The sequence below is a fragment of the Melanerpes formicivorus genome, unplaced genomic scaffold (genome assembly GCF_026170545.1).
Source record: "Melanerpes formicivorus ecotype bairdi unplaced genomic scaffold, bMelFor1.0.p_v2 SCAF_129, whole genome shotgun sequence".
NCBI lineage: Eukaryota > Metazoa > Chordata > Aves > Piciformes > Picidae > Melanerpes > Melanerpes formicivorus.
Genome location: NW_027142481.1, coordinates 1,034,449 through 1,174,540, shown reverse-complemented (window position 1 = coordinate 1,174,540; position 140,092 = coordinate 1,034,449). Strand labels below are relative to the sequence as shown.

General features: G+C 51.5%; 4 protein-coding genes across 6 annotated transcripts in view; 1 reads left to right on the top strand and 3 right to left on the bottom strand.

Moving 5' to 3' along the window:
• Positions 1-13,035, top strand: part of TMEM184C (transmembrane protein 184C) — a 17,588-nt gene extending 4,553 nt beyond the window's left edge. Inside the window, exons 4-10 of the mRNA XM_068168022.1 lie at positions 128-333; positions 1,998-2,072; positions 4,713-4,806; positions 8,085-8,197; positions 10,039-10,138; positions 10,613-10,784; positions 11,221-13,035. Of these exons, the coding sequence (XP_068024123.1) occupies positions 128-333; positions 1,998-2,072; positions 4,713-4,806; positions 8,085-8,197; positions 10,039-10,138; positions 10,613-10,784; positions 11,221-11,513 (1,053 nt within the window). The 3' untranslated portion in view covers positions 11,514-13,035. The remainder of the gene's footprint in view (positions 1-127; positions 334-1,997; positions 2,073-4,712; positions 4,807-8,084; positions 8,198-10,038; positions 10,139-10,612; positions 10,785-11,220) is intronic.
• Positions 13,036-13,110: 75 nt separating this feature from the next.
• On the bottom strand, positions 13,111-39,852 carry PRMT9 (protein arginine methyltransferase 9). Of its 2 annotated transcripts, none has more exons than XM_068168020.1 (14): positions 39,777-39,852; positions 39,136-39,214; positions 37,048-37,248; positions 36,425-36,573; positions 33,088-33,324; positions 31,486-31,653; positions 30,610-30,712; positions 30,182-30,288; positions 28,276-28,468; positions 22,507-22,690; positions 18,065-18,776; positions 15,742-15,895; positions 14,902-15,024; positions 13,111-13,625 (listed from the first exon to the last, which is right to left on the bottom strand). In XM_068168020.1, exons 3-14 carry the CDS (start codon positions 37,231-37,233, stop codon positions 13,410-13,412), a joined length of 2,532 nt encoding a protein of 843 aa, XP_068024121.1. In that variant the 5' UTR covers positions 37,234-37,248; positions 39,136-39,214; positions 39,777-39,852; the 3' UTR covers positions 13,111-13,409. The 2 variants fall into 2 exon arrangements, with proteins under 2 accessions (XP_068024121.1, XP_068024122.1); XM_068168021.1 differs by having other exon boundaries at positions 33,088-33,249.
• A 7,985-nt stretch (positions 39,853-47,837) lies between these two features.
• Positions 47,838-84,982, bottom strand: PRKG2 (protein kinase cGMP-dependent 2). Its single transcript, XM_068167991.1, has 18 exons — positions 84,471-84,982; positions 79,477-79,643; positions 78,208-78,321; positions 73,489-73,594; positions 69,978-70,041; positions 67,424-67,501; positions 66,856-66,950; positions 65,816-65,884; positions 64,831-64,929; positions 63,079-63,229; positions 58,033-58,169; positions 57,377-57,466; positions 56,029-56,170; positions 53,951-54,114; positions 53,210-53,332; positions 51,040-51,102; positions 49,375-49,441; positions 47,838-48,018 (listed from the first exon to the last, which is right to left on the bottom strand). Exons 1-18 carry the CDS (start codon positions 84,980-84,982, stop codon positions 47,923-47,925), a joined length of 2,337 nt encoding a protein of 778 aa, XP_068024092.1. The 3' UTR covers positions 47,838-47,922.
• Positions 84,983-97,704: 12,722 nt separating this feature from the next.
• RASGEF1B (RasGEF domain family member 1B) lies at positions 97,705-139,371 on the bottom strand. 2 transcript variants are annotated; one of them, XM_068168011.1, is made up of 14 exons: positions 139,255-139,371; positions 118,726-118,911; positions 117,206-117,328; positions 116,225-116,362; positions 113,551-113,763; positions 113,374-113,448; positions 109,571-109,666; positions 108,894-108,996; positions 108,387-108,466; positions 106,926-107,021; positions 105,437-105,532; positions 101,956-102,079; positions 101,174-101,246; positions 97,705-99,317 (listed from the first exon to the last, which is right to left on the bottom strand). In XM_068168011.1, the coding sequence occupies exons 2-14, from the start codon at positions 118,900-118,902 to the stop codon at positions 99,293-99,295; spliced, it is 1,419 nt and encodes a 472-aa protein (XP_068024112.1). In that variant the 5' UTR covers positions 118,903-118,911; positions 139,255-139,371; the 3' UTR covers positions 97,705-99,292. The 2 variants fall into 2 exon arrangements, with proteins under 2 accessions (XP_068024112.1, XP_068024111.1); XM_068168010.1 differs by having other exon boundaries at positions 118,726-118,908; positions 139,255-139,334.
• Between the last annotated feature and the right edge of the window lie 721 nt (positions 139,372-140,092).

Here is a 140,092-nt window from a genome sequence, read left to right as displayed (position 1 = left end):
GCCCTGTTTTAAAGCAGTGCCTGCTGGCTGGGGCAGCGTTGGTGGCTGAACCGAGCCAGCAGCGTTGTCGTTGCGGTCGCTTTGCCTTTCTTGCACGTAACCTTTCTGTGTGCCTCTCTCCTTACAGTGGATAGCTTTGAAATACCCCAACATTGCAATATATGTGGATACATGTCGAGAATGCTATGAAGCTTATGTCATCTATAATTTTATGGTTTTTCTTTCAAACTATCTAACCAACCGGTACCCAAACCTCGTATTAATAATAGAAGCGAAAGATCAGCAGAGACATCTGCCTCCTCTGTGCTGTTGTCCATCATGGGCTATGGGAGAGTGAGTATACCTCGAGGTCTTCACCCTCTGAAGCTGTCTCATCAGAGGCAAGCATTTTGTGTGGACATTTAGCAGTAGGGTTGTTGCTGCCTGGCAGAGTGGGTTGGTGGTTTGTGCTCCTCTTGTTCATCAGCTCCGAACCTTTGCTGTCGCTGTGTTTGCCCCGAGCTTGCTCTAGGTGGAATTACTGACCTGCAGTGACTCAGGTGGTGTTGAATGCAACTTAGAATGGTCCAGGCTGGAAAGGACCTCCAAAGGTCATCCAGTCCAACCCCCCTGTGGTCAGCAGGGACATCCCCAACTAGGTCGGTTTGCCCAGGGTCTTGTCGAGCCTCACTTTGAATACCTCCAGGGATGGGGCCTCAACCACCTCTCCCTGGGCAGCCTGTTCCAGTGTTCCACCACCCTCCCAGTAAAGAGCTTCTTTCTGATATCCAATCTAAATCTGCCCTTCTCTAGCCTGAAGCCATTGCCCCTTGTCCTGTCCCTGCAGGTCTTTGTAAGCAGTCTTTCCCCATCCTCCCTGTAGACCCCCTTCAGGTACTGGCAGGCTGCTCTCAGGCCTGCCTTATTGTTCAAAAATACTGGGAATAAGTTCCCTTGACTTGGTTTCCTTTTGCTCTCATACAGTGTTTGCCCAAAGCTCATGGGATAATCAGTGATAGACCATGTAGCCTATTGTCTTTACTTGCATTGGTGAAGGACAAAAGGCCTTGAAGCCAGAATGCTTAGAGTTGGAAGGGATCTTAAAGATTGTCTAGTTCCAACCCCCTGCCATGGGCAGGGACATGTCCTGCTAGGCCAGCTTGCTCTAGGCCCCACCTAACCTGGCTTTCACCACTTGCAGGCTTGGAGCCTCCACAGCTTCTCTGGACCACCTGTTCTAGTGCCTCACCACCTTCATAGGCAAAAATTTCCTCCTAATGCCTGATCCAGCAGCTTCCAGTTTGAAGCCACTGCCCCTTGCCCTGTCATTCCATACCTTGGTTAAAAAGTCTCTCTCCAGCTTTCCTGGGGACCCCTTTCAAATCATGGAAGGCTGCTCTAAGGTCTCCCTGGAGCCTTCTCCTCCCCAGGCTGAACAACCCCAACTGACTCAGCCTGTCCTCATAGCAGAAGTGCTCCAACCCTTGGATATCTTTATGGCTCACCTCTGGACCCAGAACTTAATCTGATAAGCATCTCTTAAGAGATTTAAGAGCTCTTGACAAAGCTGTTTACAGTGTTAAATACAAACTGTGTAAGTCATTCCTGAACACACCCAAACACAGTGGAAACTGCATTCTTTATGGTTGAAAAGAGTCCTGGGCACAAGGTTGAAACTGCCATGAAGTAGAAACTCAGTTTAGATAACAGGTTGGATTCAAAATATAAATGGGTAGATTCAGATTGGATGTTAGGAGGAAGTTCTTCCCCATGAGGGTGGTGAGAGACTGGCACAGGTTGCCCAGGGAGGTGGTGGAAGCCTCATCCCTGGAGGTTTTTAAGGCCAGGCTGGATGTAGCTCTGAGCAACCTGCTGTAGTGTGAAGTGTCCCTGCCCATGGCAGGGGGAGTTGATCCCTTCCAGCCCTAACAATTCTGTGATGTACTGAGCAGAGGAATCTTCCATAAAGGAGCTGTCTTTAAATCCTTAGACACTGAGTGTTTGTGTTTCTCTTGCAGAGTTTTATTGTTTAGATGTAAGCTGGGTGTTTTGCAGTACACCGTGGTCAGACCCTTCACCACCATTATTGCTCTGTAAGTACACTCAGAAAGGATCAATGGTGATCTTCAGGATGGGTGTTTGAGTTACACTGGAAAGACTTTGCCAGGCTCTTTGTATTGCATGGAGGCAGTGTGTGAGCAGGCTGATTGTGGTGCATGCTAAAGGGGTGCCAGCAAGTTGAATCCACCACTGATCTCTTTAGAGAAACCTGGATTTGTTCTGGTTGGGAAAGAGCTTCAAGATCAAGTCCAACCCATCTCTAGCCCCAGCCTGGGCAGAGTTAAACCGTGGCTCTCAGCACCACAGCTCTGCCTCTTCTTAAGCATCTTCAGGGATGGAGTTTCAGCCACCTCCCTGGGCAGCTTGTGCCAGTGTTTGAGAACCCTTTCAAGGAAGAAGTTTCTTCTGATGTCCAACCTAAACCTCCCCTGTGGCAATTTGAGGCCATTTCCTCTCATCTTGTGACTTGCTACTAGGGAGAAGAGCCAAACACCCACCTGGCTTCAACTTCTTTTCAGGGAGCTGCAGAGTGTGAGATGGTCTCCTCTCAGCCTCCTTTCCTCCAGAGTAAACAACCTCAGTTATTCTCTCAGGTGCTCTTCACCACACCTGTTCTCCAGCCCCTCTGCCAGCTTTGTTGTCCTTCTCTGGACCAGCCTCTCAATGTCTTTCTTAGTGGTGAGGATCCCAAGACTGACCCCAGTACTCCAGGTGTGGCCTCCCCAGTGCTGAGTTATGTGACTTCTGTAGCCAGTGACTCTTTGCAGCATTGAAATGATCACAGAGATCATTGGGTCCCAGCCCCCTGCCAAAGCAGGAGCACCCAAGGTAGCCCACATAGGATGATGAGATCCCCTCTGTCTTCTCCAGACTAAACAGCCCCAGGGCTCTCAGTCTCTCTTCACAGGGGAGATGCTCAAGTCCCCTAATCATCCTCCTGGCTCTCCCTCAGACTGTCTCCAGCAGATCCCTGGCTCCCTTGAACTGGAGAACCCAAAACTGGAGACAGTGTTGCAGCTGTGGTCTCACCAGAGCAGAGTAGGTGAAATCCTGAGCTCCTGCTACTGAATAGAATAGAATAAACCAGGTTGGAAGAGACCTTCAAGATCATTGTGTCCAACCTATCATCCAACACCACCCAACCAGCTAAACCATGCAACCAAGCATCCTGTCAAGTCTCCTCCTGAACACCTCCAGGGATGGTGACTCCACCACCTCCCCAGGCAGCCCATTCCAATGGGCAATCACTCTCTCTGTGTAAAACTTCCTCCTGACCTCCAGCCTGAACCTCCCCTGGCACATCCTGAGACTGTGTCCTCTTGTTCTGGTGCTGGCTGCCTGAGAGAAGAGACCAACTTCTGCCTGTCTACAACCCCCCTTCAGGTAGTTGTAGACAGCAATAAGATCACCCCTGAGTCTCCTCTTCTCCAGGCTAAGCAACCCCAGCTCCCTCAGTCTCTCCTCACAGGGCTGTGCTCCAAACCCCTCACCAACTTTGTTGCCCTTCTCTGGACACGCTCCAGCAAGTCAACCTCCTTCCTGAACTGAGGGGCCCAGAACTGGACACAGGACTCAAGGTGTGGCTTAACCAGTGCAGAGTACAGGGGCAGAATGACCTCCCTGCTCCTGCTGGCCACACTGTTCCTGATGCAGGCCAGGATGCCATTGGCCCTCCTGGCTGCCTGGGCACACTGCAGGCTCATGTTCAGCCTACCATCAACCAGCACCCCCAGGTCCCTCTCTGTTTGGCTGCTCTCAGCCACTCTGACCCCAGCCTGTGGCACTGCCTGGGGTTGCTGTGGCCAATGTGCAGCCCCTGGCACTTGGATGTGTTCAATCTCCTGCCCTTGGCCTCTGCCCATCTGTCCAGCCTGTCGAGGACCCTCTGCAGAGCCTCTCTACCCTCCAGCAGATCAACTCCTGCCCCCAGCTTGGTGTCATCTCCAAATTTACTGATGACTGACTCAATGCACTGGTCCTGATCATCAATAAAGGTATTAAAGAGCAATAAAGATACTAAGAGCGCTGCAAGCAGTGTGAGAGAACATAAAGCACTCCTATGTGGGAAAGACATTTTTATCATCCCTCTAGTTTTTAGAGTCATTTCCCCCCCTTCTCCTTTTCCTTTTCTCATGGCTTTCAACAATTAGGTATTTCTGAAGCCAACTTTCAGTTGACTCTTCAAGTGTTCTTAACCTCTGCATGTGACAGACCTGCCCCTGTGCCTTCATATGTACAACATAACCTGTTGGAAAGCAGCAGCATGTTGAGAGCTTCATTCCACGAGCTGTGTGTGGATGGCCATTGCTCTTAAGTCTGTGGGACTGTGGAAGAATGTTGCTGCTCACCAGTGATAGCCATCTGAAGCTTTGTGTTAGCTGTGTGGGTTCTAATAGCTCAAAGCTAAACAGCTTGTGGGATTGATGTTGGATTGAGTGGAATTGAGCAACCCTGCCTTCAAACTGGTTTCTTCTGTGGGGAACACAAGGCAAACCTCCTGAGCCACATGCAGCTGGGAAGCTGGATTCTTCTGCAAGACCTCCCAGTGCCCATCTGGGAGTAACTGAAGTGTTTTTTGGGTTCTAGCAGTTGGTTGATGTAAAGATGATTGAGCACTCTGAGTAGCCATCTTTTTTTTCACTCCATGGTGACTTAACTCTCAATTCTTCCAGAATCTGTGAGCTGGTGGGAGTGTATGATGAAGGCAACTTCAGCTTCAACAATGCTTGGACTTACTTGGTTATCCTGAACAACATGTCACAGCTGGTGAGTAGCCAGAGTACTTCTGGCTGCCTTTTGTTAAGTCATCTCACTTAGGATTTTGTGCATCTGCTGTGTGAACTTCAGGCAATAATTGTCTTGATGTCTGGTCACTCTTATGGGTAGAATAGTTCCCACTGTAAGCCAAAGTTGGTAGCTGTTAAGTACTGGCAAAATGATCCTCTAAAACTTCATTATTTTGACTACAAAGCTCCACGGAGCAGTGGAGTGCCTCACCTCTCTCTCCCAAACTGTTTGATGGGGGAGGTGGCATGGCCCAGGCATTTTAAGAGCCCCTCTGTGCCCAAGATGATTTCACCCACCCTGGCAGCTTCCTCCCAACAGTGGCTGTCTTAAAAATGCTGGTAGAAAGCTGGTGGTAGCAGCATTGACAGGATGTGGTGGGTTGAAGTTACTTCCCCCCCTCCCCCAGCTCATTTGGAGAAAACTAGCCCCAAAATAAAACTGCCAGACTTAGCTCAGCTTGGGATGGAAGCAAATGAAGCTCTACCTCCAAGCAAACTAAGACCTAGGAAATATGGAATGCAATGAATATGTAGAAGATACATAATATGTGTACAACAGAGAGAGATTTACAGTTTCTAAGCACAGAAACTCCTCAGACCCCTCTGGATAGATCCAGGGGACCTCTTGCACCTCCTCCTCCACTCCCTCCCTTCTTCCTGCTACCTCACACAGTAGTCAAAGCAGAGATCCCCTGGCAAGGCTGTGGGGGAGAGAGAGAAGCTGCTAGCAGAAGTGACAGAAGGAGAAAGGAGAGCAAGAACTGTTTATGCCTCCTCTATATCCCCATTAGCAAGGCAATGAATTCTGTTGACCTTAGCATTGTTCTCCTTTTGCATCCAATGGTCATTTAGTTTCCTTTCAGTCTTTGCAGTCAGGGACTAGGCTGAAGCTCTCCCTTCAAACTGTTAACACAGGAGAAAATGGAAGTGGTGCATACAGTGGAGTGCCCAACACCTTGTGGTGTTGGTTCAGCAGGCAGATGATGCCAGCACCCACACCTGAAAATTCCACTTTGGAGGTCAGGGATTGCATTTAGTGGCTTGCTGGGAATGCAGGGGAAGCATTTTCTGCTTCACCCACATTACACAGAAGCTACTGGAAGGGGAGTAAAGCAGCAGCTTCTTGCTGCTTAGCCTTGCAGCATCCAAGCTACTTCCTTCTCATGGTAACAGCAGGAGTCAGAACAGATTTGGAAAGGGTAACTGCTGGGGAAGGAGCTGGAGCAGCAGTCCTAGCAGCAGCACATACTTCTGCATGTCCTGGCTGGTGATTGATTAAAGAAACTTGATAAGAAGCTAGGAGAATGTCAGGAAAGGGGAGAGAATTCCTTAGGCTTGACTGCACATCAGTTCAGCTGCTGGCAGTTGCCCTTCATAGGGAGGTGGTTCAGATTTGCAGTGAAGATTGCATTCATTGCTTCCTCTCATACAGAGGGAACAGCTGAGGTGTTCTTAATAGAAGCCTGAAAGAACACAAAGTGCTTTTGATGCTATTTACTCTAGAGATGTGCCTGGCAATGAAAAGATATTTTAAGGGACCTCCCTGTGCTTTGCTTTTAGTGTGTCCAGATGACCTCAGCAAATGTCTGCTGATGCCATGCATTTCACAAGCACAGTTTCAGGCAGAAATAAAACCAGTAAGGCAAAGGTTCCATAAATGCAGAGCCTTTTTGTCTGGTACTGTCATCAACAAGCAGCTGAACAAGAGCCAGCAGTGTGCCCTGGTGGCCAAGAAAGCCAATGGCATCCTGGTTGGGCTTAGAAATGCTGTGTCCAGCAGGAGCAGGGAAGGTGATTGTCCTTTTGTACTCAGCTCTGGGGAGGCCACACCTGGAGTATTGTGTCCAGTTTTGGGCACCTCAATACCAGAGAGATGTGGAGGTGCTGGAGCCGGGGCAGAGGAGGGCAAGGAAGCTGAGGAAGGGCCTGGAGAATAAATCTGATGAAGAGCAACCAAAGCAGCTGGGGATGGCTAGTTTGGAGAAGAGGAGGCTGAGGGAAGACTTCATTGCTGTCCACAACTACCTGACATTGTGGAGAGGCTGGTGCTGGTCTCTTCTCACAGCTAATTAGTGATAGAACAAGAGGGAATGGCCTCAAGCCATAGGTAGGTTTAGACTGGGCATGAGGAAACAGTTTTTTAAGGAAAGGAGTGGTCAGGAATTGGAATGTGCTGCCCAGGGAGGTGATGAATTCACCAACCTTGGATGTATTTAAGGGTGGTTTGGATGTGGTGCTTGGGGATATGGTTTAGGGGTAAGCCGTGTAGAGCAGGGTTAATGGTTGGACTTGGTGATCACAGTATCACAGTATTGCTAAGGTTGGAAGAGACCTCGAGGATCATCGAGTCCAACCTGTCACCCAACACCTCATGACTAGACCATGGCACCAAGTGCCACATCCAAGCCCCTCTTGAACACCTCCAGGGATGGGGAATCCACCACCTCCCTGGGCAGCACATTCCAATGACGAATGACTCTCTCAGTGAAGAACTTTCTCCTCACCTCGAGTCTAAACTTCCCCTGGCACAGCTTGAGACTGTGTCCTCTTGTTCTGGTGCTGGGTGCCTGGGAGAAGAGACCAACCCCTTCCTGGCTACAACCTCCCTTCAGGTAGTTGTAGAGAGCAATGAGGTCACCCCTGAGCCTCCTCTTCTCCAGGCTAAACAACCCCAGCTCCCTCAGCCTCTCCTCACAGGGCTGTGCTCAAGGCCTCTCCCCAGCCTCATTGCACTTCTCTGGACACCTTCAAGTCTGTCAATGTCCTTCTTAAACTGAGGGGGCCCAGAACTGGACACAGGACTCAGGGTGCAGCCTAACCAATGCAGAGTACAGGGGCACAATGACTTCCCTGCTCCTGCTGGAGGCCAGGATGCCCTTGGCCTTCTTGGCCACCTGGGCACACTGCTGGCTCATGTTTAGGCAGCTGTCAATCAGCACCCCCAGGTGCCTCTCTGCCTGGCTGCTCTCACCCATTCTGACCCCAGCCTGTAGCTCTGCCTGGGGTTGCTGTGGCCAAAGTGCAGCCCCTGGCACTTGGACTTGTTGAATGCCATCCCACTGGACTCTGCCCATCTGTCCAGCCGGTCGACGTCCCTCTGCAGAGCCCTTCTACAGATCCCGAGGGTCTTTTCCAACTTGAATGTTTCTGTGGTTCTGTAATACATTCTTTTAACTGAAGAGATGCTGCAGAACAGCTCCCTCACAACCAAGGCTTTGACAGCTTGTCTTCCTTCTTTCTTTTTCCCTTCCCTTTTAGTTTGCCATGTATTGCCTGGTGCTGTTTTACAAAGTGCTGCGTGAGGAGCTGAACCCCATCCAACCTGTTGGCAAGTTCCTGTGTGTGAAGATGGTCGTTTTTGTTTCTTTCTGGTAAGTTAGTTATTCCCTCCCTGCTTCTTGTTCTCAGGGGGGATCATAAAAGGAACTAAAAAGGCTAGATTTGTCCAGGGGGTTAGAAGCCTCAAAACGCTGACCCCATAAGCTTAGCGAAGTGCTGGGAGAGGAAGAGGGCACTGATGTGTAGGACACAGCAGGCATCTTCCCTTGGGATGGGTTCTTATTGATGCTCTGGAGGGGGAGATGGAGTCCACCATTGGTAAGTTTGCAGATGACACCAAGCTGGGGGCAGATGTTGATCTGTTAGAGGCTCTGCAGAGGGACCTTGCCAGGCTGGACAGATGGGCAGAGGCCAGCAGGATGGCATTCAACAAGTCCAAGTGCCAGGGGCTGCACTTCGGCCACAACAACCCCAGGCAGAGCTACAGGCTGGGGTCAGAGTGGCTGAGAGCAGCCAGGCAGAGAGGGACCTGGGGGTACTGGTTAACAGCAGCTGAACATGAGCCAGCAGTGTGCCCAGGTGACCAAGAAGGCCAAGGGCAGGAATAGTGTGGCCAGCAGGAGCAGGGAGGTCATTGTGCCCTGTACTCAGCACTGGTTAGGCCACACCTTGAGTCCTGTGTCCAGTTCTGGGCCCTTCGATCTAAAGACATTGAAATACTTAAACATGTGCAGAGAAGGGCAATGAGGCTGGGGAGGGGTCTGGAGCACAGCCCTGTGAGGAGAGGCTGAGGGAGCTGGGGGTGTTTAACAGCCTGGAGAAGAGGACACTCATGGGAGACCTTACTGCTCTCTACAACTACCTGAAAGGAGGCTGTAGCTAGGTGGGGGTTGGTCTCTTCTCCCAGGCAACCAGTGGCAGAACAAGAGGACCCAAGTCTCAAGCTGCACCAGGGGAAGCTTAGGTGCAGAAAGAGCAATTTGCCATGGGAATGAGCTACCCAGGGAGGTGGTGGACTGCCTGTCCCTGGAGGTGTTGAAAAAAGGCTTGGATGTGGCACTTGGAGCCATGGTTTAGTTGTCAGGAGGTGTTAGGTATTGGGTAATAGGTTGGACTTGATGATCTCTGAGGTCTTTTCCAACCTGGTTGATTCTGTGATTTTAGACTTGCTGTTTTGTAAGGTGAGATTGCTGTCTTCACTTGCAGTTACTTTAGAGTCAAAAACAGTTAGATTTTTTGAAGTCAAAAAAGACAAACCACTTTATTTTTCAAAGTAACTTGCTCTATTTATCTATAAAGAGCTGTTTAAATGCATTGCTCACACTTGGCTGCTTGTGAGCAAGGGCATTTGACTGGCTGAACATCACTGTGGCCTGCCTGGGTGCCCTGAAAGAGAAGCAACTTGTTCTAGTAACTGGAACAAGCAGCTGCTCTCTAGGGCCATGAATCAATTACATCTCTCTTGAACTCTGGGTGCCTCCTTTTCAAATGTGAATATATAAACAGGAAGGTTTTGGTAAGATTCTTAGAATTCTTGGTAAGAGTCTCAGAATGGTTTGGGTTGGAAGGGACCTTAAAGATCATCCACTTCCACCCACCCTGTTGTGGGCAGGGACACCTCCTACCAGCCCAGGCTGCTCGAGGCCCCATCCAACCTGGCTTTCAACACTTCCAGGCTTGCAGCTTCTCTGGGTTCCAGTGCCTCACCACCCTCACAGGCAAGAATTTCCTCCTAATGTCTAATCTAAATCCAGCTTCTTCCAGCTGGAAGCCATCACCCCTCATCTTGTCACTCCCTGCCTTTGTCCAAAGTCCCTCTGCAATTCTCCTGTGTACATCTGTACACACACAGAGGAACAGCTCTTGTGTACCAGGTTTGCTTGCAGGGGTTTTGGCACTGCTGCTCTAGTAATACCACTAACAATCTTTCCAGGCAAGCTGTGCTCATTGCATTGCTGGTGAAAGTTGGTGTCATTTCTGAGAAGCACACCTGGGAGTGGCAGAGTGTGGAAGCCGTGGCTACAGGCCTACAGGTAGGAGCAGATAATCACTTCCTAGGAGCAGTGGCTCCGCCTAAGGTGACGTAGCTGATCTCAAGCAAATGCTGTCATAGTCTCTTGAATTAAGACAGGCTGATTAGCTCTGAGTTTATTGTAAGTTGAGCTAAGTTTCAGCCAGTAGCCCCAGGTGAGTTTCCTGCTCCAGGCTTCTGTATCTGAGGCAGAAGGTGCCTGAGGTAAACAGAGCAGTTGGGTGTCCTCGCCTTCCTTCTTGCAGTTACTGCTTGTTGAGTATCTGCTTCCAGCATGCCAGCCCACCAGGGAAGGACTGATTCCCATGTGTTTGTGCTCTCTGAAGCCTGCCAAGAATATCCTGCCTCTGGTGGAAAAAGCAGCTGATGGCAGTATCCCAAGGCACAGTCTGTCAGCTGTAGGAGAAGCCCAGAAGCTCATTTTCTCCAGTTAAGAAGGGTTAAGTACTGAGTCAGTGTCTCTCTCTCCTTGCAGGATTTTATTATTTGTGTTGAGATGTTCCTGGCTGCTATTGCACATCACTACAGCTTCTCCTACAAACCTTATGTTCAGGAAGCTGAAGAAGGGTCCTGCTTCGACTCCTTCCTTGCCATGTGGGACGTCTCCGATCTAAGGGCAGACATATCCGAGCAGGTTCGGAACGTGGGTAAGGAGCAGACAGATTTGTGTCATCTTCTAACAGCCTCTGCATATTTGCAGCTTCATTTCACAGTTAGCCCCCTCTCAAGAGCATTCCAGACCACATTATTGGCTGCTGCATCCCTGTAGGCTTTCATGGTTTATCTGGCACTTTGCTCTCTTTCCTGACTGATTCATTAGACTCTGTTTTGCACGTCTGTTTAAAACAGCTCCATCTCAGGGCAGGTTTCAGATCAAGAGAGTGATGTCCTTTGTGGGTTGGGTTTGTTAGTGGGTTGGATGTTGGGTTGGGTTTTTTAATGGAGAGATATATCCTTTTACTTATGAAAACAAACAAAACTTATCAGCAGGGCCATGACTGTTTGAGTTGGTGTGTTTCAAAGACCTCGGTGTAGTGCTGGAAGTATTAAGAAGTCTTTTTTTCCTCTTGACAATCCTTGTAGGAAGGACAGTCCTGGGCCAGCCAAGGAAAATGTTTTTTGCAGAGGATCATGAACAAAATGAGCATACAAGCTTACTGTCCTCATCTACCCAAGACCCAATTTCTGATGCTTCTTCAATGCCATCTTCACCCATGGGTCACTATCAGGGGTTCGGACACACTGTAACGCCTCTGACAACACCGACGGCAGCGCCTGCGGTGGATGGCATCTATAACCCCTCCGCTGGTGGGGATGCTGAGGAGTCGCCCAAACTGGAGCACAAGTCATCAGGGAAAGCTCTGGATCAGAGCTAGACTCATCTGGCCTTTGGATGTGTCCAGCAGTCCGGTTTTTTTCTTGCTACAGGTGTTCTGGTAACTGCTGGTGATGGAAGATGGAAAGCTTGGGAAGGCAGAGGCAGGAAGAGGAGGTGGCTGTGCCCAACAGCTGTATTCTGACTCTCTAAGGGACATGTCTCAGTACCCCAGGAGTATAAACCACGCACACTTTAAAGGGTTCTGCTGACAAGGGAGTCAACTCCAACTGCTCAACACTTGGACATCACCTCAGAGGTACCCTGGCTTGTATGAACACAGAAGTAGTGCTCTGCTCTCCAGAAGCTGAAGTGTGAGTACTGCTAGCAATGGGAACACTTCATTTGAAGAATGTAATTCAAGGAGGGCAGGAGCCAAAGGTGTTTGTACCAGCTTCAGCTGTCCTCTTTATGATGGTGACTTCCCTAATGTAGTGCTGAAATGGTTAACTTCTGTACAGATGCCATCTTCTACCCTTCCCTGCACAGCTCAACAAGCTCCCTTGACCAAGCTAACTCTTACAGAGCCTCAGCAAAGAATCCCTACAATGAAAGCATTCCCTGCAGGCCTTGCTGTACAATTCCATGCCCAGAGCAAGCAGCTGGTGTATCTCTTGTCCTTGTAGCTCATCATCTTGAAGTCTTTACTCTCTGAGAAGACAGCCAGGACAGTAAGTTTTGGATTGATACACTACACTTGACTCTTTTCCTATCCTTCTAAAAGAGGAGCAACAGTTACTGCCTTCAAAGAGGTGGAGGAGGAGACTGAAGGAGGACAGAGAGGAAGTGGGAAACAAACTGGATTTCTTTATTTGGGGCTGCAAGTAAATCCTTTAACACTTAAGTTATTTTTAAGCTGTTAAAGCAGAAGATCTTAACATCTTGTCTGTAGTACTTTTTGTCTTCATCCAGCTGTGTTTGTGTGGTTAGTGTGGTACGCTTCTAGTAGAGAGGCTGGAGGCAAATGCGATGGTTGATGATTACTCTCCTGACCCCCCTCCCCAAACCCCAGAGCAGACCTTTGCAAAGGTAAAACCAAGTAGCTAGTCTAATCCTGGAGTTAATCATTTAGATTTCAGTCCAAGGAGGAGGAAACTTGTGTCAATGTCACTTTGCAAAGCCTGACAAGACTCAGAGGGATGTTGGTTTAGCCCATTACCTGATCGAACTTTTTTTAAGCTCCTCTTGCATGTGTGCAATCTGGCAGCAGCAGAGCCCAACCTGCAGAGCACTGACTTTTTAAGTGACATTTGGAGCTGCAGCATTGTCAGCATGGGCAGGCTCACTGTTCTAACCCTCTGGCTGTCCCCAGTGAATTCATCTGAAGTGCTTCTTTGGCAGTACTAGTGTGATGTAAATACGGCGCCTTACTCACTAGGCTGCAGAGGTGAGAGCTGACTCTGGCCTTGCTGTACCTGAAGTTAGGGGGAAAGTGGAAACAAAACAAAACAGAGAGATTTTTCAGTTTGCCAACTCATTGCCTTTGTTGTAAATAAGCCATTAAAGATTTTATTTAAACTCTTCACCTTCTCTTGGTTTGATTTTTTACTGCTGCAGGAAGTGGAGGGCAAGGGCCATGGGGAACACCGCTGCCCTCTTCGTGGGAGAGAGGGAGCTGGTTCCAGAGCTTGGCCTTGCAGTGGTTTAAGGCTTGTACTGAAAATGGCATTGTGACAGGAGCAGAAGTCTGTCCCACTGCTGTGGTCACTCCAATAGCTACCAATCACCTCCTTGCTCCCCTGACAGTCCAGCAGTGGAACCCAAGCTTCTTCTCTCAAAGCCACAAAACAAGCCTCTTGGCTCCAGAGAGAAAATGTAGGCTTTTAATACAAAGGAGCAGCAGTGCTGGGAGGAAGAGTCAGGTCCTGCACAGGTGCTGCATGCACCACCTCGGGGGTCACCGCTTGACTGTGATGCTGAGATTGCTTTTGTGGTGCTGAACCTCCAGCAGCAGCTCCTCTCCAACCTCCACAGGGATGGGCTCATCCAGCACAACTGCAGCTTGCTTCCAGTGGGATGACTCCTCAGATGTGTTCAAGCTGTGGTCTTCATCGAGGTGGATGTGATACCAGAAGGGAATGGCAGTGACTCTGCCAGACTTACAGACTTGTACCTAAAACCATTCAAAACAGGGATCAGTGCCACCCTTTGCAAAGGAGTGTACCAAGACAGTTCAACCCATCCCATAGCAACACAGAATCCAGAGCCATTTTGCAAGTAAAAGGCCTTCAAGATCACCCAGTCCAACCCTTCTCTAACTCTACCCAGGCTGGGACTAAACCATGGCTCTCAGCACATCTCTGCCTCTTGGAAACACCTCCAGGGATGGGCATTCAACCACCTCCCTGCTCCACCTGTGCCAGGCTTTAGGAGAAACTCCTTGACTGAAAGGGTTCTCAATGTCCAATTTTGGGGCAACTTGAGGCCATTTCCTCTCCTCCTCTTGTCACTTGGTACTAGGGAGAATGGCTTTGACCTCCTCTTAGGTAGTTGTAGGGAGCAAGCCTCCTCCAACTCTAGTTCCCTCAGCTGTTCCTCCAGACCTTTCACCAGCTTCTGTCCTTCTCTGGACGTGCTGCTTTTCTAGTGAAGGCCCCAAAACTGACTCCAGTACTCAAGGTGTGGCCTCACCAGTGCCAAGTACAGGAGGACTGCCCTGGTCCTGCTGGGACCACTATCCTTGATCCAGGCCAAGATGCTGGTGACCACCTTGCTCACCTGTGCACGCATTGGCTCATGTTCAGCTGGCTGCTGCCACCACCCCCAGGGCTCTCCCTGCTGGGCAGCTTCCCAGCCACCCTGCCCCAAGCCTGGAGTGCTCACAGGGTTGTGACTCCTATGAGGACAGACTGAAGGAGTTGGGGCTGTTCAGTCTGGTGACAAGAAGGCTCTGAGGTGACCTCATTGTGGCCTTCCAGTATCTGAAGGGGGCCTACAGGAAGGCTGGGGAGGGACTGCTCAGGATCTCAGGTAGTGACAGGACTAGGGGGAATGGAATGAAGCTGGAGGTGGGGAGATTCAGGCTGGAGGGGAGGAGGAAGTTCTTCCCCATGAGAGTGGTGAAGCCCTGGAATGGGTTGTCCAGGGAGGTGGTTGGGGCCCTGTCCCTGGAGGTGTTTAAGCCCAGGCTGGATGAGGCTCTGGGCAGCCTGATCTAGTGTGGGGTGTCCCTGCCCATGGCAGGGGGGTTGGAACTAGATGATCCTTGTGGTCCCTTCCACCCCTGACTGATACTATGACACAAGGGCCTGATCCAGCACTCAATGCCCTATGTCAGATACAGACAAGTTAATTCTGCATGCAAGTTTCCAGCCAAGGTAAGCAGTGATGGAGCAGCTCTGCAGAGCAGTAGCTGAGCTCTCTTGGAACTTCATGTATGATCAACTTACCTTCACTTCCCTGCTGGAGCTGTTCAGCAGAGGGTTCATGAGATCCAGCCTTAAAAGCTCTGCTGGCTCACTCAAGGGTAGACAGGGCAAGGTGGAGAGATCCAAATAGACACGAACAGGTACCTGAGGGTATAAACCACAACTTTAGGCAGCAGCAGCTACAGCAAAGTCAAAGCAGGCTTCAGCATCATGCAAAAGTTTTGAGGAACAACTGCAGTGCCTGCCAGAGGCAGCCCAAATGCAAAGTACAGCCTTCAGAAGGGTGGCTGTTGGGATACAAGGTGATGAAGGAGAGCACAGGACCACTGCAGCTATCTTCCATCACTCAGACAAAACTCCCACACCAGTTCTCCAATACATGGAACCCATTTTAGCTTAGCTTAAGTTTCCTCTCTGCTCACATAAACCTCTCAATAGAATCACAGAATTGGCAGGGTTGGAAGGGACCCCTAGTTCCAGCCCCTCCTACCATGGGCAGGGACACCTCATACTAGATCAGGTTACTCAGCCACTTGCAGCCTGGCCTTCAAAACCTCCAGGGAGGAGGCTTCCACCACCTCCCTGGGCAACCTCTGCCAGTCTCTCACCACCCCCATGGGGAAGAGCTTCTTCCTAACATCCAATCTGAATCTACCCCTTTCTTGTTGGGTTTTTTTTGCCATCCCCCCCAAGTCCTGTCACTCCCTGACACCCTAAAAAGTCCCTCCCCAGCTTTCCTGTGGGGCCCCTTAAGATACTTTATCAATGTGAAGAAGTTTGACCTCTTCAGGTTTTTGTTGTGATACTGTGAAACATCTAGACAGCTGCAGAGTGCCTGGCAGACACCCAGTGCCCTCCTACCTTGAACTGGTTGATGAAAGGGGCTACATTAAAGCCCAGAGTTGGTTCTGATCCTTGGACAGCACTCTCCAGTAGCAGAGACTCCGACTCTACAAGCATCCCATAGACCAAGACATACTGTGGGAAAATCTTCCCTCCACTGTGAAGCAGACATCTGGAAAGGGAGAGAGATGTCACCTCTGGAGCAAGCCCTTCAAGAGCAGGGAAGGGACATGGAGCCCATGTGAGGAAGGCACATTCCCTCTGCCCCTCTGAAGCCCACATGGGTTTGGGTTGGATCCTATCTGCCAGGCAAACCAGGAAAACTCATCAGATGATACCAGGGCTATGGAACCAACTCCTCTTTACTCTGGAAACAGAGCTAGTTCAAGGTGAAGACAGGGGGATTTATTCCTAGCACCAGCCTGTAATGCTGAAGGGCTGGCAGAAATGCTTAGCAAGAGTGGAAGTCAGGAAGGCCATGCTGTGAGGGGCACTGGCTAAGGGGGCAGCATATCCCTACAGGGAAACAAAACCTGCTGGGGTTAAGTCACCCTTCTCAAAGTGTTTCCCTAAAGCTGATGCAATGCCAGGAGGCAGCATTTGTCCTGAATAAACATCTGAGCTTTGCTTGGTCTCTTGCTGCAGAACATCTCACTGCTGAGAGCAGCAACAGCAGAGAAGCTTGCACTTGGCACAAACACCTCCCCTCCACCACAAACTGCTTTAGGTTTCCTTTTTCCACAGCAGGCCTCTTCTCACTGGAGTGGGGGAGCTGAGTGGTGCAGTACTGGATGCACTTCTGTGCCAACAGATTTGAGCCTACTTATGACAAAGAGTCATCTCTCATTTGTTCTTATAGCAAAGAAAATCTCTGAAGTCAGCCAAGGATTTACTCAGAACTTAAGAAAGGGAAGGAACAGGATCTCAGGTAGTGATAGGACTAGGGGGAATGGAATGAAGCTGGAGGTGGGGAGATTCAGGCTGGAGGGGAGGAGGAAGTTCTTCCCCATGAGAGTGGTGAAACCCTGGAATGTGTTGTCCAGGGAGGTGGTTGGGGCCCTGTCCCTGGGGGTGTTTAAGCCCAGGCTGGATGAGGCTCTGGGCAGCCTGCTCTAGTGTGGGGTGTCCCTGCCCATGGCAGGGGGGTTGGAACTGGCTGATCCTTGTGGTCCCTTCCAACCCTGAATGAAACTATGAAACAGACATCACCTCCAACACTCTGCCATCACTAAGCATGAGGACCAACAGAGAAGGTTCTCTACCCCCACAGATCCCTTTCACATCTACTTTGTTACCTATTTCCCTTACTTTATTGCTCCTGCTTTGCACTCCTTCCCACCCACCCTGCCAGGGGTAAGTGGGAGCTTTGTTGCTGCCTCCTTAGCTGTTCCAACACCTTGTCTTTGTCCTGTAGAACCAGTTAGTTCCAACAACAGCTTGGATCTGGGCTTTCCTAACCCTGCTCCAGACCAAGCAATACCCTCACCTACAAAATACAAACAAGCCTACAAAAGGAAAGTCTTGGCAGCAAGATACATGTATATACACACACACACAGTGGTGACACCACAAGCACTTTGTGGGGTTCAAGCCCCTCAGAAAAGGAGCTCTTGCTGCTCTGCAGAACCAACAGGGCAGGATTTGGGGAGCTGGAAGAAAAAATCTTGTGGAATCATAGAATTGTTAGGGTTGGAAAGGACTTCAAGGATCAGCCAGTTCCAACTCCCCTGACACAGACAGGGACACCTCACACAGGATCATAGTATCATAGTTTCAGTCAGGGTTGGAAGGGACCACAAGGATCATCCAGTTCCAACCCCCCTGCCATGGGCAGGGACACCTCACACTAGAGCAGGCTGCCCAAAGCCTCATCCAGCCTGGGCTTAAACACCTCCAGGGACAGGGCCCCAACCACCTCCCTGCACAACCCATCCCAGGGCTTCACCACTCTCATGGGGAAGAACTTCCTCCTCACCTCCAGCCTGAATCTCCCCACCTCCAGCTTCATTCCATCCCCCCTAGTCCTATCACTACCTGAGATCCTGAGCAGTCCCTCCCCAGCCTACTTGTAGCCCCCTTCAGATACTGGAAGGCCACAGTTAGGTCACCTCAGAGCCTTCTCTTCTCCAGACTGAACAGCCCCAACTCCTTCAGTCTGTCCTCATAGGAGTGGTGCTCCAGCCCTCTGCTCATCCTCCTGGCCAGGTTGTTCAGAGCCACATCCAGCCTGGACTTGAAAGCCTCCAGGCATGAGGCTCCCACCACCTCCCTGGGCAGCTTTCCAAAGCTTTCAGATTACTTATAGGTTCCTAGGAATGCTTCTTGTCCATTTATACTGCACCTGGATATTGCAGCTTTTTCCATCACCTCCTGCTGGATCAAGCCTGATGTCTCTATAACATCCAAGATGATGATACTCCACAGCTTGTCTGATTTGGGTCTTTGGAGCACAACACTTTCATCTTCTAAGTGGCTGAGCCAAAACTCCAAGGTTTCCTTCGGGAAGTGGTTAGCTTCTGCAATGACATTAAGTGCTGCCTGATGCTGTTCCTTCTCCACAGAACTGTAGGCTCTAACTGGTCCAAGTTTGCCAGCTATAATTGGCAGGATGGAGAAGCCTTCAGATACATCCAAAATGTAGAGAGGATCAGGAATCTCATCTGGGGAGGCCTTGCTTTGACTCTCTGGGAGGTTGGCCTCGCCGCCGTGCCCATCAACGTCCATGGACTGCAAGTCCTTACCCGGATTCAGTGACAGCAGCACTTTGCCCATGGCAGCTTTAAAGCATTCATGGTAGGGGACATCATTCAGCAGGGCTATTTCTGTCGACTCCAACACACACACTTGACTGCTGCCATCCTGTTTGCTGGTTGTCTGTAGCCCAGCCAGAGCGTGACACAGCTCGGCCTCATTGCCCGAGCTCAGCGGGTCGCCTCTGCCGCCCAAGTCCATCCCACACTCTGGGGGCAAAGAAGATATCTTCTGGATCTTCAGGTAGCAGTCTTGGCAGCACACCTCCATCACCACAGTATCTCCAGCCTTCACAGAATAATCTGGGCCAAACAGCACAAACAAGTATCAGAGTATCAGTCACGGTTGGAAGGGACCACAAGGATCAGCCAGTTCCAACCCCCCTGCCATGGGCAGGGACACCCCACACTAGAGCAGGCTGCCCAGAGCCTCATCCAGCCTGGGCTTAAACACCTCCAGGGACAGGGCCCCAACCACCTCCCTGCACAACCCATCCCAGGGCTTCACCATTCTCATGGGGAAGAACTTCCTCCTCCCCTCCAGCCTGAATCTCCCCACCTCCAGCTTCATTCCATTCCCCCTAGTCCTATCACTGCCTGAGATCCTGAGCAGTCCCTCCCCAGCCTTCCTGGAGCCCCCTTCAGATACTGGAAGGCCACAATGAGGTCACCTCAGAGCCTTCTCTTCTCCAGACTGAACAGCCCCAACTCCTTCAGTCTGTCCTCATAGGAGAGGTGCTCCAGCCCTCTGATCATCCTCCTGGCCCTGCTCTGGACACCTTCCAGCACCTCCAGATCCCTCTTGCAATAGGGGCTCCAGAACTGGAGGCAGGACTCCAGGTGGGGTCTCACCAGGGCTGAGCAGAGGGGGAGGATCACCTCCCTTGCCCTGCTGGCCACACTTCTCCTGCTGCAGCCCAGGATCTGATTGGCTTTCTGGGCTGCAAGTGCACACTGAGAGCTCCTGGTGAGCTTCTCCTCCCCCAGCACCCCCAAGGCTCTCTCCTCAGGGCTGCTTTCCAGCCAGTCCCTGCCCAGCCTGGATTTGTGCCTGGGATTGCCTCCACCCAGCTGCAGGACCCTGCACTTGGTCTTGTTGAACCTCATGAGGTTGGCTTGTGCCCACCTCTCCAGCCTGTCAAGGTCCCTCTGGATGGCCTCCCTTCCCTCCAGCGTGTCTGCTGCACCACACAGCTTGGTGTCATCAGCAAACCTGCTGAGGGTGCACTCAGTGCCACTGTCCATGGCACCCACAAAGATGTTGAACAAGCCTGGTCCCAGGACTGATCCCTGAGGGACTCTGCTTGTCCCTGGCCTCCACTGGGACATGGAGCCACTGACAGCCACTCTTTGGGTGCAGCCATCAAGCCAGTTCCTTATCCATCTAGTGGTCACCCATCACACCCATGTGTCACCAGCCTGCAGACCAGGATGTGGTGTGGGACAGTGTGGAAGGCTTTGCTCAGGGCCAGGTAAATCACATCAGTTACTTGACAGAGAAGCTGAGAGAAGCAGCCACACAGTGCTTCAAAACACCCCAGCACTGCCTCACTTCCTGAGTTATCACTGCTGTGGATGAAAGAAGAATTCTAGCCTGGAACCCAGAAGCTGAAACCTGTGATTGCCTTTAAACTGCCCCACACCCAGTGAAATCCATTTCTCCTCCAACTATGCCTTCCTGTGATGAAGAGGTAGTACTTTCAGTCTTCTCTCAACAGCAGAGTGGACAAAACCACACTGGGAAAGAAACTGAGTGTGCTTTAAAATGCTAAACACTCAAGACTGTGATTTTTAGGACCCCCTAGAGACAGTTGTGCAGCTCCAATTCACTGGCACATCTGTGCCAGCCTTTGGATGCTCTCTGTGTATGTCCTATGGAGGTGAATCCACTGACACAGACCAGAACTGCTGTGGGGTGTGACAAACACAGCTTTCAATGGCCACACAGGCTGCAAGAGCCTCTTCCCTCCCCTATGCTCTTCAGTTGAGCCAGCCTAGGGCACAGCTGCCCCTGCTGGGCACCACAGTGTAAGAAGGATATCAAACTAGAATGGGCTGGGCTGGAAAGGACCTCCAAAGGTCATCCAGTCCAACCTCCCCACAGTCAGCAGGGACATCCCCAACTAGATCAGGCTGCCCAGAGCCTTATCAAGCCTCACCTTGAGTACCTCCAGGGAAGAGGCCTCAATCACCTCCCCAGGCAAGCTGCTCCAGGGTTCCACCACCCTCACAGTAAAGAGCTTCTTCCTGATATCCAATCTAAGTTTGCCCTTCTCCAGTCTGAAGCCATTGCCCCTTGTCCTGTCCCTGCAGGCCTTTGCAAACAGTCTCTCTCCATCCTTCTTGTAGCCCCTTCAGGTACTGGGAGGGTCCTCTAAGGTCTCCCTGGAGCCTTCTCTTCTCCAGGCTGAACAACCCCAGCTCCCTCAGCCTGTCCTCATAGCACAGGCCTTCCAACACCTTGATGATTCTCATGGCCCTTCTCTGAACCTGCTCCATCAGGTCCATGTCCTTCCTACACTGAGGGCTCCAGACCTGGATGCAGTACTCCAGCTGAGGTCTCACCAGAGCAGAGTATCAGAGTGTTCAGAGGAGAGTGACTAAGACAGTAAGAGATATCAAGGAGAACATTTATGAGGAGCAGCCATGGTCACTTGGCTTGTTCAGCCTGGAGATGACAAGGCTGAGGGGAGACATCACTGCAGTCTACACCTTCCTCAAGGTGGGCAGCAGAGAGGCAGGTGCTGATCTCCCTGGTGACCAGCAACAGCACACAGGGAAATGGAATGAAGCTGCATCAGGGGAAGGTCAGACTGGACATCAGGAAAAGGTTCTTCACTGTGAGAGTGGTCACAGGCCCAGGCTCCCCAGGGAAGTGGTGACAGCACCAAGCCTGCCAGAGTTCGAGGAGCATCTGGACAATGCTCTGAGTCTCATGATCAGTTTGAGGTAGTCCTGTGAGGAGCAGGGAGTCAGACCCCTTATGGATCCTTTCCAACTCAAGACACTCCCAAGATTCTATGGAAGAGGAGAACAGAGGTGAATGGAGAGCAGAGAGAAGGGACACTGCCACCAACTGTCAGTGGGGAACAGCGTTTAATACAAGTCCAAACTGGGGGTGAGGGCAGGCAGGAACATTTAGTTTGGCTTCTGTGGCAGCAGCAGTCAGCAGTTCCTACTTTGTGACTGAGGAGGGGTGGGGGAGGCATTTTGGCTAAGTCAGGCCAGTCAGCAGCCCCACTGTTTGGATTTGCTCCACAATGCATTTAGTTCAGTGGAGAAAAATGAGAAGGGAATGGAAAGTGCTCCCCCAGCCCTTCAGCAGGTCCCTTGCCTGCTGCAGAGCAGAGGTCCATGGACAACCCCAGATGCAGGGACTGTGCACTGCAGCCCAGAAACATGATCAGGAATCAGAGAATAGAATCAGCCAGGTTGGAAAAGACCTCAGAGATCATCAAGTCCAATCTGTGACCTAATTCCTAACACCTCCTGACAACTAAACCATGGCTCCAAGTGCCACATCCAAGCCTTTCTTGAACACCTGCAGGGACAGGGACTCCACCACCTCCCTGGGCAGCACATTCAAGTGGTCAATTACTCTTTCTGTGTAGAACTCTCTCCTCACCTCCAGTCTAAACTTCCCCTGGTGCAGCTTGAGGCTGTGTCCTCTTGTTCTGCCACTGGCTGCCTGGGAGAAGAGACCAACCCCCAGCTGGCTACAGCCTCCTTTCAGGAAGCTGTAGAGAGCAATAAGGTTTCCCCTGAGCCTCCTCTTCTCCAGGCTAAGCAACCCCAGCTCCCTCAGCCTCTCCTCACAGGGCTGTGCTCCAAACCCCTCCCCAGCCTCATTGCCCTTCTCTGGACACATTCAAGTGTCTCAATGTCCTTCTTAAACTGAGGAGCCCAGAACAGGACACAGGACACAAACTGTGACCTAACCAGTGCTGAGTACAGGGGCTGAGGTTACAACTTAAGTAGCTCAAACACAAAAGGAAAGCAAGCTAATGACAAGAAGAAAACGCAGAGGACATACCAAGGCAGCCCTGCACAGGGTAGACTGCCTGCTCCCAGCAAGTTTCCTCACTGGGACTTGTAGACAGAGCATGCTCATCATCAAGCTGCAGCACAAACCACACCACAACAGCATCTAGTATTCCTCCTTCAGTGACTGGCAGGCTGAGCTTCCATGGCTTTCTGGCTGCAAGGCTTTTCAGCTCCTGACCAAAATGGAAAGAGATGAAAAGGGTGAGAGTTTTGCTCCATAAAGCAGGACAAAAAAGCAGCTTTTGTTACCCTAACCCATCCATATTTCTGCACTGATCCATGAATGGCACCAACAGAATCACAGAAACATCCAGGCTGGAAAAGTCCCTCAGGATCACCAAGGCCAACCATTAACCCTACTCTACAAGGTTCACCCCTGAACCATATCCCCAAGCACCACATCCAAACCACCTTTAAACACATCCAGACTTGGGGACTCCACCACCTCCCTGGGCAGCACATTCCACTCCCTGACCACTCTTGCTGGGAAAATTTTACTCATGTCCAGTAAACCCAAAGTGAAGAAGCTGCTACAATACCAACTATCATCATTGCAATAGAACAGAATAGAACAGGTTGGAAGAGACCTTTGAGATCAAGTCCAACCTATCATCCAACACCACTGGAATGTGCTGCCCAGGGAGGTGGTGGAGTCCCCATCCCTGGAGGTGTTCAAGAGGGGACTGGATGTGGCACTTGGAGCCATGGTCTAGTAGTCATGAGGTCTGTGGTGACAGGTTGGACTCGATGATCTTTGAGGTCTTTTCCAACCTTACTGATTCCATGACTCTAATCAACTAAACCATGGCACCAAGCACCCCATCCAGTCTCTCCCTAAACACCTCCAGGGATGGAGACTCCACCACCTCCCTGGGCAGCACATTCCAATGGCTAATCACTCTTTCTATGAAGAACTTCTTCCTCACCTCCAGCCCTAACCTCCCCTGGCACAGCTTGAGACTGTGTCCTCTTGTTCTGGTGCTGCTTGCCTGGGAGAAGAGCCCAACTCCCACCTGGCTACAACCTCCCTTCAGGGAGTTGTAGGCAGCAAGTAGGTCTCCTCTGAGCCTCCTCTTCTCCAGGCTGCAGGCGGGTTTAGGAACCCGCTGTGGTGTGAGGTGTCCCTGCCCACGGCAGGGGGGTTGGAACTAGATGAGGTTCCCTTCCAACCCTAACAATTCTCTGATTCTGATCTCACTGCTCTTCCATACAAGTGCTTTGCTGCTGGTCATTTTTCCTCCAGTGGGGTGGCAAAGAGCAGCAAGTTGAAGCTTTGCAGGCATTAAGCCCCTGGAAGAATGAGAGCAAGAGCGCAAGCATGCAACTGTTGGCTTCTGGGAAGCTACAGCTGGTTACAAGGGTGTTTCATACATCCTTTGGTATGTTTGATACACACATATTTGATCTAAATCCTCCAGAACTTCTCAACTACTCCCCCCCACAGTAACTTCTCAGGCAAAGTAGAGCAAATAGCTCTAATTGTTGGCAAGAGCACAATTCCTTTAGGGCCTGAAAGGGGAGACTGAGCTTTAATTACTGGCTGCTGAGGTAAACACTCACTTCCACTCCCAGTGGCACTGAGCTGCTGCCAAGCACACAGGCAGCACTTGGCAAGGTGCAAGCCTCTGTAGCCTGTAATTACAGGAGAAACTGAGCTGCTGCTGATAGTATTATCAGTCATAAAATAATCAGCAGAACTCAGATCCTTCTTTTCCTTTTTGACTTCTTATTTCTCTGGCCTGGGCTGATGTCTTTGAACCCCCCTGCAACCCACTCTGTGAAAGTGTTGCACCCTCTTGGAAGTCTTTTGCTCACTCCTGCCAATGCTGGGTGTTGATAGCACACACAGAATACACACACCAACTTCCTCAGTCTTTGAGACCCAAGTGTAGGCAGCAGGTCTTTGAAATGGCTACATTAAGGCCAAGGGATTTCTGCTCTGCATTCCAACCTTCAGCAGGTAATCCTGCTGCTGTTTGTAAGGACAGCAGGGTGGGGGGGGTTATTCCAAACAAAGGAACACAGATCATTGTTCTGAACATCCAGGCACCAGTGGCCATGACAAAACAAAAACAAAGCAAAAAAACAAACCCAAACCACAGGTTGGATTTAATCTACCACTGGGGTTCACAGTCTCACAGTATCACTTAGGTTGGAAAGGACCTCGAGGATCATCGAGTCCAACCTATCAACACAGATCCCTTTTACTTACAGTATCTTATCATTTCATCACAGGATCACAGGATGTTGGGGGTTGGAAGGGAGATCATTGAGTTCAAACCCCCTGCCAGAGCAGGGCCATAGAATCCAGCACAGGTCACACAGGAACACATCCAGATGGGGCTTGAAAGGCTCCAGAGAAGGAGACTCCACAACCTCTCTGGGCAGCCTGCTGCAGGGCTCCGTGAGCCCCCAATAAAGAAGTTCCTCCTCATGTTGAGGTGGAACCTCCTGTGCTGGAGTTTATATCCATTGCCCCTAGTCCTGTCCCAAGGTGCAAATGAGCAGAGCCTGTCCCCTCTCTCTTGACCCCCAGCCCTCAGAGATTTATAGACTTTGATCAGATCCCCTCCCAGCCTTCTCCAGACTAATCAGCCCCAGGACTCTCAGCCTCTCCTCCCCAGACAGTGCTGCAGTCCCTTCAGCATCCTGGTAGCCCTCCCTTGGACTCTCTCCAGCAGATCCCTGTCCCTCCTGGAGAGCCCAGATGCAGTATTCCAGGTGAGGTCACACCAGGGCAGACTAGAGGAGGAGGATGAGAACCTCCCTGGATCTGCTGGACTTGCTCCTCTTAATGCCCCCCAGGACCCCATTGGCCTTCTTGGCCCCCAGGGCACATTGCTGTCCCTTGCAGAACTTGTTGTCCAGCAGCACTCCCAGCTCCTTCTCCACAGGGCTGCTCTCCAGCAGATCACCTCCCAGCCTGTACTGCTGCAGTTTATTCTTCCTGCCCAGGTGTAGGACTCTGCATCTCTCCTTGTTGAACCTCATCAGGCTCCTCTCTGCCCAGCTCTCAGTCTGTCCATGTCTCTGAATGGCCTCACGGCCTTCAGGCAAATCAGCCAAGCCTCCCAGCTCACTATTTGCAGCACACTTCGCTAGCACACTCTGTCATCAAGTCACTGATGAAGAAGTTCAACAGGCTGGACCCCACACTGATCCCTGGGGGACTCCACTAGCCACAGCTCTCCAGCTGGACTTGGCACTATTGACCACCACTCTTTGGGCTCTGTGCTGCAACCAGTTCCTAATCCACTTCACTGCCTGCTCTCCCATCCCACATTTCCTGAGCTTGCTCACAAGGATGTTATGGGAGACAGTGTCAAAAGCCTTACTAAGGTCAGGAACACTCTATTAGCTCAGCTGAAACTTCCAAGCAGGAGTTGTGAATCATGGTTTAAAGAGTTACACTGTCCTTGCTTTAAAGCTAACTTGAGAGGTCTGCCAGCAGGCAGCTGCTCAAGAGCAGCCATCTCTCAGATGAGTAAGAGTTTCTTATTGATGCTGGAAGCAGAAGCAACATTAGGTCAACAGAGAGATGGCTCCCAGTAGCACACTGCAGAGCCTTGTCTTCTTTCATTTGTGATCTCAGACAAGCCAGCCAGGAGCAGCTATTGATTCCAATCCTGGTCAAACAGGAGCCAAGAATAATTTCATTTATGTAACAGAATCTATTTTGAGCTCTGACTCAATGCTAACTCCTCACCACGGGTCAATGAGCAAGAAACACACCAGAGATCAGATGTATCATCCTTTTAGCAAGCTCAGCTGTGAGTTACTGAGGTCCCTGCCTCATTCAGTCTCAGTCCCCTGTGCAAAACACAGGAAATAATGCTGCACATTGCAGTGTGCCAAGGCACAAACACTGCAGGAGTCCACAGGAGCTGAAGCTGGAATCAAACTGGCTGCAGAGGATAAAATCATTCCTTCATCTCCTTCCTTTTACACTTACAGATGTTTTGTTTAACGCATCCTTTCTCTCTTGTCTTCAAGAGGTTCTGAAAGACTGGGGTGTATTAGTAGGAGTGTCCAGCAGATCCAGGGGGGTTCTCCTCCCCCTCTGCTCTGGTGAGACCTCACCTGGAATACTGCATCCAGTTCTGGGCTCCCCAGTTCAAGAGGGACAGGGATCTGCTGAAGAGAGTCCAGTAGAGGGCTAGAAGGATGCTGAAGAGACTGGAGCACTGCCTGGGGAGGAAAGGCTGAGAGCCCTGGAGCTGTTTAGTCTGGAGAAGACTGAGAGGTGATCTGATCAAAGTCTATAAATCTCTGAGGGCTAGTGGTGAAGAGGGAGGGGACAGGCTCTGCTCAGTTGCACCCTGTGATGGGACAAGGGGCAATGGATATGAACTGAAGCACAAGAGGTTCCACCTCAATATGAGGAAGAACTTCTTTACTGTGAGGGTTACAGAGCACTGGTCACAGGCTGCCCAGAGAGGCTGGGGAGTCTCCTTCTCTGGAGCCTTTCAAGACCCATCTGGATGCATTCCTGTGTGCCCTGTGCTGGATTTTATGGTCCTGCTCTAGCAGGGGGTTGGACTTGATGATCTCTGGGGGTCTCTTTCAAGCCCTAACATCCTGTGGGCTTCAGTCAGCTCTACAACTGCATACATTATTTGAGTTGGTTGCATTTTACCTCTCTCTCCCTGTACCTCAGTACAGGCAGCTGGCAGCTGTTTGGCCCCATGCTGAGTCAGTTTAGTCCCCTAAACTCTGCCAAACAAACAAGAAACTCCAGCTTTTAAACCTCACAGACCTGATGAATCACTTCACCACACAAGCTATCAAAACCAGCAGAGGACTTCAATGCAGCCCTGCCCTTGGGAGGTGTTCTGAAATTGATCCCAGAGAGCAAATAAGATATGGAGCTCTCTGGATCAGCAAATGGGTTACTTGGAATCATAAAGTCATAGAATCAACAAGGTTGGAAAAGACCTCAAGGATCATCGAGTCCAACCTGGCACCACAGACCTCATGACTAGACCATGGCACCAAGTGCCACATCCAATCCCCTCTTGAACACCTCCAGGGATGGGGACTCCACCACCTCCCTGGGCAGCACATTCCAACAGCTAACAACTCTCTGTGAGGAACTTTCCCCTCACCTCCAGCCTAATCCTCCCCTGGTGCAGCTTGAGACTGTGTCCTCTTGTTCTGCCACTGGCTGCCTGGGAGAAGAGACCAACCCCCAGCTGGCTACAACCTCCCTGCAGGGAGTTGGAGAGAGCAAGAAGGTCTCCCCTGAGCCTCCTCTTCTCCAGGCTAAGCAACCCCAGCCCCCTCAGCCTCTCCTCACAGGGCTGTGTTCAAGGCCTCTCCCCAGCCTCATTGCCCTTCTCAGGACATGTTCAAGTGTCTCAATGTCCTTCTTAAATTGAGGGGCCCAGAATTGGACACAGGACTCAAGGTGTGGCCTAACCAATGCAGAGCACAGGGCACAAGGACTTCCCTGCTCCTGCTGGCCACACTATTCCTTATGCAGGCCAGGATGCCCTTGGCCTTCTTGGCCACCTGGGCAACACTGCAGGCTCATGTTCATTTGCTGTCAATCAGCACCCCCAGGTCCCTCTCTGCCTGGCTGCTCTCAGCCACTCTGTCCCCAGCCTGTAGCTCTGCTTGGGTTTGTTGTGGCCAAAGTGCAGCCCCTGGCACTTGGACTTGTTGAATGCCATCCTGTTGGACCCTGCCCATCTGTCCAGCCCTTGTACCCTCTAAGAGATCAACACCTTCTAAAAGAGGTGAAAGAAACCATCACCACCTGTAGATCATTGAAATCTATTGTCATGACTTGGCAGGGTTCTGTCAGGGGGATGTAGCCTCCAGGAACACGACTGAGCTTCTCAGTGGTGTAAGGTTCAACAGTTTCCTCTGAGCCAGCACAAGCATAAGTTGGACTGAAGAACTGCACTGCATTTGACAAGCACACACCAGCAACTTCCTGTGTTTCCACTCTGGGAATAAAAAGGAAATAAAAACAACAATTCATATAAATTGACCAAAAAAGAAAGGAGGGAAAAAAAAAACAAGGAGGCTAAAAGGAGATTCCTCCTAGGAACAGAATCACTGAATCAACCAGGTTGGAAAAGACCTCTGAGATCATCAAGTCCAACCCATTACCCAATACCTAACACCTCCTGACAACTAAACCATGGCTCCAAGTGCCACACCCAAGCCTTTTCTGAACACCTCCAGGGGTGGGGACTCCACCACCTCCCTGGGCAGCACATTCCAATGACCAATGACTCTCTCAGTGAAGAACTTCCTCCTCACCTCCAGCCTAATCCTCCCCTGGCACAGCTTGAGACTGTGTCCTCTTGTTCTGCCACTGGCTGCCTGGGAGAAGAGACCAACCCCCACCTGGCTACAACCTCCCTGCAGGGAGTTGTAGAGAGCAATAAAGGTCTCCCCTGAGCCTCCTCTTCTCCAGGCTAATCACCCCCAGCTCCCTCAGCTTCTCCTCACAGGGCTGTGCTGCAGACCTCTCCCCGGCTTTGTTGCCCTTCTCTGGACACATTCAAGTGTCTCAATGTCCTCCTTAAATTGAAGAGTCCAGAACTGGACACCCTCATCTTTTGAAAGGGGGAGGTATGGAGCCAGCCATAAAGAGGGCAACATGAGAATAAGAGCCAAGTGTTAACCCCAGAGCCTCCAATACAGAAATAAGCAACTCTGCTACTAAGGATTTTGTTTTCCCCCTGAAGTGTGAGTCTTTGGTCAATGCCTTCAGCATGTGTAAAGGCCTCTCTTCAGCAGAACTGATCATAGTATCATAGTATCAGTCAGGGCTGGAAGGGACCACAAGGATCAGCCAGTTCCAACCCCCCTGCCATGGGCAGGGACACCCCACACTAGAGCAGGCTGCCCAGAGCCTCATCCAGCCTGGCCTTAAACACCTCCAGGGACAGGGCCCAACCACCTCCCTGCACAACCCATTCCAGGGCTTCACCACTCTCATGGGGAAGAACTTCCTCCTCACCTCCAGCCTCAATCTCCCCACCTCCAGCTTCATTCCATTCCCCCTAGTCCTATCACTGCCTGAGATCCTGAGCAGTCCCTCCCCAGCCTTCCTGTAGCCCCCTTCAGATCCTGGAAGGCCACAATGAGGTCACCTCAGAGCCTTCTCTTCTCCAGGCTGAACAGCCCCAACTCCTTCAGTCTGTCCTCACAGGAGAGGTGCTCCAGCCCTCTGCTCATCCTCCTGGCCCTTCTCTGGACACCTTCCAGCACCTCCAGATCCCTCTTGTCATAGGGGCTCCAGAACTGGAGGCAGTACTCCAGGTGGGGTCTCCCCAGAGCTGAGCAGAGGGGGAGAATCACCTCCCTCGCCCTGCTGGCCACACTTCTCCTGCTGCAGCCCAGGCTCTGGTTGGCTTTCTGGGCTGCAAGTGCACACTGAGAGCTCATGTTGAGCTTCTTGTGCACCAGCACCACCATCATCATGATCATCAACATTTTGTGATGAAGTGATCCAGCAAGCCTGAACCACAAGGAGGGAAAAATAAAACACAAGGGGAGGCGGGGAGGGAAATAAATAAAACCACAAGAGAGAACCTGGGAAAATGTGTGGGGAGGGTGAGAGCAGAACTTGTTTGGTGAAACAGGTCATGAGCCTCTCTGCCTGGGTAACAAGGACAGGTTCAGAGTGTGCTAGAACTGGAACATACCTGTGATGCTTACGTATCTCTCTGCATTCCACTGCCATCCCAAACACTGTAGCACTTGCAGGGATAACCCTGCCATAGTCTCCAGCACTGGCATCTTGGTGTTTAGGCTGTGAAAACAGGAACAAGGACATGCCATGAGACAGTGACCTGCTTCTACTATCACTGGAATGCCCAGGGTAGGCGGTCAGGAGCACTCAAGATCAAAGCCAAAGCAGCAATCAGGCTGCCCAGGGAGGTGGTGGGGTGGATATCCCTGGAGGTGTTTAAGAAAAGCCTGGATGAGGCACTTAGTGCCATGGTCTAAGGTAATTAGTTAGGGTTGGGTGATCAGTTGGACTTAATGATCTTGGAGGTCTCTTTCAACCTGTGTGCTGATTTGCTTGGCACAGAACCCATCTCATGTACACACAGATATCCACAGCACCCACCTTTGGCTGGAGAAGGAGATGCTCCCAAGCATGTATCAAGCTCTCTACAATGCCTTCCCCAAACAAACCAGCATCAACTGTTTCTGTGACGACCAAGGACACTCTAGACATGGAAAAGACCGCCATGAAATAGAATGTGAGACACACACACAAGCCATTTAAAGCACAAAAGCACCACAGCAGTGTGAGCTCAAAGCAAAACTGCTGCCACTGCTCTGCAAGTTTCAGTACAGGTGGGCAGTCTCATTCCAACAAATGAAGTGTTTTGAGCTCCTGTTACAAGTTACACAAGAGGCAGGTAAAAGAATGAACACTGAGCAAGAGTTTACCACAAAGCTTTGCCCCATCCCTAGTGGAAGACCTTACTGTGGCCTTTCAATAGCTGAAGGGGGCTCCAAGAAAGCTGGGGAGGGACTTCTTAGGGTGTGAGGGAGTGATAGGACTGGGGGAGCTAGAGGGGAGATTCAGGTAGGATGTTAGGAAGTTGTTCCCCATGAGGGTGATGAAAGCCTGGCACAGGTTGCCCAGGGAGGTGGTGGAAGCCTCCTGCCTGGAGGTGTTTGCAGCCAGGCTGGAGGTGGCTGTGAGCAACCTACTGTGGTGTGAGGTGTCCCTGCCCATGGCAGGGGGTTGGAGCTGGCTGAGCCTTGAGCTCCCTTCCAACCCTGACAATTCTGTGCTTCTAATTTCCTTCCTGTTTAGCCCAGAGAGCATTTTCTATTTTGCTGAAATGAAGAGCACTTGGCGCCAGGGTCTAGTAGGCATGAGGTCTTGGGTGACAGGTTGGACTTGAGGATCTTTGAGGTCTTTTCCAACCTTGTTTATGATTCTATGAGCTACTTCAAGATGACATCTCAACAGCATGCAGCAACCTACCTTTCAGGCATGTGCCTTGGAATTTCTAGATCCAGTGACTTCAGATGCAGAAGGTTGATCTCCCTCTCCATGTTATTTGCTGCCACCACGTCCCGGGCAAGCTCATACATGGTTTTGGAGAGCTCACAGGCATAGACAGAAGATGCTCCTGCCTTTTTGGCAAACATGCTGAAAAACAGGAACCATGGCTTTTCCCCTCCAGTTAAAACCACTGCAGGTGAAGCATGACAAGATACCAACTGCTCTCAAGTTCTTCTTCCTTCATCTGTTCCATATTTTAAGACACATCCTAGTCTAAAAGTCATTATGAAGTTCAGGAGTATCCACCAGGTGGACACTGTGCACAAACTGATGGCCTCTTGATATGTTACCATGCAGGTAGCATGAGGATACTCCCCCAGCTATGCTACATCCACTCTGTGTTAGACTCACTAACTAAAGAGAGGACACACAACATTACAGCTCCAAAACTAACACTGAGTAACTCAACTCCCCAGCAGCTCCTGGCACAAAAAGCATCTGCAACAAAGCATTCAAAGCCACCACTTAGACACCAACATCCCAACTCACTGACCTCTGAAAGCTGTGTGTCCTCTCCTTAGGTTTTGTCCCAGTAAATGCCAGCAAGGACTTTCACTAGCACCCAAATGTTGTTAGACACCAAACACGCTTCCATGAAGCCATGCAATGAGCTCTTGGGGCCAAGAAGGCCAATGGCATTCTGGGGTGCATCAGAACAGGTGTGGCTGGGAGGCTGACAGAGGTTCTCCCACCCTTCTACTCTGCCCTGGTGAGGCCTCATCTGGAGTATTGTGTCCAGTTCTGGGCACCTCAGTTCAAGAAGAACCTCAGGGAACTGCTTGAGACAGTCCAGCAGAGAGACACAAAAATGAAGTGTGTGAAACATCTTCATTGTAAGGAGAGCCTGAGGGAGCTGAGAGCTCTGTAGCTTGGAGAGGAGGAGCCTGAGAGGTGACCTCATTCATGTTCATAAAGATGTGTAGAGTGAGGGCTCAGAGGCTGGAGCCAGGCTCTGCTGGGTGATGCCCAATGCCAGCACAAGGAGCAGTGGTGGAAGCCGAGGCAGAGGAAGTTCCACGGAAACAGGAGGAAAAGTTTTTTCCCCTGTGAGGTGACAGAACACTGAACAGGCTGCCCCAGGGGGGTGTGGAGTCTCCCTCTCTGGAGATCATAGTATCAGTCAGGGTTGGAAGGGACCACAAGGATCATCCCGTTCCAACCCCCCTGCCATGGGCAGGGACATCCCACACTAGATCAGGCTGGCCAGAGCCTCATCCAGCCTGGGCTTAAACACCTCCAGGGATGGCGCTCCGACCACCTCCCTGGACAACCCATTCCAGGGCTTCACCACTCTCATGGTGAACATTCAAAACCTGAATATCATGGAGATATTCAAAACCTGCCTGGATGTGCTCCTGGGTGATCTGCTCTGGATGTGCTCCTGGGTGATCTGCTCTGGATGTGCTCCTGGGTGACCTGCTCTGGGTGACCCTGCTCTGGCTGAGCTTTCAAGGTCCCTTCCAACGCCCTAACCCTCCGTGATTCTGCGAAGTTCAGCTTAAACATGCGCTTAGGACCCACCTCAGAATCCCTGTCCCTGTCCCAATATCAAGGACAGAGTTGCAGCCTGAGTGGACAGCGTTCTGGATGGCTCTCAGGTAGGTCAGGTTCCTCTTGGAGTCGTTGAGCATGACGAAATGCCAGCGCTCCACCAGCCAGTTCGCAACGCGGTAGAAATTCTCCCTGGCGTCGGCAAAGTCAGGGTTGAGCTTCACTGCCTTGTGGAAGTACCCAGCTGCTTCGTCTCTGAAGCCCATCCTGAGGGTTACAAGGACAGGGGAAAGGGGTAAAAACAGAAATGGGGAGGTTCAGCTTGGATTCAAAACTAGAAGCGGGGAGCTGCTCTGCTCTGAGCACAGGCTGAGAGAGTTGGGGTTGTGCAGGCTGGAGAGGAGAAGGCTCCCAGGAGACCTTCTGGTGGCCATGCAGGATCTGAGGGGAGGGACTTTTGAGGGTGTCAGGGAGTGATAGGACTGGAGGGAATGGAACAAAACTAGAAATGGGTAGATTGAGATTGGCTGTGAGGAAGAAGTTGTTCCCCAGGAGGCTTGGTGAGAGCCTGGCACAGGTCGCCCAGGGAGGTGGTGGAAGCCTCATCCCTGGAGGTGTTGAAGGCCAGGCTGGATGTGGCTGTGAGCAACCTGCTCTGGTGTGAGGTGTCCCTACCCATGGCAGGGGGGTTGGGACTGGCTGAGCCTTGAGGTCCCTTCCAACCTGGTGCTGGTGGAGGAGAAGCTCAACAGGAGCCAGCAGGGAGCACTTGCAGCCCAGAGAGCCAAGCAGAGCCTGGGCTGCAGCAAGAGAAGCACAGCCAGCAGGTGGAGGGAGGCAATTCTCTCCAGCTGCTCTGCTCTGGTGAGACCCCACCTGGAGCTCTGTGTCCAGTTCTGGAGCCCCTATTACATGATGGATCAGGAGGTGCTGGAAGGTGTCCAGAAAAGGGCCATGAGGAGGAGCAGAGGGCTGCAGCTGCTCTGAGGACAGACTGAAGGAGTTGGGGGTTGTTCAGTCTGGAGAGGAGAAGGCTCCCAGGAGACCTTCTGGTGGCCTTCCAGGATCTGAAGGGGGCCACAAGAAAGCTGGGGAGGGACATTTCAGGGTGTCAGGGAGGGATAGGACTCAGGGGGAGATTGAGATTGACTGTGAGGAAGAAGTTGTTCCCCATTAGAGTGGTGAGACACTGGCACAGGTTGCCCAGGGAGGTGGTACAGGCCCCATCCCTGGAGGTGTTGAAGGCCAGGTTGGATGTGGCTCTGAGCAACCTGCTGTGGTGTGAGGTGTCCCTGCCCATGGCAGGGGGGCTGGAGCTGGCTGAGCCTTGAGGTCCCTTCCAACCCTGACAGTTCTGTGATTCTAAGAAACAAAGCACATGGTCAGCTGCCAAGTACCTGCAGATGCCTGGGGGGAGGTCTGTTAAGGTCTTACAGCAATTAACAGGGAAGGGTTTTGCTGTCTTGAGAAACACTGATAGAACTGCATGGGAAAGAATTGGCTACAGCTGCACACAACACACTTGGAAATGAAAAGGCAGGCAAAAAACACCACTGCAGGCACTAACTAGTCCTCACCTAGTACTGCACCCCTTAACCTACAAGAGGTTTTACAAGAGCTTGCTGCTACATGACAGCAGCAGCCACACAGTCCAAGGCTCACTGATCATAGAATTGTTTTGGCTAGAAAAGACCTTCAAAGGTCATCCAGCCCAACCCTTCCCTAACTCTACCAAGGCTGTGGCTAAACCATGTCCCTCAGCACATCTCTGCCTCTTTGGAAACAGCCCAGGGATGGGGACTCAAGCACCTCCCTGGGGAGCCTGTTTTACTCCTTGAGAAGCATTTCAGTGAAGATGTTTCTTCTCCTATCCAACCTGACCCTTCCCTGCTGCAATCTGAGGCCATTTCCTCTCATCCCATCGCTTGTTACTGCAGAGAAGAGGCCAACCTTCACCTGGCCCCATCCCTGGAGACTTTCAACATCAGACTTGATGTGGGCCTGGGCAGCCTGATCTAGCTGGAAGTGTCTCTGCCCACTGCAAGGGGAGTTGGCCTTTGAAGGTCCCTTCCAACCCAGTGCAAGCTGTGAATCACTGTGGGTTCATCAGCACAAGCACCAACACAGGAACTGAACAATTTTGGTCTCCTGTTTGGTTCAGTAACCCCTTAATAAAATGTTAACAGGTATTTTCATAGTTTCATAGTTTCATTCAGGGTTGGAAGGGACCACAAGGATCATCTAGTTCCAACCCCCCTGCCATGGGCAGGGACACCCCACACTAGATCAGGCTGGACAGAGCCTCATCCAGCCTGCTCTTAAACACCCCCAGGGATGGGGCCTCAACCACCTCCCTGGACAACACATTCCAGGGTTTCACCACTCTCATGGTGAAGAACCTCCTCCTCACATCTAGCCTGAATCTCCCCACCTCCAGCTTCATTCCATTCCCCCTAGTCCTATGACTACCTGAGATCCTGAGAAGCTACCTGAGATCCTGAGAAGATTTTAAGATTTTAAGGCAGTGCTTTTCAGTTCTCACTCTCAGAGTGTTTTTACTTCTTAATCCTGGAGTTGGTCCAGCAGATTGAGGGAGGTTCTCCTCCCCCTCTACTCTGCCCTGCTGAGATCTCACCTGGAATGTTACACCCAGCTGTGGGCTCCCCAGTTCAGGAGGGACAGGGATCTGCTGGAGGGAGTCCAAGGGAGAGCTATGAGGATGATGAAGGGAGTGGAGCACTGCCCTAATGAGGAGAGGCTGAGAGACCTGGGGCTGGTTAGTGTGGAGAAGACTGAGAGGGGATTTAACAGATGCTTGCAATTATCTGAGGGCTGGGGGTCAAGAGGGAGGGGACAGGCTCTGCTCAGTTGCACCCTGGGATAAGACCAGGGGCAATGGATATCAACTCCAGCACAGGAGGTTCCACCTCAACATGAAGAGGAACTTCTTCACTGTGAGGGTCACAGAGCATTGGTCACAGACTGCCCAGAGAGGTTGTGGAGTCTCCTTCTCTGGAGACTTTCCAGCCCTGTCTGGATGTGTTCCTGTGTGACCTGCCCTGGATTCTGTGGTCCTGCTCTGGCAGAGGGGTTTGGACTCAATGATCTCCAGAGATCCTTGCCAACCCCTAACACTCTGTGATTCTTTTGGTTTACTTCTGCTGACTACCAACACTTATCCCCAGCACTGTCCACTTTAAGCCAACAAACAGGTCTGCAGTTCAGCACTACAGCAAACACATCAAGTATGTGCTGACAGTCACTTCTTTTACATGCCTTTTACATGCTGTGCTGAACTGGGCCTGGTTTGTTAACTCATACTGCAGAATGGGAACCTTGCAAGAGCTGAAGACCCACTGCCACAAACCTGAAAAGATGTTCTCCCATGCTGTTACAGATCACTTCATCATTTGGATAGAGTTCAAGGGCTTGCTCATAGCAGTTGAACAGATCTGGAATGCGTGCCAGAGAATCCAGCTCTTCTGCCCATTTAAAGAGAGTGAACTGAAAGGTCTCCTAGGGAATAAACCACACAACTCAGTTAAAGGTAGTTACCAGGAGCAGGGAACTAAGCCTTGAAAACAGCCAGAGGAAGCCTGGTGGGCCCCTGAACACTCTCATCCCCCCCAAAGCAGCAGCCTGTAATTGTTTGCTATCATCCTAAATCAGGTAGCTCACTTGAAGCAGCAGAAGCAAGCCCTCAGAGTATCCCCACCCAGCAGCACTCACCTGCTGGAGTGAAGCCAGCAGTCACAGGGCTCTGATTTTTGACTTGACTCATTTGGCACACAGACTAAAAAGGTATCAGGTCCCTTCCCCCCCCACAGCTTATCACACAAGTTACTGGCTGCCTCCATTACTGTTTACTGCCTTGATTTTGAAGACCAGGTGGCAAAGTCTGACTCACACCACGAGCAACAAAACACATCACTAAGCCTCAACAGGCCTAGAGCGAAGGAAACGCTGTCACCCAACTCAGAGAGCACTTACTTTGACACTGGTTTTTAACTCAGGAGCCAGGTTTAGTACCAGAAGGTAGTGGGCATATGCAGTCCCAAAATCCTGGTCCTCCAGGCAATGCTGAGCGCTCTGCAACGACCTGGTCACCAGCTCCCTCCGGCCAGCCTCCCGACCACCCCGAGGGTGACGGTGAAGTTTAGAGTTGGAGTTGGGCATTCTGGAGGATGTGTGCTGAAGGAAAGGAAGAGAATGTGCACTGTGGGTCACAAAGGCTTGCACTCAAAGCTGACAGATCAAATGAAGGCTTTCCTTTCCAGGGGCAGGAGTAAAAACCATCCCAAATCGCGACCGTGCAAAACCCTGCTCACCTTCGTGCCACCAGTAACTCCACCACCTTGCAAGTGAAGTGTTCCACCCCTCAAAGGCCAAGCATGCAGCAGGTTTATGCTGGAGCAGGTCTTGGCAAGTGGTTACACTTCTCACTATGTTTACAACTGATGACACCAAGTCAGGAGCAGATGTTGGTCAGTTAGAGGGTAGAAAGGCTCTGCAGAGGGACCTCGACCGACTGGACAGATGGGCAGAGTCCAACAGGATGGCACTGAACAAGTCCAAGTGCCAGGGGCTGCACTTTGGCCACAGCAACCCCAGGCAGAGCTACAGGCTGGGGTCAGAGTGGCTGAGAGCTGCCAAACAGAGAGGGACCTGGGGGTGCTGATCGACAGCTGCCTGAACATGAGCCAGCAGTGTGCCCAGGTGGCCAAGAAGGCCAATGGCATCCTGGCCTGCATCAGGAACAGTGTGGCCAGCAGGAGCAAGGAAGTCCTTGTGCCCCTGTACTCTGCATTGGTTAGGCCACACCTTGAGTCCTGTGTCCAGTTCTGGGCCCCTCAGTTTAAGAAGGACATCCAAACACTTGAAGGTGTCCAGAGAAGGGCAGCAAGGCTGGGGAGAGGCCTTGAGCACAGCCCTGTGAGGAGAGGCTGAGGGAGCTGGGGTTGTTTAGCCTGGAGAAGAGAAGGCTCAGGGGTGACCTCATTGCCCTCTACAACTACCTGAGAGGTGGTTGTAGCCGGGAAGGGGTTGGTCTCTTCTCCCAGGCAACCAGCACCAGAACATGAGGACACAGTCTCAAGCTGTGCCAGGGGAGGTTTAGACTCGAGGTGAGGAGGAAGTTCTTCACCGAGCGAGTCATTCATCATTGGAATGTGCTGCCCAGGGAGGTGGTGGAGTCCCCATCCCTGGAGGTGTTCAAGAGGGGACTGGATGTGGCACTTGGTGCCATGGTCTAGTCATGGGGTCTGTGTTGATAGGTTGGACTCGATGATCCTCGAGGTCTCTTCCAACCTTAGTGATACTGTGACACTGTGATTTGAATCCATACTTCAGCATGTCTCTGGCCAGGTGGCACTGTGCACTCAACCACAAGATCTGCAGGTCAGAACTCCTCCACTTTCACAACAGTATCTTCATAAAGCAAGGGCTCCCATAAAAAGACTTCATGTGCTCACAGCTCATTTCACACCAAGCAACACAGAAGCACAGAAGAAAGAAGGTTGAAAGAGACTTCAGAGACCATGAAGTCCAACCAATATTGACTTTATGACTACTAAACCATGGCTCCAAGTGCCACATCCAATCCCTTTTTGAACACCTCCAGGGATGGGGACTCCACCACCTCCCTGGCCAGCACATTCCAATGGTCAATTATTCTTTCTGTGAAGAACTTTCTCCTCACCTTCAGCCTCAACCTCCCCTGGTGCAGCTTGAGACTGCGTCCTCTTGTTCTGGTGCTGGGTGCCTGGGAGAGGAGACCAACCCCCACCTGGCTACAACCTCCCTGCAGGGAGTTGTAGACAGCAATAAGGTCTCCTCTGAGCTTCCTCTTCTCCAGGCTAAGCAACCCCAGCTCCCTCAGCCTCTCCTCCCAGGGCTGTGCCCCAGACCCCTCCCCAGCCTGGTTGCCCTTCTCTGGACACACTCAAGAGTCTCAATGTCCTTCTTAAAACTGAGAGGCCCAGACCTGGACACAGTAACCCACTCAAGAAAACATCAAACAGTTACCAGAACCGAGATGCACAGTTTGCATTGCTACTTTAACTTTCAATGGTTACTTACATCAGAGGACCTAAGGTGGCCTTCAGGGTTTTTAGCTGTATCCCAGAGCTGAAGAAAGTGGAAGTTACATGGGGCTGGCCTGGAAAAAACACAGCACCGTCACAGCCAGGCTGGAGGCTTTTTTTCTTCTCCTAAAACAAACAAACAAAAACCCCCAACACACGAAGCAAACGTCGGCCGGGCCTCAGGTGAGCACCAGCAGGCTACTGGGCAGCATGCCCGAGCAGAGAGGCCCCTGCCAAGCCGCCTGCCCGAGGCGTGGGGCGGCCCCGGGGCAAGGCAGCCAAGGGACACAGCTCGGAGCGGCGCCCAGGCCTCAAAGGCCGCACGACCCCCAGGCACTGCCCCGCTATCAGAGTATAGTATCATAGTATCAGTCAGGGTTGGAAGGGACCACAAGGATCATCTAGTTCCAACCCCCCTGCCATGGGCAGGGACACCCCACACTAGAGCAGGCTGCCCAGAGCCTCATCCAGCCTGGGCTTAAACACCTCCAGGGACAGGGCCCCAACCACCTCCCTGGAAAACCCTGGACAACCCACTCGCGAGGAGAGCCCCGGAGCCGCCGCGCAGGGCAGGAAAGGGTTCCGGAGCTTCGCTTGAGGCCAGCCCAGAGCGGCGGGCAAGCCCGGAGCCATCACCTGCTCGGTACGGAACGGGACCGCCAGGAAAGCGCCGCTCCCGGCCCAGGCCGCCGCCATGTTGGTGACGCGCGGAGGTCACGGCGCATGCGCGCGGCGGCGGGAAGGGGCTGGACCGCTCGGGGCGGGGCTCGGCCGCTCCGGGGCGGGGCTCGGCCGCTCGGGGCGGGGCTCGGCCGCTCCGGGGCGGGGCTCGGCCGCTCGGGGCGGGGCTCGGCCGCTCCGGGGCGGGGCTCGGCCTCTCGCAGCTTAACCGCTTCGGGGGCGGGGGGTTTCGGCCGCTCGGGGCTCAGCCGCTCCGGGAGCTGGGGGGTTCGGCCGCTCGGGGCTCAGCCGCTCCGGGAGCTGGGGGGTTCGGCCGCTCGGGGCTCAGCCGCTCCGGGAGCTGGGGGGTTCGGCCGCTCGGGGCTCAGCCGCTCCGGGGGCGGGGGAGTTTCGGCTGCTCGGGGCGGGGCTCTGCCGCTCGGAGCTCAGCCCCTCCGGGAGCCAGGGGGTTCGGCCTCTTGGAGCTCAGCCGCTTCGGGGGCGGGGGAGTTTCGGCCGCTCGAGGCGGGGCTCAGCCGCTCCAGGGGGCTGGGGGAGGAGCTCGGCCCCTCGGGGCGGGGCTCAGCCTCTCCAGGGGGCTGGGGGAGGAGCTCGGCCACTCGGGGCGGGGCTCGACCGCTCCGGGGAGCGGGGCGTCGACCTCTCGGGGTAGGCGTGCTTGGCCGCCCGCCCGCGGGGAGACAACTGAAAATGTAGGTTGTATTTACGTTCCACTTACATGTGATGAAACAGTTCTGGAGGTTGTAGCATTCTCTTGACTTGAAAACCTGGCTGGATGAGCAATGAGAGGACGGCACACGTCCCTAGGGTGCTGCAGTGCTGACAAAGAACCACAGGGTGGCAGCGCTGAGCAACGAAAGGACGGCACACGTCCCTAGAGCACTGCAGTACCGACACATAACCACAGGGTGGCAGCGCTGAGCAAGGAGAGGACGGTACACGTCACTCGAGCACTGCAGTGCTGACAAAGAACCACAGGGTGGCAGCGCTGAGCAATGAGAGGACGGCACACGTCCCCAGGGTACTGCAGTGCTGAGAAATAACCACAGGGTGGCAGCACTAATCCCTCACTGCTCTGGGCTCAGGGAGGTGGGCAATGGAGTTAAATCCACTTGACAAGCGGCGTTCCCCAGGTCCAGTTCTCTGTAGTATCTTTATCAGTGACGTGGATGAGGGTATCAAGGGCACCCTCAGTAAGTCTGCAGATGACACTCAGCTGGGAGGGAGTGCTGGTCTGCTGGAGGGCTCTGCAGAGGGGATCTGGACAGGCTGGAGCAAGGAGCTGAGTCACCAACACTGGAAGTGTTTAAAAAGAACCTGGATGAGGCACCCAGTGCCATGGTTTAGTTGATTAGATGGTGTTGGGTGCTAGGAGCAGATGTTAGTCAGTTAGAGGGTAGAAAGGCTCTGCAGAGGGACCTCGACCGACTGGACAGATGGGCAGAGGCCAACACGATGGCATTCAACAAGTCCAAGTGCCAGGGGCTGCACTTTGGCCACAGCAATCCCATGCAGAGCTACAGGCTGGGGGCAGAGTGGCTGAGAGCTGCCAAACAGAGAGAGACCTGGGGGTGCTGATCGACAGCCACCTGAATATGAGCCAGCAGTGTGCCCAGGTGGCCAAGAAGGCCAAGGGCATCCTGGCCTGCATTAGGAATAGTGTGGCCAGCAGGAGCAGGGAGGTCATTGTGCCCCTGTACTCTGCATTGGTTAGGCCACAGCTTGAGTCCTGTGTCCAGTTCTGGGCCCGTCAATTTAAGAAGGACATTGAGAGACTTGAAGGTGTCCAGAGAAGGGCAGCAAGGCTGGGGAGAGGCCTTGAGCACAGCCCTGTGAGGAGAGGCTGAGGGAGCTGGGGTTGTGTAGCCTGGAGAAGAGGAGGCTCAGGGGTGACCTCATTGCCCTCTACAACTACCTGAGGGGTGGTTGTAGCCAGGAAGGGGTTGGTCTCTTCTCCCAGGCACCCAGCACCAGAACAAGAGGACACAGTCTCAAGCTGCGCCAGGGGAGGTTTAGACTCGAGGTGAGGAGGAAGTTCTTCACCGAGCGAGTCATTCGTCATTGGAATGTGCTGCCCAGGGAGGTGGTGGAGTCACCATCCCTGGAGGTGTTCAGGAGGGGATTGGATGTGGCACTTGGTGCCATGGTCTAGTCATGGGGTCTGTGTTGATAGGCTGGACTCGATGACCCTCGAGGTCCTTTCCAACCTAAGTTATACTGTGAGACTGTGATACTGTGCTAGGTTGGACTGGATGATCTCTGAGGTCTTTTCCAACCTGGTTAATTCTGTATTCTTCTTCAAGGTGTGGCCATTCAGTTCCATTGTTTCTTTAAAGGGACAGAGGAAATGTACATGCTCAAGAAGCAAGGAACAAAAGCCATGGCATGCCATAAAGGAGTACTACAGGAAAGCTGAGGCTGGGAAAGGTGACAAGGAGGAGGCACTGTGTGGCTGAAAGAAAACTCCTAGCTTCAGTGGTCAGGAAAAGGATTGAAAGCCCAGCAGAACTCTGAGAGTGGTTTGTTTTGTTACCTCCAGCTGAAGCATGGTGAATGGACTTGCAGTATCTGAAGGGGGCTACAGGAAGGCTGGGGAGGGACTGCTCAGGATCTCAGGGAGTGATAGGACTAGGGGGAATGGAATGAAGCTGGAGGTGGGGAGATTCAGGCTGGAGGGGAGGAGGAAGTTCTTCCCCATGAGAGTGGTGAAGCCCTGGAATGGGTTGTGCAGGGAGGTGGTTGGGGCCCTGTCCCTGGAGGTGTTTAAGGCCAGGCTGGATGAGGCTCTGGGCAGCCTGCTCTAGTGTGGGGTGTCCCTGCCCATGGCAGGGGGGTTGGAACTGGATGATCCTTGTGGTCCCTTCCAACCCTGACTGATATTATGACTAAAATCTGATTTACCATTTCTTCCAGTCTGGATACACATGTGGAAGAGAGGCTTCCTCTCAGCCCTCACTCTTTTCTCCATCCTCATCCAATCCTTCCCAGGTAGTAATTCAGCTCAGAGGAGCACAGGAACTAGAAGTGTCCCACAGCAACGCTAAAGACACTCCCTGGCCCTTTACTGGTGTTTAGATCTGCTCTACAGGTAAGAACTCTAAGTGTTTCCCAGAGTGTAGTGTAAGAACTGGAAGGATCTGGAGGTGCTGGAAGGTGTCCAGAGAAGGGCCACGAGAGTGAGCAGGGAGCTGGAGCTGCTCTGCTCTGAGCACAGCCTGAGAGAGTTGGGCTTGTGCAGGCTGGAGAGGAGAAGGCTCCCAGGAGACCTTCTGGTGGCCTTGCAGGATCTGAAGGGTGCTGCAAGAAAGCTAGGGAGGGACTTTGGAGGGGGTGAGGGAGGGCTAGGAGTGGGGGGGCTGGAGCAGAAGTAGAAGTGGGGAGCTGGAGATTGGCTGTGAGGAAGAAGTTGTTGCCTATGAGGGTGGTGAGAGCCTGGCCCAGGCTGCCCAGGGAGGTGGTGGAAGCCTCCTGGCTGGAGGTGTTTGCAGCCAGGCTGGAGGTGGCTGTGAGCAAGCTGCTGTGGTGTGAGGTGTCCCTGCCCATGGCAGGGGGTTGGGGCTGGCTGAGCCTTGAGCTCCCTTCCAACCCTGACAATTCTATGATTGCATAACTGCACAGTGTGCAGGCATTGCTTATCCTCTTCCCAAAATTCAGCTCAGCTGTTGCTAAGTCACCACCTCCCCAGCCCAGGCTAAGCACTCCTCCTCTCTGTCCTCAGCTCAGGAAGAGCTGCCATCCCTCCTGCCTCCTGAGGCTTCTTCACTTGTGGCAGGATACAGGGAGAAAAGCACAGCTGCATTTATTGACACAACAAAGCACATCAGACAACACAGGAAGGCAAAATACAGGTTAAGAACAGCGAGGACAGAACTCAGACAGTTACTGACATATCCACAGCTTGCCCAAACCCTGGACTCTCCAAACCTGCTTTTGACTGTCAAAGCAGACAATGCAGCAAGAAGCAGCGTGTGGTCATTGTCATAAGTGTCCACTGGATTCTCCCATCACCTCCTGCACTGTGAACCTCCTCCAGCCCAGATGGCTTATTTACCCTCTTGCTTTGCAGCAGCAGGAGTGCAGCTGTCTGCTAAAGACAGCCTGGGTTAGCTGAAGGAAATGTTCAGCCTGTGCTGCTGCTTCTCCTCCTGCTCCTGGAAAGCTTCAGCTCTGTCAGCTGCACAGATGCCAGAAATGAAATGCAGCAAATGTAAGTGGGAGCTCTCCATGAATGCAAAACAATTGGTGACATCCTCTTCTGCATTCAGCCCTAGGGATTACAAGCAGGGAGGTCGTTCTGCATTGGTTAGGCCACACCTTGAGTCCTGTGTCCAGTTCTGGGCCCCTCAGTTTGGGAAAGAGGTTGAGATGCTGGAAGGTGTCCAGAGAAGGGCAACAAAGCTGGGGAGGGGTCTGGGGCACAGCCCTGTGAGGAGAGGCTGAGGGAGCTGGGGTTGCTTAGCCTGGAGAAGAGGAGGCTCAGGGGAGACCTTCTTGCTGTCTACAACTCCCTGAAGGGGGGTTGTAGACAGGCAGAGGTTGGTCTCTTCTCCCAAGCACCCAGCACCAGAACAAGAGGACACAGTCTCAAGCTGTGCCAGGGGAGGTTTAGGCTGGAGGTTAGGAAGAAAGTCTTCCCAGCAAGAGAGACTGGCCATGGGAATGTGCTGCCCAGGGAGGTGGTGGAGTCCCCATCACTGGTGGTGTTTAGGAGGAGACTGGATGGGGTGCTTGGTGCCATGGTTTAGTTGATCAGATGGTGTTGGATGATAGGTTGGACTTGATGATCTTGAAGGTCTCTTCCAACCTGGTTAATTCTATTCTATCCTGTTCTATTCTATTCTGTTCTAGTCTAGTCTAGTCCATTCTAGTCTAGTCTAGTCCAGTCTATCCTATCCTATCCTATCCCATCCCATCCTATCCTATCCCATCCCATCCTATCCTATCCCATCCCATCCTATCCTATCCCATCCCATCCCTCAGTGGCTGTCTCTCCAGGGTAGGCTTTTGTGCCTCAGTCTCTTCTGAACCAGGCAGGGAAGGCTACTGCAGGGCTGTGAACCTGTTGCATGGAATGTGACTGTGAAAAACTGAATGCCCTGCCCCTTGCTCTGTTAGCTTACTTTATTTGCACACCCTGCAATGAAGCAGCAGCCTTTGTGAGGGACACACATCCCACTGCTGCACAGACTTCATGTTAGCCCCACTAAAGCTAGGATACAGCTCTTTCCTCACTTAAAACCCCCACATACACACATTTGTGTGGGTATATGTATGAAACCACCTGGAAATGCAACAAAAAATGCAGCCAAAAGCTTCCTCTCAACCTTGGCACAACATTAGCTGTACTGTGGTAAGAATGCTTCTGAGGGAAGGACAGACAGACACAAACATGCCCACATACATAATGTCCAGTGCTTCTCTACATCCTGAAAAGCAAAGCTGGTCTTTGGTATTGCTGAAGAGAGTTGGTGGCCAGTGGCTAAAGCATCTGTGGCCCCCACTCACAGCCTCTGCTCCACCCTCCTGCCTGGAGGTGTTTGCAGCCAGGCTGGAGGTGGCTGTGAGCAACCTGCTGTGGTGTGAGGTGTCCCTGCCCATGGCAGGGGGGTTGGGGCTGGCTGAGCCTTGAGCTCCTTTCCAGCCCTGCCAGTTCCATGATTCTATGATTCTCTCTGACTGGTTTGCTCATCACCATTTTGCACAGGCTGTGCTGCCTGCCAAGTTTCACACTAGGTTACAAGCAGGCAGGGCAATAAAAGCACCTAAAAGCCACACAGGGTCTTCCCCCCAGGGGCTTCATGAAATTCAGTGGAAAACATTCTACTGCCTCGGTTTGGACTGAATGTTACTCAATTGATTTGTTGTCCAAGTGATGGCCACCAGCAGTACAGAGTAAGTGTGACCAGGGAACAAAGCATGGACCTGCCTCTGGGGCAGCCCCTCCTTCTCCTCCTGGGATAGTTCAGGAGCAGCAGCTGGAAAGCCTAGGCAGCAGTCGTGGGCAGCTGAACCCTCAGCATGCATTTCAAGTCGCCTGGGAGGTGTTTCCAAGCAGCATGTGAAAGGCAGCATGCTGTGGCAGCTTCACTGTGGGGATAGGATAGGATAGGATAGGATAGGATAGGATAGGATAGGATAGGATAGGATAGGATAGGATAGGATAGGATAGGATAGGATAGGATAGGATAGGATAGGATAGACCAGGTTGGAAGAGACCTTTGAGATCATCGAGTCCAACCTATCATCCAACACCACCTAATCAACTAACCCATGGCACCAAGCACCCCATCAAATCTCCTTCTACACACCTCCAGTGATGGTGATTCCACCACCTCCCTGGGCAGCACATCCCAATGGCCAAACTCTTATTCTGTGAAGAACTTCTTCCTAACATCCAGCCTAAACCTCCCCTGGCACAGCTTGAGACTGTGTCCTCTTGTTCTGGTGCTGGCTGCCTGGCAGAAGAGACCAACCCCCAGCTGGCTACAACCTCCCTGCAGGGAGTTGGAGAGAGCAAGAAGGTCTCCCCTGAGCCTCCTCTTCTCCAGGCTAAGCAACCCCAGCTCCCTCAGCCTCTCCTCACAGGGCTGTGCTCCAGACCCCTCCCCAGCTTTGTTGCCCTTCTCTGGACACCTTCCAGCATCTCAACATCTTTGCTAAACTGAGGAGCCCAGAACTGGACACAGGACTCAACCTGTGGCCTAACCAGTGCAGTGTACAGGGGCAGAATGACCTCCTTGCTCCTGCTGGCCACACTCTTCCTGATGCAGGCCAGGATGCCATTGGCCCTCTTGGCCCTCTGGGGGTACTGTCAACCAGTACCTCCAGGTCCCTCTCTGCCTGGCTGCTCTCAGCCACTCTGACCCCAGCCTGTGGCACTGCCTGGGGTTGCTGTGGCCAATGTGCAGCCCCTGGCACTTGGATGTGTTCAATCTCCTGCCCTTGGCCTCTGCCCATCTGTCCAGCCTGGCAAGGTCCCTCTGCAGAGCTCTCCTACCCTCTAACAGATTGACTCCTGCCCCCAGCTTGCTGTCAGCTGCAAATTTACTGCTGATGGACTCAATGCCCTCATCCAGATCATCAGTGAAGATATTAAAGAGGATGGGGCCCAGCACTGATCTTCCATAGAAGGAGATCAGGTTGGTGAGGCAGGACCTGCCCCTGAATCCATGCTGGCTGGGCCTGAGCCCTTGGCCATCCTGTAAGTGCTGTGTGATTGCACTCAAGATGACCTGTTCCATGATCTTGCCTGGCACTGAGGTCAGGCTGACAGGCCTGAAATTCATCATCAGTGGCTGAGAGCAGCCAGGCAGAGAGGGACCTGGGGGTGCTGGTGGAGAGCAGCTGAAGATGAGCCAGCAGTGTGCCCAGGTGGCCAAGAAGGCCAAGGGCATCCTGGCCTGCATCAGGAACAGTGTGGCCAGCAGGAGCAGGGAGGTCATTCTGCCCTGTGCTCAGCACTGGTTAGGCCACACCTTGAGTCAGGAGGTTGTAGCCAGGTTGGGGCTGGTCTCTTCTATCAGGCAACCAGCACCAGAACAAGAGGACACAGTCTCAAGCTGTGCCAGGGGAGGTTCAGGCTGGATGTTAGGAAGAAATTCTTCCCAGCAAGAGAGATTGACCTTTGGAATGTGCTGCCCAGGGAGGTGGTGGAGTCACCATCCCTTGGAGGTGTTTATGAAGAGACTTGACAGGGTGCTTGGTGCCATGGTTTAGTTGATGAGATGGTGCTGGGTGATAGGTTGGACTTGATGATCTCGAAGGTCTCTTCCAACCTGGTTTATTCTGTTCTATCCAATGGCAAAACAATACCTCTGATCCAGAGTGTCTGCAAAGGTTCATAGAGACACTGTGCACAAAGATCCTTCAGGTTCCATCTGCTGAGTGAATGCATGCCCTTCTTGCCAGGAGATGGACACAGATTTTGGTGCATGATCCCAACCAGTTCTGGTTGCTGGCTTCTGTCCTTCAGGGAACCACTGTGTTGGTCACAAACCTTGAGTAAGCTGAGTTCTTAAGCAATGAACAAGACAGCAGGTTTAGAACTGATGCCTGTGAGTCTCTATAAATGTCCTGGGAGGGGAAAAAAAGTAAACAGTGCTCAGAAATCCTTGTCCCAGCCTGAAAGTTCATCTGGAGGAGTTCCCTCTTCAGGTGGATAGCTGTCAAAGTAGCTGTAATCAGTTGGTCCAGACAGCTAAGGGCATGAAAAACACAAACAGCTGTTTCAGAAGGTGACTTTGGGAAATACTTTCCATTGATTATGCATTGATTGGATTGCTGCCAGTGGAGGAATGAAAGGCTAAGCATGAAAGGCTAAGTGTGATATGGAGGAGCTGCTCCATGGGTGCAACTCCTTGTTCTTTCAAAGCTCTCCCTCCAGTAATTCCAAGTGGACCAGAACCACTACATGATCCTCCCCTCCACAAAACCACCCCCCAGCTGCTGCCAGATGCTAACTCTGCCCCAAAGCCCAACAAAGCCACTAAGAGACCTGGGCCATGGTGCAAGCCATGTAGATGCAAATGTCTTTATGTCAGATCTCCACTCTTGGGCTAAATACTCAAAGCAGATCTCAGAATTGCTTTTGGTTTCAAACTGAGTTCCAAGTGAGTTTCCAGTTCTTTACCTACAATCCTTCTTCTTTTGTCTTTTTTTTTCCCCTCTTTCATTTTAGGGCAAAGAGAAACTGGCCATTTAAAACCAGGAAGCTTATTTAAGGAGGTGCAGTGAGTCAAGGGTAACAGAAGGCTGGGATTTGTATTCTGCACAGTCATGTGAGTGGTGCATCTTAATCACCACAGAGGCAGAGGTTAGCCAGGCAATCAGGAAATTATAGAATCATACAATCAATTGTTAGGGTTGGAAGGGACCCCAAGGATCATCCAGTTCCAACCCCCCTGCCATGGGCAGGGCAACCTCACACTACAGCAGGTTGCTCACAGCCACATCCAGCCTGGCTGCAAACACCTCCAGGGATGAGGCACCTTCCTGTGCAACCTGTGCCAGTTGTCTCACCACCCTCATGGGGAACAACTTCATCCTAACATCCCACTGTCCATCCCACTTCTAGTTTTCCTCTATCCCTCCCAGTCCTATCCCTCCCTCACCCCCTCCAAAGTCCCTCCCTCACCCCCTCCAAAGTCCCTCCCCAGCTTGCTTGCAGCCCCCTGCAGCTCCTGGAAGGCCACCAGAAGGTCTCCTGGGAGCCTTCTCCTCTCCAGCCTGAGCAGCCCCAGTTCCCTCAGTCTGTCTCCATACTGTGCCCATTTACCAAGGAAAAGATGGTTTTTTTCAGCACTCACTCCTGACCAAACCCTTTTTGTTCCAGCACTGCTGAAAAGCTAATGCAGAGGGCACAGTCAGAAGAATTATTTCCACCACTTCACTGCGTTTCACTTTTGTCTCTCTTGCTGCCCCTCTTCCTTTCGTTTGATTCTCACTAAAATCTTGAGCTACAACCACTGAAAGGCATCTCTGGGAGGTTTCCCTCTCGTTGTCAGCTGTAGCCAAGCACCAAAGCGTTCAGGACACTGAAAGCCAAAGGCAATACCTCTCTTTTTAAAGGCGATGTTAGTTTCCTGGCTTTCAGCCCATCCCAGTTAAAACCACACAACCACCTGGTGAAAAAGAAACGAGAGACAGGCAGGGAGAGACCAAGAGACAGAGACGTGTCATTAGCATATCAACAGACCAAAACGAGGTGTTCAAGAGCTCTACGATGATTTTCTACGGCACAAGCCCCATGAGGAGAGGCTGAGGGAGCTGGGATTGTTTAGCCTGGAGAAGAGGAGGCTCAGGGGAGACCTTATTGCTGTCTGCAACTACCTGAAAGGTGGTTGTAGCCAGGAAGGGGTTGGTCTCTTCTCCCAGGCAACCAGCACCAGAACAAGAGGACACAGTCTCAAGCTGCACCAGGGGAGGTTTAGACTCGAGGTGAGGAGAAAGTTCTTCACCGAGCGAGTCGTTCGTCATTGGAATGTGCTGCCCAGGGAGGTGGTGGAGTCCCCATCCCTGGAGGCGTTCAAGAGGAGATTGGATGTGGCACTTGGTGCCATGGTCTAGTCATGGGGTCTGTGTTGATAGGTTGGACTCGATGATCCTCGAGGTCTCTTCCAACCTTAGTTATACTACTGTAAATACTACCTTCTGTCCGTGTGGCAGCAGTTAGGAGGAAACCTGAGCAGCGTCATTGCAATACGAGGCAGCGCTAGCAGGGGGAGCTTCAGGCCCACCAGATCTCACCTCGTCCGCATCGAAGCGCCCAAGTGACAGGCAGGTTAATACAGAATCGCAGAAAACACCCAGCTGGGAGAGACTTCAAAGCTCATCCAGTCCAGCACTGAAGGAGCAACCAGCAACCAGCACCAGAACAAGAGGACACAGTCTCAAGCTGCGCCAGGGGAAGTTTAGGCTGGAGGGGAGGAGAAAGTTCTTCACAGAAAGAGTTATTGGCCACTGGAAGGAGCTGCCCAGGGAGGTGGTGGAGTCCCCATCCTGGAGATGTTCAAAAAAGGATTGGATGTGGCACTTGGTGCCATGGTTTAGTTATCAGGAGGTGTTGGGTGATAGGTTGGACTTGATGATCTCTGAGGTCTTTTCCAACCTTGTTGATTCTGTGATTAAACCATGTCCCTAAGCCTCAGGTCCACACACTGCTTAGAGACCCCCAGGGATGGTGACTCCAGCACTGCCCTGGGCAGAGCATTCCAGTGTTTGAGAAAATTCTTCTCTGTGAAGAAATATGTCTTAGTATCCAGCCTGAACCTCCTCTGGTGCAGCCTGAAACCATTTCTTCTGGTCCTGTCACTTAGCACCTGAGCACCAGCTCCACAAACTGCTCAAGGTGAGGAGAAAGTTCTTTACTGAGGGAGTCATTTGCCATTGGAATGTGCTGCCCAGGGAGGTGGTGGAGTCCCCATCCCTGGAGGTGTTCAAGAGGGGATTGGATGTGGCACTTGGTGCCATGGTTTAGTCATGAGGTCTGTGGTGCCAGGTTGGACTTGATGATCTTTGAGGTCTCTTCCAACCTTGGTGATTCTGTGATTATCCTGCACCTGTGATTAATTACACAGCAACAGAGATCTCTCTTCTGCAGGCTACCTGCAAGTGCCTGGAGCTTTGTGGGTTTGCTGAGCTGGGCTCAAAATTATTAAAGGTAACCTTGTTTTATTTCCTTATAAAGACAATTTTCTTCTTGCCAGCCTCTTTCACTTACCTGTGCTTCTTGATGTCATTCATTCCATTCCTCAAATTGCCTAACCTTTCTGTAGGGTTTTGCCTGGAGAAGAAAAAAAAGGAAGGATAGGTATTATACCAATATTTTTTGCTGTTTAAAGGGCACTTATAGTACCATAGTATCAGTCAGGGTTGGAAGGGACCACAAGGATCATCTAGTTCCAACCCCCCTGCCATGGGCAGGGACACCCCACACTAGAGCAGGCTGGACAGAGCCTCATCCAGCCTGGCCTTAAACACCTCCAGGGACAGGGCCCCAACCACCTCCCTGGACAACCCATTCCAGGGCTTCACCACTCTCATGGGGAAGAACTTCCTCCTCACCTCCAGCCTGAATCTCCCCACCTCCAGCTTCATTCCATTCCCCCTAGTCCTATCACTACCTGAGATCCTGAGCAGTCCCTCCCCAGCCTTCTTGCAGGCCCCCTGCAGATACTGGAAGGCTACAATTAGGTCCTAACTGCTTGCATTTAACAGTTACCCAGGGACAGAGCTTGCTTGGAACATGCCTTCACACATGGAGAAATAATGTGTCCAGTTCTGGGCCCCTCAGTTTAGCAAAGATGTTGAGATGCTGGAAGGTGACCAGAGAAGGGCAACAAAGCTGGGGAGGGGTCTGGAGCACAAGGCTGGGGAGGGGTCTGGGGCACAGCCCTGTGAGGAGAGGCTGAGGGAGCTGGGGTTGCTTAGCCTGGACAAGAGGAGGCTCAGGGAAGACCTTATTGGTCTCTACAACTACCTGCAGGGAGGTTGTAGCCAGGTGAGGGTTGGTCTCTTCTCCCAGGCAACCAGCAGCAGAACAAGAGGACACAGTCTCAAGCTGTGCCAGGGGAGGTTTAGGCTGGATGTTAGGAAGAAATTCTTCCCAGCAAGAGAGATTGGCCATTGGGATGTGCTGCCCAGGGAGGTGGTGGAGTCACCATCACTGGGAGTGTTTAGGAAGAGACTGGATGGGGTGCTTGGTGCCATTGTTTAGTTGATTAGATGGTGTTGGGTGATGGGTTGGACTTGATGATCTTGAAGGTCTCTTCCAACCTGGTTTTATTCTACTCTATTCTGCTCTACTCTATTCTGCTCTACTCTAATAATGAATTGTCTTTTGAGGATGGAGAAACCTTCCAGGAAGCCAAAACAGTGTTGCTGGGCTGTGAGAAGCAGCAGAGGGTTGGATTTTAGTTGCACCCCTTTCTTTTTCTTAGCCAGCAGGTCTGGTCATAAGTTACAAAATGAGGCAGCCCAAAATTTGTAGCTACAAATCACAGAATCATCACAGAATCATCACAGAATGTTAGGGGCTGGAAGGGACCTTGAAAGATCATCCAGTCCACCCCCCCTGCCAGAGCAGGATCCCACAGGGTAGTCTGCACAGGAATGCATCCAAGTGGGTTTGGAAAGTCTCCAGAGGAGACTCCACAACCTCTCTGGGCAGCCTGCTCCAGGGCTCTGCCACCCTCACTATAAAGAATTTTCTCCTCATGTTGAGGTGAAACCTTCTGTGTTCAAGCTTGTATCCACTGTCTTATCACTGCACACCACCCAAAAGAGACTGGCCTCCTACCCTTGCCCCCCACTCCCCAGATATTGATAGGCATTGATCAGACCCCCTCTCAGTATTCTCTTCTCCAGACTAAACAGCCTCAGGGCTCTCAGTCTCTCTTCACAGGGGAGATGCTCAAGTCCCTTAATCATCCTTGTGGCTCTCCCTTGGACTCTCTCCAGCAGGTCTCCATCTCTCTTGAACTGGGGAGCCCAAAACTGGACACAGTGTTGCAGATGTAGTCTTAGCAGGGCAGAGTAGAGAGGGAGAAGAACCTCCCCAGCCCTGCTGGCCACATTTTTCTTGCTTCATCCCAGGATCCCATTAGGCTCTCTTGGCCACAAGAGCACTTTGCTGTCCCATGCAGAACTTGCAGCCCACCAGCACTCCAAGATCTTTCTCTGTGGAGCTGCTTTCCATCAGGGCAGCTCCTAACCTGTCCTGGTGCCTGCTGTTATTCCTCCCCAGATGGAGGACCCTGCACTTATTCTTCCTTAACTTCACGAGGTTTGCCTGCACCCAAACTTGCCCAGGCATCCATCACTGGAGTCTGGATGTGAAACAGCTCAGGCTGCCTACCCCAGGCTCTGCCCCAGGCCGCCCCTCCTCCTACCTGCAGAGCCTGCGGATCAAATCCTCGGGCCGCCTGGTGATTGTTTTAGGGAAGTCCAGCTTCTCAATGCCTTTGAGAATCAGATTGTATGTCACCATCTGATCAGCCCCAGAGAATGGTGGGCTAGAAGGAGGAAAGCAACACTGATAAATGGCATGGCTGGCAAGAGCAGATGGGGCCATCTCTCATCGAAGGTTCTCCTCTCCCTGGTTTTACAACCTTCAGCCTTTCAGTTTGGGGCATCAGAAAGGTTTGAAGCTGCCTGTGGGCACCAGGGAAAATGCATGACCACCTGTCTCCAACCCAGCTCAGAGAAGCTCCTATGCTGCACTGCCATTGAGCATTCACAATGAGCTGCCACAGTGTGCAGAGAAGCAAAGGACAAGCCCTGCTTATGGTTCACCCACCCCGCTGCATCCCATCCCGCTCCACCCCAGGCACTAAAGTGGAGCAGAACAGTCTGCTGTCAGCTGCTCCTCACAGGAAGCAGCAGCATCAACCAAAGCAGCTCCACACCAGCCACTTAGAGCTGGTGTCTGGCTCTCTTCTTGGGATGAAGCAGAACTGAGAGTATGTCTGTGGTGCTTCTGAAACGATGGAAGATAAGACATGCACGAAGAGGCCAAGGGAAGCACCAGTGCTGCACCTTCTTCTGTGAAGGGAAAGCCCCCAGACTTCACCTTGACATCACCTTGACAACATTTCTGAAACCCAACCCAACTGGGAGCAGGAGCCACTTACCTGCCAGTAAGGAGTTCATACACCAGGATCCCAAGGGACCAAAAATCCACACTGAAGTCATGGCCTTTACTCAGAATGACTTCAGGGGCAACGTACTCAGGGGTTCCACAAAATGTCCAGGTTTTCTGCCCTGATCCAATCTTCTTTGCAAATCCAAAATCAACCTGATCAAAACCAACATATGCTGCATAATGCAGAGGTGTTTGGGGCTAGGAAGCCTTAAGGTCTTAATTACTTCCTCGTCTCCTGCAAAGATGTCAGAGCTGCAGCCTATGGCTGGAACAGTTGCAATTCCACTGGGTTACTGGATGGTGTGGAACAGATCCAGTCACTGCTTGAATCATTTTCCTTGTGGATAGAACAAGCTATGACTTCACAGAACCACAGAATCAACCAGCTTGGAAAAGACCTCAGAGATCATCAAGTCCAACCTATGACCTAATACCCAACACCTCCTGACAACTAACCCATGGATCCAAGTGCCACATCCAAGTCTTTCTTGAACACCTCCAGGGACAGGAACTTCACCACCTCCCTGGGCAGCTCATTCCAGTGGCCAATCACTCTTTCTGTGAAGAACTTCCTCCTCACCTCAAGCCTAAACTGCCCCTGGTGCAGCTTGAGACTGTGTTCTGCCACTGCTTGCCAGGGAGAAGAGCCCAACCCCCACCTGGCTTCCTTGAGGACATGAGATTTTCAGCCCATAGAGGATGTGGGGCTGCTCACTGTCTTCAGAGTGGATATGTCAAGCTCTTTGCAGGGTGTGTTCTTCATGCTATGTGTGGTCACAGTTAAGTATGGCAGCAGCTCTTCACTGTGGTCTCTCTACAGAGATACTGCAGAACCTACCACAGAATGGTCTGGGTTGGAAGGGACCTCTAGAAACCATCCAGTCCAAACCCCTCTGCAGTAAGCAGGTGCATCCTCAACTTGATCAGGTTGCTCAGAGCCTTGTTGAGCCTCACCTTGACTATCTGCAGGGATGGGGCTTCAACTCCCTCCCTGGGCAAGCTGTTCCAGTGTTCCACTACCCTCAGGGTGCAGAGTTTCTTCCTAACATCCAATCTAAATCTGCTCTTCTCTAGTTTGAAACCATTGCCCCTTATAACAGACCTTTGTAAAGAGTCTCTCTTCACCCTTCATGTAGACCCACCCCCTTCAGGTACTGAAACCTGTGATAACTTGACACTGAACAAGGATGATTTGGCACCTGACAAATGTGGTTCCTGCCTTTACATGAAGATTGGCTGTTGGGAGAAATGATTTTTGCTGTTCATGCTGTGGCAAGAGGGCAACAAAGCTGGGGAGAGGTTTGGAGCACAGCCCTGTGAGGAGAGGCTGAGGGAGCTGGGGTTGCTTAGCCTGGAGAAGAGGAGGCTCAGGGGAGACCTTCTTGCTCTCTGAAGGGAGGTTGTAGCCAGGTGGGGGTTGGTCTCTTCTCCCAGGCAAGTAGCACCAGAACAAGAGGACACAGTTTCAAGCTGTGCCAGGGGAGGTTTGGGATGAATGTTAGGAAGAAATTCTTCCCAGCAAGAGAGATTGGCCATGGGAATGTGCTGCCCAGGGAGGTGGTGGAGTCACCATCACTGGAGGTATTTAAGAAGTGCCATGGTTTAGTTGATCAGATGGTGTTGGGTGATAGGTTGGACTTGATGATCTCAAAGGTCTTTTCCAACCTGGTCAATTCAATCCAATTCAATCCAATTCAATTCAATTCAATTCAATTCAATTCAATTCAATTCAATTCAATCCAATCCAATTCAATTCAATCCGATTCAATGCAATTCAATTCAATCCAATTCAATCCAATTCAATTCAATCCAATCCAATCCAATCCAATCCAATCCAATTCACTTCCATTCCATTCCCCACTTTCTCTATAGCTTTGCAATGCCTTTGTTCCTCACCCTACAATGAGTAGCCTGCCCTCAGTTCTACTGAAGCCTAAGGGTCATTAAACTCTGGGATCCTGGCACTGCACTGACATGCTCTCTATTTTTATCCCCCTGCAAGGAAACAGGGTACAGGCACCAAAGGATAATATCACCCCCCCCCAAAAAAAAGAGGTTACATCTTACCAGTTTGAGATATCCTTCAGCATCCAAAATCAAATTCTCTGGCTTTAAGTCTCTGTAGATAATTCCTATGTGATGTAAATAGTCAAAAGCTTCTGTCACACACCCAACACAGAACTTGGTAGTGACTTCATCAAAGCTGCCTCTGGAACAAAAACAATCACTATCCTTGCAGATAATTAAGCTCTACAAATGCCTCATTCCTCAGCCAGATAACATGTAATAGACCCAAAGAATCACCTGGGTTGGAACACACCTCTAAAGGGCTTCCAGTCCAACCCCCTTGCAGTGAGCAGGGACACCCTCAACTAGATCAGGTCACCCTGAGCCCCATCGAGCCTCAACTTGAAGATCTGCAGGGATGGGGCCTCAACCACCTCTCTGGGCAACCTGTTCTAGTGCTCCACCACCCTCACTGTAAAGAACTTTTCCCTAACATCCAACCTAAGCCTGCTCTTCTCCAATTTCAAACCATTGCCCCTCATCCTGTCCCTGCAGGCCTTTGCAAACAGTTACTCTGCAGCCTTCTTGTAGCCCCTTCAGGTACTGGCAGGTTGCTATTAGGTCTCCCTGGAGCCTTCTCCTCTCCAGGCTGAACACCCCCAGCTCCCTTTGTCTATCCTCGTAGCAGAGCTGCTCCAGCTCCAATTTTTGTGGCCCTCCTCCAGATCTGCTCCATCAGGTCTATGCCCTTCCTGTGTTGAGGGCTCCAGAGCTGGACACAGCCCTGCAGGTGAGGTCTCCCCAGAGCAGATCAGAGGGGCAGAATCCCCTCTCCCCATTTGCTGGCCATGCTACTTTTGATGCACCCCAGGCCTTCTGTGCTGCAAGTTCACACTGCCTCCTTGTGTTCCCCCAAGTCCTTTTCCTCAGGGATGCCTTGTATCAATCCCTCCTCCAGCCTGTATTGATAGTGAGGGTTGTTCCAACCCAGGTGCAAGACCCTTCACCTGGCCTTGTTGAACTTCATGAGGCTCCCCTGTTGCCACCTCTCCAGCTTGCCCTGGTCCCTCTGGATGCCATCCTGTCCCTCTGGCATATGGGCAGCACCACTCAGCTTGGTGCCATCTGCACACTTGCTGGTGGTGCCTGGATCCCACTGGCTGTAGCACTGATAAAAATACTGAACAGCACAGTGTGGACCCCTGAGGGACACCACTGCCACTCTTCTCTGTCTGGACTCTGAGCCATGTAACACCCAGACTAGTCAGGGGGAGTTCTCTGTGCTGACATTCAGTACATCACTCATGCAACTGAAAACTGAACCAAGCATCTTCCCAACAGACAGCAACAGGCATATGGAGCTGACTGGTGGTTTTAAAAGACAAGGTTCCTCTGTGTTTGCTTTTACCTGTCTCTCAGCAAGCTCCACAGCTCACCTCCAAGGCAGGCCTCCAGGAGCATGTACACGTACTTGCTGTCTTTGAAGGTGCGATACAGCCTGTGGAGGCAAACAGCAGACAAAGAGAGTGCAAGACTTGCAGTGGGTTTTTTCCTCCAGAACTCACAGAATCATAGAATTGTCAGGGTTGGAAGGGACCTCAAGGATCACCTAGTTCCAGCCCCTCTGCCATGGGCAGGGACACCTCACACTACAGCAGGTTGCTCACAGCCACCTCCAGCCTGGCTGCAAACACCTCCAGCCAAGAGGCTTCCACCACCTCCCTGGGCAGCCTGTGCCAGGCTCTCACCACCCTCCTGGCCAACAACTTCTTCCTCACAGCCAATCTCCATCTACCCACTTCTAGTTTTGCTTCATCCCCCCCCAGACCTATCACTCCCTGACACTCTCAAAAGTCCCTCCCCAGCTTTCTTGGAGCCCCCTCCAGATCCTGGAAGGCCACAAGAAGGTCTCCTCGGAGCCTTCTCTTCTCCAGACTGAACAGCCCCAACTCTCTCAGTCTGTCTCCACTGACATATATTGAACCTCATTCTTAATAATGCAGGCCAGTGAGTCACAATTGGGGGGGGGTGTCAACTTTTAAGGGAACCTTATGGCCAACTTACTTTACAATGAAAGGAGAACAGATCTGCTCGAGGATTTTCTTCTCAGAGTAGATGTGCTCTTGCTGTTTGGTGTCCACTATGTGCTGCTTCTTTATGCATTTCATAGCAAAAGCCACATTCTCATTTTTCACTTTAACCTGTGAATTAAAGATGAGGAGTGAGGCAGAGGTGAGGGGCTACCAACCTGCTCTCAAGAGGTACTGATATCCATCAGCACAGGGCTGAGCCACTTGGACGCTCACAAGTCCATGGGAGCGGATGGGATCCATCCTAGGGTGCTGAGAGAGCTGGCAGATGAGCTGCCAAGCTGCTCTCCATCATTTTCCTCCAGTCCTGGCTCACTGGTGAGGTCCCAGGTGACTGAAACTGGCCAATGTGGTCCCCATCCACAAGAAGGGTCGGATGGAGGAACCTGGAAACTCCAGGCCTGGCAGCCTGACCTCAGTGCCAGGGAAAGTGATGGAGCAGATTATCCTGGGGGCAATAGCTGCACACCTGAAGGATGGCCAAGGGCTCAGGCCCAGCCAGCAGGGATTTAGGAAGGGCAGGTCCTGCCTCTCCAACCTGATCTGCTTCTATGATCAGTGACCCGTCTGGTGGATGTGGGGAGGCTGTGGATGTGGTCTGCCTGGACTGCAGTAAGGCCTTTGACACTGTCCCCCACAGCAAACTGCTGGCTAAGCTGTCAGCTCATGGCTTGGACCACTACACTCTGAACTGGGTTAGGAACTGGCTGGAGGCTGAGCCCAGAGAGTGGTGGTGAATGGTGCCACAGCCAGCTGGCAGCCAGGCACCAGTGCTGTGCCCCAGGGAGCAGTGCTGGGCCCCAGCCCCTTTAACATCTTCATTGATGATCTGGAGGAGGGGATTGAGTCAGTCATCAGCAAGTTTGCAGACGACACCAAGCTGGGAGCAGATGTTAGTCAGTTAGAGGGCAGAAGGGCTCTGCAGAGGGACCTCGACAGACTGGACAGATGGGCAGAGGCCAACAGGATGGCATTCAACAAGTCCAAGTGCCAAGGGCTGCACTTTGGCCACAGCAACCCCAGGCAGAGCTACAGGCTGAGGTCAGAGTGGATGAGAGCTCCCAAACAGAGAGGGACCTGGGGGTGCTGATCGACAGCCACCTGAATATGAGCCAGCAGTGTGCCCAGGGGGCCAAGAGGGCCAATGGCATCCTGGCCTGCATTAGGAATAGTGTGGCCAGCAGGAGCAGGGAAGTCATTGTGCCCCTGTACTCTGCTTTGGTTAGGCCACACCTTGAGTCCTGTGTCCAGTTCTGGGCCCCTCAGTTTAAGAAGGACATTGAAACACTTGAACATGTCCAGAGAAGGGCAACAAGGCTGGGGAGAGGCCTTGAGCACAGCCCTGTGAGGAGAGGCTGAGGGAGCTGGGGTTGTTTAGCCTGGAGAAGAGGAGGCTCAGGGGTGACCTCATTGCCCTCTACAACTACCTGAAAGGTGGCTGTAGCCAGGAAGGAGTTGGTTTCTTCTCCCAGGCAACCAGCACCAGAACAAGAGGACACAGTCTCAAGCTGTGCCAGGGGAGGTTTAGACTCGAGGTGAGGAGGAAGTTCTTCACCAAGTGAGTCATTCGTCATTGGAATGAGCTGCCCAGGGAGCTGGTGGAGTCCCCATCCCTGGAGGTGTTCAAGAGGGGATTGGATGTGGCACTTGGTGCCATGGTCTAGTCATGAGGTCTGTGGTGACAGGTTGGACTCGATGATCCTCGAGGTCCTTTCCAACCTAAGTTATACTGTGATACTGTGAGACTGTGACTGTAATGAGGTACAAATGCCTGATTTGTACAGACTGACTTTAGATCTGACTTCAAATCCAGCACCAGATCTTTTTAGTGTCCCAGCCCTCACATGCAAGATAAAGAAATGTTCCCCATGCTCATTTTTAGGTAGCAGCAGTTTGGACAGGTATTTTACAGCGAGTTTATAAACACAACAGGTCCTAACTCCAAGGCAAGATTTCTACCCAGGAGCACAACACAAAGGAACACAAAGCAGAGGCAGTTCATGAGGAATGTTTACAAATCATTTTGCATGACACTGTCCAGTTCTGGGGCCCTCAATTTAAGAAGGACATTGAGACACTTGAAGGTGTCCAGAGAAGGGCAATGAGGCTGGGGAGGGGTCTGGGGCACAGCCCTGTGAGGAGAGGCTGAGGGAGCTGGGGTTGCTTAGCCTGGAGAAGAGGAGGCTCAGGGGAGACCTCATTGCTCTCTACAACTCCCTGAAGGGAGGTTGTAGACAGATTTGGGTTAGTCTCTTATCCCAGGCAGCCAGCACCAGAACAAGAGGGCACAGTCTCAAGCTGTGCCAGGGGAGGTTCAGGCTGGAGGTGAGGAGAAAGTTCTTCCCAGCAAGAGGAATTGGACACTGGAATGAGCTGCCCAGGGAGGTGGTGGAGTCCCCATCCCTGGAGGTGCTCAAGAGGGGCATGAATGTGGCACTTGGAGCCATGGTTTAGTTGTCAGGAGGCGCTGGGTGAGAGGTTGGACTTGGTGACCTCTGAGGTCTTTTCCAACCTTATTGACTCTTATTCTCTGAAATATTATCCAATATGCAAAACAAGGGAAAAAGATGGGAGTTAAAGCAAGGCTTCCAAGAAACCATGGAAGCAGCTCTCTGTGTGCTACAGCTGGCTGATAAAGCAAGGCTTCCAAGAAACCATGGAAGCAGCTCTCTAGAGAGTGTCCTACAGCTGGCTGATAAAGCAAGGCCTCCAAGAAACCATGGAAGCAGCTCTCTGTGTCCTACAGCTGGCTGATAAAGCAAGACTTCCAAGAAACCATGGAAGCAGCTCTCTAGAGAGTGTCCTACAGCTGGCTGATAAAGCAAGGCCTCCAAGAAACCATGGAAGCAGCTCTCTGTGTGCTACAGCTGGCTGATAAAGCAAGGCTTCCAAGAAACCATGGAAGCAGCTCTCTGTGTGCTACAGCTGGCTGATAAAGCAAGGCTTCCAAGAAACCATGGAAGCAGCTCTCTAGAGAGTGTCCTACAGCTGGCTGATAAAGCAAGGCCTCCAAGAAACCATGGAAGCAGCTCTCTGTGTGCTACAGCTGGCTGATAAAGCAAGGCTTCCAAGAAACCATGGAAGCAGCTCTCTAGAGAGTGTCCTACAGCTGGCTGATAAAGCAAGGCTTCCAAGAAACCATGGAAGCAGCTCTCTGTGTGCTACAGCTGGCTGATAAAGCAAGGCTTCCAAGAAACCATGGAAGCAGCTCTCTGTGTCCCACAGCTGGCTGCTAATGCAGTTTTTAGCTTCTTCAGGTGATGGTGCAGCATTTGCAAGCTGGCTGCCAAGCAGTGTGGGATTTGTTTCATGAAGCATGAGGCAGAATCAAACAACTGCTGGTCTGACACAGGCTCCTGTAGTTTCCCCCTCCTTTCAGGAGCCTGCACCAGAAGTGTTCCCTCATTATTTTCTTTTAACTCTCAAGTGTTTGCTACTCAGTCAGAGTGAAATTTAAACCTTGAGTCTAATGAGGCTCCCTGCATCCCAGAAACACAGCTGCTCTTGCTGCTGAATAGGACTCCAAAGAGCCACGACAAATTGCTGGCAATTTCAAAGCCAACACAGCTCAGAGCTGGGTCCTACTGCTGTTGCTGTGGGGCACGACCAAGAGATTACTGCAGCTCCAGGCAGAAGCCTGGGAGATGGCCTGCAATGCAGGCAGGCACATCTGCAAACTCCACCTGCACACACTGGTGAATGTGTGTCTAGTGACCAGGAAGATGTTTTCAGCAGCAGGAGATGAAGGCACACAAGAATGGATTTCTTTCTCTAAACACCATGGAACCATAGAATCCCAGAATTGTCAGGGCTGGAAGAGACCTCAAGGCTCAGCCAGCCCCAACCCCCTGCCATGGGCAGGGACACCTCACACCACAGCAGCTTGCTCACAGCCACCTCCAGCCTGGCCTTCAACACCTCCAGGCAGGAGGCTTCCACCACCTCCCTGGGCAACCTGTGCCAGTCTCTCACCACCCTCATGGGGAACAACTTTTCCTCACAGCCAATCTGAATCTACCCATTTCTATTTTTTTCCATTCCCCCCACTCCTATCACTCCCTCACACCCTCAAAAAGTCCCTCCCCAGCTTGCTTGTAGGCCCCCTTAAGATACTGGAAGGCCACAATAAGGTCTGCACAGAGCCTGCTCTTTTCCAGATGAAACAGCCCTAACTCACAGCAGAGCAGCTCCAGCCCTCTGCTCCTCCTCCTGGCCCTGCTCTGGACACCTTTCAGCCCCTCCACAGCCTTCCTGCCACAGAGGCTCCAGAGCTGGCCCCAGAGCTGCAGCTGTGGGCTCAGCAGAGTGGAGCAGAGGGGCAGAATCCCCTCCCTGGCCCTGCTGGCCACACTTCTCTTGCTGCAGCCCAGGCTCTGCTTGGCTCTCTGGGCTGCAAGTGCTCCCTGCTGGCTGCTGTGGAGCTTCTCCTCCCCCAGCACCCCCAAGGCCTTTTCTTCAGTGCTACTCTCAAGCCAGTCCCTTTCCAGCCTATATTAATGCTTGGGATTGCCCCAAGCCATGATCATTAAGGTTGGAAAAGACCTCTAAGAAGTCCTGAGAATATTTTTTACCTATGCATTGCTTTATAGGGAATTACCTCTGCCTGAGAAGCACAGGCACAACTCCCTGAAAGGTGGGGCTTGAGGTGAAGGTAGGTCTCTTCTCTCAGGTAACAAGTGACAGGAAAAGAGGAAAGAGCCTCAAGCTGCACCAAGGGAGGTTCAGCTTGGGCATTAGGAACAATTTCTTCACCAAAGGGGTTGTCAAGCCCTTGAACAGGCTGCCCAGGGAAGCAGTGGAGTCATCACCCCTGGAGGGATTGAAAAGCCACACGGATGCGGTGCTGAGGGCTGTGGTTTAGCAGCGACCTGAGGATGCTGGGTCAATAGCTGGACTCGATGATCTTAAAGGTCTTCTCCACCCAAAATGATTCTAAGCATGCAGAACATCCTCCACATCTCTCAGCAGTCAAGCCAACCAGCCAGGACAGCAAAATACTGTGTTTGAAAGAAAGTCTTACAAGCTCCACCCTTCCGAACCCACCGACACCCAGAGTGGTGACAACTTCCAAGTTCTGGAATGGGGCAGGAGGGAAGTGGGCTACTTTTTCCTGCAGCTCTATCAGCTCCAGAGACACCTCTTTGGTCAGCTCTTCACAGAAGGATCTTCCTCTGCATTAAGAAAATGAAGACAGGTTAGTGCTTTCCCTGTCAGCAGTCTGTATCACAGGACTTGAATACTCCCACGGGAAAAAATACAGACACCTAAAAAGCCTTCTTGTTGCTTTCCTCATTTCATGCCTCTCTGCTTCTCCCCCTCCCCCCCTTCCCCCCCCCCCATGCCTCCCTGAATTGCAGAGCTAAAAATTAGCTGTGCCAAGTCCTCAGACAGCCTCAGACCTCCCACACAGCAGGTAAAGATCCGTGCTGGGAGCAGGGAGAGGGAGAAAAGGGCAGAACAAACTGTGAACCCCTTATAGGGAAGAGGAAGGGAAAGGGGGGAAGGGGGAAGGGAAAAGGGAAAAGGGGAAGGGAAAAGGGGAAGGGAAAAGGGGAAGGGAAAAGGGAAAAGGGAAAAGGGGAAGGGAAAAGGGAAAAGGGAAAAGGGGAAGGGAAAAGGGAAAAGGGAAAAGGGGAAGGGGGAAGGGGGAAGGGGGAAGGGGGAAGGGGAAGGGGGAAAGGGGAAGGGGGAAAGGGGAAGGGGGAAAGGGGAAGGGGGAAGGGGGAAGGGGGAAGGGGGAAGGGGGAAGGGGGAAGGGGGAAGGGGGAAGGGGGAAGGGGGAAGGGGGAAGGGGGAAGGGGAAGGGGGAAGGGGAAGGGGGAGGGGAAGGGGGAGGGGAAGGGGGAGGGGAAGGGGGAAGGGGAAGGGGGAAGGGGAAGGGGGAAGGGGGAAGGGGAAGGGGGAAGGGGAAGGGGGAAGGGGAAGGGGGAAGGGGGAAGGGGGAAGGGGGAAGGGGAAGGGGGAAGGGGAAGGGGGAAGGGGAAGGGGGAAGGGGAAGGGGGAAGGGGAAGGGGGAAGGGGAAGGGGGAAGGGGAAGGGGGAAGGGGAAGGGGGAAAGGGAAGGGGAAAGGGAAGGGGGAAGGGGAAGGGGGAAAGGGAAGGGGAAAGGGAAGGGGAGAGGGAAGGGGGAGGGGAAGGGGGAAGGGGAAGGGGGAAGGGGAAGGGGGAAGGGGAAGGGGGAAGGGGAAGGGGGAAGGGGAAGGGGGAAGGGGAAGGGGAAAGGGGAAGGGGAAAGGGGAAGGGGAAAGGGGAAGGGGAAAGGGGAAGGGGAAAGGGGAAAGGGGAAAGGGGAAAGGGGAAAGGGGAAAGGGGAAAGGGGAAAGGGGAAAGGGGAAAGGGGAAAGGGGAAAGGGGAAAGGGGAAAGGGAAGGGGACCAGGTTGGAAGAGACCTTCAAGATCATCGAGTCCAACCTATCATCCAACACCATCTAATCAACTAAACCATGGCACCAAGCACCCCATCAAGTCTCCTCCTAAACACCTCCAGTGATGGTGACTCAAGGTTACACTTCCCTGTGTCCACCTTCCAGACTGCCTAAGCCCCTTGGAGGGCTTCTGTCTCTATGGTTAAGACACCCCAGTCCTAACCCCGTAGCACTGGGACAGAGTGACTTCATGGTTGAAAGACAACACACTGAGATGCAAAATGCTTTTGTTTCAGAAAAAAATCATGTCTTGAATTCCATAAGCATCCCCAGACCTTTCCATTGCAGTGCCTGCTGCCATTCCTAGAGGCCTGACTCCCATCAGCTGCCAAAGGGTCTGACTTACTTTGCATGTCGCTTCTCATCAGCCTGGGCCAGGTTAGCCACATAACCTTCAAGGTAGGTTTGGAGCTCCTCATAAGTTCCAACAGTTTGATTAAATGTCCTAAAACCACAAATGAAACAACAGAAACTACTGAACATGCTGTGGAAAGAGAAAGAAACCAGGCTGAGGGCTGCTGCACCGAGGCTTTACGTTGTCTCCAAGTCATTATCCAGACTGAGCTAAAACTAAAGCTCACTTCCACAGCACACATGCTAAGAGCTTGGAAGAATCATAGAATCATCAGGGTTGGAAGGGAAGTCAAGGATCAGCCAGTTCCAACCCCCCTGCCATGGGCAGGGACACCTCACACCCACAGCAGCTTGCTCACAGCCACATCCAGCCTGGCCTTCAAGACCTCCAGGGATGAGGCTGCCACCACCTCCTTGGGCAACCTGTGCCAGGCTCTCACCACCCTCCTGGGGAAGTTTCTTCCTAACATTCAATCTGGATCTACCCACTTCTACTTTGGTTTCATTCCCCCTCATCCTACCACTACCCAACACCCTAAAATGTCCCTCCCCAGCTTTCTTGTAGGCCCCCTTCAGGTACTTTAAGGCCACAATAAGAAGCAGTGACCAGGCAAGTATCTTCTTGCACTGAGTTGCCCAAACTGGACACAATACTCCAGGTGTGGCCTCACCAGAGCCGAGTACCAGGGGACAATCCCCTCCCTGCTCCTGCTGGACACAGCATTTCTAACCCCAGCCAGGATGCCATTGGCTTTCTTGGCCACCTGGGCACACTGCTGGCTCCTATTCCGTTGCTCATTGATTAGAACCCCCAGATCCCTTCATCAGGTCTTTGTCTAGAGCACAGCCACAGCTCAGCATCCATAAAGCATTACCACTCCTTCAGCTTAAGGAAGAAGCACTCTGACTGTGCCTGCAGTGATGTCCCATCTGAAAGGGGATGCAAGGCTTGCAGGAAGCTGCAGCATGCTACTCACTCTCTGTCTATCACGAGGCACTCCACGTTGTACTCGTCTGCAATAACATTTGCTGATCTGACATCATCACTAAGAATGGAAACAGATTAGAAGCATTCAGTGCACAGCAAAAATCCTCAAAGTACTTCACACTCAGCTCCTGGAGGGCCACAGCTGCCACAGGTGAAACCTCTCAGAGGTCTTTGCAGCCTGTGTCTGGATGAATCTAGGTGAATTGAATGCACAATGACAGCATGTTGCTAATCACTGTCATTGTCCAGCACAGCATTTTTGCCACCTTCCACAAGGTTTGGATCACGGCTTCCTAGAGCCACCCTCCAAGAAATCAGGATGAGATCTAATTGGGTTCACTGCTCATTTGGTAGAATAGAACAGAATTAACCAGGTTGGAAAAGACCTTTGAGATCATCGAGGCCAACCTAGCACCCAGCACCATCTAATCAACTAAACCATGGCACTGAGTGCCTCATCCAGGCTCTTCCTGCACACTTCCAGTGATGGTGACTCCACCACCTCTCTGGGCAGCCCATTCTGATCCTCAGATATAAAACATTCCTGAGAGCAAATGATCCCCAGGCAGTCACCCACATACATATGTGCTGTATGAGCTACTGGGCTGCTGGGTGATGTATTTCCTACGCTCGTGCACCTCTGTTCCTTACTACAGTGAGCACTGGCACAGAAACAGCTGCTCAGTCCAGCAATGATGGAACTCATCCATGCTAAGGAGTCTGGCACAAGTTTTCCTCACAGCTTTTACTGAAATACATAAAAACAAATAAGAAATAAGCAACAAAGCAGAGGGCAAGCATTGGATCTGCTGAGGAAAACCAAAAGCTGATCACATTTGATGCTTTCCAACTTCTTTTCCCTACAGAAATAAATAAGGCAAATTCAACCATGAACTTAAATCTTCTGACTTTGCCACCAAAACAAAGGCCACGCTCCAAAACAGCCCTCAGCTGTATGGCCCAACACACAGGGACAGGTAGGTCAGCTGGAACACTGCATACACCATGAGGCAGACAATGTAAACCAACCTAATGAGAGCCTTTTCTCCAAAGTAATCTCCTTTCTGGAGGTTTTTAATCAGCTGAGGCTGTGAGTGAGCTGCAGTACTCTGGGTGACTATCACCTGGAAAGGACAGGAACAAAAATTGAGCTGCACCATCCTCATGCACTGCTGTATTTTGATGAGGTTCAGTGCCTGAGACTCTGCTTGGGGAAATGGAGGGGGGGGGGGGGTCACACTGCACTTCTGCAACACCTTCTTAAACATTTCACAAGCCTAGCAGGTATTGAAACACACAGAAGCAAATCTCATTGATTAAAAAAAAAGCAGGCTTTGTACCTCTGCTACAGCTTCAAGACAGACTTTAATTACATTATCATTTGAACAGCATAACCCAGGCTCACTGTGAATGAAAATGAGGCTACCTCAGTGTCTGAAATGCTGCTTCAGGCTTTCACCACAGCACTGGGAAACTGAAGAGCATCCTCAGAAACCCTCTGGAGAGATTTCACTGAAAGCCCACACCCCTCAAGGCAGCTTCTGAAATCCAGGTGTTTGCATCTGCTCCTTTCTGAGGGAGGTTTAGCAAACCTTACCTTTCCTTTAGCTATTATAAAGAAGGTGTTTCCTTCTTCTCCTTCCCGGATAACATAATCTCCCTTGTCATAGTATTCCTGTTGGGGGGGAGGAGGAAGAGAGAGAAATATTGTCCACTGTATTGGAACATTCTGATTTCCATGCAGAGTTCTAAAGGGATCTGCAAGTCCCATTGATGTTCAACCTCCTGTCTCCTGCATATGTTGCACCCCATGATAACAGGCAAGCATTCCACTTGGCCAACCTGCCCCATGTCCTAAAGCAGCAGCATGTTAGCTGGTTTATAGACAAAATATACTAACATTGCTATCATCCTTATGAAGCAGGGGAAAAGGAGGGAAAAGTATTGAAAACTCTTAAGAGTTCTAAATCAAAACACAAACAGATGAAGGCAGAGCAACTGACATCCTTTACCTGGCCCTGAGCAAAGCCTTCGACACTGTCCCGCACCACAGCCTGGTCTCCAAGCTGGTGCAGGATGGGTTCCATGGATGGACCATTCAGTGGACACAGAACTGGCTTGATGGCCACATCCAAAGGGTGGTTGTCAATGGGTCCATGTCCAAGTGGAGGCCAGTGACAAGTGGAGTGCCTCAGGGATCATTACTGGGACCAGTCATGTTTAACATCTTTGTTGGTGCCATGGACAGTGGCATTGAGGCAGCCCCAGCAGGTTTGCTGATGACACCAAGCTGTGTGGTGCAGCAGACAGGCAGGAGGGAAGGGATCCATCCAGAGGGACCTGGACAGGCTGGAGAGCTGGGCCCATGACAGCCTCAGCAGGTTCAACAAGACCAAATCCAAGGTCCCTCATCCGGGTCAGGGCAATCCCAAGGACTGATATAGACTGGGCAGGGACTGGCTTGAGAGCAGCCTTAAGTAAAGGCCTTGGGGGTGCTGGTGGAGAAGCTCAACAGGAGCCAGCAGGGAGCACTTGCAGCCCAGAGAGCCAGTCACATCCTGGGCTGCAGCAAGAGAAGCACAGCCAGCAGGTGGAGGGAGTCAATTCTCTCCCTCAGCTCTGGTGAGACCCCACCTGGAGTTCTGTGTCCAGTTCTGGAGCCTCTATTACAAGATGGATCAGGAGGTGCTGGAAGGTGTTCAGAGAAGTGCCATGAGGAGGAGCAGAGGGCTGGAGCTGCTCTGCTCTGAGGACAGACTGAAGGAGTTGGGGTTGTTCAGTCTGGAGAAGAGAAGGCTCCCAGGAGACCTTCTTGTGGCCTTCCAGAATCTGAAGGGGGCCACAAGAAAGCTGGGGAGGGACTTTTGAGGGTGTCAGGGAGTGATAGGACTGGGGGGAATAGAACAGAAATAGAAATGGGGAGATTGAGATTGGCTGTGAGGAAGAAGTTGTTCCCCATGAGAGTGGTGAGACACTGGAACAGGTTGCCCAGGGAGGTGGTAGAGGCCCCATCCCTGGAGGTTTTTAAGGCCAGGCTGGATGTGGCTCTGAGTAACCTGCTCTAGTGTGAGGTGTCCCTGCCCATGGCAGGGGGGTTGGAGCTGGCTGATCCTTGAGGTCCCTTCCAGCCCTGACAATTCTGTGATTCTATGATTCTAAAAATCTGATTTCCCAAAGCAGTTTTGGGCTTGAGCCCTCAGTGGGAATGCCTGAATCACCCACTGCAAGCTACCATAGCAAAGACTTCTCTGTCCTGCTAAGGAACCCTGCCTTCATCACCTGATCACACAATAACAGAATGGCAGGGGTTAGAAGGGACCTCTGGAGATCTAATCCAACCCCTCTGCTAACACAGGCTTACCTAGATCAGGTTGCACAGGAATGTGTCCAGCTGGGTTTTGAAATTCACCTTAGAAGGAGACTCCACAACTTCTCTAGGCAGAGAGGCACCAGAAGTGGAGGCAGTGCTGCAGGTGGGTTCTGAGCAGAGCAGAGGGGCAGAATCCCCTCCTTGTGCTGCTGCTCTCCCTGCTCTGGCTGCAGCTCAGCACACAGAATCCCCTCCCTGTGCTGCTGCTCTCCCTGCAGCTCAGCACACAGAATCCCCTCCCTGTGCTGCTGTTCTCCCTGCAGCTCAGCACACAGAATCCCCTCCCTGTGCTGCTGCTCTCCCTGCAGCTCAGCACACAGAATCCCCTCCCTGTGCTGCTGCTCTCCCTGCAGCTCAGCACACAGAATCCCCTCCCTGTGCTGCTGCTCTCCCTGCAGCTCAGCACACAGAATCCCCTCCCTGTGCTGCTGCTCTCCCTGCTCTGGCTGCAGCTCAGCACACAGAATCCCCTCCCTGTGCTGCTGCTCTTCCTGCTCTGGCTGCAGCTCAGCACACAGAATCCCCTCCCTGTGCTGCTGCTCTCCCTGCTCTGGCTGCAGCTCAGCACTCAGAATCCCCTCCTTGTGCTGCTGCTCTCCCTGCTCTGGCTGCAGCTCAGCACACAGCTGCCTGCTGGGCTGCCAGGGACCAGTGCTGGCTCCTGGGGAGTTTGTCACCACCTGACAGCCCCAAGGCCTTCTCCTCCAGGCTGCTCTTGAGCCATATTCTTCTTTTCAAAAGCTCACTGAATACTATTTAGACAAACTTAACAGCCTCTTACCACCTCCAGACAGTCCATGATCTTGGTTAGTTTATCTTCAGGTAAGTTTTTCAGCAGGGACACACTTCCAGAGCACAGACATGCAAAAGAAAACAAAGGCCCAAAAGCAGAGCAGTTATCATTAACACTTCTTTTACCATGGCCTCTTCTCATCCATGCCATCTGGTACAGCCACATTTTACACCTAGCTAGATCTTAATGCCATCCAAAACACAGAAGGCACAACAGAATGTGAATGTGGAAGGGCTAAGTATTCTCATTTGGGTTCATTGTGGGTAAACAGAACTCTCACAGCTTGCAACTTCAAGGGTAAATCAAGGTGGCACTTCAGGAGGGGGAAAAATACTCTAGGGCACAAGGACTGATTTCCAAATGAACTCACACACAACCCATTAATTGCAAGCCCAAGACATTGCAGTAATCCAATAATGTGTTTTCAAAGGTACTGCAGAGAGTGTAAAACCAGACAAACAGAATCACAGAACTGTCAGGGTTGTAAGGGACCTCAAGGATCAGCCAGCTCCAAACCCCTGCCATGGGCAGGGACACCTCACACAGCAGGTTGCTCAGAGCCACCTCCAGCCTGGCTGCAAAAACCTCCAGGGATGAGGCTTCTACCATCCCCCTGGGCAATCTGTGCCAGTCTCTCACCAAAGGTTACAACTTCAGGACTACCTGCACAACTACCAAGAGAATCCAACTAGAGTGATGACTTAGTGAACTGGCTGGTAACAATGAAAAACAAAACCCCTTTTCCCATTATCAGAACTCAGGACTGTGAGGAAATGGTGGAGTCACCATCATTGGAGGTGTTCAGGAGGAGACTTGACGGGGTGCTTGGTGCCATGGGTTAGTTGTTTAGGTAGTGTTGGATTGGTTGATAGGTTGGACATGATGATCTTGAAGGTCTCTTCCAACCTGGTCTATTCCATTCCATTCCATTCCATTCCATTCCATTCCATTCCATTCCATTCTATTCCATTCTATTCCATTCCATTCTATTCCATTCCAATTCCATTCTATTCCATTCCATTCTATTCCATTCCATTCCAATTCCATTCCATTCCATTCCATTCTATTCTATTCCATTCTATTCCATTCCATTCTATTCCATTCCAATTCCATTCTATTCCATTCCATTCCATTCCATTCTATTCCATTCCATCCCATTCCATTCCATCCCATCCCATCCCATTCTAAATCACAGAGCTCTCCAGCTACTCAAGCTCAGCAAAGAAGTATCTGTAGAAATCAAAGGTGGAGATGGATGCAAAAACCACACAAGACTGCCCAGGGATGGCAAAGCTTGAGACACAAAGCCATGACAGAATGGTCATTCTCTGTTAAAGAAAGAAAAATACTCAATCACCACAACTCTCAGTGTCCCCTGCAGGACAGACAATTATTCTATTCTCTGCACAGCTCCAAGTAATTTATGTGGGGATTAGTTCATAAATTAAGAGAGAAGTGCAGCTTTCTCATTTAAACCTCCAGGCAGCAAATCCTCCTTCTAGTTGCAGGATGCACAGAATACAGAATTAAGCAGGTTGGAAAAGACCTTCAAGATCATCAGAGTCCAACCTCTCACCCAACACCATCTCATCAACTAAACCATGGCACCAAGAGCCTCAGCCAGGCTCTTCTTAAACACCTCCAGGGATGGTGACTCCACCACCTCCCTGGGCAGCACATTCCAAAGGCCAATCTCTCTTTCTGGGAAGAGTTTCTTCCTAACATCCAGCCTAAACCTCCCCTGGAGCAGCTTGAGACTGTGTCCTCTTGTTCTGCCACATGTAGTTCAGTCTAGTTTTTTTAATCCATTGTTTTAACTTCCAGACATGTAAACTTCATAGAGTCATACCAGACCAGGTTGGAAGGGACCTCAAGGATCATCTAAGTCCAACCTTTCAGGGTAAGAAGATAGTTTAAAGGAGGTGGCCCAGCACTCTGTCAAGCTGGGCCTTTGGAGCACCTCTGATATGAGGATAGGCTGAGGCAGCTGGGGATGTTCAGCCTGAAGAAGAGAAGGCTCCAGGGAGACCTAATAGCAGCCTGCCAGTACCTGAAGGGGGCTACAGGAAGGATGGAGAGAGGCTGTTTGCAAAGGCCTGCAAGGATAGGATAAGGGGCAATGGCTTTAAGCTGGAGAAGATTTAGATTGGATATCGGGAAGAAGTTCTGCACCATGAGGATGCTGGAACAGTCTCACAGTATCACTTAGGTTGGAAAGGACCTTGAGGATCATCGAGTCCAACGTATCAACACAGACCCCATGACTAGACCATGGCACCAAGTGCCACATCCAATCTCCTCTTGAACACCTCCAGGGATGGGGACTCCACCACCTCCCTGGGCAACCCGTTCCAATGACAAACAACTCGCTCGGTGAAGAACTTTCTCCTCACCTCGAGTCTAAACCTCCTCTGGCGCAGCTTGAGACTGTGTCCTCTTGTTCTGGTGCTGCTTGCCTGGGAGAAGAGACCAACCCCTTCCCGGCTACAACCACCTCTCAGGTAGTTGTAGATGGCAATGAGGTCACCCCTGAGCCTCCCCTTCTCCAGGCTAAACAACCCCAGCTCCCTCAGCCTCTCCTCACAGGGCTGTGCTCAAGGCCTCTCCCCAGCCTTGTTGCCCTTCTCTGGACACCTTCAAGTGTTTCGATGTCCTTCTTAAACTGAGGGGCCCAGAACTGGACACAGGACTCAAGGTGTGGCCTAACCAAAGCAGAGTCCAGGGGCACAATGACTTCCCTGCTCCTGCTGGCCACACTATTCCTAATACAGGCCAGGATGCCATTGGCCCTCCTGGCCACCTGGGCACACTGCTGGCTCATATTCAGGTGGCTGTCGATCAGCACCCCCAGGTCCCTCTCTGTTTGGGAGCTCTCAGCCACTCCGACCCCAGCCTGTAGCTCTGCATGGGATTGCCGTAGCCAAAGTGCAGCCCCTGGCACTTGGACTTGTTGAATGCCATCCCATTGGACTCTGCCCATCTGTCCAGTCGGTCGAGGTCCCTCTGCAGAGCCTTTCTACCCTCTAACTGACTAACATCTGCCCCTAAACACTGCAAGAGGTTGCCCAGGGAGGTGGTTGAGGCCCCATCCCTGGAGAGATTCAAGGTGAGGCTCAACAGGGCTCTGGGCAACCTGATCCAGTTGAGGATGTCCCTGCTGACCGTGGGGAGGTCAGACTGGATGAGCTCTGGAGGTCCCTTCCAGCCCAGACTATTCTATGTTTGTATTCTATGAGTCTATACATTTCTGCCATTACTTAAAAACATTCAAGCAGCCACTGCTGTTTCCTAATGTAAGGCAGCATAAAACCAACCAAAGTGAGAAAACTTATGTTGTGAAGCCTACAAACACCACCAGGAGAGGTAAGCAGTCAAGTTTTGGAGACCCTCTGCACGGAGAGTGCCTCTTTCTGTCTGTCTAAGGCAGGCACAGTACTGTTGTGCCCCTTAGGAAGCAGAGCCCAAAGCAGTGCTAGAAACAGAAGTGGATGACATTTACCTTCTGAGGAAATTTCTGTATTGCTCTTGTTTTGTCTGTGCTGTCACCCTCATGATGTTCTGGAACACTTCTCTGTCCAGTGCCCACGTCTTAACGTCGGTGATTGCTTGAAGAAAGCCCAAAAGCAACAACAAAAGTCAGCATTTCCCCAATGATTTGATGGCAGCTCTTACAGTGCCAGGCCATCTTGCAAGGCAGATGAGCTCTTTCCAAATGCCCAAGGCCAAAGTGCCCAGCACCTACTGCAAGCAGACAGCTGAAGAAATTCAGCTGCCATGTTTAACAATGCTCACTCAAGTAAGGCAAATATCTCCCAGTGCTTCCTCCACACAGCACTTGTCATGTAACTCCACAGGGGGAGCAACCTTGAAAAGCCAGCCCCCTACAGTGAGCAGAGAGGAGAAGGCTGAGAGGGGATCTGATCAATGCCTATAAATATCTGAAGGCTGGGGGGCAGGAAGGAAGGGACAGGGATAGGCTCTGCTCACTTGTGCCCTGGGATAGGACAAGGGGCAATGGATGGAAAACTACAGCACAGGAGGTTCCACCTCAACAGGAGGAAGAACTTCTTTACTGTAAGGGTGACAGAGCCCTGGAACATGCTGCCCAGAGAGGTTGTGGAGCCTCTTCCTGTGGAGCCTTTCCAGCCCTGTCTGGATGTGTTTCTCTGTGATCTGTGCTGGATTCTATGGTCCTGCTCTTATGGGGGGGGTGGGGTGTTGGACTGGAAGACCTCCAGAGGTCCCTTCCACCCTCTTAACATCCTGTGAGCCTGGGATTTAATTCTGTGATTTCCATACAGCAGACACTTTGAAGGGAACAAAGAATAATCCAAGCATGAATGATTCTCTTTTAAAAGCTATTCACAACATTAATACAATAAGCAGACACAGAATCCTGCATCAGTGATGGAAACCACCAAGAGGTCTCTGTGCAATGATTGCACACTGCAAACTAAGGTGATCCTATTGAACTGCATCTCTTTTCTTCAGCAGATGCTGCACCATTTTGAGCAGTTTTCTTTCTGTGAGAGGAAAAGTGTGGGGGGGGGAAATGTCTTCTCTGGTATCAAGGAAAGCTCCTGAGAAAATAAAACAGAGCAATTGACTTCCTCAGCTGATGATGAATCCTTCCCACAGGAAAGAAAATGGCCAGGTTTATCTTTCTTTGTACTCAACCCCCCTCCCCTATGCACATACACTCTTTAACTGTCAGTTATCAAAAGAGCTACCAAAATAGCTCCAGCTCTATCCCTGGGAGCAGGGAGAACAGAGGTATTGCTTTGGCTTTGTTTTCCCTCCTAAAGAATGCCTCTTGGCTTCATTTGCATGGATAAAACATGCCCAGCATCCATGCTATGAGGAATGCACCTTACAGAATTGTCAGGGTTGGAAGGGACCTCAAGGCTTACCCAGCTCCAACCCCACCACCACCACCACCTGCCATGGGCTGACACTAGATCAGGCTGCCCAGCACCTTCACTCCATAAAGCAATCCTATAGCCAGGAAGAAAAGCTCAAAGCTGAGCTAGAGCAATTCAGAAACAAAGGAGCAAATCTTGTTCTCACTTTCCAGTGCAGCTGCTGCTGGGTAGCAGGAGCCACTGAAATGCTGAATGTCTGGCTGAAGTCCTTCCCTTGTCGGGTTTCAAAGGCTGCAAGGAAATGCTGTCTCCAGGCCCAGCATCAATTATGAATCATGCTGAGTTCTGCTCTTGTGCATCCCCTCCTCCACTACAAGAAACACAGGGGAAGCTACTTGGGGGAGGGCTGGGTTTCTGCAGTGATTGCAAGTATTCAAACACTCTTTCCTGGCCATAATTGGACAATTCTTGTCCTACCTCATAACCAATTAACCTTAACAAAGGTCTGAAGCAGCAGGACATTCTACTATGCAGAAACACTACTTTGAAATGCTAATACTATACAGCAAGGAAAAAAAGTAGGAAACATATTGGAGGAGAACAGCCTGAGAGTAAGGAAAATAATTACATTATTGATGCAGTTCTGTTTATCAGGCAGCACCAAAAACAGATTACACATAATAACTTCCATCTGCACAGCCAGCAATGATTAAGTGCTTAAACTGGGTGCAGGAAGAAAAGGCAGAAGCTTTTGAAGTGAACCCCTGGCTTTATTCCCCTTGCTCCTTTTTAAGTCAAGATGAACTCTTCCTACCTAGTGGTGGTTACACAGTCCTCCAGATTTAGGCTGGAACAGAGATTTGCCTTCAGACCCAAGTAAGATTTATGGAATGGTGGAGAGGGGGAAAAATAAGGAATTAAATCATATTTGGTCACTCCCTGGTCTGCCACAGAAAAATTAAGTCAGGTTAGAAAAGGAATGAAGCCATGGATAAATCACAGAATCGATGTTGGGGCTGGAAGGGACCTTCAGAGATCATCCAGTCCAACCCCCCTGCCAGAGCAGGATCACCTAGAGCAGGTCACACAGGAACACAACCAGGTGGGTCTTGAATATCTCCAGAGAGGGACATTCCACAACCCCCCTGGGCAACCTGTTTCAGTGTTCTGTCACTCTCACAGTGAAAAAAATGTTCCTCCTGTTTCCATGGAACTTCCTATGCCTCAACTTCCACCACTGCCCCTTGGGCTGGCATTGGGCAGAACCTGGCTCCAGCCTCTGGGCTCTCACCCTGTACCTCTTTATGAACATGAATGAGGTCACCTCTCAGTCTCCTCTCCAAGCTACAGAGCCCTCAGCTCCCTCAGACTCTCCTCCTAAGGAAGATGTGCCACTCCCTTCATCATCTTCGTGGCTCTGTGCTGGACTCTCTCAAGCAGTTCCCTAAGGTCCTTCTTGAACTGAGGCACCCAGAACTGGACACAATACTCCAGATGTGGCCTCACCAGGGCAGAGCAGAGCAGGAGGGGAACCTCTATCAACCTACTAACCACAGCCCTTCTAATGCACCCCAGAATGACATTGGCCTTCCTGGCCACAGAAGCACATTGCTCAGTCTCCTACAGGAACAGAGGTATTTGCATCAGAGCAACACTTAACAACTCCATCCTGGTCAGCTTCTCAACACAAAGGAAGAGCCAGCACTTGCCTCAGAGAAGCAGCACATCTCACCTGCAAGTTTCATCTCACCCACTACTACCTTTGAGATCAAACTCAAACCTGCTGAGTGCCAATTGCAAAGGCCAGGTGCAAATGGATCTTGGCAAGATTCAGTAACTTCACAATACAGAACTCAAAGAGATGCAGAGCCAATTAATTTCTGTGTGTTTCCCCTGGAACCAGGCTTTTATCTGCTCTATGAACAATGCCAGGGATTGAATAGATTTTTCCAAGTCATTGCAATTTCATCCTCAGGGTTGGTTGGTTTTGATACAAGAATATAACAGCCAAACACCATTACTACTACTACAGTATTCAACTGGGGGAGATGGAGCCAAGCTAGAGGAGGGGAGATATAGATTAGATATTAAGGAAGAAGTTCTTCCCCATGAGGGTGGTGAGATACTGGCACAGGTTGCCCAGGGAGGTGGTAGAAGCCTCATCCCTGGAGGTTTTTAAGGCCAGGCTGGATGTGGCTCTGAGCAACCTGCTCTAGTGTGAGGTGTTTCAGCCCATGGGGTTGGAATTAGATGATCCTTGAGTTCCCTTCCAACCCTGACAATCCTCTGATTCTGTGATTAAAAGGTAATCCTTCCCCATTCTGGTACACCCCTGGCTAACCAGCATACTTTGAAGATGCCTAATTGTTTATCAAAGCTCATGGTAGAGATGGAATTCCATTCCATTGGAAGAGTTGCCCAGAGAAGTGGTTGAGGCCACATCCCTGGAGATGCTCAAGGTGGGGCTCAACAGGGCTCTGGGTGACCTGATCTAGTTGAGGATGTCCCTGCTCAGTGAAGAGGGCTTGGACTAGATGACCTTCAGAGGTCCTTTCCAACTTTGGTGATTCTGTGATTGTCAAGCAGAAAGGACTCAAGGAAGGAAATGTGCTTACTACAGACAATCAGAACAAGCAGATTTCCACTAAATACAGAATTAACCAGGTTGGAAAAGTCCTTTGAGATCTAGTCCAACCTATCACCCAGCACCATCTCATCAACTAAACCATAGCACTCAGTGCCTCATCCAGGCTTGTTTCAAAAACTTCCAGTGATGGTGACTCCACCACCTCCCTGGGCAGCACATTCCAATGGCCAATCTCTCTTGCTGGGAAGAGCTTCCTCCTCACCTGCAGCCTCAACCTCCCCTGGCACAGCTTGAGACTGTGTCCTCTTGTTCTGGTGCTGGGGGCCTGATAGAAGAGACCAACCCCCACCTGGCTACAACCTCCCTGCAGGGAGTTGGAGAGAGCAAGAAGGTCTCCCCTGAGCCTCTTCTTCTCCAGGCTAAGCAACCCCAGCTCCCTCAGCCTCTCCTCACAGGGCTGTGCCTCAGACCCTTCCCCAGCTTTGTTGCCCTTCTCTGGACACCTTCCAGCATCTCAACATCTTTCCTAAACTGAGGAGCCCAGAACTGGACACAGGACTCAAGCTGTGGCCTAACCACTGCTGAGCACAGGGCAGAATGACTTCCCTGCTCCTGCTGGCCACACTCTTCCTGATGCAGGCCAGCATGCCATTGGCCTTCTTGGCCACAAATGAAATGAAAGCTTCAAGGGCAATCTGGATCTGTGAGGGACCTCACAAACATACAGAGCTTCACTTTCAGCACTGCTGTGACAACAAACCCCAGGTACCTTTCACCGAAGCTGTCCGTGTGCAGTTGTATAGAATGGCCAACTCCCCAAATGCTGTCCACACAGGGATTGAGGAGAGGAGCTTGTTCTGCTGAAAGACTTCCAGATTGCCCTCTGTCAAAAGCCAGCAGGAGAACAGGCATTAATACTGAGCTCAACTGCACAGAGGGAAGGGGAAAAAACACCTCAATATTATATAGATATAGATATTATAATATATATAAGACCTTCTTGTGGCCTCCCAGTATCTTCAGGGTGCTGCTTGGAGTTCATCTTGGTGCTTCTGGGCTGTGGTTTGGGTTTTTTGGTTGGTTGGGGTTGTTTTTTTACACCACACCCCCCCCCAGAAAAAAACAAGCAGAGGTTGGGGTGGTTGTTTGAAACCCTCTTAAGATTTGAGAACAATAAACTCCAATCTCTCCCTTTGCCAAGCAGAGGAAGATGTTCTAATCCCTACTGTGGGATCCCTAATGTTCTAACCCCTCCTGTGGGATCCCTAATGTTCTAATCCCTACTGTGGGATCCCTAATGTTCTAATCCCTAATGTTCTAATCCCTCCTGTGGGATCCCTAATGTTCTAATCCCTCCTGTGGGATCCCTAATGTTCTAACCCCTCCTGTGGGATCCCTGATGTTCTAACCCCTACTGTGGGATCCCTGATGTTCTAACCCCTCCTGTGGGATCCCTAATGTTCTAACCCCTCCTGTAGGATCCCTAATGTTCTAACCCCTCCTGTGGGATCCTTTATGTTCTAACCCCTCCTGTGGGATCCCTAATGTTCTAACCCCTCCTGTGGGATCCCTGATGTTCTAACCCCTACTGTGGGATCCCTAATGTACTAACCCCTCCTGTGGGATCCCTAATGTTCTAACCCCTAATGTGTTCCAACCCCTAATTTCTAATGTGGAAAAGCAAGTTCATTTCAGAAGTGACTTCACCAGGGAGTAGTTTTCTGTATTTCAAACTCCACCTACTCTTCCTCTGGAGGGGGTTAAAAAGGGTTGGCAGAATGTGCAACAGGAAGGCTCTCTGCTGGCCTCGAGGCTTTCAGAAGTGGAAGGGCATCAAACCAAGGCTGGGGTTTCTAAGGTGGTTTTTGCTGCTTTCCCTCTGCTAGAGGTCACAGGGAATGCTTGCATTGCTCAAGCAGTGCCAGCACAAATGCCTGAAGAGCACCAAACCTCACCACTGTTGTTTCCTGCAAGGCTTTCTGCATTGCTTCCCTGCTTCTTGCACCTGTTTCTTGAGGGGGGAGTAAACAACACTTACCTTTGAGCACAAAAATGTGGTTGCCTGGCTCTCCCTGCCTGATGACATAGCTCCCTTGCTGGAAACTCCTTTCATACATGCATTCCACCATGTCTCTGATCTGGTGAGGCTCCAGTCTCTTCAGGAACTGATTTTTGTTCAGGGCATCTGTGATAAGCTTCTTCTCACTGGGTTTAAATAACAGTAAAAAAAAACCAACCAACAAACAAAGCTTTACAAAGGCAGCCTGGCTGGGGTGTAACACTCACAAGGTATTCATTCCCCTGGAGATGTTTCCTCATTTAAAACTCACATAGGATCACAGAACTGTCAGGGTTGGAAGGCACCTCAAGGCTCAGCCTGTTCCAACCCCTCTGCCATGGGCAGGGACACCTCACACCACAGCAGGTTACTCACAGCCACATCCAGCCTGGCTGCAAAAACCTCCAAGATGAGGCTGCCACCACCTCCCTGGGCAACCTGTGCCAGGCTCTCACCACCCTCATGGTCAACAACTTCTTCCTAACATCCATTCTGAATCTACTCATGTATAGTTTTGCTCCATCCCCCCCAGTCCTATCACTACCTGACACCCTCCAAAGTCCCTCCCCAGCTTTCTTGGAGCCCCCTGCAGATACTGGAAGGCCACAAGAAGGTCTCCTCAGAGCCTTCTCTTCTCCAGACTGAACAACCCCAACTCTCTTATTCTGTCCTCACAGCAGAGCAGCTCCAGCCCTCTGATCATCCTTGTGGCCCTTCTCTGGACACCTTCCAGCACCTTCAGATCCTTCCTGTAACAGGGGCTCCAGAACTGGATTCATGGCCAGTACCACTGACAGATGTAACAATCCCTGCAGATGACAGCAAGCTGGGTGGCTGTATAGATCTGCTAGAGGGTAGGGAAGCTTTTAAACAGGATCTGGATAGGTGAGACCCATGGGCTAAGGCCAATGGTATGAAGTTCAACAAGGCTAAGAGCCTGCACCCAGGTCACTATAGCCCCAGGGTAAGCTGCAGACCAGGGGATGTGTGGTTGGAATGCTGTAACTCTGAGAGGGACCTGGGGGTGCTGGTTGACAGCTGACTGACATTGACCCAGCAGTGCCCAGGTGACCAAGAAAGCCAGTGGTATCCTGGCTTGGATTAGAAACAGCATGGGCAGCAGGGAAAGGAGGTGACCATCCCCCTGTGCTCAGCACTGGGGAAGCCACACCTCGAGTGCTGTGTTCAGCTCTGGGCCCCTCAATCCAGCAAGGATGTTGAGGGGCTGGACCATGTCCAGAGAAGGGCCTGGAGCACCTGGCCTGCAGGGAGCATCTGAAGGAGCTGGGGGTGCTCAGGCTGGAGAAGAGAAGGCTGAGAGGAGACCACATTGCTCTCTACAGCTCCCTGAAGGGAGGTTGGAGCAAGGAGTGGGCAGCCTCTTCTCCTTGGTGTCAGGTGACAGGACTGGAGGAAATGGTTCCAAGCTGCCCCAGGGGATGCTCAGGCTGGATGTTAGGAAATATTTCTTCACTGAAAGGGTTCTCAAACACTGGAATGGTCTGCCCAGGGCAGTGGTGAAGTTACCATCCCTGTTGGTGTTCAAGCCAGCAGGTCGAGGGAGGTGATTTTCCCCCTCTCCTCCACACTGGTGATACCCCACCTGGAGTACTGCCTCCAGTTCTGGAGCCCAAATCACCTCTCTGGGCAACCTGTTCCAGTGTTCCACTACCCTCATAGCAAAGAACTTGTTCCTAACATCCAATCTAAATCTGCTCTTCTCTACTTTGAAACCACTGCCCCTTGTCCTGTCCCTGCAGGCCTTTGTAAACAGTCTCTCCCCATCCTTCCTGTAGGCTCCCTTAAGGTATTGGAAGGCTGCTATTTAGGACACCTTAATGGCTTCTGATTGACTTCTGTATGTTATGAGCCAAAGAGTGCCTTGAAACCCTGCCAGAAATGATGGTAATTAACCAACTGCTGCATTTTTGTGCAGCTTTTATGGCTCCACTGGGTAGTTCCCCTTCACTGCTGAAAATGAAAAGACAATTCTGCATTTAAGCCCTCATACTCCTGATGTGCACAGAGAAGGCCTTCCTGTATCTGAAGGGGGAGGGACTGCTCAGGATCTCAGGGAGTGATAGGACTAGGGGGAATGGAATGAAGCTGGAGGTGGGGAGATTCAGGCTGGAGGGGAGGAGGAAGTTCTTCCCCATGAGAGTGGTGAAGCCCTGGGATGGGTTGTCCAGGGAGGTGGTTGGGGCCCTGTCCCTGGAGGTGTTTAAGCCCAGGCTGGATGAGGTTCTGGGCAGCCTGCTCTAGTGTGGGGTGTTCCTGCCCATGGCAGGGGGGTTGGAACTGGATGACTCTTGTGGTCCCTTCCAACCCTGACTGATACTATGATACTAAGGGAGCTGCACAAGAAAATAAACACCCTAACAGCTTTCTGAGGCCTTTGCAGCCCACTCTTGCTTGTATTCATCCAACAATGCAAGGCTAGCATCGAAACATGCTGTGGGGAAATCTCCTGAGGAAAATCCAGTTAAGGCAAGTAAGCAGATTTACAATGTTAGTAACCACATAATGACTGGAGATAAGTGAAGGCAATGAGATGAGGCAAGAAAAAATTAAATCATGTAGCTATGGTGAGGATCTGTGCTGAGAAAGAGAGATCAAAGCTTAGCCCTGCTGCTTTCAGCAGGAGCTGTTAGAAGAGCAGCTCTAATTTTTGGGGGGGTGGGGGGGAGGTTGTTAAGAAGAACCTTGCTGATTTAATCCACCCTGGCCTGCACTATGCAGAAACTACTGCAGTGAAATACAGGAACAGCTGGTAAACTGGTGCTTAAAATGGGCAGTAAGGCTTTCAGAGCTATGGAACAGGAGGCCATGCTGCTTTCAGAGAGGGCATCTGCACTTGGTCAGATCAATCCAACCCTAGGTTTCTAATTAGCAATAATGAGAAATTATCAGTGTAATACTTAGCAGAACCCACCATGAAAGATGATTTTCCTTCTCATAGTTCTGATTTAGCTTCCTTCTCTTCCCCTCTCCCTATCATTATGGAATGGAATGGAATGGAATGGAATGGAATGGAATGGAATGGAATGGAATGGAATGGAATGGAATGGAATGGAATGGAATGGAATGGAATAGAATAGACCAGACCAGACCAGGTTGGAAGAGACCTTTGAGATCATCAAGTCCAACCTATCATCCAACACCATCTAATCAACTAAACCATGCAACCAAGCCATCCAGTCTTTCTAAACACTCCCAGTGATGGTGACTCCACCACCTCCCTGAGCAGCACATTCCCATGGCCAATCTCTCTTTCTATGAAGAACTTCTTCCTAACATCCAGCCTAAACCTCCCCTGGCACAGCTTGAGACTGTGTCCTCTTGTTCTGGTGCTGCTTGCCTGGGAGAAGAGACCAACCCCCACCTGGATACAACCTCCCTGCAGGGAGCTGTAGAGAGCAATAAGGTCTTCCCTGAGCCTCCTCTTCTCCAGGCTAAGCAACCCCAGCTCCCTCAGCCTCTCCTCACAGGGCTGTGCTCCAGACCCCTCACCAACTTTGTTGCCCTTCTCTGGACACCTTCCAGCAACTCAACATCTTTCCTAAACTGAGGGGCCCAAGTAAAAGAAACAGAAGTAGCATAACCATGGCTCAGGCTCTTGGATCAGTTGCTTGCTCATTCCATGGGCAGCCAGCACAGGATCTAAGAGGTTTTTCTCTCTGTGTCAGTCTCTTCAGCTTCTCCTAGACCTACCCCACTTTTATGAACTGGTGCTGGAAGTAACTAGATGCCCTGAAAGGAGAGAAGATGGGGAGTTTCCTTCTCTGGAGACACTCAGAAGTCACCCAGATGTGTTCCTGTGTGACCTGCTCTAGGTGATCCTGCTCTGGCAAGGTGGGGTTGGACTGGAAGAGCTTTTGAGGTCACTTCCAGCCCCTAATGTTCTGTCATTCTGTGACATTTAATCCTCTACTCGTGCCAGGCACTGTACTGATGGATACTGCTAAAAGACCTTTATAGCCTTTTTTGCACAGCTCCACACAACTCTTCTGCTGTTGTACTGCCTGTTCCCACTGCTAGTAGGATTTTTCTTCACTGTCTGGGGCCAGCCTTACTACAGTATTATAGTAATAGGACTGGGGGGAATGGAGCTAAACTAGAAGTGGGAAGATTCAGATTGGATGTTAGGAAGTTCCTCACCATGAGGGTGGTGAGAGACTGGCACAGGGTGCCCAGGGAGGTGGTGGAAGCCTCATCCCTGGAGGTTTTGAAGGCCAGGCTGGATGTGGCTCTGAGAAACCTGGTCTAGTGGGAGGTGCCCATGGCAGGGGGGTTGGAGCTGGCTGAGCCTTGAGGTCCCTTCCAACCTTGACAATTCTATGACTCTCTATACCATGTCAAGACTCTAAAATCTTCAGCCTAGAGTTACATTTTCAGATGCTCAAACTCCTGTTAAGGGGAAAAAAAAATGGTCTTTTTTTTTTGGCAACTGAGATAGATTTATCCTGCCAGCTTGAAAGTCAGCATGAGAAAACATCCACTCATATGGGGATAGATTGAGAACCACTGAGAGCTTCTATTACAGTCATTCATGCTGAGACAATCCAAACAGAGGTATGGCACTTAAATCTCTGCTAAATAAATAGCATTGAATTGTGCCATTTGTACCTGTTACAAATGCAGCTGGGGACTAGTAACACTCTGCACTCAATGCAGACCAAGCAGGTTCTGCTTAGCCTGCAGTGAAGATAAATCCCAAAGAGACTGCAAGAGTCTCCTCAGCTGATACAGAGAGACCACCCAGCTGAAGCCTGTGGGACAAAGATGCTGCTTGGATAAAGCTCAGTGCAAACTCAACCAGCATCTAGCTGCCACAGTGATAAAGCTTATACTTCAAAGATCTTTTTTTTGATGCTTTAATCTTGATTTATCATGAGGAGAAGAGCATCTCATTGTGATAAAAGTAATATCCCTGTAAGCATAGGACACACACACCCCTCCCCAAACGAGCTCACCTGGAATCCTTTCGGACTCTTGCCTTCTCAAAGGAAAATGCAGCTTGCCTGTTCCCATCATACAGCTGTGTTGTGGGCTCTGCAGAAACCCCTTCTTTGGCTCCCCTCCTCCTGTCAGCAGAGACCTGAAGCCTTGAAGCCACTTTAGATGGAGAAGGCTGAAGAGGCTGCTCTCCCTGAGTGCTAACAACATCCTGCAGCTTGTTCAACTGGATGCACTTGCTCTGAAGTTCCTTGGTGAGCTCTGCTATGACCTTAGTCTGCACTGCCAGCTGTTTCTGAAGCTCAGCCACGCAGCTCTGACTCTCTTGCAGCTCTTCATCTTTTCTCTTCAGCTCCTTTTCCAGCTCAAGCAGCCTGCTGCAAAGAACATCAACTTGCCCACTAACCATGTTGATGCCTAGATCTTGGTACTTCAAAAACTTACGGCTGCCAGCGCAGCCCAGGGAGAGGTTTCCTATGTGTCTGTCTGGCCGCCTCAGATGCTTGGGTTTCACTGATCCATTCCCCATCTTGTCCAGAGACCTAGGTGAGGAAATACATTTGCAACAATGAGAATAATTAAAAGAAAGAAAACAGAGAATCCTAGAATGGTCTGGATCTGAAGGGACCTCCAAAGGTCATCCAGTCCAACCCCCTTGGCAGTCAGCAGGGACATCCTCCACTAGATCAGGTTGCCCAGAGCCCTCTTGAGCTCCAATCTGAATATCTCCAGGGATGGGGCCTCAACCACCTCCCTGGGAAACCTGTTCCAGTGTTCCACTACCCTCATGGTGCAGAATTTGTTCCTAACATCCAATCTAAATCTGCTCTTCTCTAGTTTGATGCCATTGCCCCTTGTCCTACCACTGCAGGCCTTTGGAAACAGTCTCTCTCCATCCTTCCTGTAGCCCCTTCAGGTACTGGAAGGTTGTTGTTAGGTCATCTGGTTTCAGTATATTAAGTTTACAAATACCTTTCCTCTCTGCATTTAAAATCTTTTACACCCCAAAACCATAAACCACTTAACCCTGAGCACAAGTCATAGCCATAAGAACAACTCAGCAGCAACCTCCTTTCAGTCCTCAATCACCTGTCAGGGCAACCTGTTCCAGTGCTCAACCACCCTCACTGTAAAGAACTTTTTCACAGAATCACCAAGGTTGGAAGAGACCTCAAAAGATCATCAAGTCCAACCTGTCACCACAGACCTCAGGACTAAACCATGGCACCAAGTGCCACATTCAATCCCCTCCTGAACACCTCCAGGGATGAGGACTCCACCACCTCCCTGGGCAGCTCATTCCAATGGCTAACGACTCTCTCTGGGAAGAACTTTCTCCTCACCTCCAGCCTAAATTTCCCCTAGCACAGCTTGAGACTGTGTCCTCTTGTTCTGGTGCTGGGGGCCTGGCAGAAGAGACCAACCCCCTCCTGGCTACAACCACCCTTCTGGTAGTTGCAGACAGCAAGAAGGTCTCCCCTGAGCCTCCTCTTCTCCAGGCTCAACAACCCCAGCTCCCTCAACCTCTTCTCGTAGGGCTTGGGCTCGACATCCAAGCTAAATCCGCTCTCCTCTAATTGAAAACCACTCTGAAAACTCAAACAAAGAAGAAAAGAAATCCAAACCATGCTACAACATTATTTAATGTGCCCACAGCTCTGTCTAGCCTCACCTTGAACACCTCCAGAGAAATCATGGAATGGTAAGCAATTAATTTAGCATCCAATGGGCAGATGAACTTGAGATATACAACTGTGGTAACTATTGTCAATTGTTTTCATCTCTTCCAGTCCTGAAGGTCACAGGAGAAAAAAGGCAAACAGAAGAGGGAGGGAGGGAGGGAGGGAGGAAGGGAGGTAGGTAGGTTAATGGATACATAACAAAAGATCTGATGGTTACCACTTTTTTGTGAGCTGAAGAGATCAGCCTAGTGAAGACAAAACAACCAGCAGGAAGGGGGGAAAAAAGCAAAGCTTTGTGTTCTGCTGCTGAAGCAGGAGAAACCTCAGAAGGAAAAACAAGATAAAGTTGAGTCACTTCCCCATTAAGGAAGAATTATTGAATACACAGACTAATTTAACCAGTGGGTGCATATCTGCCTGGCATAAAGGATGTGTGGTTATTAACCACATGTATTAGGGACTTATTTATTTAACTCTTTAAAAGGTTATGACCATAAAGAACCAGTCACAAGGCATTGTTTTAGGGTGTCAGGTAATGGCAGGAAGAGGAAGAATAGAGCATAACTAAAAGTGGGGAGATTCAGACTGGATGTTAGGAAAAAGATCTTCCTCAGGAGGGTGGTGAAACACTGCAGCAGGTTGCCCAGGGAGGTGGTGGAAGCCTTTTCCCTGGAGGGTTTTAAGGCCAGGCTGGATGTGGCTCTGAGCAATCTGATGTAGTGTGTCCCTGCCCATGGCAGGGGGGTTGGAACTGGATGAGCCTTGAGGTCCCTTCAAATCCTGACAATTCTATGACTCTGTATTAGAATAGAATAGAATAGAATAGAATAGAATAGAATAGAATAGAATAGAATAGAATAGAATAGAATAGAATAGAATAGAATAGAATAGAATAGAATAGAATAGAATAGAATAGACCAGGCTGGAAGAGACCTTTGAGATCATCACGTCCAACGCATCATCCAGCGCCTTCTAATCAACTAAACCATGGCACCAAGCACCCCATCCAGTCTCCTCCTAAACACCTCCAGTGATGGCAACTCCACCACCTCCCTGGGCAGCCCATTCCAATGGGCAATCACTCTCCCTATTGAAGCCCCAAAACATCCTAACATCAAGCCTAAACCTCTCCTGGCGCAGCTTGAGACTGTGTCCTCTTGTTCTGCTGCTGGTATAGCCATCAGTAGGTGCCCAGGAAAGGGAATGAACAGGATGAGCATAGAGGCTGCTTGACTGAAATACTGTCTGAAATTTCAGATCTCCTCAGCCTTAAATGCTTTACCTAATCCTTAATGGATCTCAAATCCTAGTTCTCATCCCATTTCCCTTCCAATCCCTGTAAACTCCATAGCTGCAGACCCTGGGAGGATCCTAGTGAATTGTTGCAGAGGTCTGCTTCTTCCACAAAAAAACTATCTCCTTTTACTTGTTTCTTCCAGTACCAAGCCAGTGATCTGAAAGACAAGAAAAGCCACTTTCAGAAAGGCTTCTCTCTAAGAACGTTTTCTATACTATTTTATACATTTCTGCCCAACCTCTCTGCCTGAATTCACAGTATCACAGTCTCACAGTATCACTAAGGTTGGAAGAGACCTCGAGGATCATCAAGTCCAACCTGTCACCACAGACCTCATGACTAGACCATGGCACTAAGTGCCACATCCAATCTCCTCTTGAACACCTCCAGGGACGGTGACTCCACCACCTCCCTGGGCAGCCCATCCCAATGACGAACGACTCGTTCGGTAAAGAACTTCCTCCTCACCTCGAGTCTAAACCTCCCCTGGCGCAGCTTGAGACTGTGTCCCCTTGTTCTGGGGCTGCTTGCCTGGGAGAAGAGACCAACCCCTTCCCGGCTACCACCACCCTTCAGGTAGTTGTAGAGGGCAATGAGGTCACCCCTGAGCCTCCTCTTCTCCAGGCTAAGCAACCCCAGCTCCCTCAGCCTCTCCTCACAGGGCTGTGCTCAAGGCCTCTCCCCAGCCTTGTTGCCCTTCTCTGGACACCTTCAAGTCTCTCAATGTCCTTCTTAAACTGAGGAGCCCAGAACTGGACACAGGACTCAAGCTGTGGCCTAACCAGAGCAGAGTACAGGGGCACAATGACTTCTCTGCTCCTGCTGGCCACACTATTCCTAATGCAGGCCAGGATGCCATTGGCCCTCTTGGCCACCTGGGCACACTGCTGGCTCATGTTTAGGCAGCTGTCGATCAGCACCCCCAGGTCCCTCTCTGTTTGGCAGCTCTCAGCCACTCTGACCCCAGCCTGTAGCTCTGCATGGGATTGCCATAGCCAAAGTGCAGCACTCGGCACTTGGACTTGTTGAATGTCATTCCATTGGATTCTGCCCATCTGTCCAGTCGGTCGAGGTCCCTCTGCAGAGCCTTTCTGCCCTCTAACTGACCAACATCTGCTCCCAGCTTGGTGTCATCTGCAAAGCTGCTGATGACTGACTCAACCCCCTCATCCAGATCATCAATGAAGATGTTAAAGAGGACGAGGCCCAGCACTGCTCCCTGGGGCACAGCACTGGTGCCTGGCTGCCAGCTGGCTGTGGCACCATTCACCACCACTCTCTGGGCTCAGCCTCCAGCCAGTTCCTAACCCAGCTCAGAGTGTCGTGGTCCAAGCCACGAGCTGACAGCTTAGCCAGCAAAATACAAGTCCTATCTTACTCAGTCCTTCCTCATGCACACATCACTCCAATTCAACCAACATCTTGCTGATGACAAATTCAGGACAACACAGAGGAACACCTAAATTACTCCTACCAAGAGCAGACAGCTTGTACTGTTTCTGCAGCTCCCAGTTTCAAACTGGCTCACGTTTGTCAGTGTTAACAGCAGCTACTGCTGTCAAGGAACAATTACCTTCTATGGGGAATTGCCCTTTTCCATTGCCTAGCCTCAAAAAAGGAAAAGAAGAGCTTAGAATCCTATTAGAACAAGCACTTACTACCATGAGTAGCCTTCAGTGGCCCATCTGGCATATCATTCTAAGAAGAGCAAGGAAGAAGTACCTGCTGCTTGGCTCAGCCTGTGTTAATGCACAGCCTGAGAGGAACGGTTAGAAAACTTAACACCTTGCTTTGGGGAGTCTAATGTTCAACAATCACTAGCCCCTTGTACCCCAGAACTAGTCTTAGGGAGCACTGCCTGCCTAGAAAGCCCATCTGTGGGCCACAGCAGTGCAAGGTTACAGTTTGGTTCAGTCTGAGCCTAAGAAGACTTTCACCAGGAGAGAAGAGATGATCTCAAGGCTGTATTGTCTGAGCCTTAGCACCACACAGAGCTTTCCCTAAAAGCCCTGCTCAGACTCTTGGGGAGCCCTGTTAGAGCGTATCCTGCTGTTGCAGAAGACCACAGCACAGGAAATATCTGCCTTAGATGATACAGAATATTTCCCTGGACACTGTTTTTTCCCCCTCATCAAAGTATTTTAATAAGCTTCATAAAAATACTGGTGCAATAACCAGGCAATGGTGCTGCTCGTGGGACCAGTCATCAGCAGGCCCAAAGCAGCTGTTGGAGGACAAAGCACAACTTCTTCAGGTTGAAAGCCAAGTGCTGGGGCTTAAGCTAATCCTTCCATTGGGACCGGGCAGGAATAGACCCCTGATGAGATACACAAGGAATAGCTCCTTCTGTGGCTTCACAGAAACACACAATCATGGGGGTTGGACCTCTAGGGATCACTGAGTCCAAGCCCTCTGCTAAAGCAGGTTCACCTAGACCAGGATCACAATGTCCAGGTGGGTTTTGAAAGTCTCCAGAGGAGGAGACTCCACAACCCCTCTGGGCAGCCTGCTCCACGACTCTGCCACCCTCAAAAGTAAAGATTTTGTATCCCTTATGTTTAGGTGGAAACTTCCTGTGTTCAAGTTTGTGCCCACTGCCCTTTCTCCTGTCACTGGGGACCACTGGAAAGAGTCTGGCTCCATCCTCTTGTTCGCTGCCCTTATTGATAAGCATTGATCAGATCCCCTCTCAGGCTGCTCTTCTCCAGGCTAAACAGCCCAAGACCTCTCAGGTATTGATGCTCCAGTTCCCTCAGCACAATAAAACAGTCAGCAATTTGCCCTTCCTGGCTGGTATAACCATACTTCTACTCTGGGAGACGTTCAAAACCCACCTGAACGTATTGCTGTGCGAGCTGACCTAGGTATAGCCACATTAGCGGGGGGGGGTTGGATGAGATGACCTCCAGAGCTCCCTTCCCAAATCCTCTGTGATTCTGTGTGATTCTGCTACTAAACACAGTGGGATCCATCACATCATTGGAACAAATTGCATCACAGAGGGTTGGAGATGGCCTTTGGGATGGAGAGTGACTGCCCCACAGGAAAACTGACAGAAAGAGAAGAGTCTAAAGGATATATACACGTAAGAGAGGATGACTGAAGCTCATAACCACTGCACTAGAGTGAAAGCACTAGGAACTGCTGTCTGCCTATCAGACACACACAATTAATCGACAGAACAAGCAGTGGGAGCTGACAGCTCCTTGTTTCCACATGTTTCCCTCTGGCCCCTAGCACGGGGAACTCCTGGCCAAGGGCACAAGCAGGGATCAAGCAGCGACTGGCAAGCAATGCAGCGTTAAAGCAGCTAATTCTCACCGAAAATTTCAAACCTCATGGCCAACCTGTACCCGTAGGAAATGAGACTGAACCAGAGCATGCTCTGCGTTCACTTACAGGGCATCTCACATGCTCCTCCGAAGGCTCTGCCCCTGGCAGAGGCATCAGGTAGGCTCAACTCCCGCTCACACACACACATCAGGAGATGCTGCCCAAGGGGCTCAGCACCAGCCCAGGCTGTGCCCCTCAGTCACCGGGGCGGCCGGGACCGTCCTCCCCCACCGGAGCCCGGCACACGCCGTAGAGGCCGCGGCGCCTCCGACGCTCCCCGGGCTCAGCCTCCCCCGGGCGCCGCAGGCAGCCGCCGGTGCCTCTCGGAGCCGCTCCCGGGGGCTGCCCTCACCTGCGGCTCGGCTGGGCCCGGCGCCTCCAGGCGGGCAGCGGCAGGCACGGGCCGGTGCTCCCGGAGCCGGAGAGCCAGGGCGGGCTGCGACAGGGTCGAGCCGGCGCTCCCGCTGCTAGAGCCGGGGCGAGGGCGAGCAGTAGCCAGACGAGCAGCGGCGGAGACGGGCAGCGGCAGGAATGGGACGGTGCTCCCGGAGCCGGGGCCAGCAGCGGCAGGGATGGGACGGTGCTCCCGGAGCCGCAGCGAGCAGCGGCAGGGATGGGACGGTGCTCCCGGAGCCGCAGAGCCGGGGCCAGCAGCGGCAGGGATGGGACCGTGCTCCCGGAGCCGCAGCGAGCAGCGGCAGGGATGGGACCGTGCTCCCGGAGCCGCAGCGAGCAGCGGCAGGGATGGGACCGTGCTCCCGGAGCCGCAGAGCCGGGGCGAGCAGCGGCAGGCACAGGCTGCCGGCGAGCCGGATCGGGCGGGAGCGCCTCCGCCTGTCACGCTGGGCTGGGGTATGCGGCAGGGGCAGGAGGGGCAGAGGGCGCGGCCGGGCCCGCCCAGCCCAGCTCAGCCTTCCCTGGGCGCTGCGGGAGCCGGGGGGACGCCAGGCTGTCCCCGCCCGGGGCTTGGCAGGAAGAGGGAAACCTATGGTGGGCGGCCGGGCCAGGCAGGGGTGCCCCGTCCTAGGCGGGCGGGGTCTGGAGTCACAGGGTCCCCTCTCCGCTTCGGAGAAAGATCAGTGCCGGGCTATGCTGGCAAGCGTTTGTCCTTCTCGGGGGAGGGGTCCTTGTACGCTTGTGTGTCATACAGCGGTGCTGCAGCAGCCATGAGGGTGCAGGTAGAACACGTTCACAAAACCACAGAAAACGTCCTGTTGGAAGAGACCTCCAAGCTCACCCAGTCCAACCCTCGACCCAACACTGCAGGGTCAACACTAAACCATGTCCCTAAGCTCCACTCTCTGCTTGAACACCTCCAGGAACAGTGACTCTGCCACTGCTCTGGGCAGACCATTCCAATGTTTGAGAACCCTTTCAGTGAAGAAATACTTCCTGAGATCCAGCCTGAACTTCCCCTGGGGCAGCTTGAAACCATTTTCTCTGCTCCTGTCTCTTGCCACCAAGGAGCAGACGCTGCCGCCTCCTCGCTCCAACCTCCCTTCAGGGAGCTGTAGAGAGCAATAAGGTCTCCTCTCAGCCTCCTCTTCTCCAGCCTGAACACCCCCAGCTCCCTCCACCCCTGCTCTAGCCCAGGTGCTCCAGGCCCTTCTCTGGACATGCTCCAGAACTTCAATGTCCTTCCTGGAGGGAGGGGCCCAGAGCTGAACACAGCACTTGAGGTGTGGCCACCCCAGTGCTGAGCACAGGGGGATGGTCACCTCCTTTCCCTGCTGCCCATGCCGTTTCTAATCCAAGACAGGGTGCCATTGGCTTTCTTGGCCACCCGGGCACTGCTGGCTCATGGTCAGTCAGCTGCCAACCAGCACCCCCAGGTCCCTCTCAGAGTCACAGCTTTCCCATGACACATCCCCTGGTCTGCAGCTTACCATGGGGCTATAGTGACCTGGGTGCAGGCTCTTAGCCTTGTTGAACTTCATACAATTGGCCTTAGCCCATGGGTCTCACCTGTCCAAATCCTGCTGTAAAGCTGGGAACGACAATCCATCTTTTGATGCTGTGTCATTCAGTTTCCCTTCCTTCCTGGCAGGAATACACTTGTATGTCAGGGGGTTTTCTGCTTGCTCTGTAGCTCCCCTCTTGGCACCCTAGGCTGAGAGGACTTCCTCTGGGACAATCATTACCTAATTACTGAAAACTAGGTGAAAAGGCAACTGCTACACTTTCCAGGACATTATGCAACTGGTGTTAGTTTGCAAGGCTGTTAATAAAAAAGGAAAATGGTCTATCCTTTGTGGAGAAAAACAGCATTTAAACAATGTAAAGAAATTCATGGATTCATGGAATGGTTTGTAGTGGAAGGGACCTTGAAGACCATCCAGTTCCAACTCCCTGCCAGGGGCAGGGATACCTCCCACCAGCCCTGGCTGGCCTTGGATACATCCAGGGAGAGGGCATCCACAGCCTCCCTGGGCAGCTTGTGCTAGTGTCTCACCACTCTCACTATCAAGACTTTCCTCCTAATTTCCACTCTCAACTTGGCCTCCTCAAGCTTCAATCCCTTATTGCTTTTACTGTCTGAACAGCAGTGCTGTCTAGCTATAAATGCATGCTTTGCTTCTGAAGTGACCAATTGCTTTGTAACCCTAACAAGTATCTAATAGAACATCAACAGAAGGTGTATGGTGCCCTAAAAATCTCAATTACAAAAGCAACCCTCTGGGGTGAAAATATTTGAATTTATATGAACCTTAAGGAAAATTTTGCCTACTAAAAAATTAACACCGTGATGAAGAAGTTGTTGCCCAGGAGAGTGGTGAGAGCCTGGCACAGGTTGCCCAGGGAGGTGGTGGAAGTCTCCTGCCTGGAGGGTTTTGCAGCCAGGCTGGATGTGGCTGTGAGCAACCTGCTGTGGTGTGAGGTGTCCCTGCCCATGGCAGGGGAGTTGGAACTAGATGATCCATGTGTTCCCTTCCATCCCTGACAATTCTATGAAGTGTTCTCATGTATTTAACTTTTTCCTTGAAACCTAACCTGGTAATGACATTAAATGGGATAACAACCAGCTGGTGACATAGGATCCTGTGACCTTAAAGCATATGTTAGGAACAAGAAACAAGATGAGCTCCCAGCTGGTGACACAGGATCCCATGAGCAAAAAGCACAGGCTAGGAACAAGATACAAGAAGATAACCAGCAGGTGACACAGGTGCCCATGACCACACAAAACACAGGTGCCCATGACCACACAAAACACAGGTGCCCATGACCACACAAAACACAGGAGCCCATGACCACACAAAACACAGGAGCCCATGACCACACAAAACACAGGTTAGGAGCAAGATACAACAAAATAACATCCAGCTGGTGACACAGGAGCCTGTGACCACAAAGCACAGCTTGACAGGAGCAGGCTCGCTGGCTCTGTCCGCCAGCAGCAGGGCAGCTGTAAGGGAGCACATCCCTAGGAATTAGCCTCTCGCTTTATGTGGGAAAAATCTGCTCATCCTCACCACGAGGTGACAGAGCAGAGCTGAGAGAAAAAGCACATACTGGGACCTTGCCGAAGGGTTGCTCCTCGTTTCCAGCAGAAATGGTGCAGGAAGCCCACAAGGGGTCCTGCTGCACACGACTGCGACGCGGAAAGCCGCACCAAGTGACAGGGAACATTCCCCAGGAGAACAGAAGTGGTGGGAAACGTGTGACATTCTGCCTGCTATCCACAAAGGTGATTTTGAGTGCTAGCTCAAGTACTACGGCATGAGATTTAACACATCCAAGTGCCGGGTTCTGCACATCGGCCACAACAACCCCATGCAGAGCTACAGGCTGGGGTCAGAGTGGCTGAGAGCAGCCAGGCAGAAAGGGACCTGGGGGTGCTGGTTGATGGTAGGATTAACATGAGCCAGCAGTGTGCCCAGGCAGCCAAGAGGGCCAATGGCATCCTGGCCTGCATTAAGAACAGTGTGGCCAGCAGGAGCAGGGAGGTCATTCTGCCCCTGTACACTGCACTGGTTAGGTCACACCTTGAGTCCTGTGTCCAGTTCTGGGCCCCTCAGTTTAGGAAGGAGGTTGACTTGCTGGAACGAGTCCAGAGAAGGGCAACGAAGTTGGTGAGGGGCTTGGAACACAGCCCTGTGAGGAGAGACTGAGGGAGCTGGGGCTGCTCAGCCTGGAGAAGAGGAGGCTCAGGGGAGACCTTCTTGCTCTCTACAACTACCTGAAAGGGGGTTGTAAACAGGCAGAGGTTGGTCTCTTCTGCCAGGCAGCCAGCACCAGAACAAGAGGACACAGTCTCAGGCTGTGCCAGGGGAGGTTTAGGCTGGATGTTAGGAGGAAGTTTTACACAGAGAGAGTGATTGCCCATTGGAATGGGCTGCCCGGGGAGGTGGTGGAATCGCCATCACTGGATGTGTTCAGGAGGAGACTTGACAGGGTGCTTGGTTGCATGGTTTAGTGGATTAGGTGGTGTTGGGTGATGGGTTGGATGTGATGATCTTTAAGGTCTCTTCCAACCTGGTCTATTCTATTCTAATTTCAGCACAGTTGAGAACAGGCTGTCTAGGAAGGCAAAAAAAACCAACCCCAACCTCCCTAAAACCCCAGGTGGAGCTGCAGGCTCTTGCTTGCTCTCTGAGCCATGCCAGTTGTGAAAGGGTTTTGCACATGATTGCAGGTAACTGATTATCATTTGCATAGTTCATAGAATGGTTTGGGTTGGAAGGAACCTTAAAGATAATCTCATTCCAACCCCCTTGCTACAGGGCACCTTCCACTAGATTAGGTTGGTCAAAGCCATTAGGGTGATGCCAATAAAGTGTATCCAAGCAGGAGAAAAGGGAAATAGTTGGATTATAAGGACTGGCATTATTCCTGTTGGCTTTGCCAGACACCTAGGCTCTTTTGAGCTAACTGATTCATATGGCTTCATAAGAATCACAGTTTGCCTTGCACCACAAAAAAAATGTTAGAGCCCTTCTCCAGGAGACTTTGATGTTGCTTCTGTCCCCCTTAACCTCCAAGAATCTGTCAGCACTGAGCAGGAATTTTCAGTCCTGGCTGAGCACTCAACTTGTAGAAGTATTGAGTTCTTGCAGCTCCTCATTACAGAGAGTTTGTGATGCTTCCTTTAGGGGCTGGTGAGCCATACAAGAATCAGGCATCTTCTCTCTCCCTTGCTGCAGGTGTGCCAATGGCTCTCTGCCAGCCAGCAGCCCAACGGTCTGACAACAGCTCAGGATGCTCAAAACTGAAGCTTAGCACACTGCAAAGGGTTCAGTGATTGATGACAACTCCTATCATTCAAACATCAAATATTAAGCTAATGGCCACAGGAGTAGCCTCTGGCTTGCCCAGAGGAAGGGAATTTGCATCCACAGGCTCCTGCACCTGCAGCAGTGCCTCTGCCACAGCAATTGCCCTGCCATGTGCTGCCTTTTCTTGGCACAGGGCTGGCCCACGAGACAACACATCGCTTCTGTGCTCTGGAGGGAAGCTGTGCAATGCTGTTTGTGTTTTTAGTTAAAGTGCACAGTTCCAAGTGCACAGCTAAGAAACCCATCTCCAAACCAGGAGAGCAGTCCCAGCACTGCTGCACTGGAGGAGGGCAGCTATTCTTGCAGGTAAGCTAACCCTCTGTTCAACCCTCTGGCTTTCTCCAGAGCTGAAAATGCAACAACAACCATGACAATGAGGCTACCAAATCATAGAAGCTCATTTATCATAGTATCAGTCAGGGTTGGAAGGGACCACAAGGATCATCTAGTTCCAACCCCCCTGCCATGGGCAGGGACACCCCACACTAGATCAGGCTGCTCAGAGCCTCGTCCAGCCTGGTCTTAAACACCTCCAGGGACAGGGCCCCAACCACCTCCCTGGACAACCCATTCCAGGGCTTCACCACTCTCATGGTGAAGAACTTCCTCCTCACCTCCAGGCTGAATCTCCCCACCTCCAGCTTCATTCCATTCCCCCTATTCCTATCACTACCTGATATCCTCAAAAGTCGCTCCCCAGCCTTCCTGTAGCCCCCTTCAGATACTGGAAGGCCACAATGAGGTCACCTCGGAGCCTTCTCTTCTCCAGACTGAACAACCCCAACTCCTTCAGTCTGTCCTCATAGCAGAGCAGCTCCAGCCCTCTGCTCCTCCTCCTGGCCCTTCTCTGGACACCTTCCAGCACCTCCAGATCCCTCTTGTAATAGGGGCTCCAGAACTGGAGGCAGTACTCCAGGTGGGGTCTCCCCAGAGCTGAGTAGAGGATCACCTCCCTTGCCCTGCTGGCCACACTTCTCCTGCAGCAGCCCAGGATCTGATTGGCTTTGCGGGCTGCAAGTGCACACTGAGAGCTCCTGGTGAGCTTCTCTTCCCCCAGCACCCCCAAGTCTCTCTCCTCAGGGCTGCTTTCCAGCCACTCACTGCCCAGCCTGGATTTGTGCCTGGGATTGTACCTTAGCATCCTGCCATCCTACTTCCAGGAGATGTGAAAGAGGACTGCACAATTTTCCCAAGCTTTTTCCATGAAGTAACTCCTGCCTGCAACCCTTCAGCAGTGGGGGAGGGATTTAGAGAGGAAGGTGGGGAAGACCTCACCTGATAAAAGCTGGGAGCAGCAGCAGTGTTCCCCCTTACAAAGAGTTAGCCTCTTCTTCCTCCTTCACCCTAACTGGAGAATGGCAGAGGAGCAGAGAAGTCCTTCCCCACCTGGTGCTCCTGGAATATGTAACTCATTAAAGTGCCAGCACCTTGTCCCAGCAAACAGGCTGTGTTCAAGGACAGCATCCCCATTGATGAAGGCTACTTCAGCAGGTTCCTACAGAGCTGAAACATTAAACACATGCCCGAACAGGCATGGAGAGAACATCAAACCCAGACTAGCTGAAAAGTCAAGAGATGCAGTGCACCAAATAGAGATATTTATTCTTAGTTCCTTTTTAAATTACACTGGCAGGATCATTGCAAACCCACCCCACCCCCCCCTTTTGTTGTTGTCCCAAGTTGTTGCTTTTGCTTAGTGATTTTGTGCCCAGGGTGATCTACAGCTACAGGATTACTTTCCCCACCCCCCCCTCAGGTTCTTCCTAGGATAAGTGGAGTGACTACATGTTCAGAGCTATTGGAGAGTTACCAGGAGTGTGACACAGTGACCTACTTCAGTCATCAACACAACCCATGGAGCAAGCAGCTAGGGAGACTGATTTGTCCACAGCTGGAGATGAGGAGAAGGCTCCTGTGTGGTTTTTTTTTCGGTGGTGTTGGCCTCTTGCTGTTTCAGCCAAAGTGGGTTGTGTTCCCCATGGCTACCCTTCCCAACCAAAAAGGACAGTTCTAAAAATGACTGCATAAAAACATACTCCCCTGTTGCAACACACTTGGGACCCCACTTCCTCAAGGGCTCTTCTAGAAAAGTCAGGTTGTTCAACTGGATAGAAGGAGGAGGAGGTCAAGGATGGAAGAGTAGAGAAAGAAATCTGCCTAGTAAAAAGAAGACTGTCTGTAGCATGTAGTGGGAAGGAAAGGATTCAGAGAGGGGGAGAGAGGAGAAGGGGCCAGGGGGGAGAGAGAGAGGGGAGAAGGGGCCAGGGGGGAGAGAGAGAGGGGAGAAGGGGGCCAGGGGGGAGAGAGAGAGGGGAGAAGGGGGCCAGGGGGGAGAGAGAGAGGGGAGAAGGGGGCCAGGGGGGAGAGAGAGAAGGGAGAAGGGGGCCAGGGGGGAGAGAGAGAGAGAGGGGAGAAGGGGCCGGGGGGAGAGAGAGAGAGGGGAGAAGGGGCCAGGGGGGAGAGAGAGAGAGGGGAGAAGGGGCCAGGGGGGAGAGAGAGAGAGGAGAGAAGGGGAGCTTCCTAGAAATTGTAGAATAATCCAAGCTAGACAGCCACAATATTTCTGTAGCAGGTGTGAGTTCTACCACAGCTTTGATTTTCATTTAACATTTGACATTTCAACAATAACTTAGGATCACAATGAGTTTGCCTCCCAGCAGCCAACTCAAAAACATCATGGGGGGGGGAAATAAAAGGAAAACAAACAAACAAACAAACTCCACAGCCAGCATCACAGTGGTGAGGGGAAAACCTCCCCAGCAGTCAGCCTTTTTTTCCTCTGTCCACTCCTTTCCCTTCTTAGCGATCCCAGTCAGGCAAAGTTCTTGGTTTATTGGGAATGGAAGTTCTTCAATGCAGGCTTAGGTTTCACTGAAAGGAATGGTGATGGTTTTATTCCCTCCTTTCTCCTCTGTAATCTACTATCAACTCTGCAAGCTGCAGGACAGCAAAGGGGGAAAATATTCCATCCAGGAGTGAAGTGATGCCTGGGCAGCAGGTGAGCTCTGCAAGTGATTGTCAGCACTGTCCTCAAGCAATAGTCCAGCAGAGCAGGCTGGGATTTTTATCTCATCTGTCAGCTCTGAGCAGCTGCTTGCTTTCTCCTGAGCTGAGTTGTTTCATCTTTGCTGACACAATAGCACAACTGATTGCAGGTTTTTCATCCCTTTGCCACCGGGTGTGGAGGAAAATAAAGCAAGCCGTGCCCCTTGGGAATCTACCAGCAGCAGAAACAGCAGCCAGCTTGTGCACTAGACTCTGCCCAGCAGCACTGACCTAAAAGGGAGAAAGGTAAGGAAGTCAGTCAAGAGAATCACTAGAAGGATGCAGCTCTCAGACAGCTTCAGAGTGCCTCAGATAAGGATCCTGTGAAACTGAGTTTTGTGCTGTTAGAGATTTTCAAGCTCAGCCTTCATCTATCTGGCCCCCTGTATAATGTGGAGTGTCTGTGCACTGCTGAGAGTAACTCTGCCTTTCTGTCCTCTCCTCAAAAGGTGGAATTGCTACATCCCCTTGTGGGGTCCTGGTGGACAAAAGGATGACCATGAGCCAGCAATGTGCCCTTGTGGCCAAGAAGGCCAATGGTATCCCGGGGTGGATTAGAATGGGTGTGGTTTGTAGGTTGAGAGAGGTTCTCCTGCCCCTCTGCTCTGCCATGGTGAGGCCACAGCTGGAATATTGCATCCAGTTCTGGGCCCCTCAGTTCAAGAAGGACCTCAGGGAACTGCTTGAGAGAGTCCCACACAGAGCCACAAAGATGATGAAGTCAATGGAACATCTCCCTGTGAGGGCAGGCTGAGGGAGCTGGGACTTGGAGCTGAGGAGCCTGAGGGTGACCTCATTCCTGTTGATAAAGATGTGCAGGGCAGTGTGGGGAGGACGGAGCCAGGCTCTGCTCAGGGCTGTCCAAGGACAGGACAAAGGGCACTGGGGGTAAGCTGGAGCAGAGGAGGTGCCACAGGAACAGAAGGGGAAAACTTTGCCACTGTGAGGGTGGTGAAGCACTGGAGCAGGCTGCTCAGAGAGGTTGTGGAGTCTCCTTCTCTGAAGACATTCAAAACCAATCTGGATGTGTTCCTGTGTGACCTGGCAGGGGGGTGGGACTGGATGGTCTCTGGAGGTCCCTTCCAACCCCTAACCTCCTCTGATTCTGTGGTCCTTACACCTGCTTCATTCTGTGTCTCCACCTATGCACCTGATTCATTTTCTCTGCTGCTGTGAATTCAACACTTAAAAAAATAAGAAGTTGATTGGCAAAACAAGAGGCAAAACCCTGGTTCATATTTTCTTCCTTCTTTCCTTGATGAAGCCACAGAAGCCAAGCCCAGGATTTTTCTTAGACTTGCTTGTCCTAGCCTGGATTCTGAGTTGTTACCTAGTTTCATGAATGCATTTCACAGGATCACAGGATGTTAGGGGTTGGGAAGGGACCTCCAGAGATCATTGAGTCCAACCCTCCTGCCAGAGCAGGACCATAGAATCCAGCACAGGTCACACAGGAACACATCCAGATGGGTCTTGAAAGTCTCCAGAGAGGGAGACTCCACCACCTCTGTGGAGAGCCTGTTTCAGTGCTCTGTGAGCCCCACAGTGAAGAAGTTCCTCCTCATGTTCAGGTGGCACCTCCTGTGCTGTAGTTTATATCCATTGCCCCTTGTCCTATGCCAGGGTGCAACTGAGCAGAGCCTGTCCCCTCCCTATTTGCCCCAGAGTGATCTTCCTGCAAACCTCACCCCTGTCTGCAAGGCTGGGTGGATAAAGGGATGCAGCAGCTGCAGAAACATCTGCTTGGAAACCCAAATGCTCTGTTTCCAGTGCTTGGCAGGAAGCAGGCATGTCTTTGAAGTTTACCAAGTATTTTTTCCTGCACTGAAGAACACAAGAAATTAAGATACAAAATGACTTAGTCTAATTCCCACCCCCTAAGGGAGAGAAGGCTTCAGAGGGTTTAAGATAAAGACTGACTGTTCTCTTTCTTCCACGAGTCCCAGATGGAAGGGGGATTTACAGCGATGCTGTGCCCCATCTGTTGGAAGATGCAGAGTGCCATTTGGCTGGGAACTCTTTTGGTGCTTGCTCTGTGTCCCTTTCTCTTTGTGTATTGATGGAGGGGGGGAGCCTCTGACACAAACCTCAGTGTCTTCCATCTGTCCTTTTCAATGTGGTTCTCGGGGCTTTCGCTCTCGTAGGAAGCCAAGTAAAGTGCTGCAAGCAGAAGCAAACACAAGAGGTTAAGCCTACTGCCATTTTCAAACTGGTTCTCCCTGGGAAATGGACTGAAGTGAATGTGAGGCAGGCTTCTATAATCCATCCCTCAGATGAGGGCTCCAGAATCCCATTAGAAGCAGAGAATCACTTCAGAATTGCATCCAGACAACGCTAACAAACAGCTCCCGAGAACAAAGGCTGTCCTGAGGGGGAATCAAACCCAAGCAGTGCAAAGTGAAAAGCACAAGAGTGGAAGAAAAGAGTCAAAAGAGGGGGGAAAAAAAAAGCAGAGCCCAGGGACATGGTGCTTTGTAAGCAGCTACTGAAGTCCCTGTTGTTTTTTGCTTGGTTTGTGGGTTGGTGGGGTGGGTTTTTTTTTTGCTCTCTTTTAGTGTAAAGCAGCCTGGAAGTCCCTGCAAATCCTTCAGAGGATATTTACAGGGACCACATATCCAATCCTTCCTTTTGTTTCCCTCCCCACTCCATTTCAGAGAAAAGCAAAACATCAACTCTCACAGATCAGAAAAGCCTACATCTTAGTTTCTTCCTCATTTGTAAGGGAGAAGCATTTTTGTTTTCACTTTCCAAAGGGACTTGTCTCAGAAACAAAAAAGCTTCTTTCTTTGCTGTGAGGAAACCACCACCTTACATAGAGGCTAAGCAGTAGCCAGTGTCAGCAGACCTGCCAAAGCCCAGAGCTCCTTACCATCATCACTGAAGACTGGGACAGTGAGCAAGTACTGCAGAACCTTCAGATCCCTTTCAAAAGGACACTCCACTTGCTTCCACGTCATGAACTCACTGACTTGTTTTGCCAACTCCCAAAACTTCTGTCAGAAGAGGAGAGAAAACACCTGGTGAGAGCCCACCTGGACTTCTGTGTCCAGTTCTGGAGCCCCTGTTACAGGAAGGAGCTGGAGGTGCTGGAAGAGGTCCAGAGAAGGGCCACGAGGATGAGCAGAGGGCTGGAGCTGCTCTGCTGTGGAGACAGACTGAGGGAGTTGGGGCTGTTCAGTCTGCAGAAGAGAAGGCTTCAAGGAGACCTTCTTGTGGCCTTCCAGTGTCTGAAGGGGGCTCCAAGAAAGCTGGCCAGGGACTTTTGAGGGTGTCAGGGAGTGATAGGATTGGGGGGAATGGAACAAAACTAGAAGTGGGTAGATTCAGATTGGATGTTAGGAAGAAATTCTTCCCCATGAGGGTGGTGAGAGAATGGCACAGGTTGCCCAGGGAGGCGGTGGCAGCCTCAACTCTGGAGGTTTTTAAGGCCAGGCTGGAGGTGGCTGTGAGCAACCTGCTGTAGTGTGAGGTGCCCCTGCCCATGGCAGTGGGGCTTGGAACTGGCTGATCCTTGAAGTCCCTTCCAACCCTGACAATTCTATGATTCTATGTCCCTAAGTGCCAGGTCCACACTGTGCTTGAACATCCCCAGAGTTTGATACTAGGGAGAAGAGCCCAACCCCCACCTCATTCCAGCCTCTTTCAGAGAGCTGTAGAGAGCAATGAGGTCTCCCCTCAGCCTCCTCTTCCCTGGCAAGCTGCTCTTTTCCCTTACAGGAAGCTGAAGAAGCCTTCTTGGAAGCAGTTTACTTTTCTGAATTGTATGATTCTAAGAGATGCCACACACTGAACATCACTATTTACCCTCAACAGGTTTTTAAGAGAGAGAGACCTTAGTCTCAGGTCCAAGCTTGGATTCTCCCCAGCTTCCAAGTTAGAATGGAAAGTGCTCTGCTTCAACAACTCAGCTTTGCATCTCTGCTTCAAACTGAGATGAATTCCCACTCCTTCACCAGGACAAGATGGCTGCTATTAATGAATATACACAGTGGATCACAACCTGCACTTCACTTCTTTTCAAGGAGCTGCTCAGACTCCTTGTGCCCAAATCTTCACTTTGATGGTGGCTCAGGCTTGTTTGTATCAGTGTGACACATTTAGTCATTTCATAGTTTCATAGTTTCATTCAGGGTTGGAAGGGACCACAAGGATCATCTAGTTCCAACCCCCCTGCCATGGGCAGGGACACCCCACACTAGAGCTTGCTGGCCAGAGCCTCATCCAGCCTGCTCTTAAACACCCCCAGGCATGGGGCCTCAACCACCTCCCTGGACAACCCATTCCAGGGTCTCACCACTCTCATAGTGAAGAACCTCCTCCTCACATCTAGCCTGAATCTCCCCACCTCCAGCTTCATTCCATTCCCCCTAGTCCTATCCCTACCTGAGATCCTGAGCAGTCCCTCCCCAGCCTTCCTGTAGCCCCCTTCAGATCCTGGAAGGCCACAATGAGGTCACCTCAGAGCCTTCTCTTCTCCAGACTGAACAGCCCCAACTCCTTCAGTCTGTCCTCATAGGAGAGGTGCTCCAGCCCTCTGCTCATCCTCCTGGCCCTTCTCTGGACACCTTCCAGCACCTCCACATCCCTCTTGTCACAGGGGCTCCAGAACTGGAGGCAGTACTCCAGGTGGGGTCTCACCAGAGCTGAGCAGAGGGGGAGAATCACCTCCCTTGCCCTGCTGGCCACACTTCTCCTGCTGCAGCCCAGGATCTGGTTGGCTTTCTGGGCTGCAAGTGCACACTGAGAGCTCCTGGTGAGCTTTTTGTCCACCAGCACCCCCAAGTCTCTCTCCTCAGGGCTACTTTCCAGCCACTCACTGCCCAGCCTGGATTTGTGCCTGGGATTGCCTCCACCCAGATGCAGGACCCTGCCCTTGCTCTTATTGAACTTCATGAGGTTGGCTTGTGCCCACCTCTCCAGCCTGTCCAGGTCCCTCTGGATGGCCTCCCTTCCCTCCAGCCTGTCTGGTGCACCATTTCCACATGAAAAGCCTCTCTGTGCTTACTACTGACCTTTTGAAATGCAGATGTTGCAGTTTAGTCAGGCTGCTCTGAAATGCTCCCATTTTCTTGCTGGAAATTGATTCCAAAAATAAAGTGTCCCTCCTCCTGCAGTGTGTTGATAAACACTCACTGACAAATTCTTTCAAATAAAGGTGCCTCAAGTGCACATGGCTTCCTTGAGTAAAAGAGCACTCCAGGTCTGAATCACAGAGGCATAGAATGGACTGGGATGGAAGGGACCTCCCAGGTTCATCCAGTCCAACCCCCTCTGCAGTCAGCAGGGACATCCTCCACTAGATCAGGCTGCCCAAAGCCCTGCTGAGCCCCACTAAGAATATCTCCAGGGATAGGGCCCCAACCACCTCCCTGAGCAACCTCTTCCAGTGTTTCACCACCCTCATGGTGCAGAACTTGTGCCTAATAGCCAATCTGAATCCCTTTTCTAGTTTGAAACCATTGCCCTTGGTCCTGTCCCTGCAGGCCTTTGCAAACAGTCTCTTTCCATCCTTCCTGCAGCCCCTTCAGGTACTGGAAGCTTGCTATTTGGTGTCCCCAGAGCCTTCTCTTCTCCAGGCTGAACACCCCCAGCTCCCTCAGCCTGGCCTCAAAGCAGAGCTGCTCCAACCCCCTGATCATTTTCATGGCCCTTCTCTGGATGCACTCCATCAGGTCCATGTCCTTCCTGTGTTGAGGGCTCCAGAGTACTCCAGGTGAGGTCTCACCAGAGCAGTGTAGCTTTAGAACAAGCTGGTTCAGGCTGATGACTACAAGTGAAATGTCCTGCAATGTTGTGTGTCTGACTCAGGCTTCTTCAAAGCTGCAAGCAGCAGCAAACAAACCACTGGGTAATCCCCACTGCCAGGTAACGAGGGGGAAATGGGAGGGAGAAGAGCTACTGCAAGACAAGAGACTCAAAACTCCCTCACTGCTGCTCTGGCACATTTCTTCAGAGACAGGCTGAGACTTAATTGCACAAAATCACTGCCTGCATCTTGACAAAAGGATGAATCCAACTTTTACCTGTGGAACTGAACAAGCAGCTCTGAAAGTCGAATTTGACTGAATGTGTTATGGAGCACAAGGAATCTGGGAGGGGAAAGTGGAGATGGATTTGGGCACTGGAAAGAAGTTCTGACTTTACCTACAAAACATTGTGAATACCAAAAGGGCCCCTGTGAACATTCCATCCTCAGTAAGACTGCTTTTTTCCTCAGCACCTCCTAGCTTCTGTGGGAAGTAGCAGATAGACTCCACTTCCAGTCTAATTTTCCTCTCCCTCTACTCAGTGGAAGCTGAACCACGATCAGGGCTGCCCCAGATCAATACCACACTCGGTGCTCTACTTACCTCAAAATTGACATGGCCATTGGGAAGATGATTGGCACAACCCTCATTGAGGAAGTAAATATCTTTGATCAGGAGGCTGAAGAAAGGTATCACAATCTGAGGGGAGAACAACATTATTCTCAGTCTGATCTCAAATCAAAACCACAATGCTCTACAGAGAAAAATCAAAGTATCAGAGTATCAGTCAGGGTTGGAAGGGACCACAAGGATCATCCAGTTCCAACCCCCCTGCCACAGGCAGGGACACCCCACACTAGAGCAGGCTGCCCAGAGCCTCATCCAGCCTGGGCTTGAACACCTCCAGGGACAGGGCCCCAACCACCTCCCTGCACAACCCATTCCAGGGCTTCACCACACTCATGGGGAAGAACTTCCTCCTCACCTCCAGCCTGAATCTCCCCACCTCCAGCTTCATTCCATTCCCCCTAGTCCTATCACTACCTGAGATCCTGAGCAGTCCCTCCCCAGCCTTCCTGTAGCCCCCTTCAGATACTGGAAGGCCAGTCTCTAGTCTCTCTAGTTCCAACCCCCCTGCCATGGGCAGGGACACCTCACACCACAGCAGGTTGCTCACAGCCACATCCAGCCTGGCCTTCAAAACTTCCAGGGATGAGGCTTCCACCACCTCCCTGGGCAACCTGTGCCAGTGTCTCACCACCCTCCTGGGGAAGAGCTTCTTCCTAACATCCCATCTGGATCTACCCACTTCTAGTTTTGCTTCATTCCCCCTAGTCCAACCACTCCCTGACACCCTCAAAAGTCCCTCCTCAGCTTTCTTGTAGCTCCCTTCAGATCCTGGAAGGCCACAAGGAGGTCTCCTTGGAGCCTTCTCTTTTCCAGACTGAACAACCCCAACCCTCTCAGTCTGTCTCCACAGCAGAGGAGCTCCAGCCCTCTGCTCATCCTTGTGGTCCTTCTCTGGACACCTTAGAATCACAGAATCAATAAGGTTGGAAGAGACCTCAAAGATCATCAAGTCCAACCTGTCACCCAAGACCTCATGACTACTAAACCAAGTGCCACATCCAATCCCCTCTTTAACACCTCCAGGGATGGTGACTCTACCACCTCCCTTGGCAGCACATTCCAGTGGCTAACAACTCTCTCTGTGAAAAAAAACTTTCTTCTCACCTTGAGCCTAAACTTCCCCTGGCACAGCTTCAGACTGTGTCCTCTTGTTCTGCTGCTGGGGGCCTGGCAGAAGAGACCAACCCCCACTTGGCTACAGCAAGAAGGTCTCCCCTGAGCCTCCTCTTCTCCAGCCTAAGCAACCCCAGCTCCCTCAGCCTCTCCTCACAGGGCTTGTGCTCAAGGCCTCTCCCCAGCCTCGTTGCCCTTCTCTGGACACGTTCAAGAGCCTCAATGTCCTTCTTAGAGCACAGTTCCCCTTTTGGGGCAAATTCCATATTCTGTCTGGTGTCAAACCAGCACAAAAGCTTAGGAAGCACCTTTGGGTTTTGCCCACTGCCAGGCCCTGTGCAGACAATACCTTCTCCCTGCTGCTGTGAGCTGTCAGGGACCTCTGAGCGGCGCCACGCAGAGCGGTTCGGTAGTTATAGAAATTGCTGGAAGGGTCCATCTGATGCTGCAAGGCATGGAAGTCCTGTCAGAAACAAGCCAGTGCCAACACCCCACACACTTCTTTTCACTTCAGCAGCTCTTTAAAAGAGCAGGGAGTCTGCTGAATTCCAGCACAAATATGGCCTTTTAGTGGCCTGCAGTATCCCTTCACCTGTCCATTTGATCAGAAGATAAACTCATTTTCATAGAGCTGTAGAATTGTTTGGATTGCAAGAGACCTCTAAGACCATCAAGTCCAATCATCAACCCAAGATCACCACTAGACCATGTCCCCAAGAGCCATGGCCACATGTTTCCTGATCACCTCCAGGGATGGGGATTCCACCACCTCCCTGGGTAGCCTCTTAGATCATAGAATTGTCAGGGTTGGAAGGGACCTCAAGGCTCAGCCAGTTCCAACCCCCCTGCCATGGGCAGGGACACCTCACACTACAGCAGGTTGCTCACAGCCACCTCCAGCCTGGCCTTCAAAACCTCCTGGGATGAGGCTGCCACCACCTCCCTGGGCATCCTGTGCCAGTCTCTCACCACCTTCCTGGGGAAGAATTTCTTCCTAACACCCAATCTGAATCTACCCATTTCTAGTTATTTTTCTCATTCCCCCCAGTCCTATCATTACCACTGACCACTCCTGCAGCAAAGAAATTTTTCCTTATCTCCAACCTAACCCTCCCTTGGCACAATTTCAGGCCATTTGCTCTCCTTCTACCACCTGAGACTAGGGAGAAGAGACCAACCCCCTCCTGGCTCCAGCCTCCTTTCAAAGTATTGGAGAGAGCAATGAGGTCTCCCCTCAGTCTCCTCTTCTCCAAAGCCCCACCATCATATTTAAAAAACCCTTCAATTTCCTCCTTCTACATCCAAAGAATACAACTTGGCTGAACAATTTCCATTGCATCTTCCAGAGTTTCCATCATGTGCACAAAGATACTACATGAAGCACTTCCTAATGAAGCCAAACTCAGATTTTAGAATAGAATAGAGTTAACCAGGTTGGAAGAGACCTTTGAGATCATTGAGTCCAACCTATCACCCAACACCATCTCATCAACTAAACCATGGCACCAAGTGCCTCATCCAGGCTCTTAAACACCTCCAGGGATGGTGACTCCACCACCTCCCTGGACAGCACATTCCAATGGCCAATTTCTCTGTCTGGGAAGAATTTCTTCCTCACCTCCAGCCTAAACCTCCCCTGGTGCAGCTTGAGACTGTGTCCTCTTGTTCTGTTTGCCTGGGAGAAGAGACCAACCCCCACCTGGCTACAACCTCCCTTCAGGTAGTTGTAGGCAGCAATAAGGTCTCCCCTGAGCCTCCTCTTCTCCAGGCAGTTAGAGCAGTTAAAATACCTTCACAGCCCCAAACATACCTCGAGAATGTCAAATTTGTCCGTCTTCACTTTGGCCCAAGTCTTCTTTAACCGAGACACAGGACTCATGTTCATGCCAGCTTGATACAAGAGAGGGGGATTGGTGGAGTGAGTGATTCTAAACATCCAGGTGGGTTTGGAAAGTCCCCAGAGAAAGAAACTCCACAACCTGCTCCAAGGCTCTGTCGCCCTCACAGTAGAGAAGTGTCTCCGTGTGTTGAGGTGGAACCTCCTGTGTTCCTGCTTGTACCCATTGTTCTTTGTCCTGTCACTGGGCACCACCAAAGAGAGACCACCCCCTTCATCTTGACACCCAGCCCTCAGGTGATTATAGACACTGATAAGATTCCCTCTCAGCCTTCTCTTCTCCAGACCAAACATCCTCCAGCACTTCCCCCTCCCAGCTTCCCCCCCTGAGCATGCTAAGCAGCAGACTTTTGGATAAAGCTTTCCTTTTCCTATACCCAGACTCAAGCAGAGGCAAAAGGTCCCAGGGCTCATACTTACAGACAATGGCCATTAAGGAGTTGAAGTTGCCAATGTTAAAACATTCCCGGGCCACATCGATGAAATATTCTATCACTCTTGCTCTGTGCTTCTTCTTCACAGGCTGCAAGAGATGCCACCAATGTCACACTCCTCAGGAGCACTCTGACCCATCTCCAAAAGAAACAACCCCCCCCTCTTCAAAGTCTTTTCCACCTCTACCACCACTCGTGCAGAGGAAGCTATCCTTGCTGTGTTTAAAAGCCCTCAGGACAGTAAAGACAATCCAGATACAGGGCAGCTAGAGAGCAAACACAACAGGTAAAGAAGCTCTGCCAAGAGGAAGGGGCTGGAGAACAGCAGAGCAGAGAAGGGGGGCAGCACAGAGGAGACAAAATGTCCCTCAGAAGGGGCATTTACAGGTGAGAAGGGCAGGCCAGATGTCAGGAAGGGCTGACCCAGCAGAACCTTGCCACTGTGCCACAGAAACAAGGCTGTGGCCTGAGGATGATGCTGAAAACATGGAACTTATTGGCCAGTTCAGCCCTCTGCTGACTTCATCCACACATGAAAAAGCACAAAGCTGAGAGGAGGAGATGGCAAAGGGCACCCTGAAGGGGCACCAAACCTGGAAAGGCTTCACAGTCACAGTATACTAGACCAACCAAGACCTTCTGTCACAGTAAGTCCTTGCTCACCATACAGATTTCTGTTGCAACCAAGTAACTGAGCCTGTTAAACCATTCCACATAGGCTTCCAAATTCTGGGTCTTCTTTTGGTCTCTGTAGCATCCCTGCAGACAGAAGAAAAATGGCAACTTTCAGTGTAATCCTCCATTTTGTTTCCCTGAAAGAGACCTTTTGACTTCCTGCATTGCCATCCCCAAACACCTTCAAGGAACCAGGGACAAAAAGCTTGGAAGGAGAGCAGCAAGGAGGGTATTTGAGCAAGTATCATTTCCTCCTGAGCTGCTAGCTTGGTAAAGCACTCTAGCAGGAATGCTGAATCCACCCCTGTTGGAAGTCCTTCTAGGATGCTGTAAGGAAGGACTTAAGATAGACTTAAGTACACAGTCAAAGCTAAGTATCTGCTTAAAGCTTCCTTGAATATGAGCTCTGGTTCATTGCTCACTCCTGTCCCACTGACAGCAGAGGAAGCAGTTTGCCCTTTGTGAGTGCAGAAGGCAAGCAGAGGCCTGCCCACTCCACTGGCACATTGTGTTCAGTTGGTGATGGCAGTCTCAGGAACAATGTTGAGGTCATATTAGGTAAAATTTCTTTGCTACAAGCATGGTCAGAGATTGGAACAGGCTGCCCAGGGAGGTGGTGGAGCTACCATCCCTGGGAGTGTTCAAGAATCTTGTGGCCATGGCACTTGGGGACATGGTGTAGTGGCCATGGTAGTGTTGGGTTGATGGTTGGATGATCTTAGAGGCCTCTTCCACATGAAACCATGCTGTGGTTCTACAATTCAAATTAACACTCTGCTTCCTCAGTTTGGGAGCTCAGCTCTTCTCTTTGGATTGGATTCCCCTGTTCCTAACCAGTGCTGCTTGCTCTGTGGAACACCTTCCACCTCACATCTCAGGCTTGCCTAAAACAGGGTAGGCAGGTGGTGGTATCTACCTGTAAAACCACTTCCAGAGACTGTCTGAATGAACACCAAATTGGAAACCTGAGCCATTCCATTCTGTTTGTCAGCAGTAGGGAGGACAGGGATTCAAGCTCCACCTGCCTGAGTTTGTCAGCTTATTTATAGAGCACAGATCAGCTCAAAAGCAGCACTCAAGGAGATAACTCCAGTACAGTAAGTGAAAAAACACTGAGCCTTTGCCCTTCATCTCACATGGATCTAGAGCTCACTGTCCCCTTTTTGTCATCTGTGCTCTAGCTACAAGTTGCCCCACTTCCCAGTTTGCTATCAAGAGTTCACTTTACTAAAACAGATGCTGAAAACACAAAAGCCAAACTCAGCCTTTTCCAGCTGCAGATCACATAGGTGGCCTGGGGAAAAAAAAAAATCAAAGGATTAAGTTCTCCCTTAGCTTAAATCAGGGGGAGGAAAAAACCCAAACAAAATAAACCTACAAATGTGTTAATTGAGTCAATTTGCCAGCTGAGTTTTGGAGCTCCAGAAAAGGTCTCCAAGCTCATCCAGTCCCACCCTCAACCCATCACTTCAGGGTCAGCACTAAACCATGTCCCTAAGCACCAGCTCCACAGGCTGCTTGAACACCCCCAGGGATGGTGACTCCAGCACTGCCCTGGGCAGAGCATTCCAAAGTTTGAGAACCCTCTCTCTGAGGAAGCATCTCCTAGCATCCAGCCTGAACCTCCCCTGGGGCAGCTTGAAACAATTTCCCCTGGTCCTGTCACTTGCCACCAAGGAGCAAAGGCTGCCCCCTCCTCACTCCAACCTCCCTTCAGGGAGCTGCAGAGAGCAAGGAGGTTCCCCTCAGAAGTTGTCCTTCAGGAAAGAAAACCAACAACAACATTTTTAATATGATAAGTCCTAAAGCATTTTCACTACAAAGCTCTTTCCTGCTACTCCTCATTTCTTGCTTCCAGCTCATGAGACATCTGAGCTCCAGGATGTTAAATGCCTCATTTCAGAGGTGCTCCAGGTCTGTGACAGTTACAGAATCACAGAAAGTTAGGGGTTGGAAGAGACCTCAAAAGATCACCTAAGCCAGCCCCCCTGCTAGAGCAGGATCCAGACATTTCTCCATCCTTTTATCACAGTATCACAGTATAACTAAGGTTGGAAGAGACCTCAAAGATCATCGAGTCCAACCTGTCACCATAGACCTCATGACTAGACCATGGCACCAAGTGCCACATCCAATCCCCTCTTGAACACCTCCAGGAATGGGGACTCCATCACCTCCCTGGGCAGCACATTCCAATGATGAACGACTCTCTCAGTGAAGAACTTTCTCCTCACATCCAGTCTAAACCTCCCCTGGCACAGCTTGAGACTGTGTCCTCTTGTTCGGCTGCTGGGGGCCTGGGAGTAGAGACCAACCCCTTCCTGGCTACAACCTCCTTTCAGGTAGTTGTAGAGGGTAATGAGGTCACCCCTGAGCCTCCTCTTCTCCAGGCTAAGCAACCCCAGCTCCCTCAGCCTCTCCTCACAGGGCTGTGCTCAAGGCCTCTCCCCAGCCTTGTTGCCCTTCTCTGGACACCTTCAAGTGTCTCAATGTCCTTCTTAAACTGAGGGGCCCAGAACTGGACATAGGACTCAAGGTGTGGCCTAACCAATGCAGAGCACAGGGCACAATGACTTCCTTGCTCCTGCTGGCCACACTATTCCTAATGCAGGCCAGGATGCCATTGGCCCTCTTGGCCACCTGGGCACACTGCTGGCTCATATTCAGGCAGCTGTCAATCAGCACCCCCAGGTCCCTCTCTGTTTGGCAGCTCTCAGCCACTCCGACCCCAGCCTGTAGCTCTGCATGGGATTGCCGTAGCCAATGTGCAGCCCCTGGCACTTGGATTTGTTGAATGCCATCCCATTGGACTCTGCCCATCTGTCCAGCCTGGCAAGGTCCCTCTGCAGAGCCCCTCCTGCCCTCTAACTGACCAACATCTGCTCCTAACTTGGTGTCATCTGCAAACTTGCTGATGACTGACTCGACCCCCTCATCCAGATCATCAATGAAGATGTTAAAGAGCACAGGGCCCAGCACTGATCCCTGGGGGATGCCACTGGTGACTGGCCACCAGCTGGCTGTGGCACCATTCACCACCACTCTCTGGGCTCAGCCTCCAGCCAGTTCCTAACCCAGCTCAGAGTGTAGTGTTCCAAGCCACGAGCTGACAGCTTAGTCAGCAGTTTGCTGTGGGGGACGGTGTCAAAGGCCTTGCTGAAGTCCAGGCAGACCACATCCACAGCCTCCCCACATCCACCAGACGGGTCACCTGATCATAGAAGGAGATCAGGTTGGAGAGGCAGGACCTGCCCTTCCTAAATCCATGCTGGCTGGGCCTGAGCCCTTGGCCAGCCTTCAGGTGCGCAGTTATTGCCACCAGGATAATCTGCTCCATCACTTTCCCTGGCACTGAGGTCAGGCTGCCAGGCCTGGAGCTTCCAGGTTCCTCCATCTGACCCTTCTTGTGGATGGGGACCACATTGGCCAGTTTCCAGTCACCTGGGACCTCTCCAGTGAGCCAGGACTGGAGGAAAATGATGGAGAGCGGCTTGGCAGCTCATCTGCCAGCTCTCTCAGCACCCTAGGATGGATCCCATCCGGTCCCATGGACTTGGGAGTGTCCAAGTGGCTCAGCAGGTCCCAAACCAATTCCTCATGGATTACCGAGGACTGAGCTGACCTAATAGCTTACTGTACCATCAGTTCTGTTCACCCAACCTTTGTCCTCCAACCTGATATGGGACTTACCCCCTACACTCAATGGACTTGGTTGGACTTGATGGATCTCTGAGGTCTTTTCCAACCGGGTCGATTCTATGATTTAGATGGCAGGAAAGGTGTTTAGTTACCTTGGCATTATCCAAAGGATCCTTTTGCACAAATGCCTGGACAAATTCTTCTGGTCCAATATAATTGAGCCTCTCCTAAGTAAAGCACAGGAGCAGACAAGTCATAGCCTTTCTTGACCTCCACATCAAAAAGAGGGGGAGGGGAAACGAAATCAGACTCGAAGCACAACAACTCACCAGCTCTATGTGTGTCAGCTGCTGAGCCAGCACGTAGGGATCGTTGCAGACGGTGATGATGTCCCTCTGGATGGTCTGGGGCCTGGCCTTTAGAAGTGTGAGGTGATCTTTGGATGTGGCATTAATCTTTGCAAGCACTTCCTCGTACTGCCCAACGGTGGCGAGCTTCCGGATCAGGTTCTGGAGGAGCTGCTGGACGTTCTTCCTGTACATCTGCCAGCACATGAAATCATTGCCAGATGGTTTCAACAATGGGAGAAGACAGCATTAAAGTCTGCATGACACCAAAACAGATCAATCCTTTCACAGAATGGGATGGGAGGGACCTCCAAAGGTCATCCAGTCCAACCCCCTCTGCACTCAGCAGGGACATCCCCAACTAGGTCATAGAATCAATAAGGTTGGAAAAGACCTCAAAGATCATCAAGTCCAACCTGTCACCCAACACCTCATGGCTACTAAACCATGGCACCAAGTGCCCTGTCCAATCCTCTCTTGAGCACCTCCAGGGATGGTGACTCCACCACCTCCCTGGGCAGCACATTCCAATGGCTAACAACTCTCCCTGTGAAGAACTTTCTCCTCACCTCGAGCCCAGAGCCCTGCTGAGCCTCACCTTGAATCTCTCCAGGGACAGGGCCTCAACCACCTCCCTGGGTAACCTGTTCCAGTGTCTCAGCACCCTCACTGTGAAGAATTTCTCCCTAAGATGCAGTCTAAATCTCCACTCTTCTATCTTAAAGCCATTGCCCCTCATCCTATCACTACAAGCCCTTGTACACTGGATGTTAGGAAGAAGTTCTTCATAGAAAGAGAGATTGGCCATTGGAATGTGCTGCCCAGGGAAGTGGTGGAGTCACCTTCACTGGAGGTGTTTAGGAAGAGACTGGATGGGGTGCTTGGTTGCATGGTTTAGTTGATTAGATGGTGTTGGGTGATAGGTTGGACTCAATCTCAAAGGTCTCTTCCAACCTGGTTATTTCTATTTCTATGACATGATGAGGTCTTATAGAACACAGTGGGGGGAAAAAAAGAGGACTGGCATGAAACTGAAGGAGAAGAGATGGGGAGAAATGAACCCATTAAGGTCTTTCCAAAGCACTGTTTCTGATGGAGCAATATGTTACACGGTGAAGTATTTCCTAGCATCCAGCCTGAGCCTCCCCTGGTGCAGCTTGAAACCATTTCCTCTGGTCCTGTCCTGTCTCTTGACACCAAGGAAAAGAAGCTGCTCCTTCCTCACTCCAACCTCCCTTCAGGGAGCTGCAGAGAGCAATGAGGTCAATGTACCTCTTGTAGTGAGGGGCCCAGAACTGAATCCAACACTTACAGGGTGGCCTCCCCAGTGCTGAGCACAGGGGTATGGTCACCTCCCTGTCTCTGCTGGACACAGTATTTCTAGTCTAAGCTAGGATGCCATTGGCTTTCTTGGCCACCTGGGCATTGCTGACTCCTATTTGACTGTCAGCCAGAACCCCCAGGTCCCTCTCCAAGTTTCAGCTTTCCAACCAGACAACCCCAAGTCTGTAGCTTACCATGGGGTTGTTGTGACCCAGGTGGAGGGCCTGGCACTTGGGACTTTCTCCGAGTCCATATCTGATACTTTAAGCTCAAGACAATTCTTCCTGCTCCAGGTTTGCTTTTGAGACTTTTCCCCAAACCTGCCACAGCTCAGAGGCCTGAATCCAACACAGCTTGCTCACACAAACCAAAGGAATTACCAACATCAGCAGGGATTTCATAGTTTCATAGTTTCATTCAGGGTTGGAAGGGACCACAAGGATCATCTAGTTCCAACCCCCCTGCCATGGGCAGGGACACCCCACACTAGATCAGGCTGGACAAAGCCTCATCCAGCCTGGTCTTAAACACCCCCAGGGACAGGGCCTCGACCACCTCCCTGGACAACCCATTCCAGGGTTTCACCACTCTCATGGTGAAGAACCTCCTCCTCACATCTAGCCTGAATCTCCCCACCTCCAGCTTCATTTCTCAGACATGCAGGGCTTCCCAGTGACTAACTAGCTACTTCCAAGCACAATCACTGAAATGAAAGACATTAACACCCACAAAGCTGAGCCCTGTCACACACAGATTGCAGCAGGTTGGATGGGACCCTCAAAGGTCATCTTGTCCAACCCCACTGCAGTGAGCAGGGCCACCCCCAGCCAGAGCAGGTCACACCATGCAAACATGCACAGAGCATCTCTCAACTGCCAACAGCAACCCCCAAAAATCCCTAAGAACTAACAAATAATCCCCTGGGATTGTCCTCTCCTCCACGAAGCACACAGCTGAAGCCTCAGAGCTTCTGTCCTGCCCGTCCCATGCTCATGTAGAGCAGCCACAGCTATGGAGCTGGGGGAAACAAGGTGCTGGAGCAGTATGAAGTGGTTTCTGGCAGGCTGTTGGTGGGAGACACCATCCCTGGAGTTGTTTAAAAGACATTCTGCACTACTGTATTGCAGGTTTGGGGATGGAGTGAACCCTTTGAAAAGGATCTGCTTATGCAGATGTTTCCAGGTCTAGCTACTAGACAGCTACCAGCCCACCAGCACCTTCATACTAAGTTCACTCAGCCACTCATTAATGGTTATTAACAACAAACCTGCACTCTCAAAGCACTGAAAGGAACACCTTTTAAGTCCAAGGACTTTGTGCACAGATAACTTACCTCATCCTCACTGGCTATCCTTTGTGCTAACTCCTTCAGGTTCCTCATCATTCGTTCATCTCGGAAATCATAAGGGAAGGTCTCTGTCCACTCAGTCAACAGCTGCAGGATTTTGGGTGCAATTTTCCTTAGCCAGTTCTATTGGAGAACAGGAGGAGGAATGTTAACATGGAATAGCAATACAGCACATGGATAACCCAAAGGGAAGGAAATTCCCTTCTGAGGGATGCTGTGGAGCCTAAAGGTCCACAGCCTGGTTGATTGATTCTGTGAACACAATACAGAATTAACCAGGTTGGGAAAGACCTCAGAGATCATCAAGTCCAATCTATCACCCAACACCATCTCATCTACTAAACTATGGCACCAAGTGCCTCAGCCAGGCTCTTCTTAAACACTTCCAGTGATGGTGACTTCACCACCTCCCTGGGCAGCACATTCCAATGGCAAATTCCTCTTTCTGGGAAGAACTTTCTCCTTACATTCAGCCTGAACCTTCCCTGGCACAGCTTGAGACTGTGTCCTCTTACTCTGTCACTGCTTGCCTGGGAGAAGAGACCAAGCCCCACCTGGCTACAACCTCCCTTCAGTTAACTGTAGAGAGCAATGAGGTCTCTGCTGAGCCTCCTCTTCTCCAGGCTAAGCAACCCCAGCTCCCTCAGCCTCTCCTCACAGGGCTGTGCTCCAGACCCCTCCCCAGCTCTGTTGCCCTTCTCTGGACACCTTCCAGCAACTCAACATCTTTCTTAAACTGAGGAGCCCAGAACTGGACACAGGACTCAAGGTGTGGCCTGACCAGTGCTGAGCACAGGGCAGAATGACCTCCCTGCTCCTGCTGGCCACACTGTTCCTGATACAGGCCAGGATGTCATTGGTCTTCTTGGCCACCTGGGCATACTGCTGGCTCATGTTCAGCCTACTGTCAACCAGCATCCCCAGGTCCCTAGGAAGTACCAGGAGGCCCTGAGCAAGGCATCATACCTTGTCCAGGCCAGGCTCACTCAGTCTCCGCTGCTCCGTGCACAGGTGGCAGACCTTGGCCATCAGCTCGTAGGGGTGCATGAAGAGGCGTGAGCTGAGAAGGAAGGTAAAGATGTATGTCCTCTGCAAACAAGAAGACAGAGAAAGGGATCAGTTACTGCCAGTTGTATGGTTGCTCACAACATGTCCCTGACAAACCAATCCCTAACGCTTCACCATCTGCAGAAGAAAAACCTCTTGGCTGTGGCCGTGCCAGGAGCTATTAGTAGAGCAGTAAGCATTTCATTTACACTTGGCATTGCTCCAGAAGTAGCATTTTACCTCTGTGGCTGAGCCATGCTATGTAAGATGCAGTGTGCCCAGGTAAGAAGTAGCTTAAGCACAGTCCTGTGCTGCTTTGTGTTCCTTCTAACACAAATTTAAGAGGATCCTCGTCTTGGAAGCACACAAAGAGGTCTATGACAATAAGAGCAGCAGAGTGGAAGTGGAGTTAGGCTCCTGCTGAAGGTGTTTCTACAGGCAGAGATGCAGTTTCATCATCCCCAACTGCCTCCTCAGCCTTTGGATATCCCTCTTCTTTACTAAGACTTCTATAACATGTCTCAGTGCACAAATACATCCAAACAAGTCAAAACTCCTCAGGTGGCAAGCTTCCTGTGCTCATGCCCAACCTCTCTGCTGACTCCAAACAGTCCCCCTGGTCATGGCAAGATACATGTGGGGCCTTAGATGGGCAGTGGCAAGTATGCATTAAAACCTGATAGGTTTTAAATTAACCAGTGGGGTCAAAGCCTCTCTCTTCAGCTTGCCTGACGAGTTTTTATGGGTCAGGGGTACATAGACTCCATCAAACAGTAAGCCACATCAGGTACCTATGAGGAAAGGCTGAGGGAGCTGAAGGCTCTTTAGCTTGGAGAAGAGGAGGCTGAGGGGTGACCTCATTCATGTTGATAAAGAAGAGAAGCGTGAGTGTCAGGAAGACAGAGCCAGGCTCTGCTCAGTGATGTCCAGTGAGAGGACAAGGGGCAGTGGGTGCAAGCTGGAGCACAGGAGGTTCCACATGAACATAAGGAAAACCTTTTTCTACTGCAGAGGTGACAAAACACTGAACTGGGCTGGCCAGAGAGGTTGTGGAGTCTCCTTCTTTGAAGGCATTCAAAACCTGCCTTGATATCTTCCTGTGTGACCTACTCTAGGTGATCCTGCCCTGGCAGGGGGGTTGGACTGGATGATCTTTCAAGGTCCCCTCCAACTCCTGATGTTCTGTGCTTCTGTGATACTTCATCAATTAATCACCAGGGTTGTGCCCCTCACAACAGGGGTGAGGAATGGAGCTGGTTAGGTTAGGTAAGCAATTGCAGCTGCACTTACCAAGCACATGAGTTTATCCCCCCCATTGCTAATTAGTCCCCTGAACCCCTTCCACACCCATTGGTGTGACACATTCTGCCTCTGCTGCACACCTGAGAGTTCCCCTTTAGGGGATGCAGCCATACAGTGAGCTGGGTGCAAATACTTACATCAGGGTAGTAATCCACACTGGGTACCAAGTGCTGGATCAGAGCTTCCAGGGACCCTGAGAGAAGGTTGTTGTCATGGTAATAGAGCCCTCCACAGCTGTCCTCTTTTGACTGATAGAGGTTCCTGTTGTAGCCACTGCTGTCAAACATAGCTGCAAAGGGAGGTGTTTGTGGCATCCTTTCCTGCTGAGAATCACACAAGAGATGTTGGATCATTAGCAGAAGGTGGAGCACAAAAGGCTTTTTACATCTAGAGAAGAAAAGGCAGCAGCAGAGCCTGGGCTGCTTGCAAAGAGCAGAGGAGGTTGTGCTGCTGCCTCCCAGCCCAGGCAGATGTCTCAGAGAGGAGCCCACACAGGCTCTCCCCACTGCTCTTCTGCATCCTTTTGGTTCTTCACCAGGTAACAGACAAGTCCCAGTGAAGGGTTAAGAGGAGCATGCAAGAATCCAGACAGATTTGGGGAGCTCAAAGTTTCTGTAAAGCTTTTGAGGACGTGGCATTATGCTGGCTGACAACTCAGGGGAAACCCTAAGCTGGTGTTCAGCCTGCTGTGGGCTGCCACAGCCCCCCTGGGTGCAGAGTGACAGAAGCTGAAGGGAAGCCCTGAAGAGGACAGCCCCCCTGCATGGCATGAAAGCTGTGTAACTGCAATCAGAAGCTTCAATTTCCCAGCTCCACCTTGGTAAATCAGGGGTGGGCTTTACCAGCTCTTACTGTGACCATTGTGAGCCAGGCTGAAGGCTGATGCTGCAGTACCTCTACCTCCACTCACTCTCTGGGTGGCTCCAGCAACTGCAAAGAATATGCCTGGGTACTGCTGCTTACCAATGCTGTCCAAGTCCAGAGGAGGGCCATGAGGAGGAGCAGAGGGCTGGAGCTGCTCTGCTATGAATACAGACCGAGACAGCTGGGGCTGTTCAGTCTGGAGAAGAGAAGGCTCCATGGAGACCTTCTTGTGGCCTTCCAGGATCTGAAGGGGGCAACAAGAAAATCTGGGGAGGGACTTTTGAGGGTGACAGGGAGTGATGGGACTGGGGGGATGGAGCAAAAACTAGAAATGGGGAGATTCAGATTGGATGTGAGGAAGAAGTTGTTCCCCATGAGGGTGGTGAGAGCCTGGCACAGGCTGCCCACAAAGGTGGGGGAAGCCTCATCCCTGGAGGTGTTTGCAGCCAGGCTGGAGGTGGCTGTGAGCAGCCTGCTGTAGTGTGAGGTGTCCCTGCCCATGGCAGGGGCTTTGGAACTGGCTGATCCTTGAGGTCCCTTCCAAGCCTGACAATTCTATGACTCTCTGAATCACCAATGACATCAAAGATGTTAACAGAATCAGAGGTCTCTCCAAAACTCTCTCTCCAAATTCTGTGACAATGTGGGGGGAAAAAAACAAATCCAGCCCTGTGTTTTCCAGCTTCAGGTTTGCTGAACACTTAAGGAAAAATAAAGCAATTACTCATCTGTTGGCATCTCAGTGCCTGTGGAACATAAAGGTCTTACCAAGGAAAAGATCAGCCAGAGCTGCAGGCTAGAGGAGTGGGTGGGTGGTGAGGGGGCATGTGAAAAGGACAAAAGATAAAATCTCCCTGATCACTTGAGAGTTGGAGTTACAGCCTCCTCCCACCTCCTCCCCTGCCTTTTGGGAGCAGCACCTCTTGTCAGCTGATGGAACCTGGGGTTTATAGCCCTGACTTGTCAGCCCAGTTTTAACCACAAAGAGGTGCTGGCTTTAACTCTGCTACAGCAGTTACTGGGCTGTGAGTGCTCATGAGACAGCTCACTCTGGTGAGACCCCCACCTAGAGTACTGCATCCAATTCTGGAGCCCCTAGTATGAGAAGGATCTGGAGGTGCTGGAAGGTGTCCAGAGAAAGGCCAGGAGGATGAGCAGAGGGCTGGAGCTGCTCTGCCATGGAGGCAGACTGAGGGAGTTGGGGTTGTACAGGCTGGAGAGGAGAAGGCTCCCAGGAGACCTTCTGGTGGCCTTCCAGTGTCTGAAGGGGGCTACAAGAAAAGCTGGGGAGGGACTTTTGAGGGTGTCAGGGAGGGATAGGACTGGGGGGAATGGAACAAAACCAGGAATGGGTAGATTCAGATTGGATGTTAGGAAGAAGTTCTTCCTCATGAGGGTGGTGAGACACTGGAAGAGGTTGCCCAGGTGGTAGAAGCTTCATTCCTGTTGGTTTTTGCAGCCAGGCTGGATGTGGCTGTGAGCAACCTGCTCTAGTGTGAGCCCATGGCAGGAGGGTTGGAACCAGCTGATGCTTGAGGTCCCTTCCAACCCTGAGAATTCTGATTTGGAGAGCAGAGAGATCAACTGCACAGTACTCCCTATCCTACCCACAATCTGGAGGCAAAGGACATAGAACTGGGAAGATATTATCCACAGGCTGCTGTGCTTGTACATTAATGGAGTGAGTGTGTGTGTGTGGCTGAGAAAAGCATTAATGCTTCTGAGCCATCATGGTAAGTGCAGATGCTGCTGCTTTTCTCTCCATTATAGCAAATCCTATTGGGGAAAAGGCTTTTTAAAGCCACAGCCCAGCCTGTGAAACAGTCTCTCCTATTTTGAGAGCAAGCAGTGATGTGACAGCCTGGAGATAAATAGCTTGCTGCCATCTGTGCACTCCCCAGCTCACAAACAAAGCACTCCTCTGAGGGAGCCCAGTGGATATGAGAAACTGTTAAGTTAGTGGCTAGATTCCTAGGGACCTGAAGCCCCACAGAGACATGCAGAGACCTGCTTCTGCTGGCAGCATGTCTGGACAAAGGGGGCATTCAAACCAGCACAAGACTGAGGGATTCAGTAAGTAATCAGAAAGAGGAGGCAAAATATGGTTGCAAAGCCAGAGAGAGGCAGTGGAGAGAAACTCCTGGCCTGCAGGACCTGTACAAATCCTTCCTGTGAGGTGCCAAAAGGCATCTTCATCAAAATGGGAAAGAGTGAGGAGTTGTCATATCTGCAGAGTGACATTAGTCACTCTGACAGCTCTTCAAACAAGGATTCAATTCTGTCCAGCCCAATGAACTGGACAAAGAGGAGAGTGCCCCCGTGTGCCACAGAGCAGGGGCTGAAGGCAACAAGGTTCCTGCACAGGAGAGTTCAACCATGGCCACGTTCTGCAACAGAGGAAGTGCTCTGATGCAGAAGGGCTCTTAGCCTTCCAGGTTCTTTGCAAGGCTAGCAAAGTGTAAGAAACAAAATGGTGCTCAATGGAGCTCAATCCAGCTGGTGGCCAGTCACAAGTGGTGCTCCTCAGGGCTGAGCATTGGGACCACTTCTATTCTAACATAGAATTACAGCACTGTCAGGCTTGGAAGAGACCTCAAGGATCAGCCAGTCCCAACCCCCCTGCCATGGGCAGGGACACCTCACACTCCAGCAGGTTGCTCACAGCCACATCCAGCCTGACCTTCAAAACTTCCAGGGATGAGGCTTCCACCACTTCCCTGAACAACCTGTGCCAGTCTCTCACCACCCTCATGGGGAACAACTTCTTCCTCACATCCAACCTGAATCTACCCATTTCTAGTTTCTTTCCATTCCCCCCAATCCTATCACTCCCTGACACCCTCAAAAGTCCCTCCCCAGCTTTCCTGTAGCCCCCTTCAGATCCTGGAAGACCACCAGAAGTTCTCCTTGGGGCCTGCTCATCTCCAGACTAAACTACCCCAACTCTCTCAGTCTTTCCCCATAGAAGAGGTGCTTCAGCCCTCTGCTCATCCTCATGGGCCTTCTCTGGGGCCATATTGTCTCACTTGTCCGCTGGCTATTTCTGGGAGCTGCTTGACAGAGATGGCTTCATTCTGGTGCAGTGAGGCACCAAGCTGTGCTAACTGAGAGATGTTCCTTATGGCTCTGTCCTCAGACACTGAGGAGTTCCCTTGCAGGCAAACAAGCCACAGGACACATTCTCCACGCAGTGAAAAGAGATGATATCAAAGTGTGACAGAGCTAAATATAGCATGGCCAACAGGATGATTCATCCAACACATGTGCTTCTCCAGCAGGGCTCCTTTATTACCCTGAGCCTGACTCTTCTGCTGTGTTTTACATGGAGGTGGAGACACAAAGCAGCATGCTTAGGTCTAATGAGCTTGGGAGCTAAACACCAAGCAGCAAACTCTGCCCTCAGAATAACTTGAGTCGAGTTCAAATTTGGCCACACAGCAGAATCTTCTCCACCAGGCCTTAGTATATAGAGCAGTGGTATGTGAGGACCTAAAGACTGAGTATCTCATCCTGGAGATATTCAAGGTGAGGCTGGACAGGGCTCTGGGCAACCTGATCTAGTTGAGGATGTCCCTGTTCACTGCAGGGTGGGGGTTGGACTGGATGAGCTTCAGAGGTCCCTTCCAACCCAGACTATTCTAATTCTATGATTCTAAACTGTACAGACAGTAGAAAGTATAGAAGTATAACTGAATTCAAAGAGGAAGAAGTAAGATTAGACTCCTGCACCATGACTGGCAGAAGCTGGAAGGTATTGGAACACTGGAACAGGTTGCCCAGAGAGGTAGTTGGGGCCCCATCCCTGGAGAGATTCAAGGTGAGGCTTGACAGGGCTCTCTGAGCAACCTGATCTAGTGGAGGATGTCCCTGTTCACTGCAGGGAGGGGGTTGGACTGGATGACCTTTAGAGATCCCTTCCAACCCAGCCCATGCTATGAGTATAATGGCTGAGAAGCAGAAGCTGGGAGAAATAAGAAGGAAAAAGAAAAGACAGGAAAGAAGATTCTAGTCAAAACCATCTGAGAGGTAAAACTGGAACTTTTTAACTGGGCTTTGGAAACATTTGGTTATCACTAACATGGAAAACTTTATCCTCCCTTTTCCCCTTTTTAAGAAGGAAAAGAGTAGGTTTGGTTTTGGCTAAAGATCTGACTTGATGGAAAGGGCAAAGAACATAATTTCCTGTCTCTAGCAGCAATCTTCTCCTGTGACAGAGAGATGTTGATAAATCTGCATTGGGGAAAGAGGAATAAACTTTTGTTCCTTCATTTAGTAGCATTATGAGCTCACCATGAGATTTTGGGCACCAAGGGCAAAACTCTGACTTTAAATAGCCTCTGCCAAGACAGAGGTCTCAAGCTTCCTCGTAAGAGCAGTGCAAACAGAAAGGCAGAAGCAAACCTCACCATTTTCTGTAGGACCTGAGTTACAGCTGGGCTAAAGTAAAGGAATCAGGCTGCCAAGTGCTTCCCCAGACCTCTGTGTTCAGCAAGAAGTAAAGAAATGTGTTTTCTGCTACCAACAGCAGAAGGTTGCATTGGTTTGGTTTCTTTTCACTCACATTAAAGGTCTCAGCCTGCATGGCAGGTATGTAAACCAAACCCAACAGCATGGGCAGCCCCTACCCTTCATAGAAGCCCCCACTGAGGGCTTCAGTAGCAGCCATGAAATGTGCCTTTAAAGACCAGGCCAAACACTTCAGCTCCTCTGTTAATGTGCAGATACCTCCCACACTACATCCCTCAACCAGAGGAATGGTGAATGTATGAGTCCTAAGGAAATGTATGAGTCCCAAGTCCCTCCTCATAGAAGATGCCAAGCTCAGGTGTGCAATGACATCCCCTCAGAGCTGCTGCACCACCAGCCAGAAGCCACATCTAGCAGGTAACCCCCACCCCCAGAGTTCTTTTAAGGACTCTGTTGAGGTCTGGCACAGCAAAAGCCTTGTGGGGCAAGGGCTGCCCATCTTAACACTCTGCAACAGTTCCAGTGAGTCAGAAGGAGCCTGGGCTTTAACAGGAGCTTAAAAGAACCTGGGTGTTGCTGGCAAGAGTTTCTGAAAAGGGTGGGGTGTTTTAGACAATGACCTGGGCCACCCAAAACAACAGCATGCCAGACACAGAGGTGACTGGTTGCATTCCACACAGCCTGGTGCTTTGCTCTGATTACAAAGCAGTCGTTTGGGGCATTTGGCACTGAAAGGTAAAGTGAATCTCCACAGCTCAAGCTACTGACAAGAGAAGGAACATGGAAACCTCCCCAGGCTGGTGTTTCATGTGCCTCACCTGTGGAGACTGAGATCACAGAACCACAGAATTGTCAGGGTTGGAAGGGACCCCAAGGATCAGCCAGTTCCAGCCCCCCTGCCATGGGCAGGGACACCTCACACCACAGCAGCTTGCTCACAGCCACCTCCAGCCTGGCTGCAAAAACCACCAGGGATGAAGCTTCTGCTACCTCCCTGTGCAACTTCTTTCAGGCTCTCACCACCCTCCTGGCCAACGACTTCTTCCTAACACCCAATCTGAATCTCCCCACTTCTAGTTTTGCTCCATCCCCCCAGCCCTATCACTCCCTGACACCCTCAAAAGTCTCTCCCCAGCTTTCTTGGAGCCCCCTTCAGACCTTCAAGGAAGGTCTCCTTGAAGCCTTCTCCTCTCCAGCCTGCACAACCCCAACTCTCTCAGTCTGTCTCCACAGGAGAGGAGCTCCAGCCCTCTGCTCCTCCTCCTGGCCCTTCTCTGGACACCTTCCAGCATCACAGAACCATCCTCAGCTCAAGTGCTCTTGCTTCCATTCTTCCATGAGGAATTTGCCACACAGTTCTGGTAGTGTGTGACTCCAGCACCAGCCTGAACTTACAGTTCCTTCCTTATACATTGTCCCTCCAAGAAATACTTCTTACTGGCTGTGTTTGGCAAGAGTGATGCTTCAGAGTCACACAGGAGAAAGGTGACATGGGATTTCTTTTTTCCTGGCTGAAATCAAGAGTAACTCAGAAGGAATCCACCAGAGAAACAGGAGGACCACAGCTATCACAACTATAGGTGACTCTGTTGGACACTGACATCACAGGGGAAATCTTGCAAACAGCAGAGTCCACTGAATTGCAGCCTCTGGCAGAGCAAAGCAAAGACCTGAGGCAGACAGGATAAACATGGCTGAGCCTCGAGGGACTGCTTCATTTTCACTAAACCAGTAGGGGAGGACCTCGACCGGCTGGACAGATGGGCAGAGTCCAACGGGATGGCATTCAACAAGTCCAAGTGCCAGGGGCTGCACTTTGGCCACAGCAACCCCAGGCAGAGCTACAGGCTGGGGGCAGAGTGGCTGAGAGCTGCCAAACAGAGAGGGACCTGGGGGTGCTGATTGACAGCCACCTGAATATGAGCCAGAAGTGTGCCCAGGTGGCCAAGAGGGCCAATGGCATCCTGGCCTGCATCAGGAATAATGTGGCCAGCAGGAGCAGGGAAGTCATTGTGCCCCTGGACTCTGCATTGGTTAGGCTGCATCTTGAGTCCTGTGTCCAGTTCTGGGCCCTTCAGTTTAGAAAGGACATCGAAACACTTGAAGGTGTCCAGAGAAGGGCAACAAGGCTGGGGAGAGGCCTTGAGCACAGCCCTGTGAGGAGAGGCTGAGGGAGCTGGGGTTGTTTAGCCTGGAGAAGAGGAGGCTCAGGGGTGACCTCATTGCTCTCTACAACTACCTGAAAGGTGGTTGTGGCCGGGAAGGGGTTGGTCTCTTCTCCCAGGCAACCAGCACCAGAACAAGAGGACACAGTCTCAAGCTGTGCCAGGGGAGGTTTAGACTCAAGGTGAGGAGAAAGTTCTTCACCAAGCGAGTCGTTCGTCATTGGAATGTGCTGCCCAGGGAGGTGGTGGAGTCACCATCCCTGGAGGCGTTCAAGAGGAGATTTGGTGTGGCACTTGGTGCCATGGTCTAGTCATGGGGTCTGTGTTGATAGGTTGGACTCAATGATTCCTCGAGGTCCTTTCCAACCTAAGTTATACTGTGAGACTGTGATAATTTTGGAAAGAGCTCCCAAAATTACCCAGGCAACAACAGGCTGCAAAGGAAAAGGAACATCTCCAGCACGCAGCGAACAGACCAGGAACCGGGCTGCAGTGGAAGGCATTTTCCTCCTGGACGTGCAAGAGAGCACTTCCTTGGATCTATAAATAGACCCAGCTGCTGATGAGAGGAGGTCAGATGCAGCACTGCTGACTGATCACTCACCTATGAGACTTTGGGCACAGTAATTAGCTGGGTCCTGAAACTACTTGAAACTGAAGCCCTTGGATACCAAGCAGCAATAATGTGCTGGGATGGGAAGGAAGTTTTGTGTGTGCTTGGGAGCATCAGGAGGAGGGGGAGAGGGCTAAGAATTACTTGGAAATCCTCAAAATAGGCAAGGGTGAGAAAAGGGAAGAAAATAAACTTGTTCCTCTTGGTGCTGATGTGCTGCAAACTGATGTCCCCTGATAAAGCCCCAAGCCCCAGCCCCACTCTCAGAACCCTCCTGAAGCCCCCCAGCCCCACTCCCAGAACCCTGCTGAAGCTCCCCCAGCCCCACTCTCAGCACCCTGCTGAAGTCCCCAGCCCCACTCTCAGAACCCTGCTGAAGCCCTCCAGCCCCACTCTCAGCATCCTGCTGAAGCCCTCCAGCCCCAGCTCCTCTCTCAGAACCCTGCTGAAGCCCCCAGCCCCACTCTCTCTCAGAACCCTGCTGAAGCCCCCAGGCCCACTTTCAGATGCCTTGAAGCCCCCAGGCCCAGCCCCAGTTCTACCCTTTCCCCATGCTCTTCTTCTGTGGGGCAGGAAGAGCATCACAAGCGTACAGATGCTGAGGGTGGGGCTGCCACAGCGTTGCTGCAGGGCCAGAGAAGCACACACAGACCACCTCTGTCATGGTAAAAATCTCAGCTGCATGCTCCACAGCACCTCCTGTAAAGCTGGAGCCATGTGCAGAATGGAATGGGAAAGGATGTAGAGAGGTCTGAGGCCTGCCAAAGCATACACTGAAAGCCTGACCCGTCTTGAACAAGAGCCAACCCACAGAGCTACTCTTGCCTACCACCATCCATGAGCAGATGACAGCTGGACTGGAAGCAAAATTGTTGACAGACAATCAACACTGGGAGCACATTGAGAAAGAGCACAGCACCACCAGCCTGGGTCTGTTTATAGAGTCAATCATAGAATGGTTAGGGTTGGAAGGGAATCAGGCAGTTCCAACCCCCCTGCTATGGGCAGGGACACCTCACACCACAGCCACATCCAGCCTGGCAGCAAACACCTCCAGGGATGAGGCTTCCACCACCCCCCTGCGCAGCCTCTTTCAGTGTCTCGCCACCCTCATGGGCAACAACTGCTTCCTAACATCCCATCTGAATCTGCCCACTTCGAGTTTTGCTCCATCCTCCCCAGTCCTATCCATCCCTGACACCCTCCAAAGTCCCTCCCCAGCTTTCTTGGCACCTCCTTCACAGTCTCACAGTATAACTTAGGTTGGAAAGGACCTCAAGGATTATCGAGTCCAACCTATCAAAGACCTCATGACTAGACCATGGCACCAAGTGCCACATCCAATGCCCTCTTGAACACCTCCAGGGATGGGGACTCCACCACCTCCCTGGGCAGCACATCCCAATGACGAACGACTCGCTCGGTGAAGAACTTCCTCCTCACCTCGAGTCTAAACCTCCCCTGGCACAGCTTGAGACTGTGTCCTCTTGTTCTGGTGCTGGTTGCCTGGGAGAAGAGACCAACCCCTTCCCAGCTACAACCACCTTTCAGGTAGTTGTAGAGGGCAATAAGGTCACCCCTGAGCCTCCTCTTCTCCAGGCTAAACAACCCCAGCTCCCTCAGCCTCTCCTCACAGGGCTGTGCTCAAGGCCTCTCCCCAGCCTTGTTGCCTTTCTCTGGACACCTTCAAGTCTCTCAATGTCCTTCTTAAACTGAGGGGCCCAGAACTGGACACAGGACTCAAGCTGTGGCCTAACCAAAGCAGAGTCCAGGGGCACAATGACTTCCCTGCTCCTGCTGGCCACACTATTCCTAATACAGGCCAGGATGCCATTGGCCCTCTTGGCCACCTGGGCACACTTCTGGCTCATGTTCAGCTGCTCTCCACCAGCACTCCCAGGTCCCTCTCTGCCTGGCTGCTCTCAGCCGCTCTGACCCCAGCCTGTAGCTCTGCCTGGGGTTGCTGTGGCCAAAGTGCAGCCCCTGGCACTTGGACTTGTTGAATGCCATCCCATTGGCCTCTGCCCATCTGTCCAGCCTGACAAGGTCCCTCTGCAGAGCCTTTCTGCCCTCTAACTGACCAACATCTGCTCCTAGCTTGGTGTCATCTGCAAATGTGCCGATGACTGACTCCATCCCCTCATCCAGATCATCAGTGAAGATGTTGAAGAGGCTGGGGCCCAGCACTGCTCCCTGGGGCACACCACTGGTGCCTGGCTGCCAGCTGGATGTGGCACCATTCACCACCACTCTCTGGGCCCGGCCCTCCAGCCAGTTCCTAACCCAGCACAAAGTGTAGTGGTCCAAGCCATGAGCTGACAGCTTAGCCAGCAGTTTGCTGTGGGGGACGGTGTCAAAGGCCTTGCTGAAGTCCAGGTAGACCACATCCACAGACACTGGAAGGCCACCAGAAGGTCTCCTGGGAGCCTCCTCCTCTCCAGCCTGCACAAGCCCAACTCTCTCAGGCTGTGCTCACAGCAGAGCAGCTCCAGCCCTCTGCTCCTCCTCCTGGCCCTGCTCTGGACACCATCCAGCACCTCCAGATCCTTCCTGTCACAGAGGCTCCACACTGAACAACCCCAACTCTCTCAGCCTGTCCTTCAGAAGAATTCACAAATGGATCAAGTCCTCCAAGCACTTTGCACACAACCAAACCAACCCACAGGCTACCCTCAGTCCTACAGATGAAACTCTGCTCCAGATCAAATGCCATCAGGGAAGGCCAATGCCAAGAGTTAAGAAATTGACCTGAACTGCAAAATTGAGAGCTTTGAAATAAAAGGTATCAACTGCAGAGAAAGCAAGCACACCACCAAAGTCTATTTTAACTCACTGAAGGGGTTTTAGAAGTGCACAGAATTCCTCTTCTTGCACCCAGTGATGTATGGAAGAGGTTTGCCCTCTGCTCTATAGGGAACAGAGAGCTCTTCAGTATCGCAGTCACAAGAGACTAAAATCCCACCTCGCTGTTCAGTCAGCTGCAGACTGTCTCCATCAGGACTCCAACACCCCCTGCAAGGTGCAGAGCTCTACAGAGCCCTGGGAGGTCGCCATCCCAGCCTGCCACGGACAGGGGAGGGAGCTGCTGACCATCCAGCAGCTGCTGAACCCTGCAGTTTGCGAGCAAACAGCAGCAGTGCTTCGCTTCAAAGCACGGCGCTGCAAACTGAGTGATTCAGCTGCTGATTCACGGTGGCTCAGATGTCCAGGAACAGGGCGTGGAGGAGGGTGGACACCCGGGAGCTGCAGTGTCATCTCTGCCAGGCCATCCCTGCTGGTGAATCACTGCCCTGACTCTCTATCATTTCCGTAGCACCCTCGGTGCCTTCTGCATACCTCACACTGAAGGAAGAGCAAAGTGATGTCAGGAGAGACAGGAGCAGCGTCCCCTCTGCAGGGAGTGCTGGTGGACCACAAGTTATCTGTGGGACAGCAAGGTGCCCTGGTGGCCAAGACAGTCAATGGGATCCTGGGGTGCATTCAGAAGAGTGTGTCCAGCAGGTCGAGAGAGGTTCTCCTCCCCCTCTAGTCTGCCCTTCTGAGACCTCACCTGGGATATGGTAACCAGTTCTGGGCTCCCCAGTTCAAGAGGGACAGGGATCTGCTGGAAAGAGTCCAAGGAAGGGCTGCAAGGATGATGGCTGAAGACCTGTCTGTTGATAAGACAACTTACCCCTCACCCCTGTCTCTGAGATCCTGATACCATGCAGAATTCCTGTGCTATGTGCCCCAGCCAGGTACTCCTAAATCCCAGCTGATAAAGCAGAAGCCACTTCCCCCAGCTTACCCAGTCATCTTTTACTGATTAGATCATGCAAGCACAGTCTGCAAAACAGTTAAGGGATGCTGAGCTTTAGGCATAGAGAGAGAACAGCCCCACAGAGAAGGACCTGGGAGTCCTGGTGGATAAAAAGCTCTCATAGGACAGCAATGTGTCTTTGTGGCCAAGAAGGCCAACGGGATCCTGGGGTGCATTCAGAAGAGTGTGGACACCAAATTGAGGGAGGTTCTCCTCCCCCTCTGCTCTTCCCTAGTGAGGCCTCACCTGGAATATTGCATCCAGTTGTGGGCTCCCCAGTTCAGGAGGGACAGGGATCTGCTGGAGAGAGTCCGAGGGAGGGCTGCAAGGATGATGAAGGGACTGAGCACTGCCTGGTGAGGAGAGGCTGAGACACCTGGGACTGATTAGTCTGGAGAGGAGAAGACTGAGAGGGGATCTGATCAATGTCTATCAATATCTGAGGGCTGGATGTCAAGAGGGAGGGGACAGGCTCTGCTCAGTTACACCCTGGGATAGGACAAGGGGCAATGGATATAAACTACAGCACAGGAGGTTCCACCTCAACATGAGGAGGAACTTCTTCACTGTGAGGGTCACAGAGTCTCCTTCTCCTGAGATTTTCAAGCCCCATCTGGATGCATTCCTGTGTGACCTGTGCTAGATTCTACAGTCCTGCTCTGGCAGAGGTTGGACTCAATGATCTCTGGAGGTCCCTTCCAACCCCTAACATTCTGTGATCCTGTGGTCTTGTTTCAGCAAGTGACTGCCTGGACAGTTCTGCCAGAGCAGTGTTAAACAACTGACCAAAACAGCTCAGTTACATGCGGAGGAACTTATTCCCTGTGAGGCTCACAGAGCACTGGTCACAGGCTGCCCAGAGAGGTTGTGGAGTCTCCTTCTCTGGAGCCTTCCAAGCCCCATCTGGATGCATTCCTGTGTGACCTGTGCTGGATTCTATGGTCCTGCTCTTGCAGGGAGGTTGGACTGGATGATCTCTGGAGGTCCCTTCCAACCCCTAACACCCTGTCATCCTATCATCAGAGGAGCATCACTGATTTCAGTGTGCTACTAGACTCACACTAACCTTGAGGAATGTGATCCATTTTACGTGGCAGGGATGAGAACCTCTGTAATCCAAGCCCACCTCCGGTGACCAAAGCCAAAAGATCCGCCTCTGAACTGCATGGTCAGTAGGTAAGTGTGGGTATAAGCTAGTTCACAGTGGTAATGACCAGTTTCCTAGAGGACTGATCACATATCTGTCCACACTCAACAGGAAAAGCATCATTTCAGTGCTCAGATCTGGCAGCTGGGAGCTTGGATCTGCTTCTGACACTGCTGCAAGCTCCTCAGGTGGCTTTAGTCAAGTCACTCAGTTTCTCATTACTGCATTCCTCTGCTTGCCCATAGGAAGAGCTCTCAGTGAGAGGTTCTTTCCTTTCATTAAGCTCCACAATGTTTTTTTCCAAAAGGGCTATCACACTCCACTCATGCCAGAAGGGCAGTACCAGCCTTAAGCATGAAGCTCTCTTGACACAGTTCCTTCTTCAGCCTCATCAAAGTAAGACACACTCTGAACCCAAAAGCTTTTGCTCTTCACAGGCCACACTCCAACAAGCTTCAGAAGAAAGCATCACTCTCTTTTATGATCACCACAGACACTGAAGTTATAATTTACAGCAGTGCTAAACACCAGTCCTTAGTTTCATCTACTTGCCTGGGCCTAAAACCACATCCCCAAACATCTCCTTTCCATGTAGATGATGCAGGGGGAAAGAAGGTTTAAGGTGAACAGTTCACATGCTCTCTGTCTTCCCATTTGCTAAGGCAGTACAGAGTTGCTACTGGCACTTGAGAGACAGAGCAGGTTGAAAGCAGCACACACTTCCAGCTCCTGCAGCAGAAATGCTTCAGTTAAAAGTCCACAGCACTCCAATGTTTAGGCTGAGGACAAAATGGGATGGCCCCACTTTGGCAGTTAAGAAAGCAAATACAGCTCTCTATCTAGATCAGTAATGCCTGTCCCACAATCATTTATGCCTCAGCTGAATAGCAGCCAGTGGTTTCTAGACCAGAGCTGGAACTGAGGTATAAAGGACTTGTGGGTTCCCATCAGCTTGACTGGGTCCTTGGGAAATCAGGAAGAGGAGTTTGACCAAACTGACTGGAAAGAATTTCTTCCCATAGCAGAAATCTCCCCCACTCATATGCTGCCTCTGATGGTTTGTGTCAGCCTCTCAGATCCAGCAGCAGCTCCCACACGGGGCTGAAGATGGACCCTTGGGCTCTGGAATCAATGGGTCAAAGTCTTGGCTTGAAACAAGGGCACTTAGCAACCTGACACAGGGAGCACCTCCCTATGGGGACAGGCTGAGAGAGTTGAGGGCTGAAGAAAAGAAGGCTCCAGGGAGACCTTAGAGCAGCCTTCCAGTACCTGAAGGGGGCTACCAAGAAGCTGGGGAGAGACATTTGACAAGGGCTTGCAGTGATAGGATGAGGGGCAATGGATTTAAACTGGAAGAGGAGAGACTGAGACTGGAGATTAGGAAGAAATTCTTGAGAGTGAGGGTGGGGAGACAGTGGCACAGGTTGCCCAGGGGGGTTCTGGATGCTCCCTCCCTGGGGGTGCTCAGGGCCAGTTTGGATAAGGCCTTGAGCAATTTGGTCTAGTGGGAGGGGTCCCTGCCTATAGATAGGGGGTTGGAACTAGATGATCATTAAGGACCCTTCCAGCCCCACCCATTCTAAGGCTATATGCCCTTATGATACAGAAGGGACGGTATTGAGAAGCTGTACAATAGCTTGGGTTGTTAAAGGATCATTTTAAACACAAGCTAACAGTATCTGAATCCCCACGAGGTGTTTAAGGGGAGGATCAACTTGCAGCCCTGCTGGACAGGCACTCAGCAGGCTGCTGAGGCACATGAGAGAAACTGCCTCAGAAGATATCCCACTTCAAGCAGATGTATAGAATCAGAATCACAGAATCAGTCAGGGTTGGAAGGGACCACAAGGATCAGCTAGTTCCAACCCCCCTGCCATGGGCAGGGACACCCCACACTAGAGCAGGCTGCCCACAGCCTCATCCAGCCTGGCCTTAAACACCTCCAGGGCTGGGGCCTCAACCACCTCCCTGCACAACCCATCCCAGGGCTTCACCACTCTCATGGGGAAGAACTTCCTCCTCCCCTCCAGCCTGAATCTCCCCACCTCCAGCTTCATTCCATTCCCCCTAGTCCTATCACTACCTGACATCCCGAGAAGTCCTTCCCCAGCCTTCCTGTAGGCCCCCTTCAGATACTGGATCCTCTGTCTTCCTGCTAATGACCCCAGACATCCCCTGGTGCTGGCTGATGCACAGTCCCAGCTTCCCAGGCTCATCTCCCTACTGGCATGGAACACTGCCTCCACATTTCCTGGGATTTTCTGGTCCTGTTTCCAGCTGTGACAAGACACAAGCAGAGAGCCTGACCCCATAGCAGGGGCAGGTGACCTGGGGAAGGTTTTACTGTGGGGAGATGTTGTCCTTTAATAAATCCAACCCAAAGAAGAGTAGGTGGCTCTGAGTCACGCAGTGCTATTCTGGAGCCACCTGGGAAGAATGAGCTGTATTGTTTCCATGACCCTGCTCATTTTCTAATTAAAGATACAGTCAGACTGAATGCCAGCCATTTATTACCTCCCTCCCTGCACTGATTAATTGAGTTTTCTATGCTACTTCCAGCAGCAGCAATAACAAGAGGAGAAACAAGCAACAGATTTTGGCTAGGGGTAGAGCCTTTGCCTCCTATTTGTAAACCCTGCATTGGCCTTGCTGCAGCTGCAAAACTGTTGTTTACAAGCTCATCTGAAAGTGTTTATTAGGTGCTGTGACTCCAGCTCACAACCCCACACCAAGCAAAGGGCACTTGTCAGTGCTTGCAGAGTACACCTGTACATTTGCTAACATTTGGGGAAAGATGTTTAGATAGGAACAAGCTCACATCCTTCCTCCTTCACTGAAACACAGCTATCAGACTCCAACCATCTTCCTGCTCTGCCCAACCACCTCCTGAACAGCAGAACAACGCTCAAATGGCTGAAGAAATGAAGATATCATAGAATTGTTAGGGTTGGAAGGGACCTCAGGGGATCAGCTAGTTCCAACCCCCCTGCCATCAGGGATACCTCACATTACAGCAGGTTGCTCACAGCCACCTCCAGCCTGGCTGCAAACACCTCCAGGGATGAGGCTTCCACCACCTCCCTGGGCAGCCTGTGCCAGGCTCTCACCACCCTCATGGTAAAAACATGTTAAGGCAAAGGCAAAACTAGCTTTTCAGCCTCACAGAATGATAGGGGTGGGAAGGAACCTCTGGAGATCATCGATTCCAACCTGCCAGAGCAGGATCACCTACAACAGATTAGAATAAACCAAACCAGGTTGGAAGAGACCTTCAAGATCATCGTGTCCAACCCATCAACCAATCCAACCCACCCAAACAGCTAACCCATAGCACCAAGCACCCCAGCAAGTCTCCTTCTGAACACCTTCAATGACGGCGACTCCACCACCTCCCCGGGCAACCCATTCCATAGCGCAATCACTCTTTCTGTATAGAACTTCTTCCTAAAGAACTTCTTCCTAAAGATTACGTAGGGCATTGAAAATCTCCAGAGCCAGAGACACCATCACCTCTCTGGGCAGCCTGCTCCAGTGCTCTGCCACCCTCAAAGTAAAGAAATTCCTTCTCATGTTTGGATGGAACTTTCTGTGCTCAACTTTGTGTGTCCTGTCACTGGGGAACACTGCAAAGAATCTGGCCCATTTTCCTTACACACATCCCTCAGTTGTTTTCCATTTAGAAATACTGAATACAGAATAAATCAGGTTGGACAAGACCTTTGAGATCAATGAGTCCAAGCTATCACCCAACACCACCTGATCAACTAAACCATGGTACTGAGGGCCTCATTGAGGCTCTTCTTAAACAATTCCAGTGACTGTGACTCCACCACCTCCCTGAGCAGCAGTGTGCCCAGGTGGCCAAGAAGGCCAATGACATCCTGGCCTGAATTGGGAAGAGTGTGGCCAGCAGGAGCAGGGAGGTCATTCTGCCCTGTGCTCAGCACTGGTTAGGCCACACCTTGAGTCCTGTGTCCAGTTCTGGGCCCCTCAGTTTAGGAAAGATGTTGAGATGCTGGAAGGTGTCAAGAGAAGGGCAACAAAGCTGGGGAGGGGTTTGGAGCACAGCCCTGTGAGGAGAGGCTGAAGGAGATGGGGTTGCTTAGCCTGGAGAAGAGGAGGATCAGAGGAGACCTTATTGCTCTCTACAGTTACCTGAAGGGAGGTTGTAGCTGGGGGGGGTTGGTCTCTTCTCCCAGGCAACCAGCACCAGAACAAGAGGACACAGTCTCAAGCTGTGCCAGGGGAGGTTTAGGCTGGATATCAGGATGAAGTTCTTCATAGAGAGATTGGCCATTGGGATGTGCTGCCCTGGGAGGTGGTGGAGTCACCATCACTGGAGGTGTTTAGAAGAAGACTTAATGGGGTGCTTGGTGCCATGGTTTAGTTGATTAGATGGTGTTGGATGATAGGCTGGACTCAATGATCTCAAAAGTCTCTTCCAACCTGGTTAATTCTATTCTATTCCAATGGCCAATCTCTCTTTCTGTGAAGAACTTCTTCCTAACATCCAGCCTGAACCTCCCCTGGCACAGCTTGAGACTGTGTCCCCTTGTTCTGTCACAGGTTGCCTGGGAGAAGAGACCAACTCCCACCATGAACATGCAAGGAAATAAACACTTTGAATCCTCTCTATCTCCAAAGATCAGGGGTTGTCTTCTGAAGACTGTGCTTGAAATTAGATCTCCTGTGGTAGATGCCCTGCTCAGTGTTGGAGATTTCCCACTGATCTGTCCAAATGGGCAAGAAGGATTACAGTTAATGCACAGAGCTGCACGATCTGAGCAGGGACACAGCTGCAAACAGCAACACATCAAGGCTGGGCAAGAGTGAAGAGAGCACCACAAGCTTGCCCTTTTCCAACTCATTTGACTGAGCTTCCACATAGAATTCTTAGGGTTGGAAGGGACCTCAAGGATCCTCCAGTTCCAACCCCCTTGCCATGGGCAGGGACACCTCACACTACATCCATCCCATTTTCCAAGCACAACAGCACCCCAGGTAAAATCACTGCTGCCAACTGACTGCAACCTGGTGTAGAAAGCAAAGCTTCTAAATCTTCTGATTTAGGAAACCTTTGGAGCATGAACCACCCCACATTTCTTACACCTCCTGTCTCTGCACTGGGCATGTTGAGCTCAATAGCTGGAAAAGCTTAAAGCCACAGTGCATCCCTGTTATCAGCAGGGTTTAGCACCTTTGGCCCCAAAACATCACTTAACCATTTCACAAAGGATCCTTCCACCCTATGATCATTTCAGAGGCACTTGAAGGCACGAGTTCTGCTGAGTTTTAACCACTTAGCTCTGAAGCACTTCTCCAAGAGTAACAGCAATGCCCAAGCAGCCATGCAGTCAAAGGCAGCCAAGAAAAGATCTCAACCCACGCAACCCTGCCAGCTCTAGGAGGCGTCTTAGTGCCAGACCACTAGAGCAATGTAGCATGAACTGGCAATATGCCCCCCACACAGCTCCTTCCTAGGTTTACCTCAAGGAAAACTCCCTCTTCAGCTACTCCCAGCCACAATAAAAGCCCCACCTGCCACGTTCTCAGCATTCTCAGTTCACATTCTTTCACAGCCAGCTCTCCACTGTGCCTGTCACTCCTGGCACAGTGTGACACAACAGATACAGTGACTCACTGCATCCCCCAAGGACTGTTTAGATAACTCCTACAGCTGGAGCACAGGTCACAAGGCACCATGCTGGCCTCTAAAACCTCAGCAGAAAGAAACCATGCAGAACACGAACCCGCAGGGGTGCACTGTGCCATACAACATGGCATTTGCCTCAGCGTGTGACACTGCTGTAAGCTCCATCCCCAAAAAGCCAGGGCTTTCTGACCATTCTTAACAACACCCACAGCAGCTTGTTTCAGCCCTGCCTGCTTCAAGGAGTGATATCCCCATAGCTTATCCCAAACCAGACCTGAGCCTTGCCTCCTGGTTCTCTCCAGCACAACTCTCAGCAGCTTCAGCCCTGCCTGCTTCAAGGAGTGATATCCCCATAGCTCATCCCAAACCAGACCTGAGCCTTGCCTCCGGGTTCTCTCCAGCACAACTCACAGCAGCTTGTTTCAGCCCTGCCTGTTTCAAAGGGTGATATCCCCATAGCTCATCCCAAATCAGACCTGAGCCTTGCCTCCTGGTTCTCTCCAGTCCAACTCACAGCAGCTTGTTTCAGCCCTGCCTGCTTCAAGGAATGATATCCCCCATAGCTCATCCCAAACCAGACCTGAGCCTTGCCTCCTGGTTCTCTCCAGCACAACTCTCAGCAGCTTGTTTCAGCCCTGCCTGTTTCAAGGAGTGATATCCTCATAGCTCATCCCAAACCAGACCTGAGCCTTGCCTCCTGGTTCTCTCCAGCACAACCCACAGCAGCTTGTTTCAGCCCTGCCTGTTTCAAGGAGTGATATCCCCATAGCTCATCCCAAACCAGACCTGAGCCTTGCCTCTTAGCTCTCTCCAGCACACCTCACAGGTTGCCTTGAGTATACTCAGCACTTGTTTTCAGCTGATTAGCAGCTTCTCTCCAAGATATCTCATCAGGAAGCTGTAAGATGAGCCCGAGGGACCCATACCTCAAATGTTCTTCTTGACTTTCAAAATAAAGAGACAGAACCCCAGCCCTGCCTGCCAAGGTTCCCCATTCCCCACAGACACAGTTACCTGAGCCCACCACGGCTGTAATCTCACTGAAATCAACCCCTCGACGATCCTGGCTTAGAAGGGTGGCTGCCTGCTGGGGTACAGAGGACCTCTTTGTTTGTGGCTCTTTAGATTTCTTTTTTTCAGGCCATTCTCTGCCTTCGAGAGGAGTCAGCCTTCCCCTGCTCTGCTCAGGAGAACTCTGCAGAAGTTCTTCTCGCCCCTCAGTGCTGTATTTAGCCTCACACACAGCAGCCAGGGAGGATCTGCTTGTTGTTACAGCTGCCTTAGTCGAATCCGGCCAAAGCACAACAGAGCAGAGGTTGTGATGAGCAACACATCGGCCTTGGGCTTATCCTGGGTCATTTAACAGCTGCTACTCGTCTGCCCCCAACATGCTCCCACCTCGCTTAGCATGGGGGCCTGAAGTTTTATCACAACCCCACCCAGAGGATGCCCAGCGAGAGATTTAGTCCATGAAGGCACTCAAGTGGCCCCCACACACAGCCTTGTCCTGCCTGCACACCCATTTGATGCAGCTCTACGACTACAATCCAGCAAATCAGAGCTTGTTCAGCCCTCAAACAAACCACAAAAGCACTAAAAAAGCAAGCAGCCATCAGCTGAACCAACAAGCTCAGAGCAAAATGGGGAGGAAAACATCGTGGCCAGAGAAAAATCATGCTGTGCAGCGTCAGGACCCTGTTCCATCCTCCTACAGGGAAGGGCACAGGGAGAAGGACCCAACCACCACACCAAGTAAGTGCCTTTTCTGCCGAGTTGAAGCCTCTGCCCTCCCAACACCCGGAGCCACCAGAAGCCAGCTGCTCAGAGCTGGGTATCCAGGGAGGAGATCAACACCAGCAGGAAAGAGACCATCCTGCCACTGAAAGCGTGAAGATAGATGGATGGACGCACAGACAGACGGACGCACGCCCAAGCACCGCAGACACTCCAGGACATACCTGAAAGTGGCTGCAGGTGCTCCTGGCCACAGCCGCTGCTTTATCGCCCACAGCTGTGCATCGTTCACGGCTCGGCTCGGCTCGGTACAGCACAGCACCACTCGGCTCGGTACAGCACAGCACCACTCGGCTCGGACGGGCACGGCTCGGCTAGGCTCGGTACAGCACAGCACCACTCGGCTCGGACGGGCACGGCTCGGCTAGGCTCGGTACAGCACGGCACCACTCGGCTCGGACGGGCACGGCTCGGCTAGGCTCGGTACAGCACAGCACCACTCGGCTCGGACGGGCACGGCTCGGCTAGGCTCGGTACAGCACAGCACCACTCGGCTCGGACGGGCACGGCTCGGCTAGGCTCGGTACAGCACGGCACCACTCGGCTCGGACGGGCACGGCTCGGCTAGGCTCGGTACCGCACAGCACCACTCGGCTCGGACGGGCACGGCTCGGCTAGGCTCGGTACAGCACAGCACCGCTCGGCTCGGACGGGCACGGCTCGGCTAGGCTCGGTACAGCACGGCACCACTCGGCTCGGAGGGGCACGGCTCGGCTAGGCTCGGTACAGCACAGCACCGCTCGGCTCGGACGGGCACGGCTCGGCTAGGCTCGGTACAGCACGGCACCACTCGGCTCGGAGGGGCACGGCTCGGCTAGGCTGGGCACAGCACTGTACCACCCGCTTTCCCCACACCGCGAATGCCTTGGGCGGCACTGCCAGGCGGAGCTCCGGTGGGCGCTGCCCCCCCGGCACGCCCCGTGCCCGCCCCCGGGCCGCGGCAGAGCTGCGGCGGCTCCTGCGCAGCGCCGGGGCCGGAGGAGGCGGGGAGGGGGCGGGGCT

Coding starts and splice junctions, on each gene's coding strand:
- PRMT9 (XM_068168020.1), bottom strand. CDS start 37,233: ATGCCCAACTCCAACTCTAAACTTCACCGTCACCCTCGGGGTGGTCGG. Junction 33,325..36,424: donor ATGGGAGAACATCTTTTCAG/GTTTGTGGCAGT, acceptor TGTAACCCTCAG/GATGGGCTTCAGAGACGAAG. Junction 31,654..33,087: donor ACAGGGACAGGGATTCTGAG/GTGGGTCCTAAG, acceptor CCTGTTTTTCAG/CATGTTTGCCAAAAAGGCAG.
- PRKG2 (XM_068167991.1), bottom strand. CDS start 84,982: ATGGGGAATGGATCAGTGAAACCCAAGCATCTGAGGCGGCCAGACAGA. Junction 66,951..67,423: donor TTATAATAGCTAAAGGAAAG/GTAAGGTTTGCT, acceptor TGTCCTTTCCAG/GTGATAGTCACCCAGAGTAC. Junction 56,171..57,376: donor TGGAGCTTGCTGAGAGACAG/GTAAAAGCAAAC, acceptor TTTTTGTTCCAG/AGGCAGCTTTGATGAAGTCA.
- RASGEF1B (XM_068168011.1), bottom strand. CDS start 118,902: ATGCCACAAACACCTCCCTTTGCAGCTATGTTTGACAGCAGTGGCTAC. Junction 101,247..101,955: donor CCCAGTCTTCAGTGATGATG/GTAAGGAGCTCT, acceptor TTCTGCTTGCAG/CACTTTACTTGGCTTCCTAC. Junction 99,318..101,173: donor GACAGATGGAAGACACTGAG/GTTTGTGTCAGA, acceptor TCTCCCTTTTAG/GTCAGTGCTGCTGGGCAGAG.